The sequence below is a fragment of the Oxyura jamaicensis genome, chromosome 19, assembly GCF_011077185.1.
Source record: "Oxyura jamaicensis isolate SHBP4307 breed ruddy duck chromosome 19, BPBGC_Ojam_1.0, whole genome shotgun sequence".
In the NCBI taxonomy this organism is placed as follows: Eukaryota; Metazoa; Chordata; class Aves; order Anseriformes; family Anatidae; genus Oxyura; species Oxyura jamaicensis.
The window spans coordinates 5,076,324-5,215,614 of NC_048911.1; the positions used below are offsets into that span (position 1 = coordinate 5,076,324).

The following is a 139,291-nucleotide window of genomic DNA, read 5'->3' on the forward strand; positions in this document are numbered from 1 at the left end:
GCTGCTCGCTGGCAGCCACTAGATGATAACAGAGCTGAACCAACTGCTAATGAGTTCTTCACAGAATAACCTGTCAAGCTCCATTTCAGTCAGAAATGCATTTGTAAACGGAGAAGACACGGCGGCAGAGCATCCCGAGGTTTGTAAGCCGTGCACACGTGGCAGAAACACCAAGAAACCCCTCTCACTGCAAGCTCTGTGCTAAATCTGGTGGTGCAGTAGGATACATAAATCCGAACGTATTTGCACTGCTCACTTTTCAAATCAACGTTTTGTTTTTCTACTGCTGAACACAATTGCTAAAAAATCGTATTTTTCCACTGTTTTTTTAGAGTGCATCAAAACATTTCAGGCAGCAGCAAAATTGCTCCAGATGAGCTTAGCCTAAACAAGCTCAGAGAGAAGATTACGTGATCATGCCCTGGTCAGAGCAAAGACGCAAAGTCTTGGCAATACCAGTTCAGAGAACACTTCGCTCATCATTGCTTCGGGCAAATCTATTTCCATCCAGTAAGGAGCTCGCTCTCAGGTCAGGAACTAGAACGGAAAGTTCCAGTTCCAGGTGTGGGGATTTTTTTTTTTCCCTGGAGAGAATAAAGAAACAGCAACACACACATAACTTCTGGATTTATTGTTTTCAGGAACACATGGCTTTCTGCGGGGCAGAGTTTCTGATAAATTACCGACACCCCTGGAAGGTGAGACAGGAGCGGCTGTTACACTGACAAACCCAGCCCCTGCTTGGTACTTCTGCCTTCTATACCCAACTCCACAGGGAGACAGTGCTTAGTGCCACCAGCACGGCTCTACGTTCCTCTCCACACACAGCCTGTGTTCATCTGTGTGTGTGACGAAGCCACGTTAACACCATTTCTCCTTCCCAAAAGGTTCGCTGGCCCAGCAGAAGCCCTCTTTCTCCCCCTGACACACCTGTACATTTATTTGTACCTCCACCCAAGTCAGCAGAGAAGGCATTAACCAAAACTCTGATCTGCCAGCATGCAGATAACAGGCCCTGGTTTGTTTTATACTCCTCCACGGCCACAGAGCATTTTTCTCCTCACCAGCCCCTCCGCTTAGGGATAACACGGGGCTGCAGCACCCTCAGCAGCCAGGGAAGGGAGGAGGGGAGCTGTGTGGAACCGGGCTGGAGCCTGGGCGCACAGGCCAGCAGCTGGGACCCCAGGAGGCCGAGGTCAGCCAGCAGCGGGCAAAACGCGAGGAAAAGCCCCGCGATGCCTCCGGCGCTGCGGCTCCCCGAGCCCCCTCCGACCGGAGCCCCCCCACGCCTCCGGCCTGGGCTCCCCGCTGCCAGCCGGGCGCTGTCCCCTTCCCCTCCGACCTTGTCCCCTGCTTTCACGGCCCCTCCTGGCCTCACCATCGCCTCCAGAGCCCGCACCAGCCCCTCTCCCAGCCCCTCCGCCCGCCGCAGCGACCTGCTCCCCTCACGGCCCCGCTCACCCAGGCACGATCGCGCCCAGGAGGAGCTGCCCGCCTCGTCCCGCCCCCGCGGCGACCAGCAGCCAATAGAAACGCGGGATTCTACCGACGGACGCGAAAGGCCTCCAATAGAAAGTGAGCGGGGGAGCTCCGGGTGCAGGGAGCGTTTCCCGCCTTGAGGGGCCTGAAGTGATGGCGGCGGGACGCCGCCATGGCTGTTATTGGGTCGTGCTGTGAGCCGTTCGCATTCCTGTAATCATTTAGGTTGGAAAAGCTCTTCAAGATTATCTGGTCCAACCATCACCCTACTGCCAATGTCTCCTACTAAACAATGTCCCTAAGCACCACGTCCAACCTTTCCTTAAACACCGCGATGGATGGTGACACCACCACCTCCCTGGGCAACCCATCCCAACGCCTGACTGCTCTTTCTGAGAAGAAATTTCACAAATTTTCCTAATTTCCAACCTCTCCCTCCTGCCTCCTCAGCCACATGGTGATAAAGTCGCTGCCCCTAATCCTTTCCAGCCCTGAAGGCTCTCTTCTAAGGGCTGCAACTTCTCCACCAGAAGGGGAAACAATGGGCTTGGGGATCACTGGGAAACAGAAAGGGGCGAAACAACCACAAATGTACAAGAAATAAAAATATTCCAGCAATTGAACAAAAGGTGATTTGAAAATAATAGTCCTACCATGGTTTACTAGAGGAGTTAAAGCAGTTGCTCGCTTGGTTAAGGCCAGGTGGGTGGATAGCATTTATTGCAAGGCGCTCAGTTGGTCCGGCTGGCAGTCTGTCCGGCAGGCAGTCGGTCCATCCGTCCCTCTGGCGAGCAGCAATTTGCCAGAAATTCCTGCCAAGCAGCCTGCACGTTAGTGTTTCACACAGAGAGGAGGGTTCTGGCCTTGCTCTGGGCTTTTCTGGGCTGGATCAAGAAGAGGATCTGGTCGGAGGGGTAAGTACAGTTCGGTGATGTAGAAAGGAGGCACAAAGAGAAATTCAGAAGTTAAAAATGCATATTTGTTTGTTTATTATTTTTTATTTTTAGCATGCCCACGCATCTGTTGGTTTCACATAGAAAAATAACACCTGCAGGGAAGGTAAGGAAGTCACCAGTAACTGGCAGCAGGCTCCATTAAAAAAATTAACCGGGAAAATGAGTACTTTGCAATGAGTGAACAGAAGCCTGGGGCACCGGAATGCAGCCCGTTCTGCTAGCGGCTGCCTCCCCCTCCTCTGGACATTTCCCCGAGTCTGTGGGGAGGAGGGAAAAACAGAGAAGGGAAAAGAAAAGACAAGTGGCAGAGCAATGAAGGGCAGCTGATATATTGCTCCCAGATTTTCCTTCTCGAAGTGGCCATTTTATGGCTCTCAGAAACTCTTCTGCTGCAGGCAGGCTCCCGTTCCTGAAAGCTAGCAGCAATTTTGGCACAGCGACTTTCATTTTCGTTTCACAGCACGGCAGCGTCAGCTTTTGTGGAACAGAAAGCAGTCACTGTATTTGTTATCATCCCGGATCCAGCGTCTCTTTTACCCTGTGTGGAAGCAAAAGGTAAAAAGGATTTTTAATCTGTAAATGAAGCTGTATGTCTGCACACAGTCAGAATGTTTCTATTTTCCTTTCTGTCCTGGAAGTAAGTTTCTGTACAGCCTTGCACTAACTTGTTCTTTCTTTCACATTACTTCATCTCCTCTCTTCCTGTCTCAAAAAAATCCACAGCTTTGCTGAGCAAATCAGGGCACACACGTCCACTGCTGCATGTGCCTTCTCAGGGCTTTGTAATCAAGGCTATTACCTTCCTTGTTTTCAGTCTTCTCACTATTGCCCCAATCTCAGTGTCTTTGCTGACATTTCAACCCGAGGAGGGAGGTATCACTGAGGGTGCTCCAAAGTGGCCCCATGCCCGGCTCTTTCACAGAGACAAGTTCTGAAAACAAATTAACCTATATCAATTTTCAGCAGAAGCTGAAAATTGTATATGGGCATGATTTCAGTATAAAAAGTATAAAATTATTAGCTTTAATGTACTCTATCAGTACAAAAAGGTAAAATAATTGCATCTCCTACTGCAAATACTGTGACTGTAGAAAAGCAGATCATATTTTCTGCATGAGACTTTCTAGCTTGCTATCCTGCTTCCAGGACTACAGCTATCTGATTTTGCAGCTCTGAGGTTTAATGAAAGGCCAGCCTTTCAGGATGAGCAAACAATGCCATATGTAAATGCTGTAGGTTGGGGGAATTCTTCTATTTTTTTTTTTTTATTATTATTTTTTTCCCTTGCTCTGATACGCTGCGGCCATTGGAAAAGTGGCAGAGGGCGGGAACTAGCACTGGAGGACTTGACTCCCGCCAAAACCCACTTATGAACTTTGTACAGAACTAGAAAGCTCTGGTGAAGTCTGTGGACGCTGTGCGTGCTTGATCACAGGTAACACAAAGGAAAAGAAATCAAAACCAGCAGAGAAGAACTGCGGCCAGCAAAAAAGTAAGTTTAATTTCTCTGAGATTTTAACGGAGTGAGCAGACTGAGAAGGAGAAAAGAGATGAGATATCCTGTATGCTTTGTCCTCTGCTTCTGCCATGCAGAACTTATTTATGGATTTAAAATTGATATTTGAGATTTGTTGATTTAGCCCAGAACTAAGAAAATGAGGTGTGGTGAGTCCTTTTCTCTGTTAAACTGGTGATAGTCTGAGATCCCACCGGTCAGCCAGGTTGTCCTGCTGCAGGAAGCTGGAGGGAAACTTGATGAGTATGAGCAGAACAGTCCCCTCCAAGGCTTCAAGCAGCTGCTCTGCACAGCATCTCTATCGTAGGTGGTTTATTAAATGTGTTCATGGCCGGTGGGAACAGAGGGTCTCCATACAGCTCTCTGGTAGCCCTCCCAGTGTTAGGAGTAGTGTTCATCAGAGTCCTTTGCCTGGGCATTCTGATCCCTCTGAAGATAATGTTTGCAGTTCATTTCAATGCAGAAAAGCTGAAAAGATGGATTAAGCCCCAAGGTAGCTGTGGCACAGGTGAGTCTCACTTTGTAGCCCCCTGACTGGCTACCATAAAGCAAGTTGCTTCCTATTCCCCCGTCAGAAAGCTGGCAGAGGCAGCCTTGCTGTCTCCAGGTTTATCTTACCTGCAACAGCTTTGAGTTTAGGCTTTTCAGTGAAACACAGCTCTGACCCAGCTGTCTGTCCTGGCCTGTGCTCACGGGGTAGCTGAGCAAGAGGTGACAGACGAGAGGGGGAGGAGGAGCTGTGCAGTCCGGGAATATGAAGATAGCGATGAGTCTGGCTGTAGAAAAAATATTTGAGGCTGCTTCTGTGTTCAGAGGGACTGACAGCAGCAAGGTACCTACATTCCCTCATTCTCAGGGACAGAAAAATAAACAAGTGGACACTGGGGCCAAATTTCCACAGAGAGGCTTTTGGATTTTAGGCAAGCGATCTATTTTGGAAGTGGGAGAAACTCCTTTTTGCTGTGCCGTAAACACTGAAGGGAGCACTGGTGTGTGTGAGAGAGACTAACAGCTCTGGGTTACTGAAGAATGCTGCTACTCTGGCTCTGTCAGGAGGTGGGGTGGGGAAAACACAAGGACTCCCCAAAAGCAAAGCTTCAGGTTCATTTGGGACTGAAACAAATTACTACAATTGATTCTTCATCTCTTATCTCTGTGACTCTGTGCATTTACTGTTCAAAGGATAGCCTCTGTTTAGCTAATGCTTTTTTGGAAGTCTTTGGAAGATTGATGTTTCAACATAAATGGCAAGCATTTTTTGTACAATTGTTTCAGGCCCAGAATGGCTCTTGAGGACCATCAACATCTGCAGCAAGTCTGGGTTGATTCAGCAACGAAGTATCCTGAAGTAGTTTTGAATGTAGGAAAAATATGTTTTGGTGAAAAAGCAAGAAAAAAGATGCCAAAAAAATCAAAACAAGATCAAAAATACACCCTTGCCTCTGCAGTGTGTGCCTTGCTAAACTCTGGAGGAGGTGTGGTAAAGGCAGAGATTGAAAATGAAGACTACAGTTTACAGAGAGATGAGATCGGACTAGACTTGGATGAAATTTTTCGATCTCTTCTTTTGTGTGCAGACTTGGCAAAATACCTGGACTTCAAACAGCAAGATAATTACCTTTTGATTTTTGTTAAAACATGGAGCAGGGGAAAAGCATCCCTAAAAAGTAAGCCACGTATCTGTGCCCTGAGCAGTGGGTTGTATGGAAAATGTGGTGCTTCTCTTTCCCACATGACCCTTACTGAAGCTATTACGTTCCTTGAAGAAAAGCAAGATGAAGCCAGGAGAGAGCTTAGCCCAGGAACACCTGCCAAGAAAAGGAAGACAAGGGATGTTGAAGAAGACATGGATATTGTAAATGACTCTGTTGCCGAGTTGTTTAATAGGGACCAACTGCAATACGGAGAGACACTGAATTTCACAGAGTCAGCAAATGTGGAATTTAAGCACTATTCTACTGACAATTTTTTTACTCGTGTTAAAGAAATTTTGCCTCAGTATATTTCTGGATTTGCAAATACACGTGGCGGGTATTTATGGATCGGTGTGGATGATGCCAGGAGAGTACAGGGATTCACATGTGATGATGAGGACCTTGAAAAATTAAGCCACCTAATCAAATCCATTCAGGACATATTAAAGGTCTTCCATTTCTGTAAAAGAGGCTATGAACACAGCATAAGGTACAAACACAAAATCTTCAAAGTATACAATGAGCCTGGAGAGCACTGTGGCTACGTCTGCGCTGTGAAGATCGAGCCGTTTACTTGTGCCGTGTTTACAAAAGATCCAGAGTCGTGGCGAGTGGAAGGTCCCATTATCAGGAGGCTGAGAGCAGATGAATGGGCCGCGTGGATGATCTCTGCTGATCCAGGTCCAAAAGACCCAGGACAATCCCCTTCTGTTCTCCATATTCCCTTTTATTTTCTTAAACTTGAACCTGGTGATCTTTCAAGGTCCCTTCTAACCTGGGCTGTTCAATGATTTTATGATTCTTGTTCCTCGTCTTGTTGTTTTCCTTAGGTAATCCTACTTGCTTTTCAGTGTTCTTTGTGGGCCTGACCAAACTAAAATTTTTGACCGTTCATGGTCAATTTTGACTTCATGTCCTTGGTAAATGCCTGCATTTCTGTTACCTTTGTTAATGCTTGTCTCAGGCTGCAGTGACGAGGTGTGGTGACTAGCAGCTCGCTAATACCAATGTTATTGACTGCCTTTGCAGCAGGAGGTCTCTATGCCTCAAGGTGACAAGGACTGCTTTGGAGGTTAGACCCCAGTACCTGTGTTATTTTACATAACTGACAGAGTTCAGTTTTTGCTTTAGGGCTGAATGTTTACTTTTCCTCCTTTTCTTTACTTTTTGTGACATTCTCCGATGCTGCTGCCTGTCCAGTAGGCAGAGAGCTGTGGCTGGAGAAATTGTTCATTGGCCAGTTCTTGGGCAGTGAAGGGGGTATCACTAAAGGAGTTAGAGGTCACAAGAGCAACTGAGACAAGAAAACCAAGAGCAGCTCCATGATCGATGACCAGGGCCCATTCGGTAGCTAATCAGCTGCTGCCCACATGAGTTCCAAAGTTTCTGTTTGTTCATCACTTTTTTTTTTTTTTTAAAGAAGAGTGAAAGTTTGAAAACCAGCATGAGGACTGCTTGTGCCCCTTGCACTAAGGGGCAGAAAAAACTCACATTATCACATTTTTATTTCTCTTTTCCAGATCTTTCAGAGTTGTCTGAGAACTTCACATTAGCACTCAGTCTGTCAGAGGCGCCACCCCTTGCCAGGCCGGTTTATTCGCACCAGGGCCTTGACAATGTTGATGATCTTTGTAAGCAACTGTTTCCAGGTAGATATACACATTGCTTTCACTGTCTGATAGGTCTATGTGATGAATCTCAAGGCCGTGGTCGAGGTCAAAGCTGAGTTTGAAAACATTCTTTAAACAGGTGAAAAAGCTGGAAATATTTTGCAGATCTGTCAGCAGCGCTGCATTCAAATGTCTGGTGAGCTCTTCCCCCAGTACTGATATTCTGCAGGATGTTGCTGTGTATACGTGACAGAGCTCAGCCCGCTGAACTTCTCTGGGGACTGTACACAGCCACGCCAATGTCTTTTCACAAACCAGTGAAAATGGGAAAGATAGGAGGAGAAGTTTATGTGGAATCAGCCTGAAATAGGAAAGGTGACTGGGGCTGGGAACAGAGTGAAGTGTCTGCTCCCAGTTACAGTCCAGTGTTTCTGTGGCATTGCAAGATCAGCCAGGTGTCCAGTTTTGTTAATCTTCATTTCTCTGTCTGCTAGGCCAATATACAGAGCAAGGTTGGCATAAGCTGGCTGTGTGCTAGTGTTTTTAGCAAAGGGACTGATAACCTGGCTAGGAAAAACGATTGAGATCCCCGAGGATGCAGTCTTTGCAAAAGAAACTAGAAATGCACAGAGTGGGTGAGGAAAATTTTGAAGAAGCAGAAAAGGGCTTTCGAGCAGCGAGGGTCTGAATTTGTAACCTTTCACCACTATTAATTCCCACAGCATCATTTCGGAGGGCTGGATTTGCATATTTTATACTAACACTGACTATTTCTTTTGCTCTGCATTGATAGAAGAATCCCAGGGCATAAAATATACTCCAGAAAAACTCACCGAAGACCTTGTTCAAGAGCATCCAGAGTTGAAGATTTTAATGGAAGAACAATTGAAGCAGGTATCTGAAGGAATTGTGATATCTTCCAGAAGCTGGGCTGTTGATGTTGGCTTGCCAGAAAAACGAGACGTAATTTGTGACGTTCTTGTACTAGCCAAGGATTGGCCACCTATTCTCTACACGGTCTGTAAGCATCATATCTCTAAGGATTTGTTTGAATACTCAAAATGCACAGCCAGGAAGCTGAAGGAGAAATTAGTCAACACTGGGGGCTATATTCACAAACTGTGTATAATACCAAAGCTACTGATTTTGCCTCCTGGATTTAAGCATGGAGAAGAATGGGATCTGAACATTCAAGAAATGTATCCCCAAAACTACAGCCTAATCAACGGAATAAACTTCAAAGACATCTTGTGTTCTCTCACAATAGCCTTGTTGACTTTCAAATCCTTTTTAAGTGATCGTGTTGGTTCTGAGATTTTAAACCTCCTGACCATGAAACAATACCAGCTGTTGTCAGAAAACCTCCACAAATCTAAGAAGTTGTTTGTTTATGGTCTACCAGGAACAGGGAAAACTATCATGGCGCTGAACATCATAGAGAAAATAAGAAATATGTTTCAGTGCAAACAACATGAGGTTCTTTACATATGTGAGAACCAGCCTCTGAGAGATTTTGTGAGGTAAGTCTTTCCTCCAATTATTCATTTCAACATGTTATTATTTGACCCTCATTTTTCAAATAGCTGGGTACTGATGAGCTTATTTGGTACGGTGGGTGTCCACCACCACTGTAGTGTTTGAAGTGGGTATTTAGGATGCATTTTGAGTAAGGCTTCATTTTTTTTTTCTTGACGTCCTGAGCATCTAGTAATAAATCTGATTGAAATATCATTGGCATTCACTTTGTTCTGGTAAAGTAACTACTAGTTTACAACACACAAAGATTGTTTTTAATCTGCTTGTATTTCTTCTGTAGACAGAAAAATATTTGCCAAGCTGTGACAAGAGTAGCCTTTTTGAAAAAAAGCTTTAATTATGTGAAGCACATAATAATTGATGAAGCACAGAATTTCCAAGTTGGGGAAGGTGACTGGTATCAAAAGGCCTTGGACCTGACTTCATCACCACATCTCCCCGAGCCTGGCTTTCTCTGGATTTTCTTGGACTACTTGCAGACAAGTCACTGCTTCTCAACTGGTCTTCCAGAACCAAGATGGCACGATCCTGTTGAGTCACTAAACAAAGTGGTTCGTAATGCTAACAGCATCTTTTGCTATCTAAAAGACATAATGGAAGAGATTGTAAAGTACCCTACTGTAAGCATTCCCCAAGATCATTTACAGAAGTTGTTACAAACAGCCACATGTGCTTCCGCTGTGCCTGGCTTTTTTGAAATAATAAACAGAAGAGACAAAAACGAAATAGCAAAGTATGTGGCAAAGTGTTGCTGCATGTACCTTAAAAGCGGTTACTCTGAGAAAGATATTGCTATTCTGTGCTACAGAGATGATGAAGTAAAAGCATACCAGGAAATACTGACATCAGAAATGAGGAAGTTAAAGATAATACTAGGAAAAATGGGTGGAGGACTAGAGAGGCACATGATTCTTGACAGCTTCCGTCGTTTCTCCGGTTTAGAAAGAACTATTGTGTTTGGTATTCTTCCTAATCCCCTTCCATCTCAGGATGACATTTTTAACAATGTAGTAGTATGCGTAGCATCCAGAGCTAATTTAAATCTACACTTGTTATGTGAATACTAGGAATATGAAAACTAATCACTCCTGTACCTATAGTACTGCTCAGAACAGCACCAAACAGCACAGGCTTCCAGTGTTAGAAGCCATTTTTAAAAAGAGTTTTCATTCAGATAGCCAGAAGAGTGAAACTGAGGCCTTCAGTGAAATTGAGGTCCATGTTTTAACTAGCATACAAATAAATAGCTTTTACGGGAGTAGCTTCCCACTGAACTTCAGCAAGTCAGTATGGGTTAGAACCACCCAGTTATGCCAAAGTAGTAGTTTTAGTGGGCTAAGAAAAGTTTTGCTTAACTGCCTTTATGTACCAATAGCATTTTTGTCTTCGTTTCAGACACACTGGTTATGTAAAACTCTGTACGGAGTTAGATGCAAAGTATTGCAAAAGACAGATCTCAAATTCCGAAAACTGAGCATCTAAAACCAAAGGCTAGTTGAAAGCAACCCATGAACCTTTATATTGTTTTCCACCACAGAATGACCTACGGTTCAGCTGGTTTGGGAAAAGAGTCTGATTAGCCAGCTAGCGTAAAGCACCAACAACTTTATGGGGTGTGTGTGCAATAACAAGACATTGTACACAGCTGGAATCCATCCTTCAAGTAAATTTGCCTCTAAACTGTCAAACCTATTAGCTTAAATATTCTTGCTTCTCTAACTTCTGGAAGGTAGATGCACCTTCCACTTTTTTCTTTAGTCAGCAACTAGGAAAGACTACCTGTGTGTTTTTTTTCATGATCCCCACGCTTCAATCACTTCATCATGCCACGCTTATCAGACAAGGATCACTAACTATTATTATGATCAGAAACAGTTGAATGTACTTCGTTTTTAGATCATGGCTGATTGTAGTTACTGTGTACTCAGATTTCTGTTCCCCCTCTGCTGATTAAAGCAAGGGTCTGTGATCAGCGTGCATAGTATGCATGAAGAATCTGTGCTTGATTGTAAATTTCTATAAAGTAAAAATTTAATGTGATCACCAACTGGTTTGATTTTCTTCTCATTCTTCTTTCCTAAGTGAAATATTTTCAAAATTCCCTGTTGAGCCCACTGTGTGCCCTGGTATGAACACCAGCTTATCCCATTAGTGCTGCCTCTTCATATAGCCTATTTTCACAGTGCCTTCACATGTTCTTTTGAGCAGCATTAGATTATTTTGCAATTGGTGTAAATTCAGCTTGTGCCCACATTACTGGATATGAAGCAAACTTGAGATTGGGAATTGCCATAGATCCTCCATTTGCTTAATTAAAGCAGAACAGTAGAGATTCCACATGGAACAAGGTAATAAATTTATTAAAAGTTCATCCACCAGCCTCAAACTCTGGCACACCACTTAAAGACATTTAAAAATACCATAAATGAACAACAAAAAAAAGCACACAACTAACAGCCAGCTTCTTTTCTGAATGCAGGATGGGATGCAATTAAACCTCCTCCTGGTTCCATCATTGGTAGGAATTACTGAAGTACCAGGAGCTGTGGATGGTTGCAGAACCAATTTCAGTTGAGTTTTCTTCAACAGCCCTGGCACATTTCCCAAATAACCAACCCTTTCCATAGCTAGGCCTTGAAACTTCAAGTATTACCAGCTGAATGGGGGCAAAGAAAGAATTTACACCATCTAGAAACTACTCAGATGGACATTTTCCAAATTTCGGATGCAAATTCCACCCTTTTCCTAATACAGTTACTGATCCTCTAAAACTGTCCCCCAGCTCTATTCCATGCCTTGACAATGGGAATAAATTTTCTTCACGGCTCTGTTCTCCACGTTTCTCAGTAGCTTTTTTTCTCCCCACTCAGCCTTTTTCTGTACTTTTCATTTCCTCATGCTCGAGAGAGAGGTTTGATCAGTCCATAATCCATGCACTTGGTGAGGCAGTCGCGTGCTACATTAAGGATGTGCTGCTTCTTGGGGTCATCTTCTTGCTTGCCGATGAAGGTCAGGATCTCTAGGAGCTCTGTCTCCACCACCTTCTTTGCTAGCTCTTTGTCGGCGCTGATTAAATTGAAAGTGATGACCAGTCCACGGTGCTGCACTTCCATGTTATCATGCAAGCAGAGCCTCTGCAGGATTTCAAGCCACTGGGTGGTCTTCAAGGAAGGGAAATATCGTTAGTATTGGTCTGAAGAATACCTCAACCGAGAACGTAAGTTTGGCAGGGCATGTCCCAGCAGAAGTACAGGGACTCACCTCTTCATAGGTATGTCGGGTATGTTGATTCTGTATCTAAGGAAACCTGACTCCAAAACTGTGAACCCCTCCACATATTGCCCCCCCCCCCCCCACACACACACACTCAGAAGTTTTCATGACCCTAGCACCACATAAAACAGAAGTTTCATATTTACACTGCTGCATAATCTCTGTGCAGAGAATCTTGCTAGAGAAGCAACACAGCTGAGATGACCAGAAGCAGTTCACTCCTCCCAGTAATTTTCCTGAGCCCCTCCTTTGGCTTGATTGATGATTTGTATTCTGACAAACCCCAGTGTCCAACATCAGCATGTGTGCCACTAAAAGAGGGTTCGCTTGTCAACCTCAGCTATTCTGCTATGCAGGGTCTGAGCTCTCAGAACCAGAGATCTCTGTAGGAAGCGGAGATGTTTTGGTATTTGTAAAGATCAATAGATTACTGCTCAAGCTCTTTACATTTCTGAATGAAGCAAGGTTTGGATTTCATGTTACGTATGGAAAGTTCTAAGGATCTATATTGAATACCATTCTGCTTTCCTAACCTTGTTTGACAGTTAGTATGCTGGACTTCACTTGAGGAATAGCTACATAAAATTGTTTCATCTGAGAAGAAGTCTTGGAGGCTGATATAAACAAGACTTTTACTTTGTGCAGGGGTGGACTAGGAGCATGCACACCCAGCTCTCACCTTCACCACTAAGTTCCTCGCTAGCCATCTGGTAGACTACATCTTCCTTACGAGCATTTTCACTGAGCCAGGCCCCTTTCAAGGTTACGTCTACACTGCCAGTGCTTCTACTTACGGACTTACCACTTCAGTCATCTTAGAGCAGAGTTTCTTCTGTGCCGCTGTAAGCATGGCCAGGGCTCCTGCTGCTGCCCTCTGCACCTTCTCATCATCCTCACCACACAGTAACACCACCAACTTCAGCCGGTCATTTCCATCAGCCACAAACCGCTCTTGAACCTAAAAAAACCCCACATGATATCCAGAGACAACACAGCTATGAATGCATCACTGAGGTGGCTCAGGAGCTGGTGCATGCAGTCGAGTCTGAGATGCAGAGTGAGTTACCTCCTTGTTGACCACCAGGTTGCACATGCACTCTGTGGCTGCCTGTCGAAGTTGGTCATGGTTCTCAAACATGTAGTTTTCAATGTCTGGCAATGCCTTCTCCTTGACTATCTTCATCCTGTGTTGGAGTCAAAAAACATCATGGGACATGCAATAGTCACCCTAAAATATTATCTGCAGACAGAGGAGAGGCAGGGAAGGGCTTTAAATAAAATCTGTGCCTACAGCTCATGAAACTCATGAAATGTGCTTCATCCCTTATCTAATGCAGATTGAATTCATGTTGGTTTTCCTTTTTCTAGGGGAAAACATGCCACTCTTCTTACTGGTTATTATATTAATCTTTCTGTTCTAAGACCTTTATATCTCTGCCAAAGGTAGCTCTAGTTAATCAGTCTTTGCAGTCCTATAAGAAAAGCATTGAATTGAAATTCAGCTCCTCCTGATAAGAAATTCACTCCTGATAAAGCACTTGGAAAAGAAAGAAGGTCAAAAAGCAGGTACACTCACCTAAGTTTGTCACTTCTTCCTGAGAAGTTGGTGAGACCTAACAGAGCCTCATAATTCTGGAGGCCATCTCTCTCAGTGTTCAGCAGGCTGACAAGGGGCCTCACCACTTCATACACCTGTGAGAGAGCGTGCCACGTGTCACTGCTTTGCCAGCTCTCAGATCTTGGCAATTTCCATTTGCTAATGGAGTTAAGTTTGTTTGTTTGTTTAAACTTACCCTCTCTCCTGGGAATGCTATATCTGGATTGGAAATGGCAGCAATTTTTGCCAAGGCATGAGAAGCCTTTATCTTGCCAACGTCTGTACCTTCCACAGCCAGTGGTATCAGGGCCTAGTGACACACAGGAAAGCACTGAATGCCCCTGAGAAGATTCACAGGATGGCCTTGATGTATGCTAAGATAAGTTTAAAATATCCTAAAGATTTGTCTGTTGGAGAAATGGGTCCGCATCATGGTGATGCTTTCCATTTGCTCTCATACATGCACCATGCCAGAGCTGGGAGCTGACAGTTATTTCAAGGTTCGTTAGAGGTGCATTGCAAGCTTCATTAGAGGCTTGCAGAGGTAAGACTGCAGTCAGTCTGTGCCCCAGGGGCTACCAGGACAGCTCAGGCTTTTCTGCCACCTTCCCTCACTGTAGGGAAGATTTAAATGCACATCAGGCAGATAAGAGTCATCACCTTTCCACCACCTTGAGCAACGATGGTCCCACGGTCCTTGGGGTCCTCACACAATGCAAGAAACACCCTGCAAAAGCACAGCATCGCTCAGTGAAACAGCCATGCCAGAGGGCAATAACCAGTACGGGTGACCAGAAATTCAAAACACAACCTAGCAAGACAGCCCCATACACCAGCTTCGATGCCAGCACAAGCATTTTTATGAAATAGGTTAAGAAAGGCTTTGTGCTTAAGCCTTTTCTCCACCCCCGTTTCATCTTGCCCCCGTAGGCAGGACGCACCACCCCGCAAACGAGGAGCCAGCCCAGGCACAGCGGCTGGCCAGCACCCCCGGCTCCCAGGACGGAAGGCAGGCACCTGGCTATGAGCTCCTTGCTCTGGTCCGTCAGAATGGCACTGTCTGCCTTCACCATGCAGGCCAAGGCAGAGACGACGCCGGCTTTCAGCAACCGCTTCACTCTCTTCACAACAAAATCTTTCTTGTCCTAGTAGGGGGGGAGGACATTGGAAAGGGGTCAGCCCCTCAGCAGCCTCCAACCTGCTCGACTACAGCCAAGCCTGGCTGGAGAGCAAAGAGACTGCAGCCTCGTAGCCTGGGAGCCAGGAGGCCTGAAGTCTGTGACAATGAATACACCAAAGAAAGTCTTGAGATCTGAGCATCTCCTCCAACCTACCTTTGGATGCTCCTCAGGCACGTGCTGCTTGGAGAATTTTGCCAGTTGCACCAGCTCCGGGACCAGCTCCTTGGTGTCGTAGCTGTTGGTGCAGTTCACCAGCGCAGAAGCCACGGAATACAGGATAGTCTTGTCACTCATCTGCACAGAAACATAGAAGTTCATGTGAGGGTGAAGAGGACACGGCAGAAAAACGTGTCCCCAGACTGCAAGCCACCACGGTGGCAGTCCTAGCTGAAGTTCCCATTGGCTGAAGTTTCCAGGTCAGGGAAAAATGGAAATTTATGGTCAAACAGGATGTGGTCTCATCAGATGCTGTCCGAATCGTGATGCCTTTGGTTTTCATGCAGGAACAGCCACTGACAGTAAAGGTAAGAGCAACCTTCTGCATCCTGGGAGAACACCAGGATGAGAAAAACTTGAGGTGTCTCAGCTGCACAGGCTAAATTGAAGTTTTGCCAAGCTAGATAGAGGGGAGGTTTTGGGGTCACAACTGCTCCTGCTTGGGGAGACAGTGTTACTCTGGAGAGCTTGATGCTATCAGAGGAGTGAGAGAACAAGGTAAGGGGAAAGCACCTTGGCTAATTCAAACATAGCTTGCAGGGCTTGCTCGTCTTCCACAAAGTCATCTTTCACATCTGCATCAAGGGTCAGGTATGCCAGTCCTTCCACAGCCCACTTCCTGGTGCGGGCATCTATGGTGGTGTTGCACAACCACCTGGAAGAGAGAAATCCGAATTATCTCAGGAGCCAGCACTAATTTATTTGAGAGGAAAAACTAAGATGTGCTGAGAACTGCGTCAGGCCGGAACCTGTACTTAGGTCCTGCTGCAACTCCCTTGTGGGTCCCTTGAGACAGGACCTCCTCCCATGGCCCAACGTGAGGGATCTAAAGGCCACAGGGAAGAACAGATGAGGACAGCTACACAGCACTGAGGCAGGAGGAACATCAGCTGCTTGAGGCTTTGAAGAGCTCCAGGTCCCGGAGCAATGGCCCCACCGGCATTATCAGCTGTCAAGCAGCAACAGGAAATGAAGGCCATGCGTGGGCAGGATCTCATGGGGAGGGAGCATGCTGTATTTTGAAAAAAATATAGGATAACAGGAGAAAAGACAAGGTAAAACTCACTTTCGGCACTGCTTGGCTAGCTTCTCTGTGGACCCCTCAGCAAATTGCCGCAGTCCATAATCTGTCCCTCCTGCTGAGCCCAGTTTGCAGAGACCCTGAGGATGAAGAAGAAAATACACCAGGGAGAAAGGTTCGTTAATCCCCTAGCGGTGCTGCCCAGAATCAGCCTAATCCCATATCTGAAATTTGAAGTCAGGTCTAAGAGGAAACATCCCAATACCCAGGAGGTTTTTCAGCTTGTAGCACAGCAGTCCAATTCTGTGCTTTTATGGGATGTCTTTAACCAGTTTTGCCTTCAGTGTTCCCAATAATCCCTGTGCTTTTCTGGTCTGCTCTCTCCCCCTTTCTTGCAGGGGGAGCACCTTAAGCCATCCCCCAGCTGTGGGGGTGACCCAGCACGTTCCCAGGACCTCCCCCTTTCCCAAGTCCAGCGGCAAGGAGGGGAGCAGGGCAGGTGGATAAGAGGCAGGGGGCTAACATCCTTACCACCAGGGCTCGGATTTTAATCTTCTCATTCTTGGTCTTCTTGTAGATCTCCTTCAGGAGCGTCACTCCGTTAGAGATGATAAAAGTGGCCCGGCTCAGCTTGGTGGAGGCGTGGATGAGGGCTTCCACAGCCACCAGCTGGTCAATCTCCCTCTCGGACCCACACAGGGCAACCATCATCTCCATGACTCCCTTCATGCCCAGCAGCTTGTTGCCTAAATCGAAGGGCCCTTGCAGAACCCCAGACACCATCTGGATGGCGTGGAGTGTCTTATCCATGTTCTGGGGGTCGATTTTGCTCCTGCATGGGACAGAGGGAGTTAGCACATGGCTCAGTGGTTGCTTACTGTTCTCATTCCCTTGGATAGCTCCTTGTGGGACAGGGAATGTCCTCCATCAGCTGGGGGCAGTTGGAAGGCTAGATCCAATGCTACTGCACCCCAAGGGAGATCTGGGGCACCAGGAAAGGTGGGGAGGGGTATGGAGAGATGTTCAGGCTGCCTGAGGGATCCCCTCTGCCGCACTCTGGCAGGGGAAGCAGGGACATAGGGAGAAGTTTTGTTTCAAGAGGGTAACAGGTCCCTCATTTCTCTGCTGGATTTCACTCCACTTGTGAAATATATAGGTATTTGGGACACAGCTGCGCCCAAATTCATGCAAAGGTTGTGATCCAGCAGGTAGGAGTACATGAGGATTTGAGGATCCATGCTGAGGAATTGTGCAGGATCTCAAGCAAATCATCTCCCGGGGCCTCAGTTTGGCATCTAACTGCTCTGCAAGGCCCCATCACTTTCTTTAGCCCTCCTGCGCCTCGAGCCCACCCGACTCACTTGATGTACTCCTCGCAGATCACCCGGTAGTTGTCACGCTCCGGGTCGCAGCGCAGGTCGTCGTACAGCTTATTTAGGAGGATGGACGCAGTCAGCTGGGTGTTCTCTGTCAGCGGCAGGCAGTCAGGCATCTCAGGAATCTGGCCCACCACTTTCAGTATCTTTTTTAAGCCTGGAAACAATGAAGTGATAGGGCTGCTACAGCAGAGAGGGCCTGGACAAGATTTGGGATCATTTGCTGGGCAACAAAACAGCCATTTTAATTTTCAGTTGCTTTATAGCCTAATCACATATGCTGTAGACAAAGAAGTTATTGAGATATTTACTGGGACCTTCTGCTGGTGGGTTGCGGGTTTGCAGCATGGAGCATTTATCCAGCTCTCAGGGAAGCAGAACTGTGCAGCTGGGCCCCAGCTGGGTCAGGAGGCATTGAACCCGCTGACCCCCCAGGCTGGAGGCCCTTACTGGGGAGAAGTCATGACCTTCAAGTGATTCTGGATGTCTCAACCCTCCTTTTGCTAGAAGCATTATTAAAGAACTTTCACCAGAATGGTAACACACACACATTGGAACTGATATAAAACAGCCCACACATTAACCCTCCCTCCCTTTAGAAATTAAATTTAAACATCCAGGAAACCCAGCAGTTTTTCATCTCCTCCTGCCTAAGGCACCCAATTTATGCAAGCCAAATTGCCCTAACATTACAAACATCAGCAAATACACTGGAATAAACTAACTGGAGAAGCTTAAACCAATCCTCTGGAAACTGAAGAGATCTTGTTGTCGTACATGCTTTTTTCCCTCTTAACCTTAAAACTGTTTCCTGCTAATAAGCTCTGAATTTGCTCCAGGCTTGCATGCACCAAATAAAAAAAAAAAAAAAAAAAAGCCCGAGTGAATTCATTTTGTAGAGAGGAACAGTTTTACAGCTATTCAGCAATAGGCAGCTCCATGCCTGCCAGGCCAGAGCAGGAACGGAGGGGAAGGACTCACCGTTGTCAATGACAAAGATGGTCCTGCTGTTGTCGTGGTCTTTCAGGTCTTTCCTCGGTATGTTCTTGTTGAGGAGGTTGAGAGCTCGGTCTCGTCCTTGCCCAGACACTTTCTTACTGACCAACATATCCAGCAAACGTGTTGTGATCATCCTCAAGTCTTTTTTAGTATCTACAGAAGCAAGGCAGTAGCAGCCAGTTAGGAGAAGTTTTCTCTGAAAGCTGGTGAATCCAGCGAAAACCACTCAAAGCCACCACATGGCTGGAACGTAGGTGTTCAAGGCAGAGCAGAAAAGCACCTTTTTCTCCAGACAGACCAAGAGACTGCCCGTTACCTAGCACCACAGCCTCCTCCTTCCCGTGCTGCTCCTCTTTGCCCTGGCCCAGCAAGCAGTCAGTGATGGTCTGCAGGAGGTTGCAGACAGCCAGGGAGATCTCCTCATTGTCCACCGACATCCACATACAGATGCTGTCGATGCCCAGGTAGTGCAGGATCGCGGTGGCCTGGCCCCAGAAAGGAGAAAACCAAGCAGCTGTCAGCAAATGCTAAGAGTCTGTCCTTCCTGCATGCTTTACAAAAGTCAGGCTTGGCTCGTAAAAAAAGTATTTTCTTGGGTTAATCCTGAGTCTGCACAGGGCAGTTTTGCTTTTCAGCCTTGTATTCATTTATAAGGCAACTTCTAACAATCCAGAGTTGTCAGAAATGATGGGCTATTTACACCGAGGATGCTGAGATGAGCATAGCTGGGTCTGGTCCCCACACCAGGTGGGTAACAAGGAGCCTGGTTAGTGCAGGAACCTGTCCTGGCTGCCAGCAAACCCTGTGTCATCACACAGTGTCCCCGTGCATGGTGACACCAGCAAGTCAGGGGAGGCGTGTTCAGGACTACTCTGACCTAGTGGGTTTCACAGCACAGCCTTCGAGCAGGGGACAAAAGTTAAGGTTTCAGGAAGAAAATAGGTGTCCACAGCACTGGATTTTTATCCGAGGTGTTATCCATCCTATGTTGTGTTGTAGTTCCCCCACTCTTTCACACCACTGCACGGACATCCATGCTCATGTTGGCTGGAAGCAGGAGGTGGACACACACGTGTAGCAGACAGGACCTTTCATGGGCCATTTTGCATAACAGAAACTTGATTTCGAGCAAGACACTAGCTGGTTCAGCCTGCTGGCACCTCCCTTGGGACCCCTTCCAGGAATCTGAACTGTCCTGCAGATCCTCCCTGCTTTCCTTCCTCTAACAGAAGTCTCGGGCAAAACTTCCCTTCAGAGACCAAGCCATTTGTCGCTTTCCTGAGACCCGTGGCGAAGGACCGGGGCTTGACCCAGCCCTGCCCACCACCACTTGTGGTGATGACATCCTAAATTTTGCTTCACCAGCATGCAGGAAGGCACCACGCGGAGCACAGCTTTGACCCCTGGGGTCAGGAGCACAGTGACAGGATCAGTTTCTTTGGCCTGTGTTAACCCACTTGCTTATTTGTATCATTTTCCCCAGAATTAAAAAATTCATGTGTAGGATTTCATTTCTCCCTACAAGAAGCAGAAGGAAAAGAAATCCCCGCTGCTCACAAACATTGCCAACGATCGATTTTCCACTCCCCAGGTGCAAGGCAAGAGCAGTGAAGGCCCCGAGCACCCCGCTGCTTACCCGAGCCTTATGTCCCGTGCACATGCCCGAAAGCGTCCTCACGGCTGCCAGGATCAGCTCAGCATTTTTGGTTTCTATCAGCTGCAGCAGCAAGCTGACCCCGTTGTTCTGGAAAATCCTCTCGGCGCCCGCTTCCTCTCGCCCCAGGACTATGAGGTTGTTCGCAGCCTGGGGGGGAGACAAGAAGACGCGTTAGCACGACCCCGGCCTCCAAAACTCCTCCACCAAACTCCCAGATCGGCGATGTGCTGGTGGGAGCTGTGGGCACCCAGCTGGCAGGAGAAGTGCACGGCTCTGACCCCACCGAGAGGTTTCTCCAGGCACATCAGGGGATCTGCTTTGCTCCTCCCAAGACGAATGGGTCAGCACCCAGCAGGAGACACTGGGAAGGTGGAGGAGAGGGGCCGGTTTGATCCCTCCTCTGGTATTTGGGGGGCTGGCCCACCCTCAGTGCAGGGGTGATGGCTCCTCAGGGCATTGCCCCTCTCGGCTGCCTCAGAGAGTGGTTCTTCTCCCTGCTCCTGACCTCGTCCTCCATCAGGGGAGGTGGGGAAGGGAAGGACGGCCTTCAGCTCCTCAGCGAGGCCTCTGACATTAAACAACAGCAATTTGGGCAAATCCGGGGCGGTTCTCACCTTCTCTCGCTTCTCCTTCTCGCTGTTCTCATCCAGCAGGATTTCAAACATCTTCTGCACCCTCAGGTCCGTGGAGAACTGAATGCGCAGCTGTGCCAGCAGAGAGCACGGAGCGTCAGAGGCAGAAAATCAAGAGGCAATTTTCCCCTAGCCCTTCAAGACAACCACAAGCCTCCAACTAGCAGGCAGTGAGCTGTGTAACAGAACAAGTGTAACTTCTCAGAAACAGCATCGATTGCCTGCTTCAGACACAGGGGCCCAAACCCTGAGCCATCATCTGAGACCTCGTGGTGCTTTGAGATGCAGGGACCTGACACAGCTCCTCCGTGGAGGGACCAGTCCACGTGTGGACTGCCAGACCCTGTCTGAAGCCAGTCCAGCTCCTCACCAGGACCTTACTGAGATGTTCAGGCCCAGCCCAGCCTCGGGAGCAAGCTGTCATGCTCTTTAATTTACCCATTCAATCTGATCCTCAGATTTCCATGCTTCAGGTAGGAACTTCCAGTTCCAGAGCCTGTTTATCCCCCTACCCTGCTGCAAGTTTTCTGTATGACCAATGATCCAGCAAGACCCAAGAGCAAGGAGTTCCCTCGCACTTCCCACCGCTGGGCTGAGGGCCTGGGACTGCTCCCCCCAAATTTACCTTCTCCTGGATGTCGGCCCCCAGCCTCCTCAGGGTCTCCTGGAAGTTTTTGTTGCGGGGCTCAATGGTAGCACATTTCTGGGCATCTTTGAATGCTTGGTCCAATTTCCCCAATTTTTCCAGAGCTTGGCTGCGCCGGTACAAGGCTTTGATATCCGAAGAATTGATGTCGATGGCTGGGAAAGGGATCCGAAAGACTGGGCATCACTGTTTGCTTCTCAGAACCCCCTCATGTAAACTGTGATCTGCTTCACAGCGATTGCAGCTCCTGGGAGCAGGCTGGAGCAAGTGTAAAAAACAGCTCTCCTTTCTAAAAACTGCCCCCTCCTTACCTCTCGACGCATCCGAGGCTGCCTTGGCATATTCCTCCTGTCAAACCAGAAAGGCAGTGAACTTTGTTAGCAGCGAAACAGCAGGGCACGTCCCCGCTGCTGATGCAACTGTGGCCTCTGCTCCCTCTAACTGGGCACCCCAGTGAAACCAGTAGGAGCCTAGGGAGGGCGGGAGAGAGAGCTCTGGTGGAGGTTTAGGTGATTTCTCATCACTGATGAAGGGACAAGAGGAAAAGGTCTGTGGGATGGGCGAGACAGCATGTGCTGCTGCAGCAACAAATGGCAGGCAGCAGTGGAAGAGGGGAAGCTACACTACGCAACCTGCCGAAACCTTGCAGGAAGCGAGACAGTTTCAGTACAGAGCTAACAACTCGTTTTGATACCGATCCGTGCCTGTTCTGTGCTGGGACAGGCAGCGAGCGATGCCCCTGCACCCCCAGCCAGGGCTTACAGAGCCCCTGTAAGATGGAGCAGGGCGGCTGCCGAAAGCTTGCGCTTCAAAGTGATTAAATGGGACCACCTTTGAGCTGAACCGGTGTGCTCAGCCCTGTCAGGATGGAAAAGGGGGCTCTTCTCACCTTCTTCAGGAAGCACGCCGCCCTGTTGCGGTACAGCACTGCCTGCAGCGCCTTGTCCTTGCTGAGCTTGATGGCCTGCGTGTAGCTCTGAGCGGCTTTCTCGTAGTCGCTGGCCTGGAAGTATTTATTGCCTTCCTCTTTCAGCTGGATGGGATCCTCCATCTAGGGGGCAGAGGGACAATAAATAAATAAATAAATAGCATGTTTTAGGAGTTCTAAGGAAAAACACGGAATTTGTGCCCCTTCTGTTTTCTGCTGCCCGTGCCAGCAGGTTCGCCCACCCACGCCACCAAGCTGAGCTTCACCATGAGCCCAGCGTGTAAATACCCCACGTATGAATAAAAGCAGATTACCAGGCTGAAGTGTTTGGAAAATCAAACTGCTCCTTAAGGCTGTGGCTTCTCAGAAGCTTTTCCCACGGCTGTAGATCCTTAAGGGCCAATTAATGAATAATAATAATAAAAAAATAACAAAAAGCAGCTTGAGAAGTCCGCTGGCACTGTGTAGGGTCCGTACGGCTCAGGAAAGAGCTCGCCTTCCACTCCAAGTTTGGGCAGGACCTGGCAGCTCCTGGTGCGTGTCAGTGTCACCTGTCACCGCAGCCTGTCCCCTTCCCGTGCTATATAGCACCCAGGGAAGGCTGCGAGCCAGGGCGCCAGCAGCCAGCCCAGCTCAGGGGGGGACACACTGTGCACAGGGACACAGCTCCCTGCAACGAGAGGGGATGCTCTCCCACCCACCGGGACGGATCTCAGCTTTCCTTGACCCACAGAGCTGCACGGGGCAGGGGGAGCAGGAATGGGAGGGCTTTGTGCCAAAAAAAGCCCACGGCTGGGACGGCTGACCCCCGTCCCAGCGCTCAGATCCGTCTCCCTTTCTATTTAGGGACGCATGAGACAGCTGCACAGGGACAAGTGGCCCCGTGCCGGCAGCTGCGGCAGTGCCCAGCACCTTCCAGAAGGCCCTCGGGGGGGAAGCATCCAGCACTGCCACCTCCCTGCAGGGCCTCGGGGAGCCTGAACTGCTGGATATACCACCCTGCTGGAAATCCCACCCTTCTGGAAATCCCACCTGATGGAAATCCCACCCATGTCCCACGCTCCCACAGCCCACCAGGCACACTCTAACACAAAGGTCTGTATCGGAGCCCAGCAGCCCACGGCTGTGATGAGAGCCCCAGCTCTCAGGACACCAGAGCTCAGCCTCTCAGCCCCCCACGTTTCACGGGGTCACAGCTTCAGGAATTCTGCTTTGCAGCTTCTCTCCCCCCAGAACGCCCGCTCAGTTGCTCCGATCAGCTCACGCTGTGAGGCTGAGCCGCAGCAGGCAGTGCAACAGGCAGTGCGATCCCCTGCTGAGGCTCTGCCAGGAGGAATCCGTTATCTGCAGCTCTGGTGAGCCTGGGGATCTTACACCCCCACGTCCAAGGCAGAGGCAGCTCTGCAGGGTGTTAAGAGGGTTGCTCTGCCTCAGGCGGACCTGGTGTGGTGGCTTTTCCAGGCTGTGCTTGGGCAAACGGGCCAGAAACCCCTTCCCACATTGCTGTTGGTACAGGAAGGGTCAGCTCAGCCCTGCCAGCTCCCCTCGTGCCAGGCCCAGGCCCCCCACGCCAGCAGTGTCGCTCCCACGAGCAGCAGCAGCGCTGGGGGAGCCCCCCGGAACCCCAGCTCTGCACCAAAAGGGCGGCTGCGGCCTTGCCTCACAGATCTCAGTGGGTGCTGGGGGCCCTCTTGAGGCTCCGGGTGAGGAAGCAGAAAGCAGCTTTTCCTGGGGACATGAAGTCCTAGGGAAAACAGGGAGACAGCCCCCAGGCATCCCCTGCAGCAAAACCCTGTGGGGACAGCAAGGAACCCCCCCGTGCACCTTCATTTTCCACCCTACAAACCTGCCTGAAAGAGCTTCAGAAGTCACAACAGAGTTTTTATTATTATTATTATTATTATTATTTTTCCCCCTGCTTGCATCAGCTGCTTTGCAGGAGCAGGGGGGTGCCCCAGCAGCTCTGCAGACCATGGGCACCCCCTGGCTGCGGGCGCCCCGCTGGCACCGGGAGGTGGCCCTGGACGCAGCACCCTGATAAAAGGGACAAAAACCCTGCTCAGGAGCACGGGGAGCTCTGCAAGGCTTCACTACTCCCCCCCCCATTTCCCGAGCCCTTCGTGTAATTTCTATTTTTCCACTTTTAAACTGCCCCCCCAACCACTAACACAGCCACCACCTCCATCACCATCATCACCATCATCACCATCAGCCCCAGAGCACCTAGGGCCCCAGAGCACCCCTAAGTGCCAGCAGCCGGGTGGGGGGTGTGTGTGGGGGGTGAGGCTCCCATTGCCCAGCAGGCCCCAGGGACCCCCCCACGCGAGACCCCTCGCCCACGGCGGCCGGCGGGGGGCTGCCGCTAGGGGGGGTGCGGAGCCGGGCCGGCCCTTCCGCAGGAAGCAGGAAGGGACCGTGGGGAGCTGGGGGTCCGTGGGGAGCTGGGGGGGCTGCGTGGAGTTGGGGGGGGCTGAGTGGGGCTGGGGCTCAGCCCCTGTGGTCCCTGGGGACCCCCCGGAAAGAGGCAGGAGCAGGGCTCGGCGTGCCCTCAGGGGGCGCAGCCCCGCGTGGGTGAGGCTCCCGGCCTCAGCCTGGCAGGGTTTGGGGGCCGTCTGGTGATAAATTAGGGGATAAATGAAATCCTCCATCGCCCACACCATGGGACGAGGCCTCGGTGGTGTCTCCCCAGCTTGGGCCTCGCCGTGGGGAGGCTGCGGGGTCCCACGGGAGGATGGCGCCCAACCCACGCTCCGTCTCCTCCACAGGGCTCCGCTCCCTGTCGCGGGGGTCCGGGGACATGGTGGTCCTGCGGGCTGGCCTCTGCCCCGGCCTCACGGAAGAGATGATCCAGGTCCTCCGGGCGAACAACGTCAGGACGGGTAAAATGGGGGGGATCGGGGTGGGGAACGTCGGCCCCGGCACCTCCTGGGGGGCTCTGTGCTCTGCCCCCACGCAGGAGCTGCCTGCTGTGGTCGTGGGTTGTCCGGGCTTGGCCTCCAGCTCCTCATCCCTTGTGCTGTTTGCAGTGGTGGACTTTGTGTCGTCAGACCTGGAGGATGTCTCCCAGAAGTGCTCCCTGTCCTACAAGGTAACGGGGTGCCCCCACGTCCCGGCGTTCCAGCTGGGGAGCTCAGAGCTCAGCTCCCTGCTGGGATGGGCCTTTTTGGGGGGGAGCCCATGGCGAGCATCGGTGGCCCCAAACTTCCCCGGTCCCTTTTACAGGTGTCTCTCTGCCCGCCAGGCGCTGGTTGCGGTGAGACGTGTGCTGCTGGCCCAGTTCTCGGCCTTCCCTGCCAACGGGGCAGATCTCTACGAGGAGCTCAAGAGCTCCACGGCCATCCTGCCCACGGGGAGCCCCAGGTGGGGACAGCGCCGGGAGAAGGTCGTGGCTGCCCTGGTTGTGGGGTGGTGGTGCCCTGAGCGGGCTCAGTGGTGTCCAGAACATCCCAAGCAGCTGTCACCGGGGTCTGGCTTTGAGAGGAGAGAGGAGGTTTTTGGTCCTGTGGCTGCAAATCAGCTTGTTTCTGTCCCTGGAGGGAACGATGCTGATGTTGTCCTTGCAAAAGCCCGCATGTGTGTGGGGAGGTGGTTGTGCATCTCATTTCTAGGCTGGGCAACATGCTCTGGAGGGCTCTAGAGAAGAGGGCTGTGGATGTGGGAGGGCTTTGGAGTCGTGAAGTCCAAGATTGGGCATGGGAGTGAGTTTCTGTCTTTTCCCTGCTCTTATTTCTCTCCTTCCTCAGTCTCCTTGCTGGGCTGTAGCAGGGAGGATGCAGAGAAACCCCTGGGTGTTCAAATGTGGCTCCCAGCCCTGCAGCTCCTCTCCAGTCCAGGACGAGCCCTTTGTACCCACCACCCTGCAGATCTGCTGCAGCCCGCGGTGCGGAGAGAGCCGGGGGTGGGAGGGAAGGAGCAGAGCCCGGGGCGTGTGTCCACATTTGGGAAGGGGGCTGTAGGGATGGGTGTCTGGGCTCTGCTGCTTCCCATATCCCAGCCTTTCTGTCTGGGGGCACATTGATGGTCCCACTTTGTGTTGCACCCACAGCCTGGACCAGATGCTGGACTCGGGGCTGTACACGGGGGAAGTGACCGAGCTGATGGGCGCCCCGGGCAGCGGGAAGACACAGGTGAGTGGGACAGAGGAGATGAGAGGGGCATTGGGGAGGACGTGGTGCCTTCAGGCACACGAAGCATCAACTGCCCCAAACTGAGAGCCCTCGGGGAGCGAGGGATTTCTCAAAGGGGGAGAGCTGCTTGCCAGTCCTGTTGGCTCTCAGGCTGAGGCCATCAGAGGGATTTTGTCATTGGCAATAGTTGGCCTTGTCATTTTTCTGTGGGTATGGGCAAAAATAAAGCACTGGGTGAAACAGGCGGCGCTCAGATGCTGCTTGCATCTCCAGTGGTCTCCAGCCTTTCCCAGAGCACAAGGCAGCCCCAGCAGGAGGATGGAACCAAGTTTCTGGCCACCCTGGTGGCTCTGGGGCTGACACCAAGGTTAGGGGACCTTGAGGGCTCCCCTTGTCCTTCGGGAGGTCTGGCTAACGCCACATCCCTGCCTCTCCAGGTGTGCCTCAGCATCGCAGCCAGCGTGTCCCTCGGCCTCAAGCAGCACGTCCTGTTCCTGGACTCCACGGGGGGGTTCACCGCCTCCCGCCTCTACCAGATGCTTCAGGCCCAGGCAGAGGATGAAGAAGAGCAGGCAAGTTTTGGGGAGCCCGTCCCGCTGCTCCTCCACCACTTGTGCTAAAACTGCCTTGGCTCTTGCCTGCCGACAGTCCCAGCGGTGGCTCAGCTGTCGTCTTGTGTCCCCATGGGCTCTTCTGGGTCCAAACTCTTCCTCCTGAGGCCACTTTGGTTTTTCTTGGGGAGGCTGTTGGTGACACTGCTTTGTCACAGCTGGAGGCTCTGCAGCGGATCCAGGTGGCCCGCGTGTTCGACGTCTATGAAATGCTGAGTGCCCTGCAGGAGGTGCGGGACCGCCTCTCCCAGCAGGTAGGAGCCTGGCTCCACGTCCTTCTCCTCGGCAGGCGACACCAGCTCACCCCATCCAGGGGACATCCTCCCTGCAGCTTTGGGGCATTGGAAAATACTGCTCAGCACTGCACGGGGTGCTTTCTTCCTGCAGGCGGTGAGCTGCACGGGACCTCTGAAGACGGTGCTGATCGACTCGGTCTCGGCCGTGATCCACCCGCTGCTGGGCGGCAGGCAGTCAGAGGGTGAGACACGTCGTCGGGGCACAAGGCTGATGGCAAAATGCTGCGGGTGCAAGGCTCTTCTAGAAGAGCATCGTCCTCCTACGCGTGCTGTGCCTGGGGCTGGGGCAGGACTGATGAGAGTGTGGCTGCTCCTGGCTTGTCCTTTGCAACTGGATAAAAGGGGAGGCTGTTCACAGCATTATTTGCAGCATTATTTGCAAAACTTCAAGCTAGCTGTGGCCATGCAGGCTCATGCCAGGGGTCTGAAACCTGGCTGGGGATGCATTGAGCTGTTTGCTTAATGAGCAAAACCTCTGCTTATGGTGTTGTGTTGTGGTAGCTAGCATAGTTTGTAAAGCTCCCTGTAGGCTCTTTTTGCCACATAGGCTCAAAGATCAGGAGCTGAGGGGCTTTCTTCTGGCTGAGATGCTGAGGAGACCCTCAGACACCTTCCAAAACATCTCACACCTCTATAGCAGCCAGTGCTATCACAGGAGTTCCCCTCGTGGCCATGGAAAATGAAGCTGTGAACTTCAAAGAGGGGTCCTGTGCCTGCTAAATCAGCCTGGCCAAGTTGGTCTGGAGCTCCTGGTGCTTTTGTAGGTTTTTTTTTGGCCTCAGGGCTTCCAAGGTGGAAGACAAAGGAGTGGGATGGCTCAGGGTTTGGTCTGTCCATGTCAAATCCATTTGCCTGGGCTCCCAGTAGAGGTCCCTGTGTGGTGCTGGTGTACAGCAGGGATCTGTGGGTGCAAACGGTACAGCAGGGTGCTGGAAATGGGGTGAAGGTGCCCGTCAGCACTGTACCCAGGGCTCCCACAGATGTAGGTGTCACCTGCCTTCAGGGTGCACCTTGGGGACTGTTCCCTGTTTCAGTTGGAACCCCCAACAGCCCCGTGCCTTGTCCTCCTCCAGGCTTGGCCATCATGATGCAGCTGGCCAGGGAGCTGAAGATGCTGGCCAAGGAGTTCAGCCTTGCGGTGGTGGTGAGTGTTGCTGTGCCTCGTCCTTCATGTGCCACAGCAAGGAGCCCAGGAGAGATTTTGGAGCACTTGTGAGGGGGGACCCCATTCCCAGCTGAGCAGGAGGCTGTCACTCAGTGCTCTGCTCCCCATGTAGCTCTGCCTCTGCAGCCTGCGGATGTCTTGTTCCAGCAAGTGTGGAGCAAGGACAGGGCTGGTTTGCTGCCTGCTTTTGTTGCTGCCCTCAGCCAACAAGCCATTCACTTGATTGAGCAAGGCAGTGTTAAGTACAGACAGACCAAAAGGCTCTCTATTTATTTTTGATTACGCACCATTTATTTAAGAGGCTGGCTAGCTTCTGAAGTAACCTCGTGCTTAGTTACCATGGAGGAATTGCAGGGCACTGCATTGCACAGAGCTGGGGACTGGGAAGGGCCTTGCTGTTCTTCCCCCAGCTCTTGGCCAAGCAATTGACTTTGCTTTGATGCTCCCAGGCAGGTTGCAGTGACCACAAATAATGGGTTTGAATTGGAAAAGCCACAACAGAAAGTGGTGGCATGCTGAACCTGGCATGGGAAGGCATTGAGACAGTCCTGCCCTTTGCTCTGATAAGCAGCGAAGGAGGACAAAATGTCTTTAGGGACACTTGGAAATTCCAAATTAAACTTCTGGGTGGCTTCAGCACCAGGAGCTGCTGCAGCTTGCAGATAGGAGTGAGCTCACGTCCGAGTACGTATCTGGTGCAGTTGCATGGGCTGTGTTTCAAGGGGATGGCACAGTTATGCTAAGGAGGAGAGCGCAGGAAGGAGAAGAAAGAAACTTCCCAGAAGTAGCAGCTTGGCCATCATCTCCTGGCAATCTCTGGTGTTCCACTGAGTGGCACCGCTTTTCCCTGGGCGTGATGAGTGTGTCTGTGTGGCAGGTGACTAACCAGGTGACCAGAGACAGCAGCACCGGCCTGCTGAAGCCAGCCCTTGGCCGCTCCTGGAGTTTTGTGCCCAGCACCCGGGTGTTGCTGGAGAGCAAAGGAGCCCCCTGGGAGGAGGTCACCACGCGGCGCAGCGCTTCCTTGGCAAAGTCACCGCGGCAGGTGAGGCTCCCACTGGCCAGCAGCCCTGCGATGGAGAAGTGACTCAGACCTGGGCTCAGAGCAGAGGGAGGTTCGTTATGGGGTAGGGCAGGATCAAGCCCCCTGGGGGGACCCAGTGCAATGGCAGAGGAGCAGATGCAGCCTGGCTGCATGCTATGGAAGAAAAGAGCACCTGTTCCCCACAGTCTGAGCTTGTATTTATAGGCACGTTAAATGAGAGGCACTGCTTGCAGTCTAGGTCACCTTGTTCCTCGTGCTCATCTCGCTCTCGGGATGCTGCGGAACCAGCTCAGACACCTGCAGAGGTGACCCTGGCCTGATCCTGCCTACGCGCGGGACAGCGCTGCCTCAGCCCCCTGGCTCTGAGCCCTCTCTGCCTCCTGATCCAAACGGCTTTGGATGCGGCGGTGTGCTGGGCAGCGACATGCATCCGGGATGTGCTAAACGAGAGTAATAATAGTGCATCTGGGGACATCTTTCTTTACTAAATTGCATCCTCTATTTGTCTCTGTGTTCAGCAGACCTAGTTAAAATGAGGGCAGAAAAGTCCTCAAGGGGATGGATCTGGGGATTTTGGCCCTGGGGCAGGTGATGGAGTGATGTGCAGGCTTGCCCTTTGTCCCAGCACAGTGAAGTTAAGTTCCTCTCTGTTTCTCCTTGCAGCCGACAGGGATGCAGGTGGAGCTGGATATTGGAAACAGTGACGTGCAGGAGCCGAGCCCAGCGACACCCACAGAGGGGCTCTGATGTGGATGGAAAAGCAAATGTCAAGGTCCAGGAGAGCCGAAAAAAAAAAACAAACAACATACAAATGTTGAATGTTTTACATTCAGCCCATCTGAGTCCTGCAGCCCCAGGGAGGACCAACACCAAGCAGCTCCTGTTCTTCCACACCTGGGAGAAAATGTACGTGGGGTTCTCTGGAGACCTTACTCAGCACATACAGGCTGCGGTGGCTGGGCCCTGTGGGCAGCACAGCAAACGGGTCACCTCCTCTGCAGGTTTTGTCTGCAGCCAGCAGAGCTGCCCTGTCTTCAGCTGCTGGCTTGGGACCAGCTGGCATGTCCCTGTGCAGACCTGCAGCTTGTCACAGTGGCTTCATTGCCCCCATCACTTGCTGTCCTCTGGTCGTGGAGCTCTCTTCTTCCTCAGGCAGCCCACAGTGGTCTTGGTTGAGAAATTAAAAAGGTGTTGCACACTGCTGTGCTATTCAAGAGCTGGAAATCATTTGATGGTAAATTCTGTTAAATTTCAAATTTCTGATTGCTCCCTAGCAGAAGTGGGGTGGGAATGGCGGTTGATGAACAGGGATGCGATCGGGTGCTTGATCTGACCCCATAACAACAGTGGGGCCCTGAAGGGAGCCGCCAGTATTTCTGGGGCACCGTTGTGCTGCTCAGTTCCTGTTGTGGGCAACCTCCTGGGGCGTGTGCAGAGCTGGGGAGGAGATGAGAGGCTGGGATGGAGTGTGGCCTCTCTTGACTCCAAATTTCTAGATCCCCATCCTCCTTATGCTCAAGAGGGGTGCAGGAAACCTTCAGTAAGTGAGCTGAGTTACAGCTTTGAGGCTGCTGATGCAGGTTGTGGTGGCTGGGACTTGGCAGGGCATTCTTATTAAACTAATGGCAGTGAAAATAGATGTATTTTGAAGCCATTTATTTGCATTCCTGGGATTTCCAGGCTTGGAAGATGAGTGGGGCTGGTTATGCCCAGGGAGCTGCAGCCGGGCTGGCCGGGGTGAGGAGCAGTGTGTTTTTACTGTCTGCGGGAGGCAAGTGCTGGTCCTTACCAGCAGAAAACCTGGCCCGTTACATCCCTTGAAGCCACGAACAAAGAGCTGGTAACGCAAACATTTCAGCTATAACCTCTATGCTACAATTTTCTCTCTCTGCCTGAGGTTCCTCTTCTGCAGGGAAAGCAAACCGCTCGCGGGGGAGCGCGGGGCAGGGGAAAAGCCAAACAAACATCTTTGGTTACACGTAAACCAGAGGGGTTTTCCCTCTGCCTCCTTCCCCGAACTCGCAGGAGGTGGTGGAGGCGAACGGCTCGCCTCGGGCCCTGCGTCAGCCTCGGCCTGGAGCCAGCCGCGCGCCCGGCCCGCGTCTTCAGGGGCCACGCTCCGGTCCCCGGGAAGTGACAGCAGAAACTCGGTCACTGTCATGGGACGGTGATTCAAAGGGGATGGTGATCCGGAGGGGACGGGGGAAGGTAGTGAAGCGTGTGGGCTGCGCTCCTCTGAAGATTTTGGGCACGGCTGTGACCCCGGGAGGATTTTCTCTCCTTGGCAGTCGGCTGGAGGCAGCTGCTGGAGCTTCGTGCCCTCCTGGGGAAGGACGGGGTAGGTCGGGGGGGCGGCGGGGAGCGGGCTGTGTGTGTGATGTGACGGTGAGGCCCTGAATTTCTGGCTGTGAGTGCCGGTTATCACCCGGCTGGGGGACCCTGTAGTGGGCGGGTGGAGGTTACGGCGATCAGGTGCCAGCCCTGGAAAACCTCAGCTCTCTCCTCGCACTGATTTGCCTTAAATTTACCCAGTAAAGTTGAAAAGGATTTCCTCTCTAAGGAGTTTCTGACCGCTCGGGCGGCGGGGTTCAAAGCAAGCCACGACCTATCCACACGCCCCCCTGAATAAACCCCCAACCCCAGCTGCCGGGCTGGGGTCTCGAACCCGGATCCTTGAGGCAGCGCTGCCCCCCCTCAGCCTCCTGAGGGCGCCAGCGGAGCCTCGGCGCCTCCCGGGGGCGGGCCGGGCCGGCCTCGCCATGGCGGCCGCGGCGGGGGGCAGTTGCCATAGCGCCGCCGCCGCCGCCTCACGGAGCGCAGGGCCCGGGGCGGAGCCGAGGCCTGGCCCGGCCCAGTGCCCGCGGCGGGACGGGGCAGGTGAGGAGGCGGCGAGGGCCGGAGGGAACCCGGGGGGTGCTGCCCCGCCGGGTGAGGGGGGATTAGGGGGAAGCCGGGGAGCCGCTGAGGGTCGGGGGAAGAGGGGAGGCTGCGGGGGGGCGGCTGCAGCCTCTGCTGCTCGGGAGAGAGGCGTTGGGCAGTGCTGTACTCCCGTGTCCCCTCCTCAGAGGGGCTGTGAGGGTTTCAGATGGAAGCCGAGCAGCTGGGGATGAGCGCTGAGCTGTCCTAGGGCTCTTTGTTGAGGCTGTGGTCCCCCTGCGTGTGGTGGCGGTTGGAGGGGAGCTGGCTCGGTACGGGGGAAGCACACCTGAGGGGATGCCTCCTTGGTGGGAACAAGTTATGCTCTGAGGAGGGGCTCTGCCTCGCTTCTGTGGCAAAAGCGAGGGCGTGCGGCGGGGCGAGAGCTGTGCGAAGCGCCGCAGAAGGCAAAAGGAGCTCAGAAAATAAAAGTAGCCAGCTGCCGTTACCGGCCTGTTCCCGTAAGCCGGCCAAGGTGCTTCCTGCCGAGAGCATTGACGTATCGCCCCATCGGTTCCTTACCAGCAGCTTGCATTTGATTGCAGGTTAATAAACACAAGTCCTCGGCAGTCTGAGCCTTTACGGATCAGGGGCTTGGCCAAGCAGCTGAGGATGAATGCGCTCGATGGTACAGCGGGGTGATAAACGAGCTGCTGCGCTGGAGTTTCGTGTTTTCAAACGCAGCGAGGGCAGCCAGGCTCGCCTGCGTGCTGCGGAGATAAGTGTAATATTAACGTGGCGATAGGGATGTTCTGGCTCTATGGTTCTTTGATTAAGATACGTTCGAGGTAATGTTTAACTTCCTGAGGCATAAAACTGTTGTGTTTGGGTGTTTTGTTTGAGCTCTTTATGTCGCCTTCTCCTCGCTGACACAGAACGCGTCTTCCGTGGGTAGCGTGGGAGGCCTCGGACCACGGTTTGGGAGAGCTCTCTGAGAGCAGAGGAGGAACTGACAGCAGGCTTCTCTGCCTTCTGACCCGATTATGGTACCGGTGGAGAACTTACTGGATTTGCAAAATGCTTTTTTAGTTCTCTTTTTCAATCGGATGGCAAATGACAGGTGCAGTACAAGTTGGCATTCTTAGTAACGTAGCAGGTGGTATTTTTTTTTTTTAAATTGAATGTTATATTTCAAGATAAGTAATGATTAAGGCATATACATGATGGCACGGAACGAAAACAAATTAGTATTTACACCTTGTCATCATTTCCACTGCTACCTTGTTTATCCAGAGCTGAGAGGTAGAATGCCAAGCTATTAGCTTAAAATGTTTTGTTTTGTTTTTGTTTTTATGTGATTTCTAGATCCTCGTGTTTATCTACCCCTGCTCCATCAAATACTGTTGTCTCTTTAACATTTTTTGTGTTTGCAGTGGTGGGGAGGAATATCTTGTATCATTCTTAGGAACCTTTGCTTCTGTAAACATAATTACTTTCAGAAGAACAATTGGGTCTAATGAAACAAAACGATTGACTTGGGCTATTGTTGTGTTTTCTATTATGGGTAATTCTCTTTGCTTGTGTGAATCCTGTTGCAGAGAGTTACCCAGCTGTAGTGCTCTGTGGTTTCCTTGTCCCCTCAGCTGGTAGCAATTGGACTTTAATTAAAAGCTGATTGCCATGACATTGGTGTTCATGGATAACTGCTTAATGGCTCAAGTTTTTTGTTGAATTGGAATAGCTTTAAAGTCGTAATTTAAATATTGTGTTTAAGTGCAGGGTAGTAAAAATAGGCTGTGAGGTTTAGGCTTTCTCGTTGGGAGGCACACTTAACTGGGCTTTTAGGATTTAAAATCAGAGCAGAATGCGATATTCCACAGTAAGCATACAAAGCAATGAAATATATAAACTGGATTTTGAGGTTGGTGGTCACTAGCTGAATTTGAATTTATAACCAGAATCTATCTTCATTTCTCCAGGCCTTCATTTTTTGATTTATCGTGGTTGATTTCAGTATGTGTTTTTTTTTTAATGGTATTTAAGTGTGTAGTTTTCACTTGGGCATGTTCGTGCCATGGTTTGTTTATAAGAAATTACAGAGACTGTAAATGCTTCAGTCAGGCTAGAGTGTGATTCGGGTTGAATCTACAGTGCTATATATAGAAGGGTTATTAAAACTTGTGCCTTAGACTTTGAACCAGCTTTTGTGTGGTGGAAGGGCATAAGCAGATTTTCACACAGTTGTCTGCTGCGTGTCCTTGTGCCTGCTTGCCTCCCTCTGGCTCACCTGGAGCCGTGCTGCAGGCAGGCTGTCCGTCTGATCCAGCACCCAGCTTCGTGGCCTCGCCTCTAGCCGGGTAAAATGCTGTCCTCGTCCAGCATGTGTTGGCTTCCCTGTAACATGTGCGGGAAGAAATGTGTTCAGTTTAGGTTAGCTTTCCATCTCTTAGAGCTCATTTTCATGTGCATATAGAGAATTTCAGCGTCTTTTCTCCGAAGCCTTTGACCAGTCCTGAGGAATACAGAGCGTGATCCAAAGATGAGAAGTTAGGAAGACCTGGGCCTTGGAACCAGCTGCTTAGTGCTTAGGAGTGAAAGGGCAGGTAGGGATTAATAAAATACTTTGCTGGAAGAAGGCTTGTGAGATGCAAATAGCTGTGTGTGTGCGCCTCCCTTATTTGGGTGCAGCTCACATGAACTGCTCATGACCTGGGGCAGAGGACCTGCTGGTGGGTGGTAGTGAAGATGAGGGAACTTGGCACTTCTCTGGGGTCAGAGCTCTGTCTACAAGCACAGCATGACTTTAAATTACTGAGTATTGCTAGCAGTCTGGTGGGGGCTGCATACTTGACCTAATGTCACAGGGAAGCGTTAATGACTGATGCTGCGGAAAGGTCTGTGTTGTGGGATGACTTCGCTGCTTGCCTGCCTGCATACTGTGCTCTCCGATTCGCCGTGTTCGTCTGGTGCAAATGTTTATCCAGCAAATGTTTTATTCCTCCCCTGATCGCCTGTTTCCATTGCGAAACCCCAGCCCATCCCCTGCTCCCCAAATTCCAGTCATTAGTCTTGATAGCACCTATCAGTACCTCCCGTATCGTGCTTGTTTTCCTTCGCTTCCTGGGGATGGTCATTGCGAGAAGCCAGAAATTAGTACTTTGAACTTGCACCAGCTGGCATTCAGGGAGCACAGAACACTGCAGGATGAATACATGAAGTCTCCGTTTCACAGGTGGGGAGAGCCAGAGTGGGAGAATCGCAGCACCGCCGAGTCGATGTCAGAAGCAGAACTTGTCTGCACGCCAGGTTTTCTAACCATATGGTACATGCCTCTGAAGTTGGTTATTCAGTCTTCAGAGAACATTACAAGGTTGAAAAATTACAGTTTTCTTTAAGAAATGGAGTATGACTCTCAGATCAGTAATTCATATTTTTTATTAGCTTTTCCCCTCTTTCTCAGCCAGTTCCCTCAGAGCTGGGAGCTTATTCTCACTTCTGAAAACCCTTCTTGGCTTTTTTAATTTATGTTCCCGCGAGGTACTTTCTTTAAAAAGAATTGTTCCTTTCAGAGACGCTGTTTATTCTTCTCAGGCTCTGTAAAATCTATGGATTTTTCACATTAATTGCCCTGGAGGTTTTCACTTCTGTCTAAAATATTAGTTAGGCTTCTTTCTCTAACAAATCCGCCCTCTGGCCGCTCTGCCGAATAATCCCAGAATAGGAAATCTCACGTTGTATTTCCATGTAGACTAAAATATTAATATTGGCATTTTTTTCCTTGACACCTTTTATATTCAGAGGGTTGTGGGATATGCATAAAAGAACGTTTGTAAGCACTGCGTATTTTGAATCCTTAGCCTCTAGACTGATGTTAAGTGAGATTCTTAAACAGGCGAATTTAAAATACTCTCCTTGGGGAGTAGCTTGTTGTGCAGTAACCTCTGCAAGGAGGACAGCTTCCTTGGGCGTTATATAATCTATAGATACCCCTGGATAATTTGAGATTGCAGTGTCACAAAGGTCGTCGCTGAATCAATGCCACTTACTATGTCCGTGAGTTTATATTGGTTTGGCTTGGTCCCCAGATGACTCACAAACCATAATTTGCATCCTGGGGAAGTCCGGACTAAAACTGGTGTGTCACCACTGCTCGGTGATGTCAGAGCACCCCGCTCAGGAGGCAGTCACCAGTCGGTGACTTGCACATTTTGCTCACCCTGCCGCTCTGGGGAGCTGGCAGCATCCCTCAGATGAGCAATTTCTGGAATGTTGTGCTTGAGGATGTGTGGGGTTGCAGAAGGCATCGATGGTTTTGTTCCAGGACTGTGCTGAGGCTGCTTGGGACTGCCGCGGTGACACGGACATGTGCTGAGCAGCAGTGCTCTTAGGATGGGAGGGCTGGTGCTCGATGTGATAAACCATGGTGGGGATGGAGCCACGATGGGCAGTGCTGCTGTGTTGTGGTGATGAATCCCTTCTCTATAGGATTGTCTTACAGTTTGTGCTATACTTCTCTTAAAATGGGGCTTTTATCCATCTGATGGAGTAGTGTTCTTCACGGATCCTTGCGTATGATCACTCAGAGGACGTGCAGGCCCTTGGTATCCAGAACAGGTTTTTAAGATGGCAAACTAACCCTTAAAAGAACAGAAATGGTTCCTCTGTTTAGAAAAAATAATTTTTCCTTTAGAATCCTTGAACCTTTTTCTACATATGCCTAGTGCTCTGAGCTAACAGCAGAGACGGATGAAATGTCAAGCTTGATAGATTGGTGGAGCTGGTTTTTGGTGGTTAAACAATAATGAAACTGTTATATGGTTGCAGGGAAACACTGCTCTCTGTGTGCGGACTTCGTCCCGGAGAAAGTTTCAATTGTTCCCAGGAAGGGCTGTTTCTAAAATGCAGCTTCTGTGGCTGGTCACACAGCTGTCTAAATTACTGGCTGTCTTGAGGCCATTACACAAGCATTACAAAATAGTTTGGAAACAGTTTATTTTTCAGATTCCGAATCAAGTGTAGATCTCAAAGTCCCTTTTGAGCGTATAATCAAAAAAAGTCGAAATCGAAGCCGGTGTTTACAGAGGCTGATTTATGCTCTGGGAGCTCCAAGCGCAGGTTTCTTCCCGTCAGAGGCTGATACTTGTGTAATTCGTGCCTTCTGTCTCTCAGACCGAAAATCTTATCGGTGGTCGCATGTGATCGTGCCTTTCCACGTGGGGTTAGTCAAATCTAGCCGCTCGTCGGGTGTCTGCCTGTGCGCAGGGCTCCCAGGTAAGATGAGTAAGATCCTCTCTTCTTCAGAAGAGAAGTGAGGAGGAGTTGATGCAGGCATCTGATGAAAATAAACTCAAAAACCTCGGCCTTCTTGTTCGTTCTTTTCCTGTCGTCGTTTCTTCTGCTTGCTTCTCTGAGTCAAGGGGAGATCGCAGGCTGATTTCTGCAATGCAAAGAGCTGAATCAAGAATGTCGTTCTGAGGGAAGTAAGAAATTCCTGAAAAGAATTAAAATGTTGTTTAGCTTGCTGCTGGAATCTCAGAAGTGAATTGCAATGCCTACGAAATGTGCGTGGAGAATGCAGTTGGAATTCAAAGTGCCAGTAAATGACTACTTGTGCAGAGCAAAGCAAGGCATTTAAAAACAAAGTGCTCGCAGCTTCTTTTATCTGCCGGCGTCTGCCTTGAGAGACATCTTAAATCTGCACATGAGTTTATCTGATAGTCCTGAGCGGTGCTGATACCATCTCTGAACCCTTTCATCGGTGAAAACCTATTTAAGGATTTTCAGACTGTGTATATTTTTACAGATACTAAATTATATTTAATATATTATTTAATTAAATGTGATTAAGTAACCATGCTGTGATCGTACTTAAAACGAGTCCTGCCTCCTCAACAGTGTTTTCCAAGCGGTGATGTGGTGAAAACCTAAGTAACTTGGTAAGGGACTGTTATGAAAGACTAAACTTATTTTTTACTTCTGGATATGACTCATAATAATGCAAGCTAAGGCTTTTATTGCTCTGCCTGGAATAAGAGATGTAAGCCTGAAATTAAATCTGGAGTGCATGGTAGTAGTTCCTAAAAATTCTCCTGGTAAAAGCAAAGGTGAAGGAAAGGATATAAACTCTTCCTGTCTACTGCATACTTTGACTGATCAGCTTTAATCCCTAGATATGAAGGAAATAGCCTACAAGTATTTAGCAAGCCTTATGAACTCATAAATAAAATGGGGTTTTTACAACATCCACAAAATATTTGAAGTTTAAAATCAGAGATGTTTTTCTAAATGGCAATTTAATAGCAGATTGCCTCCTTCTGACATTTTTCTTTGTCAAGTACCTATAATGTCTTTTTTTGCCGTAGCCAAATATGCTAGTGAAGCTCTTTTTAAAGTAAAAGTGCTCCACTAAGTAAAAACAAACTTTTTGAACAGGATTTTGTTCTGCATGTTACCGTAATTTTGGCTGTGAATGGATAGGGAGTTAAAACAAACAAACCTCAACAAAAAAAGACCAGAAAACTAAATGGACTTGCATTGTTGTTGGCACTTGTCTGAAACAAAGTCAGCCTCAAAATAACCTCCTGTTGTCTGCTTTTTCCTCTGCTGTGTTTTGGTATGACGTTACATCGTTAGGATGCTCTGTAAAAGCGCGAGGCAGTCGTAAGTACATTTTCGCTCTGAGCACTTCTTCCCAGAAGCGCCTTGCTGAGCTGTGACAGCTCGCTGATATTTACTTCCATTATGAATATAGCACTGCCTTGGAGAAATAAGATATTAACTTGGTTCTGTTCCCTGGGGGAGTATCATTTGTGTATTATGTAGGGGAAACTGAGGCACAGAGAACTGACCTGATCAGATGCGCAAGTTGTCCAGGACAGAGCAAGAAACTGAAACCAAAAATCCTCACCCACATTTGTCCCTTATTTTTTTTATTCCATTACTAATCTGAAAGTGATTTCCCAATGGCATTTGTTGAACTTTAGGTCTCTTTTAAAAATAGGAATAAGTGGTGTATGATTTTGTGTGTGTAATCCAAAATGGGGCAATCTCTGCTGGACTGCTGAAGTGAGAAAAGAGGAACTCAAAATGGAAGGAAGCTCACCGTGATGTGACAAGGCTGGGTCGTGGGGAGCTTCCTCGCAGCAGGAGGCCTGCTTGAGCTGGAACGTTGGGTAAGTTGTTTGGGATCTGAGAACAAAGGGGAGATGTTTGGAGGCTTTATTTTTTAAAAAAATAAGTGTTCCTTGTTGCTAAAAAGCTGTGTGAAAGTACAAGACAGCATAGTATCTGTTCCCAGCCTCCATGATAGTCGGTATGTTTTTTCTTAATGCCCCAACATCAGTATTTAGTCTATTACAAAAGTCTTGTCTGTCGCTTTACAAAGCAAACAAACCCAGGATGGAAAAAGGCACTCCTCCCAGTAACTGAGAAGCAAAATGAAAATGGGACCATGCCTGCGTACTGCAGAGGTTGGAGGAAAAAAAAAGGCGGCAAATTAAACAAACAAACAAAAATCAGATTTATTGGTTTATAATGCCCAACGGTTTCTGGAGCACTGACTCATGGTGTCTGAATGCTTGGGCTTGCCAAAAGCCGTGCACTGAAATGTGAACCCAGGCTGCTTGGGCCATATATGGGAAATTTCCTCTTTGTGACGAAGGTGCGGAGTCCAGAAGATGCAGGTCCTTAAAGGCTGCTTGGAGCTTTCCTTACCTAGTATCTGCTAAGTCTTTTGAAAGTCTTCCTACAGGTAGGATCCAACATGGGTTTCATGTTCAGCAGTCCTGACTTTCTGCTTGGATAAACATAAACTCCAGCACGTTTAGGTGAGCTGTGCCTCAGGATGGTGCGCTCTCCTGCTTCTGTTGGCAGTTTGTGTGGGTGCTTACGGTGCTTGGCACACAGTTGTAATGTTCTGCTGGAATCTGTGTGTGGAGACGGGACAGTGAAGGAAGGTGGGTGGCTTTCTGTTTTGTCATGGCTTTAGTTGCAAGAGAGGAGTGTTTACTTGTATGAAGGTAATCTGCACTGATAGTGTAGGCAAGCTCCTCTGAGAGCTCTTGCAGCATCTCCTTGGGATGTTAGCCTTCAGCTCGCTAGCCAAAAATCCTGGACAATATGGTTGCTGTTTATTTAATGTTTCAGTCTGAGTAAAGCACAGATCTCAGTCTGTAATGTTACTAATCCTTAGTGTTCTGCAGAAACTGAGGCTGAAGGAAGGCAGCATGAAGACAGGCATGGCAGTCAAACAAGAGCAGTGGTAAAGTAACTGACTTGAATCTTTCAGCACTAGATACCGTAGGCGGTTGGAAATGGCCTTTTTTTTTACGACATCTGTCCCATGGATGTTGCAAGTAGTTCCTGTTGCTCTACTGACAGACACTGGATGGTAAGGCTTGCGCTTTCCTTGTTTTTAAGCTCTTACACAGGCCTGCACGTAAGCAAGTTTGAATTTCAAATGCTTCAGTGCTAATTGGAGACTTTTTTGGCACAAAAAGGATCGTTAGTATTTATGAAAATACTTTAGGAGTGCAGCTTCAAAGCCTCTCTCAAACTTTCACCTGTACTAACTTACCACAAGTGAGGGTGGGTATTTTCTGTTGCCTACAGATGTGGTGACTAAGTTGTAAATGAACTGACTTCTGGGTTCCAATCTCCTTTGTTGTCTGAATAACAATACTAGCAGTCAGGTTTGCTGCGTTCAGTATCCTGGACCTGCCTTTCTTTAACCGCTGACAAACCCAAAAGTACTCTGGCGCTCGAGGAGAACTGAGCTTTCACGCTATGTCAGCTGTGACGTGCCTGCTGGTCTTTGTCCCCATCTGTTGCAGGACATAATTTGCAGTTGCATTTTTTTTCTATTTCAGCACTCAGCCTGGATTTGAATTCAGGTTAATTTGGAATAAGCATAGCTAAGAAATGAGTTTGTGCTGTTGGTACTTGTTATGATGTGCCTAAATTACATGCGTTCAGATCTTTTTCAGCCTAGCCAAGTAAGTGGTCTTTTTTTCTGGCTAGAGTTAAACGGGTCAGAGGTTGCCTACCAGTCTGCACAGATCTTTGTTGCAAGCTGTTTTACAGCAGAATCATCCATCTGAATGTGTTTTCCCCCGCATGTATGAATTCCTTGGGTTTTCGTTCATTTTCTACTACCAGTTTGTGAAAAAGAGGCAATGGGAGAGTAGGCTTTGTGCACGAGGAGTTTTGAGGCTATCTTCTGATTCTAAGAAAAGACTTAGAAGTGTACTATTCAAATAATAAATCCCAAGCTTGCCATGAAAAGTAATTTAGGGGCTTTCCAACTGGCACTGTAGCTCATCATTAAACGCTCTTGACTCTTGGTGTCTGAGACAGTGACAGCTCAGAGCCTACAGAGCATTAGTGCCAATTGCAGTCCCAATTTCAGACACATTTGATGCAATTCTGAGTGCTGAGACGGCATCACCTCCAACACAAGCTCAGCTGTTGCACGAATAACACTGCAAGGCTTGAGATTGCACTTGTAGCGATCTCTGTTTTGGGAACAGCCGCTCTAGAGTACTCCATCTCTCCAAATCCTTACGCTTGTTACACCAGGTGGGACGGGGATTTTGTGTACACATCACTGCAATTTGTGGTGAGATGCATGTTATGTACTGTGCTCTTACCCTGCTTCTAGGAGCTGGAGGAGCAGTGGCTGGATAATGCCTCCTTCTCTGCTCAACTGCCCCGTACAGTTGTGCTTCGTTCCAGCGATTAGCTGTTGATGAACACGTAATTTATTGAGCTGGAGAGAGAGCTCAGTCAAAATGAAACGAGACGTGCAGCAGTCCTGGGCCAAGGATTTCAACAGAAACAGCTTGATGTCTTTTTATTTGAAATGGGGACTGCAGTGAGAGGATGAAGACACGACCAGACATCCCATCCGCTCCTCCCATTTCTCCTCCTGCTCGCTGTGATCCCCCTGCTCAGAAGAGCATCGTTAAAGCCCTGCAGTGGTGATTAGCTTTTTCCTTCTTGAAAGCTGAGGTGACTTGAAACTGTTCCTCTGCACTACTGGCTTAAATTGGGGAGCTGCCGTTGCCGGTTTGTAATGTCTGAGTGCTGGAGTCACTCCGCTCATAGCAGCGTTCTGCAGCAGAAACGGAGTGATTTTTATTATGGGGACTGCAGAATTTTCAAAGGGGTGAGGGGTTTGTGGTGTTAGCAGCAGGAGGATTCCCTGAATTGATTACGTTGTGCCTCTGGAGACCATTTCTGGCTTTCGGGTGAGCACACATCCAGCCAGCTTGCCCCAGCTATTGCCATGTGACTGTCACAGCGGTAGTCCAGGTGGGTTTTGGGATGGAACAACTTCCTTGAACAGAGCTGGTTAGGGAAGCCGTGCAGTTATTTAAGTTTCCAGATTTTCATATAGCAATTCACTGCTATATATTGCAGTTATTTTAGCAGCTACTCAACTGCTTGAAAAAAATGATATCTGGCTGAAACTAAATCCAGGAAAGACTTGTGATGTGAATGAAAAGAGAAAAAACTTTAGAACACGAGCCAGGTTCCGTCTTTTTCCCATAATGAAAAGTATCTTTGTAAAGGTACCTGTGTAAAATGGTACACGGCAATCTCAGATTTCTGGGCTGTTCTGATTGCAGAATTTTGGACAGAGAGCTTCTGTTTTTGCAGTCACTTCTGTGTGCGGGATGGAGACAGAGGTCCACACATGCAGGATGCTAGGCAGGTATGGTAACAAAACGCAGTGCTTTGGAATCAAACTTCTCCAGAGTTTTCTTCTCTTCCTGACTTTATTTATTACAGCTGACTTAATTCTGGTTTGGTGATAAGTGTTCTGCTTGGTGGAAGTATGCACCATATTTTTTGCTGCTATTGTTCAGGATAGCAAGATAGTGGAAAGGAGATAGTCCATACCTCTTCCCAAATAATTTTTCATAACCCCAGATAAACTAAGGAATTAAGCTAAACCAGGTAAGAAAAATACTTGTCCAAAACTAGCCAGTCATATGATTTCATTAATCACTAGGGGGTTTTGTTGTTTTGTTTGTTAGCTTGCTGAAAGAACGTCAGCGACTTTTTGCAAGGGAAAAAGCAGGCTGTTGTTGAATTTCCATTTTGGCAGATGTCTCAACCTAATTATGTGTAATAGCAAGAAGAACTTTTAATCTAAATATTTTTTTTCAATATATACAGTGCAATTTTAGGACAAAATAAACAGTTTACATTGTAATAATACACCCCCCAGGTACCCAGTTCCTTTTAAAACAAAACAGGACTTCCAAGGTTCTCTTCTTGGGAAAAACCATTTGACACAAGTTGTGCTTCTGAGAAGGAAGAAAACGGGTGAGTGCTGTGTGCAATTCAGGTGCAGAGCCTGGGAGTCGAGTGAGACGGCTTCTTTTTTGTGACTTTGGTATTGGCTTACTCTGCAATGCTGTATAAATAGCACAGCTTTCTAAAAGCATTTTCTCAGTTTCCAAATGAAAATGTCGGGTCTCTGGCTTCAAAGAGGTGCTTGAAGCGCAGATCCTGTGCACTCATAACAGCAAAGGGGGATTTGCTGATGGCCAAAGGTGCTTGCACTACACACAGAGCATCGGCAAGCCTGGCACATGGTATGCTTGCAAAGTAACATTGAATGCTGATAAGCACTGGGAGAGCTGTAAAATGTTCTTGGATTACCCGGCGTGTTTTTTGATGTATTTGAGGTCTCTAATTCTTAATCTTCTTCTCTTTAAACACGTTTTCTAAAGGCTTACGTCACAGAGGACTTGCTCCACTGTAAACCAGGTCATAGCAGCATAAAGGGGTCTTTGTGTGATGGTTTCCTTTGTACGATATAACTTGGAAATTACTTTGGTATTTTCACTTCTCGTGGAATGGGCAATAATTTAAGGCAATAGCGTTTCAGCGGAGCTGTGTGGGGTTGTGTCTGTGCAGCTCCAGCTTTTTCCTGCGCTGCTTTGCGCCCTGCCCCAACGGGCTGCGCTGTTTACTTTCTGCTCTGTGGTAAACGGATGTCACTTCCTTGATTAAAATGCTGGTGTGCGGCCAAATTCCCGTCCTTTGGGCTCGGGGAAGCAGCGCACCTCGCAAATGCGCTGTTGGACGCGGCCGTACACCGCTCTCCATCACCTGGCTGGGCGCGTTGGGATGCTCTTCGCCTCTGCTGCTCGCCTGGAGGCTTTGGAAGGCATCGTGGCTGCGTTAAAGAGGGCCTGAAGATGGATTGCTGGAGTGTACAAGCCAAGCTTCCAGCCCCGTGGTAATGCATCTGACGGGGAAGGTGTAGGCAACTCCATCCACCGGCGGTGGCTGGGGGATGTGAGTGTGCCAGGGCTGCTCAGGGGTAGCTGCTGGCCCTGACAGCAGGCGTGCTGTGCTCCCTGGTGCTCCAACGCCTCACCAAGACACCACAGAAAATAACTGGGATGCTTGGTTCTGACGAAGTTTGGCATGGATTGAGCTGAATGCCTCATCCTCTGTGTAGCTGGATGGTTTCTGAGACTGGCATCGAAGTTGCTGCTCGGACTGGTGAGCTGTCGTGTATTTGTCTTCATAAAGATTGTCGGTGTTGCATGCTTAGGTGCCTGGAGATGAGACACAGCTAGTCCCTCCAGAACAACACTTCAGTTTCTCTTCCCTCAGACCCTCCTGTTTGTAGCTGTGGTACAGCTCTGATGTGTGCTTGTGTATTTTTGCAATGTGCGTGTTGTCAGGGCACGATGTGGACTTGTACCTTTGCTCATAAGTGCATTTTTCCTTTCCCTAGGTAAAAATCTAAGGTGCTTAATCCAGTTGTTATATACAATGAACTGGGTTTCCTTGCTTCCTGTTAGCTGGTGCCCACTCTTCAATTTCTTCTTCGTGCTAGTTAAGACGCCAGCTCTGCAAATGTGCTCAGACTGACAGCCTGCCTCCTCGTGCCTCTTGCAGACACCTTGTTTGCTGAGTTTTCCACCAGCCCCAACACGTGGCTTCTTCCATTTACCATAATTCAGGTCTCTGTGCCTGTGACACAGACTAATTAAAATGAAGCTTAATGAATAAATGTCATTTGAGCAGATTATAGCCTTGTTATCAAGTAAATACTAATTTGTGATGGGGGAAGCAGTGATTTCAGCTTTTAAATGGCAGGTTATTAGTGGAACTAATTTTAGCAAGGCATTCCTTATCAGTGCAGGTTTACTTTTAATAAAAAATGAAGAATTAGAGCAATGAACAACCATACAGTGCTATTAACGGGGCAAAAAAATGGTTAAGTAAGTCATTGCAAAACAGCGTTCATGAAGGTGGCATGTGCTGAATTTTGCAGGGGATACTGCATGGAATAGTAACATAATTCTAAAAGTGCTGAGGCAGGACATGGGTATTTTGAAGTCACACTGCCCTGTTCTGGCTTCCTGAGCAGGCTTCAGTAATCTTTAAGGCCCTGGAAATAGTGGAAAATAGTGTTTTTTTTCTTTTTTTTTTTGAATAAATTTAATCCTGGTCACCTGATGTTCTGTTGGAAGCGGTGCCTTACCAGTGAACGTGGCGTTGTGGATGCTGCACGGTGGATGGCAGGTCAGACGTGTGTTTTTGGATGGTGCCTGTACTTGGAGCACAGACCTCGGATTCTGTGGCTTGGCAGTTGGCTGGCAGACGGCAAAGAGTGAGGGGAAGGGGGGAGAAAGGAGGCTGAGACCCTGTGGTGATCTCACAGAAATCTCTGAGAAGCGGGAGGAAGCAGTTCAGGAGCATGGGGCGCTGCTGGCAGGGAGTGAGAAAGTCGGGGAGGGTGGCCCCTGAGCGATGCGTGAGTTGGACAGGGGAGCTCTGTGCTTCAGGGAGCTGATGGAAGAGCAGCTTGGTGCGGCAAGCAGAGCCACTAAAGCAGGAGGTGTGAGGGCAGCTGATGGAACTAATGAGCAAGCGTGATTGTTGGAAAGCATGACCTGGCAAGGCTGCTGATTTATCATGCATCTCCCTCCCTTTTTGGCACCCTTCTGAATCTGCAGTAGCCTCAGGGGTCGTCGGCCTTGGTGTTCCAGTGGCTGAAGGACTCTGGGGAGGAAGAGGAGGACTTGGTGCTGCGGCCTCTGCTCATGTGGGAGCAAAATCAGCTGCTCGTGGGAGCACAGTTCCTTTTGATCTCTTAACTCAAGTGTCTTGTTTGTGCTATTGTATTCCAGCTCCTAAATTCCTGAGCAGCCAAGCACACTCATGGACAACTTTATTCTGTTGAGTCAAAAGCTCAAAGATTCTGAGAAATGTTGGTTTTGCTTGCTCTGGTCTCTTACTGTTTGCACTCTTATAAAAATTCCCTTTATTTTCCTGTTCAAACATCAACCGAAGTTCTCCTATACAGACAAAGCCTGCCCTTTGATAGAAATCCACAAAGCATGTGTAATAAATCCTGTGTGTAGCCAGTGGTCGCTGATATTCCAGCCAGAAGGGTTATGGCATTAATATTGCCTCTGCAGTAAGAGGTATTGTGAGATTCTGAGTTCAAATGCTTGCCTTTTTTTTTTTTTTTTTTTTTTTAAAATATTATGGGAAGCACAAAATCCCAGGAATGCAATATGAATACTATCTCCAACAGGGTATGGGAGGAAAGCTTCTGACATCAGTGATGCTTCCTCTGGAATGGCATAACGCTCGTAACGTTACACAAAACTCGTGGAGATGCACAGAAGATGTTAATGAACAGCTGGTGACATGAATTTGAGCCTGCTGTTTAAAATCAGTGAAAAGAGTCGCAGCATTCACAGCTTCATATCTGAGGGGAAAAATAAAAAGCAATCCAGCAGAGCGTGGTAGCGTGGTAGCACTGTCGTGCCTACAGACCCAAGCAACTCCCTGCCTCATCCGCGATTTATTGGATGCCTTCTGGCTTTTCATTAAAGGAACTCAAGAAAGAAAGTAGAAGAGCACCCCCACCCTGCCAGGAACACGCCCAGAGTGATAATTGCAGGTGGGTGGATGTGTTTGCATGGCCAGGTTAGGCTGTCTTTGATCTTGCACCTCCAGCCCCTGCTATTGCAGGCACCCTGAGCGCAACACGCGCTTGGGGTGCAGGGCAGGTCTGCGTGGCCACCAGGAGTTCTCTGGTGATTGCCTGCAACACAGCTTCAGGTCCCCCAAAGCGTGATCTGTTCTCATCCTGCAGCTGCGTAGCTAAAACATTTACTTTCTCCTGTTGGCCAACATGAGCAGCTTGTCCAAGAATAACGATGCCTGCTGCTGTCAGTAATGCCTCACGCCAGCAAGTCGACCTCCTCTATTCAAGAAGTTGCTTGAGAACTCCAGAAGACGGTGGTGTCGTAGGCATTGCCACATGGATGTGCTAATGTTGGTCAGGTAACTGTAGGGATGTATCAAGCACCATAAAGCAGCAGCATTTTTTGCTGGGAAATGTGGCAGGGCAGTTGTTTGTTGCAACTGGGGTGCTCCCTGCGTGGAAAACTGTCGCTCGTCTGCAGAGGTTTGACGGGCCTTACGTAGGGCAGTGCTTGCTAGGTACAGGACTCGAACTGCCACGTCTGCACCAACAACCTGTCCTTCCAAAGTGCTGCTTACAGAAATCATCAGCTTCTGGGTGGTGCCCATGTGCCTCTGAATGGGTAATGAGATAAATAAGGGAGTAATTAGGCTACAGAAGACATTGTAGAGCAATCTAAGAAATTGCTAACTTGAAATCTCACCCTGAAGTACAGCTCCTGCTTCCAGTCCTCCTCCTCAGGTCTGCAAGTGGTGCTGTGCAGAGCAAAGGAAAACCCCTTTTGGAGCAGGTGCTGAATCTTACCTCTGCTTCCTGTCATCTCCCTTCAGAGAAATTGTGTTGCACCTTAAATCTCAGTCCAGCCTGCTCGGTAGTGCAGCCACCAGTTAGCAAAGCTTCACCCAGCTGGTGGTAGCATGTGAAATTCATGCTGCTGCGTTGCCTTTCCAGCCATTAACAGCTTAATTATTGCTTTTCAGCCACTGTGGCCCCGTGGGAATTTGGAACTAGTAGCGAGTATCTAGGAAAGGAGGTGGGCTCATGTGGCCTCCTGAGGTGCAGAGCATGATGGCTGCTGCACGGGCGGAGGTTTGTGAGCTCCTTCTCTTGCCCATGGAGAGGTTGGGCAGGGCTGGGGCAGGAGGGCAGGCTGCTGTACAGCACCGTGTGCCTGCAGGGACATCCTGCCTTGTCCCAAGGGCTGGTGGCAGCACAGGGGTGCAGGGTGCGCCTGCTCAGGGCAAGTATGTGTTCAAGAGGAGCTCTCCAGCCTCCTGGAAAGTCAGAGCTGTTCGTTTCTGTACACCTAGCAGACGGCAGCACAAAGCAGTTTCAGCGAGGCGCCTTTGTCAGTGTAAATCCTGCTTGCAGACAAGCTTAAACTTACACACCAAGGTTCTTAAATAATTAAAACCTGACATACGCTATTACAGGCTGCGGAAACGTGCCTGGCGTACCTCCGTGTGCTCCTCTTAAAGACAGAAGGTGCATTTGGGAAAAGCTGTGCAGACTGGAGGGCAGGCCTGGTTGTAGCTGTCTGCTTGTGGATGTTTCCCTTCCATGCTCTCACAGACGAGCAGAATTAAGGTTCTTCTGAACGAACATCTGAGCCTTTTGCGCTTTTCATTTCCTAGCAATAGCACAACGCTACAATTTCAGCTGAATGCGGAGTTCTCTTATTTTATCCTTGTTTGTGCACTCCCTTGTGTTTTTCTTCCCGAAGTCTGACGTGTTGCAACATTCCGGAGTGAATTACTGGGCTGTCTTCTTAGGAGAACAAAGTTTTGGGGGCAGGCAGTAGCATTTGTATATTCCGCTGTCGTGGGTGGCCTTTGGTTTGCAGGGGTCTTTGGAGCAGGAAGAGAAGAGACGATGGACGCAGCTTTCCCCTGCTGCAGAGCCTGTGAATACAAGTTTCACTGTGCAGAAGTCTCTCGTGTTGTTTAGATTTGCAGTTCCTAGGAAGAAACCTCCAAACAGCATAGTTTAAAATACAAACTCAGTGTTTCCTAAATACATAGGATCTGTTAATGTGTGAGGAGGACCGATTGCTTGAAAATGAGTCTGCAGAAAGAAAGAGTAACTGTTTCTTCCTGTACGATATGTGAAGTATGTGTTTTGATTGCAGTGCAGCGCTAGCACAAGTGGATGATGTGTTATTTCTGTTCGTGGAACATCTCTCCATGTATTTATCAAGTGATAATTACCTTTGCTTACACAGGATGACAACCCTGGCATGTGAAACTAAATGTTAGGCTGGGACACTGGAGCTGTACTGCTGCCAGTCGCAGACCTCAGCTCCCTGTGTCGGTGAGAACTCGCTCTGCTTTTCCCTCGATTCTTGTTTATGGTTATAAATACCAACTGCATTGAAGCTTGTCTTCTGACACCGAGTTTTGTACACGAACCCAAGTAGCTGGGGGCCTGAAGGCCCTCGCTGGTTTTCTGTGACTGTCCCGTGTGCTTTCTGTGCAGGACGTGCGTGCTCCTGCCGAGGTGGTCGGCTCTCTGGAGACGCTGGGCAAGCACAGTAGCCTGCTTGTTGTGTCTGAGGGTGGCTCCAAGTGATGGGGGGGGAGGATGGTCCAGGCACCTACAACATTTTCTGTCAACACTCACCAATGTGATTTTTAGGGCTTAGTAGAATCAGCTTTTGATGGCTTTAACATCACAAATATCTGTAGTCCTGTGCCCTGTGACTGTGCCATGCTTTTGGTCACCCCGTCCTTCCATCAGCCGCCTGGTGCTCCTTTTTCTGTTACTATCCTGCTATTAGAGATCTCAGCACTGTGAACATCAGTTACACCACAAATTGTTTATCAGTCACGAATCTGCAGATCTTCACACAAACACTGAAATCTGCTGAGCTGCCAGGGTGAACTCGTCGGTAAGCTCACCATTGTGAATCCTGAAAGGCGCGCGGCCGCTGCAGCCACAGCAGCCACTTTGACAAGCCACGTTCAGGCTTCAAAAGAAATAAAGATACCACTAACACTACAGATACTGGAGCTGCACCAAACTGCAGAAGCTCTCCAGTTCAAGTATTTCAGCCCCAAAGACGTGACACAGCTTCAAAACAAAACCAAACCCCGGTTTGTTAGCGTGTTGTACCAAATAACCCTTAGGGCTCGTACCAGCCCCCTTCCCGTGGGAATCTGGGTTTTTGCAGTGGCAAAAAATGACTGTGGTGAGGTAAATGAATTGGCTGCATAGCTGGGAGATGTTTTATTTCCAGATTATAAAACTGAGCAGCTGCCGAACGCTGCCAGTGATGGACTTGATTGTGAAGACATAAGAAACACAGTCCAGGAGCTACAGCGTGAATGCAGAAATGCAGAGGAGGCAATCTGTATTCTGTTTACCATTAGGTGATGACACGTGGTGTGTGCTCTAGAAACTGAATGCCCAGATGAATTCAGATTTCTTTGTAAACTCCCCAGAGCCAGTTTATAGCAGCGTGTTTCTGGAATACTTCTGCATGGGTGGTCTTAGAATACAAGGCCGTGCATTTTGCGCTTGGCTGCTGGGATTTTAGGTTACGTGTGCATACGTCACTGTTTGGCTCGCAAGAAAATAAACAAGCGATTACGTGTCTCATATGCAATTGTTTTCCCAGGTTAGTTAGTGGAAGCTAGTACCTGAATTTTCTTGAATGACTAACATTACTGCACGATGATTTAGTGTTTAAATGCTGCAGATTTGACTGAGAACTGGCATGTGTGAGATCAGTGGCTCCACTCCCTTGTCCTCTTAGGTTTGTACTTGTAAATTTGTGAGGGATTTAGAATGCAGTTGAAGAATACTCATCTGTGATCTAGCTGTTAATTATGTCTCATATGTATCACTTAAATAAAATGGGAGCTTGTTATCTTTTCCTGATACACGAAAAAAAGTGTGTTATGCTTACAGCAAACTAATCGTAGAGCTTCGGCCAACTGGAACATAAAATTTATCTTATCGCTGGCATCTCTTGACACTTGAGAAATTCTACTAACAGCAGTCCCGAACTTTGTCCTTTCTCACCAAATGCAACGACTGGTTGCGTGGTTTTTGTGTGTGCGCATTGAAGTTAGAGGAAAGCTCAGGCCTTACAAACGCTTTCAGAATGTGAATCGATGGTGGGAAACTTAAATATCAGATTTATTAAATATCAGATCTCCCTGATTTGTCCTTGCTTTAGCTGTCAGGTTGCTCCTTGTGCCATGTTTAATATATATATATTTTTCCCCTTCCAGGTACTATGTGGGCAAGCTGTTGTAACTGGTTTTGCCTGGATGGCTCACCTGAAGAGATGCAGCCGCAGCCAGAGCAGGGAACTGGAGCCCAGGCCTACTCCAACCCTGGGTACAGCTCCTACCCCTCTCCCACTGCTTCTGAGGAGAGCTGTAAAGCATGCGGGGCGCACTTCGACAATTCCTCCAGAAAGGTGAGTTGTGAACGTCTGCCCTGGTGCCACTGACTGTTCAGTTTGCGGTGTGCTGTCTGACGTCTGCTTAATTACCAAGAGCTGATTTGAAGAGAAATGGGCGCACGTTAGAGGCATCTGATTTGAGGATACCATATGGAGTAAGACAGCTTGCCTTTGCTTCTGTATCCCTTAGTCATTCTTTCGCAATTAGCAGGCACAGTTAAAGATGATTAGAGATGTGGTAGTTAACCTGAGACTTGGCTCTCCTGGATTGTAAAAGAAGGTGGCCAAACTGCTTGTAATCATTTAAAGGAGCTTTAACTTGAACGTTAGTTTTTCATTTGTTATTTTAAAATGTCTAATGCTCTCTAACAAAAAGTCGTGGTAAGAAGTTCAGTGTTCTATCTGTGCTCTCAGGAAAGGAAGATCTACGTATCTCTTGCAAACTAAAAAGCCATATACGTTAATTGAGGGCGTGTTGAATTGCTGAAGCTTGGTGCCAAAACAAATGACAAGCCAACCGGAAAACAAATCCATTTTATCTTGTCTATAGACTTCACTTGCAAGCATAGAGATGCCAAAATATTTGTTGCCATGTGATGTTCAATTAGACAGTAAACCCTGTCTGGGACATTATTTGGGCATGGTGATTCCTATAACGCTGCTTTTAAAATCTTCTTGTGAGGAAAGCTGTTCAGAGTCCAAACTCCTTGGCTTAAGAAGCGTCTGATACATTCATCCACGTTGGCAAATATCTTTGAGATATTTTTTGAGATATTTTTGCTGAGAAAGGGGAAGTCTTGGTAGAGCTGTTGCTTTCTACTCATGGAACAACAGGGATGTTTATTTTTGCACTGAGAAGTGTTACTGCTCCAGATATCCTTACAAGTTGGAATTTTGGTAATATATTTTGAGGTGTTACTCCCCGTAGTGGTTTGGGTACGTAAATGTGCTTAGACGTTTTTTGACAGCAGGCAGATTCTGGGTCAGCTGGGAATAAAAGGTACAATCACTGCACGTGAGCGTGCACGGTATTGTCCTTGCAAATACTTGCAAAAAGAATTATTCTGAATCCAATGTTAACTCTTGTGCATACAAGCAAGTAGTGGACATAGATGATTCTGCTTTGAAATGTAACTACATCATGAAGGTATGTGTGACCTATACTATACCCAGTGCTAGGCCTATTTTCTCCTGTTATCTTCTGAAATGTACGTTCCAGTATAAGCTGTTTTCAAAGCAGTGTCTTGTGTATGAGTTATTGATGCCGCTCCAGGTATGTGAGAACACGGACTGATAGGGGCTAGGTACAGCTCCGGTGTGTAAGCTGTAGAGGATCTGCTGAAGCAGTGTAAGATGTTTCTGCCCCCAGCAGATCTCCCTGTTTTCCTGCTGGAGTTGGCTGGCTGCGTTAACTGGGACAGCAGAGTACAACGCATGCTTCTGTCTCAGCTGCTCCCATTCAGTGCAGGCTATCAATGAAGATGAGTTTGAGGCTTATGTTCTGTATTGTGGAGGGGGGTTCCGAACTCACAGGCCACCTCTCTTCTGCCACCACAACTACTGCAATCCCTGGGACTGACGGGAGCTGGGTGGCTACAGGTGGTAAAGCTTAAACAGCTGCAGGAAGGTCTGCTAGAGCTCAGCCATCAGCCCTTGGCCTCCAGAGGAGGATTTGACATAAAGAACTGCATACATAACTTATAGAAAAACTGACATGTTTGTAAGCCATGTTAATTCTTTAATTCTGTTGATGTGGATGGAGAAAGGCAGGAAATCTTACTGAGATGCAACAAGACCACAGAAAGCTGTGCTTTGTCCCAGGAGAGAGTACCTTTGAACTCTAAAGTCCAGCTGATGTTTATACTGAAATACAGTGGATTAAAACAAATTCTTTCCACGTTGCAGACCATATGGATAACTTAATTTGTCTTTAAAAAAAAAAAAAAAGAAAAAGCAGATTGTATTTTAAATTCTTAAATTTTAATCATAATCGTATTTTTAATTTTCTTATAACATGGCACCAACTAAAAGGACTAGGGTAGGGAACATACGAATGAGCATAGACTTGTAAAATGCTTTTAAGTAACTGTTGGAGCATCTTTAAAAGATGTAAAGCTTAATTTTGGAAACAATCTTTTTTTTTTTTTTTCTTCCTTAGCTGACTTTTTTGATCTTGGTGTTCTGCAGCAAAATCCCCACAATCTTTTAAATTTGAAACGAGCATTCTTCATTTCCCTCTCTGCCAATGGAAAGCTATGGCAGGCGTTTCTGGGGGATATGTCAGATTGTTGTTCCTTCCCCGTTTTCTGATTTCAGTGGCTTAAATTGGCTGACATTTCAGGAAGATGCTTTTCTTTGCATACTTCCAGAAAAAGCTCCTGGCAAGCTGGAGTGTCAGATTTGGAAAAAAAAACAAACAACACTAGCTGTGCTGAAAGCTTGAATATTGGCATTTCTTCCTTTTATCCTGCATACGGAGAAGAGCCAAGAGCATCAAAGCCCCGTCCTGGTATCTCTGGGAGCCTAGCTGTCGGAGCACCCCATCAGCAGCAGCTTATATTTGGGACAGGCTTCTGATTTCAAGTATTTTGCTTCTACTTGACTACCCTGTGATTGTGCTACCAGTTAGAAATAGTAAGCATCGTTCAGAAGTGGTCTGACCTTTTAGTAACAGCCTTTAATTTACAGCCACATCTGAAATGCATTGTTCTGAAGAGAACGTGGTCTTCAGGCACTGCCTTTTCAGAGCTCAACAAATGTATCAAAAGCTGTAAAAGCTGCTTAATGCTCAGGTGCAGCAAGCAGCTTCTGTGCGTGTTCAAATACCTGACGCTTTGATACAGGCTGGGAATGAAGACGAATCCCAGTGGCGAGCTGATAAGTCAGAGGCTTATCAGCCTGCTTTTATTTTGACTTCTCAAGTGTATCATTTGATAACTAAGGCAAACTTGTGTTATTGCTGTTAATGGCTTGCAAGAAGTATGTTGGATAATGCAGCCCTTGTGCTGTGCTCGCTCACGTGGTACCTAAACACAGAAGCACTCAAGTAGGCGTTTTCTGGGTTAGAAGGTCCTTGGCCATACAGCTCCCTTGGGAGCCGAAGTGGCAGTCTGCAGAGCACGGGGAAGGCTTCCCTCCAGCCAGAGTAAAGCAGAACATATATATACATACGTTTTTTCCTCAGTTTTTCTGGTTGCTCTGCTGTCAGGATGGGCAATTGACAGAAGGAAAGCGCTGTTAATGTGGTTATTTTCCATTAATCTGCCTTTGTGGAGTGTTTGTGTCCCCACTCCAGGCATGTGCCAGCCAGAAGTGCCTGCCCCCAAACTTTTCAAATTAATGAATTGTTCCTACAGTCTTGGGTTTAAAAAAGCCACTAATGCTTCTTTTAATAATGGCCAAGTTATGGAAAACTTTTCAGAAATTGATGGTATATGGAGATTGACTTCCATCAGCAACGGAGCAAGACAGGAAAGGCACTTCTACGTGGCGTGCCCCCAAATAAACAGCTATTTTGAGACGAGGTTTCAAGTCCGCATGAGGTTCTCTCTGTGGTAAAAATGTTCATGTCTTAATGTGCTTAGGCAGGAAGCTGGGACCTTTCCCACTAACTGTCATTTTAAGTCTATTACAGGGGCTAAATGAGAGGTCTGGTGGTTGTAATTGCATGGGTGGTGTGGGGCAGGGGGGCTGCCAGGCTCTAAAGGGGTCAGAAGGAGCTTGTGTAAGCAGTGTATTACTCCTTTAAAACACGAGAAACACCTACTTTCTTTGAACTGTGAAATTAGAAATGTTCTTTAATCACTAGGAGCAATCCATGAAGCTTTTATTTTGTCTATGACTTTGTATTTGTTGATTCTCCAAGTCTTCACGGGTATTTTCCCTTGTACAGCTCTGAAGGATTAGGATGTTAGAATAAATAGGCAAATTTATGGTGACTCATAAATAGAACAGGGAAAACTATTTATCTCCCAAGCAGATGTAGAAGTAAAGGATATAAATCATAAATATCTAAGCACAGCCTACAACTCCAGTGATTCAAGGTGACTGTTGCTGACTGGTCTTTCTGAAGCCTTCTTGATTTTGCTCCAGCAAACATGCACAAACCCTTTCAGAACGAGGAATCTCAAAAGAAAGGAAATGCGAGCCTACTTGGCTCATTCCAGAGGTGACCGTTTCAGGGTAGAAATGATGTGCTCTGTCAGGACAGGAAAGGAAATGCCATCTGTAGGTGCTGCCTGTTGAGCTCCATTTCGTAGGGCTGCTGGTCTTCTCTGAGACTGTGAGTTAGCATTCCTTAACCAGCACTGAAATAATCCAGTTCTTTTTCCCCCCCTCAGGACTTTTTTAAGGGTGCATAATGTGGCTGTTCTGCTGCTATTCCTACTCAGAAATGCAGGATTTGACTTCCCCAAGTGTTGAACGCTTTCTGCAGAAGTCAACATGGACCATGAGTGCTTGGAACTTCTGAAAATCAAGCCCTGAGTGATATCAGAAGAGAATAAAATATAAACATTAAACAACGGAACTTGATCTGAAAAGTTTTAAAACATCTGGGGCCTAATATTTCCAAAACTTCCAACACTTTCTGTCTAGTACCTCAGTGTTAATATTATTTTTAAAATTAAGTAGCTGGTTTTGATGAATAAGTGTTAAATTCTTTTCTGTTTGTCAGACAGTTGCTCTTATGGTGAAAAGAAGATTCATTTAGTGACTGCGGCAATTTGGAGAGGAAAAAAGTGTGGGGGTCGCTTGTAGCATGTACAAAGCAAAAAAAGAAATGTTTGTAAGTAGTTCCCTTCGATGCTGGAGCTTTCTTACTGCACAGAGCAGTGCTTTGTTGCTTTATGAAGCAATGCACAGCTAGCTGTGATGCACTCTGCAGTCTGCTGCCTCCTAAATATCTCTTGATTTCATCTGTGGCTTAAACTGGAGGAACAGGTCCAGACTGTGGGCAGAAATCTCCTGTCATTTGAGGGAATTGTTTCAGGATATATTTAATTCTGGGTAGGTCTCTGGTGTACGCAGTGCTTCTCTAATATCTGAGGAATATAGTGGCCTGCTCATAGGGTCAGTCCTTTACCTCGCCTAGGAGCGTGCACGCATACTTGGCACTTTGTTGTAAATTAGAAGGTTTTCATTATGCCCTCGTAGGGGTCACGGCTTTTACCTTGGCTTCCAGGTGCCAGGGGAACGCTGCCTGTGGCTGTTGTGCCCTGCTGTCTCAGGGCATGGCAGATCCCTTTGATTCTGTTCCCTTCTCTTCCCCAGCATATCTGCTTGGACTGTAAGAAGAATTTTTGTACGTCCTGCTCAAACCAGCCTGAAGGTGGTCCCCTCCTCTGCCACCTCTGTCAGCGTTTCCGAGCCACAGCTTTTCAGCGGGAAGAGCTGATAAAGATGAAGGTGAAGGATCTGCGAGACTATTTGGCGCTCCATGAGATTTCCACAGAGCTGTGTCGTGAAAAGGAGGACCTGGTATTTCTGATTCTTGGCCAGCAGCCAGTAATTAACCAGGAAGATCAGATAAGAACAAACCCATTTAATACTAGTGCCTCTGGACAGCAAGACTTTGTGATTCTCCCGCCAACCAGCACAGCATCTTCTACCTCACGTGATGCGTCTCCAGCGTCTGCAGATTCCATCTCAAATTCACGAGCTCAGGAACATCAACAGGTACAGTCTCTAACCAAAAGCATCTTTCACATACTTGTCCATCTCTGTTTTTGGATTAACTACTAAGATGCTGCATGAGGTTTCCAAGTAGGTAATGTGCCATAAGAGTCTAACACTATCCATGCCTGCTTAAAAAGCAAGAGGGCTTCTGTTTAGAGCAGCTGACAAAATGCTTCAGTTGCATTTTACACATGCTTTTCTCAGTTGTGGTGTTTTTTAATATTAATCAATTTGGAGTGAGGACTTCACATTTTCTTACAGAATAACTAGGGGAGTTGTTTTACACTGCTGTGCTGCTGCACCAAAGTGGAATGTGCCACTTCTGTGGAATTTCTGCACTAGTGGCATTTAATTTGGTGGGCAGGGCTGAGCATAGTGAGCACTCACTCTGAGAACATCAATATTTTGAGGTCCTTTGAGACATTTTTTTTTTGCCACTAGCTACTTCCTGTGACTAATGGTTCCTTTGGTATGCGATGTCTGTGTTGGTGCACAGATCTTTCTTGTGCGTTGATGTTGACACCTTTTGACAACCGTATGTAGGTATTAGTTGTTGTTACTCTTGAATTCATGTGTGAGACAGCAAGCACTGTTTAAAGCAATCCTGCAATTGAAACTGCTGGGAAAGCCTACTGTGAGACAGGCAAAGTTCTTGGTATCTCCTGCACCCAGATCAATAGAAGACAAAACCCCAAGTCTGTTGTTAGCCTTCAGTTGACGATGAATGCTGTTCTGAGGAACCTTGTAAAGGGCATTTGAATTTAATTGTTTTTATTGATTTTGCTTTGTTTGTCTTTCTGCTATCTCGTATGGGAAGTTTACTCAGTGTCTGACATCTGCTCCCAGTCCTATTCCATAAGCTAATAGGTATGTTTAGTTCCTTGTGGACTGAGCTGTGGAAGTGTCTGTACCTTCTGCTTCCTCAGCAGATATATCTAGTACAAAATAAAGAGGTTCATTATTTTTTTTTTATTTTTTTTTTCTACATTAGTATTTACCTTTGTTTTTTATTTACATTATCATTAAAGGGCCTTTTTGTTTTATGGATATTGTCATCCCATTTTTTTTACCTGCACATTCAGCTCTGTAGTCTTCCCTTACTGTCCTGTAATACATTACAGGTTCTTTTCTCGACTCATAGGGCACCCTACTTCTTTCATTGTTATTCCTTGATCTTATAAATATCAACCAGTTATCACCTCGCTAGGATGGTTGCAGTCTCCTTCCTCAGTAGGGAAACCAGAGGGGAAAGATAGCTGCTGAGGGAAGTCAGCTGGGATTACACTGCAGTTCCTTTCACTTTGAGTGCTCTGAGCAACAGCCCCTTCTCCAGCTTTGGTTCTGCTGGTCCTTCATGTAGTGTCTCCTGTTTGTCCAATCCAGAACCCAGCCGAGGAGGTACTTCTGTGTGGTTACTCTGAAGGTGACTTTTGATGTCTCTGAGTATTTTTGTGGAGGGGTCTTATAAGGAGTCTTGCACTGATATGTGGTGTGCAGTCAGGCTGTGATATCACGCTGGGTCACATGCTGCAGCCACTTCACAGTGAAGGATTGCCTAGCAGTGCCAGGACTTGCACCGTGACCTTGTCGGGGGCCCTGCTACTGTCCTACGTCCACATAAATTTTGTTCTCTTCCTGACCCAGCCTCACGAGAACATCATGTGGGAGCTTATTGTAAAAGTACTCTACCAGGGTGTAAATTAAGTGGGACTCTGGAGGGTCAGATGCTGCACTTCCATCGTTTTACACATCTTAAAATTATTTGTTTCTAAGTGCTGCACAGGAAATATCTTCTGCCAGTGTGCCTAGCTTTTACCTCGTGCTATGGTTTGCCATACCAGTGGGTGGGGTTTGCAGTTGTACTGAACTATCAAGCTTATTTCCCCCCTGGTAGAGATATGCTGTTGGTAAAAGCTTTATTTCCTCTTTTAGGCAATTGGGTATGTGTCTCCAAGCCAAGTCGATATGACAGGAGTTGAGAATGCACCAGAAGCACCAACAGAGGAGGAGACGCAGGTTTGTGACCTGGAATTAGACAGATAGCAAGGAACACCAAGTTTCCTGTGCTGTATTTGCCACCACAGAATCGTTACTACAGAGATGGGTGACTAAACAGTAATTCAGCCTGACCACCTGCAGATGCAACCAACCCCTTCTATAGCATCATCCTGTCCTCCACATACAGAAAGAACTGGTGTCACTTGAACACTATAATTATAGGAATGATTTATTTCCATCTTAGGATTTGTATTTCTGATTATTCTGTGAATCCCTCCATTTATCAGTTATATGTACGTCCAAACATTAATTCCTGCTAGTGCGCATGTTGAAAGCTTATTTAAATGATAGTGCTGGTTGCTGAGAGCAAGAATTGTTCCATCTTTGTTCCCTTCCAGTCTACTCACTCGGGAGATAACCTGGTGCTGGGGAGGAAGGCTTCTCTTTCTGATCTAACAAGCATTGGAGACATCAATGCACTGTCTGTGCGGCAGCTGAAGGAAATTCTTGCTCGCAACTTTGTCAACTACAAAGGCTGCTGTGAAAAGTGGGAGCTGTTAGAGAGGGTGACTCGTCTTTACAAAGAGAAAGACCTTCAGCACCTAGGTAAGAAATCTAGCAAGCATGTACCTGATTTCCCTTTCTGCAAACAGTTGTGGGAGTAAAACTTACCTTGTTTCTTTCTCTTGTGAGTGAGAGTAGAGGTACTGTATCAAGCTCAAATTAGAGTGAAAGCAGCACTGTTTGTATGTCTGAGAGGAGAGCATGATGCAAGCTGTGGAGAGTGACTTCCCCATAGTAGGAATAAAGGAGAACCACGTGGCATCCATCTCAGGGCTTCGTATAGCTGTGGCAGATCGTGCTGGTTGCTGCAGCACCCACAGAACAGCTGATGTATGGCTACAGACAGGACTGCAAGAGCTAGAGTGAGCTTTCATCACTCGACTTGTAGTAACTGGCAAAGAGGCAGAAAATGCCTTAGCTTAAACCAGTGAAAAGTAGCTGGTCTGTAGAGCAGGTGTGTAGTCAGTGACTGTGGCTCCTGCTTCTGAACAGCTGTGGTTATCTGTCCTTTGGTTCTGTCCTTTTAATCACAAGGGGAACCTTCCTGTGTGTGACCTGCACCTGCTGCGCCTGCACGGTTGACTGATGAAGAGATAGTGGTGTGCTAGAAGTGTGTAGAGAATCTATCTCGCTTGACTTTCAGGACCCAGTGTCTAATTCTTGGTGATGAGTTTTGAAAACACCCCTCCCTCCCCCCTGACTTGCAAGTTGTTTATAGAACTATATATAGAAGTATATTTTAATGCTTTGACTTTACAGATAGGTTTGTTTCTTGCTGTTTTCCAAAGCAGTGCTGTTTTTTAAACATCTCTCCAAGTTTTGTCCTACACCTATGATGAAAGATTTAAGACAACCACCTCATTTTTGTATTCTTCTTTCAGTGCATTTTGTACTTTTGACAGAATTTATCATTTTTTCTTGATTAGTTACCCAGTGTGTGCATATGTCTCAGCTGTGTTCAACAATATTGGCGAGCTTGTGTAACATCAAAGAAACTGGCAGAAGGGGCTACTGAAAGAGTAGTTCTAGGAAGCTACATTGCATAAATTCCGACTGTCTTAAAAATTGAGATATCATTCTAGATAGTCGCTTATCTCTGTGAAGCAGTAGCTGTTGCGTAAGCTCAGTAGAAGAGAAAGTTTCTTGCTTGTTGAACAACCTGTCCTCATCGGAGAACGTGTGAACCTCTGCATGGGGATCAGGAAAAAGGAGTCTTGTTTGTTTTGGTTTAGTAATCTCCCTTCAAGGCTTTCACCTCCTGCTTAATAGTACTGCTTGAGTAATTTTTTTCCCAGCTTCTCTTATTGCCACCAAATATTTTTTTCTTTTTATGTTGCAGTTTCTGACACTGACGATCAAACCGGTAAGTGATATTCTTAACGTTGCTTCATTTGTGTCATTGCTAAGAATCTCAGTGGTACTCTTCATCATACAGGAAGTACTGTGTAAAGGCTAAAGCCTTCTACTCCTTGCCATTTGACGGAGCAGCTACATTAGTGTATATGCAAAGCGTTTTTATCCCAAATCTTCAGTGTGCAAAGCACATTAGAAGCCCTTTGATAAAGACAACTCACAGATTGCACAATGACATACCTTTCCTTGTCTCATGCAGACTGTGGTCTCTTGTTTACTTAGGTGGTGCTGGGCTCCCTGGCATGGAGGACAACCTCTGCAAAATCTGCATGGACTTACCCATTGACTGTGTCCTGCTAGAATGCGGCCACATGGTCACCTGCACCAAGTGTGGGAAGCGAATGAGCGAATGTCCCATATGCAGGCAGTACGTTGTAAGGGCTGTTCATGTCTTTAAGTCCTAAGCGGAAGACTGGTGATGCCTTAAAGCCTCATCTGCTGTTAGGGAAATGGTCAAAATTACTGCAAATAGTTAGGTCAGAGATTAGGACGTGGCAGTATTGGAAGCTGGACGTGAGGGAAGAATGAAGCTTGGGGAAAATTGCTCTTACTCAAGCTATGTTTGGCTGTGCCCTTTCCACTGTACCGTTTTACACCACAGTGCCTGGACTCCCTGGAGGTTATTGCCAGCAGCAGACAAAATAATTAAAAACCAACATTCTAGAGTAACTTGATCCACTGGTGGAAGATAAACAGATGCCTGTCTTTCCACCACAAATACTAGATACTGAAGCTTCTGATTTTTCCCCTGAATAATAAACGAAATAGACTGGGGTCTCAAAAAGCAATGTGTTTTGCTGCTATTGAATTCTGATTCTACTTCCCCCATGTTGTGTTTATGCAACATACTACTCACTGTCAATTTAATTTTTAATGAATACATTTTTTTTTTTCAATTTAACTTCTTACCAGGCAGCCTGCCTCCAATTTCCATATTCAGAATGAATTTAATTCCAGCCTGGTGGGATTGTGGAAAAACGTACCATTTTATTTGAAGGTGGGCTGTGTATAACTGAAAAATGTAAGGGGACTGAGAGACTGTGAAACATACAGCCTTATCTTGCCTGGTGTTTTTTTTGTTTGTGCCACTAGGAGGGGAATATCTTGTTTGCCTGCTGTTAATTTGTTTGAATTCCTAGGCTCCCTTACCATATATGCTAGTAGTTGCTTTAAAATTGAACTGACCTCATGTGATTAAGGAGGTAAGAAGCTAAGGCTTGAGTCTTTTTTCTGGTTTTATGAGGAAAGCATACAGCTGAAGTGTAAGAATTCTATTGCTACACAATCATATTTAAGTACAGGTGACTTTCTTTTTAGAAGACACATGAAAGAAAGCAGAGGCAAACTTTATTTCCCCTGAATCAATAAAATGAGCAGAAGTGAAGTGCAGAGGCTTCTGTGTATTAATCAGCTTCCCTTTTTTCAGTTTTAGTCCTCTTTCGTTAAGCCTGCTTAGCAAGAACAATTTATTTTGTGATCTTTGTGAGGGTGGCTAAGAGATGCTATGGCCTGACAGATGACAATCACAAGATCTTAGAGCTATCCTCATGAAGAGCATGTTCCTTTGGAAGCCTTACTACAGAAAGCTGTAACTAGCCTCTTTTTCTCTCAGTGGCCTGCAAGTAGCCTGTCCATTTGGCTGGTAACGTGTAAGTTTCAGAATCTTGATGCCTTAATTTTTCAGCCACTGTGGCACTGCATACTCAGTTCAAGCAGTGTGTGAAGTTGAGTACCTTCTGCTGCAGGTTTTCCTATCCAACTTTCCCCTTTAAGCTCTGATCATTGAGTGTTCAAACACACTCTGCATGGCTGTCAGAGGAACAGCATAAAAACAAGTGTTGACTTAAAGCCTCTGGACTACTGGAAAGTGCAGTTACAGAAACGATCACCAAAGCCCTCTACTTTTGCAGTAGTTGGTAATGAGTTAACAGTAAATTAAACTTCTGTAATATTTAACATGGAATATCACGTGAGTAGCAACTCACTTCTCAACTGGCACAGAGGGTCTCTACTTTGCAAGTAGGAGTTAAGCACTTAAGACAAAGAACTCTGTCACTCCGTAGTTAACAGAACCTCTGCACTATTGAGGTGGCCTCTGAACTCCATACAAATAAGAGCTGCTGAGGTTTATTTAAATGGAAATGCTGAGTTTTACCTCTTCCCCTGTTCAGGTTGTTCTTTAATCTTTGGCTTAAGGTTTAACAGCTTCCAGCATGAGAAGAGAACTGATACAATTTAATGCATCATATTAAAAAAAATGCAGGTAAGCATTAACTGTATTTACTCTTCAAGAGGTACAGGAATATACATACAAAGCTTTGAACAGCCTCATTAGTAAATTCACTGTGAAAATTCATGTCCTTTTTCAATAAACTCAGGACTTAGGGGTATTCAACAGGAGGAAGACTGTTCTCCTGGGGGCAGATCTACTTTTATTGTAGAGAGTAGGCTTATTTTCTACAGCAGATAAATTGAGTTGCACAGCAGTGGTTGAAATCTTAGCAATGAGAAGATATACCCACCATGAGTCTGAAGTGTGCTTTCTGAAGGGAAAAGCACTTTTTTTGACTACACTCTTTCCCTTGCAAAAATGCTTTCTCTCATGGATATGGGAGACTTGTTTTTAAAGGGAAATCAAAATCTGGAAGAAACTGATTAATAATCCAAAGGAATATAATGATCTAAACTAATAAAGTAAATGGAAATATTTATGTGCTTTATGTACACTGTACATGGTTTAAATATTTTAAAGTTAATATTCTACTTGAAATGGCATGTTTTTCTCTATTAAAAAATCCTCTTGGTACTACAATGGTTAAACCTACTAGTTTTGGTACAGAAGTTTGGTTTATAATTTTATAATAAACTTGAAATGTGATTTAGTTAACTTTGTTTTCTGCCTCTGTTGCCAACAAGCTAGGACAAAGCAGAGCTACTTCTGATTTTTAACCAGAAAAAAGTTTGGGATACCCTGTGATTAAGTATCATAGAGCGGGATACAAACAAGTACGTAGATACTGAAGGGGAGAAAAATAACCGAGAACCCTAACTTCATCCTAACTTTATGAATATTACAAAGGAGAAAGTCTGTGAACCCTCAGAACTAAGGCAACTGAGAAGAAATAAACTCGTCAACTTGCATCTACTCTACATACACGTGTGGTCTGAGCCTGCACCTTCAGAGCTCATGCATATTATCCAGCAAGTGCACATCATATGCAAAACAGGTTTTAAAAATGGATTTTAATTTATTGTTAATTAATATTCAAGTACTTAAGAGTAGTTCTAAACAGCTTCAGTTAAGGAGGTCTCAACTATTCTATGGGATCCAGATGGTAGAATTCCTGTCTCAGCTTTTACTAATTGAAACATGAAGAGCAAAACCCAAGTAACTTGTTCTAGAAAACAAACACTCCAAGAGGATGATCAGGTAACGTTGCACCAAGCGTTGTAAGGGAAGCTTATTTGGTACCTCATTTTTTAATGGGAAACCTATGCAGAAGTGTAAACTGCTACTTTATTATAGATCTGTGCTGAATGTTACAAGATAGGGGAAAAAACAAGTCAGACCAGCTGAAGGACATGTCTTTTGTTTAAGCTGTAGCCATGCAGCACAATTACCCTGGCACTACAACCTGTAGTTTCAGATATCTGTCCTGATATAGAATAACCTTTAGAAAAGATGTCCTGACAGCAAAGGAAAAGATGTTTCAGTTTTATTGCTTTATTTATAAAAATACCCAAACTTTAAAAACCCAAGGACATGAAACCAGCACCTAGATATTAAGTGCATTGGTCTACGTTATGGGCAGAAAAATGGATTCAGCAGTAGTGTCCCTCAGAGTTGTTTTAATTAATTCCATATAGCTGCTATGGATCTTGATAATTACCTCTGATGGACTTGAGCATTTCATTTCCATTCACATCCCCACAGAGGAATCTCACCCTTTCTTCCACCTACCTAGTTCTCAGCTGTTCCCTTCAGGGAGTTCCTGAAGTATAGCAGTGTTAAGACCAGTCAGCTGCCCCAGAGTGCTAGCATGGGGCTACCAGTCTCCGTTTGCGGATGCATTCCCAGATCCATTTGGGAGATACACGCTTAGCACCAGGATTCTCATCAATGTCCCCTATAACATGCGTTGCTGAGGCTGTGTCAAACTCTGGCACAAGATCACCATCGTATGCTATGAAGTAGCGACGGATTTTGTTGAAATCCTTCACAGAGGGCGATAGGTACAGCTTCACACCAGTGAATATGTCCAGCAGTGTCTGTGTATTGGGGAAGAGGATGGGGAAGAGGAAGCAAAGGTTGATAAGACACTAGATTGGTCTGGAAATTACACTGAATTCTCTGAGGCATGAACAAGTCCACTTGCAGTCCCCAAGGACAGGCATGGGATTAGAATGATAGTGTCTATAAATTAGACTTTGGCCTGCTGTTGAATCACACAGAAGAGTAACACCCATACAGCTCCTCTGAAAGCCAGATGCTGCAACTGAGTAGTGCTTCCCTTGCTAAGGGGAATTATTGCCCCATTAGCAGCCCTTGCAAATGCTGCCTTTAGTGATGATGTTGATGTAGTCCAGTAAACATGATCTTAATACCTTTGCCCTTACAAGCTGATGCTTCTTAGTTAAAGTAGGAGAACATAACAATCCTGGGAGGGGACTTGCTGTTTACATCAAGTAGCAAATAGCTACTCCAAGCTTATCAGATAATTACAGCTCTTGTGATTCTTAATCCACTCCCACCATTTGCTGCACAATGAGCTAGAAAGGACAGTTCCCTCCCTTTACAGCTCCCCTCTCTTCTATACAGTACTCAAGAGCAGCCACTCAGCAATCACAGCACGTTGCCTTTGTAGAGCAGGACAGTGTTGGGTGATGAACAGAGCTTTAGCATAACAAACCCAATTGTGTGAACTTTGCAGGTAGGGAAGAACAGCTGCAGAAATCTCTTTACAAGAGGGCTCATTGTTGCTATTTCTGCCTTTACATTTCCTTTTAATTTAGGGTGCTGCTATGGAAAGATTTCAAAGACTTGCCAGATGGAAGGCAAAAGTGAACAGACAATTGGAATAGCCTCAGCTTCTTCCCACCCCAAAGTGTTTGCTTCCTAGCTGCCCATACCTTCTTTCCATTGTCATCCATCTCAGATGCTTTTCGCACCTTCTTTCCATTGTCATCCATCTCAGATGCTTTTCGCTTCTCTCCTCGTTTCTCCTCTGGCTTTTGAGGGGATTCAGTGATTGCTTTAGTGCCTACAAACAAAAATTGTCTTGTGATCTTGTCTAGATATTGACTGTATATAGAAAGTAGTAGACAGAAAAGAATGAGAATAGGAAAATGTAAAAGGCAGATTTTCCCCCCTTTCTGGAAAATCTGTGAATTAAAACATAGCTAGTAAGACACGTTTATCTGCTGCAAATTGCCTGGGGCACTTTCCTGCCCTCAGCTCCAGAAGACTACACTGTTGTTCAGCTTTCTGTCTTGCTGTCACCACACTGCCTTTCCGAGACTGCTCAGAAATTTGATACAAGTTATTCCCCAGTGAGCACACTGGTGAAGCAAACTCGTTTCTTATCTTTGCAGTCTAATACCTGGAAATCCCCTCCAGGTGTCCTGTTATATATGAACTTCAAATAAAATTAAATACTGTTTCTTGGCCAAAATTGTCTAACCAAAAGGCACGTGATCTGCAAGAACAGGAGCAGCAGGTTTGCTGTTCAGATGTCTTATTCTGTTAAGGACCTTGATCTAAAGATTAAAAGGGACTGCAGTCCTAGAGAAATTACACCAAAGTAATTCTGATACTAACTATAACTGAGACTCTACAAAGTTCAAGATATCTTTTCTTGACAGCATTATTTCAGAGACCTTTCATTGTCTGAATGGGTTGCCTGAGCACCAACCTTTTAAGCAGCATCATCAGTCCTATCAGTCCTGTTGCACCTTTTCCCAATCTCAGCACACCTCAAAGCTGTGGCTATTCAGCCCATGCTATGAATAACACTGACCAAACCAAGGGTCGAATCAGCTTTGCTTATTAACCCTGACATGCATGTAAAAGCTGCCATGGGATCTTCAAGCATCTCACAGAAGGCACAGAATATATCCTGAAGCTCCTCTCCCTGGGAAGTACTGTCTTACCTTCTGGCTTCTTGGCTTTTGCAGGTGACTTGCTAGGGGGAGTTTTAGTAGTCTTGTGTGGCGTGGAAGACCTGGAATTTCCCTCATTCTCTCCACTGCTGCCAGCCGTGGATTCTTCTTCCTCCCCAGCAACAACACTGAAGTCAGCCTTTTCCTTGGAGAGTTGGTACAGCTCCTGTCCCACCAGAAACAAAGCGTTACCTTTAAGCCATAGTGAAATCTCAGATACTGGTCATGAGCAGTAATGCATCTGCTCCTCTTGCTTTCCTTTTTTTACCCCCCTGAAGTGTTTGTGCTTATGTTTTTTTTTCCTTCTGGCACCTCTGTAGCCATTTTTCTGTCAACTATGTTCAAACTCTCTGCTCTCCACCCAGCTACTTGACATTAAGGGAAGCCATACATATTTGCACCACCTGCTACAGAGCGAGTCAGACTAACTCTTCAGAGCCCGGCTCCCTGTACTGAAAAACAGACAACACCCATTGTCCAACACTCAAGCAACAGTCTGTCTGAGGGTATTTTACCTTTCTCTCCCCTACCTGCACAGGGAGCCAAAAAGATTGCTGGACAGCAGATGGGCTGAATCACTCCTTCCTTCAGTGGCGTAACAAGCACTTGCATCTGCTGTCAGTATCCCTGTAGGCAGTGTGAAGACAGCCCAAGTGACAATAACTAGACTGAGAACAGAGCTCATCAACAGCTGACTTCCTGCTGGGGATGGCAACAAGCCAACCGGTTTCTATCACTTAAGGAGGCATAGGAGCTGTGTGGGGTGGGTGCCGCACCGGGGATCCAGGCAGACTGCCATTTGGCCCCTCTGCCATGGAACTGGGCCAGGCTACCCTTAGTCACTTCCCAGATGCCTCCCCCAGTCTTGGCAATTAATAGGAAACTGAATGACCATAACCACTTAAGAGAATAAGGTCACCTCTTTCAGGAAGGAAATTCCTCACCATGAAGGCTGTTACAAGAGCTGATACAACTATCTGCCAGCACAACTTTCCTGAAAGTGCACAACACAACCCAACAGCTCAAGAGACTCAAGATGCCCCATGAAAATACACAATTCACATCAAAATAGTCAAGGAACCAGGCTGAGCCTAGAATAAATAAGAAAATGTAACATGCCTTTGTAGACTCTAGTTAACAGGTATCTTCATTACACGTCCTATCAGAATTTGTCTTTTAAAATACAGACTGCTGCCAGAACTTATTTGCAGACATGCTGCAGACAAGCATAACACATTAACTCACCTTAAGCTGCGGGAGGTTGGTGGCTGTCTTCCAGTCCTTGTCATCTCGAATGCGGGTGCAGCGAGGGAAGCGAATGGAGATCCCATCTGCAGTGTGGGCTTCTGCTTTAGAGAATTCAGCTCCTGTGATCTCCCATACTGGGGCTTTCTAAACACAGTATCAAGGAAGAAAGTCATGTCACATTGTTGTGCTCCCTCGTGAACTAACCTCGTTAACATTAACCTCGTTAATGCATTTGTGTTCCTCTACTTCTAAAACAAAACAAAAGACACACACACACACACACACACACACACACACACACACACACCAAAAAACATTTTGCTCCCTTCCCAGAACAACGGAGTTCTACAAGCACCCTCTGGGCACCTTGTTTAGAAAAGCTTCAATTTTCTTTCTTCCAATGAATCCTCAGCCAATACATAATGCCAATTTATAAAGAGCACTTTTTCTGTCAGACGTACACGGCCCAAAGCATACTGGTAAGTCCAGTAAAACAACAATAGCAACTTCTGGTTCACAATTGTGCTTCATCTGTTTTAAGTTTAACTGTGCTTTAATTGCTTATTTAAGTTAGTTCACTTCTGGGAAGGATTTGATGCACAGGAGTGTTTCCCAGAGGTACTGCTGGTACGATTTCCTCGTGAAGCTCTTAGCCTCAAATGCACATGCAAGATTCAGATAAGAAGTTGTGCTTAATTTCCTGTTCCAAGCTTGAAGACTAATTTTTATAACGGTAACAATCTGTACCATTACAAAAAGTATGTTGATATATCAGGGCTGGGAAACAGTCATTTAATGTCAGCACTTACCTTTGGATCTGGGACAATGAAGTCTGGGTAGTAGATTTTGTTAATTTTTAGCCAGCTTGGAATTTTACTGGGATCCTATTAAGAACACAAAAACAAAATGATAGTGTTTATTATCATGTACAAACCTAGTCCTACAGAGGAGGTTCCTGAGAAAATGTGGTAGCAAAGTGGCAAATATGTATTTCATTGCCTTTGTATGGATAACACTTGCTGTAGCGTACAGTGCAAGGTGCACGGACCTGCAGTAGTTCCTTTCATCTAGAGAATCACAAAAATTTCTTGCAACACATCTGTCAACTACTGTCATCCCAAACATAAAACCACTACCATGTTACTCTCCAATCGTAATTCATATAAAACCAGACATTTTCAAGATTCTATAACCTTGATGCAAATGGCCTTCAAGATGTCAAATACTAAAATTCCGCTGTTTATATGTCAGGTCTTGAGAAATAAGATTTGTCGCCGTTATCAATCACTCACAAAAGAAGTCTAACTCCAACATTTCAGGTTATCTAGCTGCAAGGTGACAGCCTGACGACCATTTCTCACTTGCAGCCCCATCTAGTGACTGTCTCCACTGATTGCAATATGCCAAAATAATGGTACTTGTGCTGCTCTTCCCAATAAAACTTTGATCAGGAACCAGATGGTGCCTGGCTTCCCACTCAGTGTCTGAGTACAAATCTCAGGCCGTGCATCATCTTCAGGAGATGGCTGCACCTACGTCTCAGTTCTCATGTAGGTTTTTAGAGCAATTTACCCAATTTAGCTGTAATTGAGACACCATTCAGTCCTGGCAGAGCACTTCAGTTCTGCATTTAATCAGCACCTCAATTGCAGCTCAGCAGGAGGAAGCTTTTTACTAAGTCCTTTGCTGAGCACTGCTTTGACCACCTCCATGCCAGAGGCCACCTCACCTTGCTGATCTTTACCATATCCAGCTCTGTTTGCAGACGGGCCAAGGTGGCATCGTCATGGCCACCGGCACACTTGGTCACAGTACACCACTTCTCACTCTTGGGATCATAGCAGCCCATGAGGAAAATGGACATCATCCCACCTGTAGGAGGGGAGAGCACAGTGAATCACATCTACAGGATAAGCCACAGCTTTTTAAAAAGAAAAGGAACCAAAACTCTTTTTCATCTCTGGGAGCTGGAGGACCTTGGGTTTGTGATGGCTTCACAGCATCAGCACATACACAAAGCTGAACAGAGAGTCTTTACACTGCATAAATGACCAACCCAAGACCTAATGCTTTTCTGTGCCAACTAAGCCACAGTGAAGTCAGACAGCTTGCAATAGCCTGGGACACGATGGGCTGTGGCAGACAGTCACTGTAAGAGCCAGTCTTACGGTAGGAGTCTATATGCTCCAGAAAGCCTGGAGTAGGAAAAAGCTTGAGATTTTTCTGAACTGACATACCCTGACTTTAACTAACTCCAGAGACTTACCTTTACTGCCTTGCCCATAGAAAGCTCCCAGCACCACCAAGTCTGCTGTGTCAGCCATTGCACCCTCATTTAAGTAGTCCTTTTTCACTTTCAGCCAGTGTCGTTTTCCTGGTTCATAATTACCCTGTGCAAAACAAGGCAAGAACCCCTCACTCAGAAAGCTACCCATCAAACAAATGATGCCCTGTCTCCTCAGATGGCCCCTGCTTTTATGCAGCTTAGCAGTGCCACTGAAGTGCTCAGATACATCAGGAGCAACTTGGACTGGATGTCAGCACATACAAGTATCCAGAAATGTTTCAAGGATGTTTCAAGCCTTGCATGATTCATCCACAGACCTCCAAGCACTTCACCTAAGTGCTGATTGCACTGAACAAAGCAGAGGATCACAAGAGACTAGAACCAGAGCTGTCATTAAAATGCAGTTCTGGTTACCAGCTCAGTGATCTGCCTGCTGGACCATATCACTACAGGTGCATACAAACAGACTTGATGGTTCAAAAAGTTTCAGGGACATCAGGATATTCAGAGAAGTGGAGTTCTGTCTAATGACAGAAGACAGGCAAGAGAAGAACAAATGAAAAGCAATACCAAAATTCAGGAAATAAATGACAGTAACTGAGATTCAGGTAACGCTACTGCATGTCCCCCTTCAAGCAATGTAAAAAACCTCTTAAAAGCAGAAAAGTGCTCAGCTGAAACCTCGATTAAGTACAGAGCACTCTGCTTTTACTCGTCGATTCCCAGCATAAACCATTAAAGAATAAATATGCACTCGCCTTGATATCTTTCAACACCAGTCCTTCCAGTCCTTCACGGATGACTCGGGTGATCATATCTGCCAGATCCGAAGCTTTCTATAAAGGAAAGGAATTGTGGAAAGACCAAGACTGTCAAACGGCTGCAGTCACCAGGCTTTCTACTTGGAGTGGTGGTGCGCTAAAACTAAAGCAACTACAGAGAGATGAGCAGGTAATTTCATAAAGTAGTTTTCCAAGGAGAGGCCCATACCTGTTCTCTTTGCTGCACATCCAGGAACTAAGCTGGACTAAGCTGGGAATATGTCCCAAGAAAAAAAAAAAAAAAGGCTAGCTTAAAAAAATATAAAAAGTACTCCTCAGAGATGAGGTAGCCACACTGACTTTGTGTCCTAAGCATGTCCCATATACTCAAGACCAGATCTGAGACAGCAGGGCCTGTTTACTTCTCTGTCCAACTGCTTTGGGACACAGTCTTTTCTTCTTCCCAGAATGCTTCCCCTGCCCCAAACGTCCAAGCATTTTTCCAGTAAAAGCAAGGTGCTCCAGAAATCAGCAGTAGCAGGGAAAAATGATGGGACATAACGGTTCTGCATAACAATCAAAGGAAAAAAAATGAGCATGTTGATGTCTAAATGCAGTTAAGCACTCGGGATTTATCTGTGCTACAAAAGTAAGAGCTGTGTGGCACTTGAACTTGTCAGTTTGTGTACTGGAAGCAGTCTAGTTCCCTTCAATCTTACTTCTGTCTTCTCTATGTAGCACAGCATTTCAAATTACAGACTGAATTACAACAGGCTTTAGCTGCTCCTAACAATATCACAGTTGCAATGTTTAAAAAATTATTAAGATGACAGAAGAAAAGATGTACAAGTTAAAACTGTACTAAATTTGGTTATAGCTGAGACAAGATCCTAGCCAAAACATTCTTGTACGCAGACCAGATGCAGAACCCCTTTTGATAGGCATGGAATTGCCGGATTTGCAGCTTTAATTATACACAAGCCCATGTGGTAGAGGAGCAGTGAAGTACTAACAGCCTATGAGATCACCATGAATGCTGCCTTATTTAAGATCAGACTCACCGTGACATACTTCATCTCTGAGAAGAGGATCCGGTTGGGGATTTCAACCATGTTATCATGTAGAAACTTGCGACGCTCGCGCAGAGGCCTAGAACACAGAGACAGATAATTAAGGATATGTAATGAATTTCAACATGAAGTACCAGTCACATGAACAGTGAGAAAAATTATTTAAATAACTAAATGATTTATCCTGCAGAGTTCTAGAACAGACAATTCTTTTAACATTCCTCCAGGAAAAAGATATAAAAATAGAAATCTATAAGAAGAGTGTATTTGGTTTCAGAGGACGTGAGATGAGCTGAGTACTGAACCCCACTGAGCTCAGCTGAAATACAGTTACTATAGCGATGCTCCTTAGCACAGCAAGGATTACCCCATGCTGTCTTGAATTTACAGGGGTAAATGGGCAGCCTTAACAGCTGAAGTGAACTGCTGCTTCTGCATGGTAGCGTATTCCAGCAAGTTCATGCTGGGAAACCTGTCAGGCTACTTACTCTCACACTGTGCCAGACACATACCTGTCCATCAGGCTGATGTCATTGAAATAGATGCAGTCAAACACAAACAAGCAAACATTGGCGTCTTGGAAAGCAGCTTTCTGCAAGACAATTAAGATCAATTAAAAGGAATCTGCACTAGTAGCAGCATGGAGCTTTAGAAAAAAAAAAAAATCACAGAAACAGATGTATTTTTATCCCCATAATCTTACAATCTTTTAGTTATAATAAGCATAGACTTCAGATTTAGACCAAATGCATCAGAGCACAAAGAAAATAAAACATGTTAATCTCCTATTGACAGAGAAATAACAAATACTAATGACTTCGGGCAAGCTAACATCCGTCACTACTGCTGCAACAACACAACAACAAAAAAGCATTCCAGAGACTTCAGATTAATGTCTCCTTTAACTTGAAATACTTACAGTTTAATTGTCACTTTACTGTCCTCATCCTAAACGCTATCTCGACATTCTTTTATGGACAACATATATATCTGCATCGTTCTGTCTTCTGATCTGCTATATATTGCTATGGGCAACTATAAGCAACAACAGAATTGAAAGATCTTCCACGTTTTTTTTTTTCTTTAATCTTGAGCTGAAGTTTCTTGCTATCTTGCTTGTGATTAAGTTAATATCAAATCTATCGTATCATAACAGTACCTTTTCTTTAATATCAGGCTTCTCACGGATCTTATTTTTTTCCAAATTCTCTAGTAAGCACCAGATCTCTTAAATTAGCCTGTGATAACAGAACACATGCTAGTGTGTTTAAGTCAGCAGAGTAACAGCCTTACAGCCTCCAACTATAAAAAAGGATTTATTATTTATTTTTTTTTACCTTATGCACACCAAGAGTCCCAAAAGGAAGTGGCTTGCCAGTTTTGTTATCGATTAGAAGAACTTCTGAATCCAGGATCATACTGTGCCCGCCAGGGAAAGCCTGGGGGATGAAGTCTTTAAAATGTGCTACCTTGAGGAAAAAAAAAAAAAAAAAAAAAAGTAAAAAGAAAAAAGAAGGAAAATAGATGTCTACTGACTGAAGAGATGGACTCACTCCAATTCAGATGTGCTCTCCAGAAGTGTCTGGGGCATGTGTATGCATATCTGCACTAACTTTACTTTCTACTACAGCACGAACTACTAGCACAGTCCATAAAAAGAAAAAGGAGACTTGAACAAATATTACAAAGTCACTCAGCTGGCATCAAGCCAACCCAAATGCACTGTATAAGAGGGCTTGAAAGCAGGTAAGTTAACTGTAGTTTCAAGGCTTAACAGACACCAAAACAAATTGGTTACAGTTCTATTAAATGTTGCTTTTCCAGATCCAAGTATCTGCAGAAATTAAACAAGAAATCCTACAACAAAAGATATCTTCCTTGCCTATAGGAACTTGTGAAATTCAGTCATGTTTATGGAGAAGTGTAAAATGTGGCACAAAAGATGGGGCAGCTTATAGGTGCTTACTTTGTGAGGAAGGACAGGTTTGAGGCTCCGGCTGAAGTAGCTGAAGTGATCTCCATTTTTATGGACCTGCACTCGCTCACCATCATATTTGATCTCTGCATACATGCCATTTGGGCACTTCTTCATGGCATACTCAATTGACTTGCAGGCTTCAGCCTTAGAAATACAGAGAGAGAAGTTCCAAATAAATTTGGCTGACATGTTTAAAAACGAAGCTACTCTTACCTAATTTCATGAATGAACTATCACGTCCTTTTTACATCTTTCTGTCCAGGGTTTCTGATATCCAGTCAAGATTTTCCTTTTCTTAATTAGTCATTTACTTTAAATTGCCTGAATACGCTCAGTAATTATAGCTTTTCAGTGTTTATCTCTTCCAGATATCTAAAGCTGCAAGTACTGTGCCTTTTGTAGGACTGTGCTTAGCTCGAAAGTAGAATATTTAACTCCTATTTGTTCAAACAAAAAGTAAACGAATCTCCAATCCAACAGCATTTCCAAATAAAGGATCAACTTCCGGAATGATAGCAAAGAAACCAACAAAGAAAAGTCACTTCTGGACTGAAATCAAGTCAAAATTTAGCTTCTGCAGCATCACTGAAGCTGCACTAAATACTGGCCCTGTGGCAGAAAAAACTTTAAAAAATGGCATTATCCCTAAAAATGAGCATTACACTATTAGCTCACACTACACTTAATCACTTGTCTACTGATTCCCGAAGGTGACAGTCTCTGACAGTGTATATGAGAACTCCGTCTCTTCCTCTGCTGTAGGTCACCATTGCAGGACCAACATTACCAGCATGGGCTGCACTGGGGTCATCAGGGAGGCCTGCACGCTGAGGGTTCGCTTCAGCCCTGGCATCTTCTCGGCCTCCTGCTGGTTCTTCAGGACTCGCTCTACCACATCCTGGAGGTTGCGTGATGCTTTGAACGCCTCGTAAGCATTTGGATCCAAAGCATCCAACCTTTAACAAATCGAGGACAGGAGCAAACATATCAGTCTCAGGTCTGCTGCTCACGGCTTATGAGGCTAATGCCCACTTCTGCTTTTATCTCACAACAAAAGGTGGGACTTACACATGCTTTGCACCAGCGTTCATTTTCAGGTCATGCTTAATTAGCCTGATGATGCATTTCAGGTCGTTGCCAGTACATCTGAAATGAGAGAGAAGATTCAGAGATAGTAGACACTTATCTGCACTGCTTTCCAGCTGAGAATAGGAAACTGGGCAAGGCCTCCATAAGAAGAGGTCCTTCCCTTCTGTAGGGTTTAAGCTCAAGTGAGTACATGTTTTATTAGTGACATAGTAGAGGCACAAGAAAGTAACACAAACGTCCTTTTTAGCATCTTTACATTTGAAAGCCAATATTAATTCTGCCTCTGTGTTGAAATGCCTTCCACAATTCAGTTAGTTAATGCATCAAGAGTAACTTTTAGTAATATCCTCAGCTTCAAATCAACACAAACTATGCCAGACCAAGAATCTTCAACATGTCCAAATGGCTTGAACACTTTCCCAACTTACTTCGGAACAGCAACTTAATTTACAGTTAAGTACCACTAAGGCAGTTTTGCACACCATTTGTCTAGTACTGATACAGTGTCTTGACAGACAAGGATGAAATTCTCTGTGATGAACAGGAACTGTACATGTTTCTCCAAGCTGTTCAGAGGTCAAGGAGTCAATCAAACCACTGATAGTGGCTTGCAGATGTAAAGTTCAGTTTCTGTGGGTTATGATTACTTTTTCATCTGTTCTAGTCTGTAATATATTATTGATAATCACCACTAGTTTTAGTCTAGACCTTCAGAGGCTGTTTAACTTCCTCACCTGCGAGTGATATCGTGCAGCACACTTTGCTGGTCATCTTCCTTAGTAAGCTTTGATAGCTGGATTAGGAACTCATCTACCTCTTGGATGGTCAGGAGACTTTTGGCTGCTGGAGGACAAGACTTGCTCTGTTCAAAGAAGAGGCGTATGGTCTCGGAGACATCTCCCTGTCTCCAAAAAGAAAACGAGGGTCAGAACTACACATAGAGAACGGGTAAGACACCACCAGTAAGTAGAAGAGGGCACATGAATGATGCTCCAATTGCATGAAGGAATTGTAACCAAACATTGGAATGACGTTGCCACAACACAGGGTACATCTTTTCAGCTATTTCACTTGCAAAAAAAGATAAGAACACCAGTGTCACCTCAGTGCTGCATTTTTTAAATTACACTGTTGCAGTACCACAGACCCTGTATTTCCGCAGGATAAATCCTCTTGTAAAGCAAAGAATCTCAATCATTCTAGTGAAGTCTCTAGAAGGCAGTGTATACCAAGGCAATAAAGATAAGAGAAAAATTATATTCATTAGCTAATTAACCAACTTTTTCATCTTGCAATGGAATCAGAAGCGTGTATAATCAATTACCAATTCCTATACACAGGAATTAAATGCACACATCCAAGCACTGGCAATAGTACAAACCTTGCCTAATCCCATAAGCCAACTTGAGCTCATAGGAACAGGTCTGTTAATTGAGTCAGTTTTTGATATATGTGATATTAACAAAAGCAATATAAAATATTTAAAGAGAGAAATATACTAGACAAAGCAGCTTAGAAAAAGCAGGTGCAGCCTAATTTGCCTAGATATTTTAGTCTTGCTTTTTAAAGCTTTGCAGGTGAGTTCAAGTCTTGCTTTCTGTTCAAATACTATTTTCTCAAGTTTCAATGTGCTCTATGAAAACTGATAAAGAAAAGATTCGCTGTATCCTACTCTAATATTTGAGCTAACAATCTTTCATGTGTGTGTGTGGGGAAGAATACAATTTCCAAACCAAGGGACTGAACAGCAGAAATGAAGAGAACTGCTCTCTGTACTCACCTGTTCCAGGTCCCGGATCATTTCCTCTTGGCTGCAGTTAAAAATCCTACTAAACAGCTTTACAATCTGCTTATCGTTCAAGTTGTAAACAATTTTAATGACGCCTGGTAACAGCAGCTTAATGGTCAGGTATATGTCACCATGAAAACCATCTGGAAAAAAGCACACGCCATTAGAAACTGTCACAATTTATTTTCATCTACAGTTGTTTCTGCTCATTAGCATGACTGGGGAAAAAACAATACAGCTGGGGTTTACCTGTTCCACCACGTTGTTCTGCTTTACACGAAAGGACATTTCTCAGGAGAAACACCCACAGTTTCCCTCCAAATCTGATTTCAGCACTAAATTTGATGGCACTTACAAACATTTGCCACCGTCCTGGCCTGAGTCATTCTTATCTAATCTGAATTTGTTTTTCAACAGTTCCCATTGCAAACTTTATCTGCATCAGTTCAGAAATCATCACAGCTAACAGCTTGGACTACGGAGCAAGCAGATTTCAATTCACCCTTGCTTTTGCAATAAGACTTGGAAGTTTAATTTTGAGAGGGCTTTCAGATGCAGAAAATGCCACGTGAGAATCATACCTCCTCCAGTTCCCTTCTGCAGGAAGTCCTGGATGATCTGCGTTTTCACATTATAACTAGGTTTGTCAGCGACCATGGCGCAGAGCTTCCTGAACTCTCGCAGCAAGCAGTCTTTGTGCTTCGGATCACTTTTTTTTGCAGACAGGCTAGACTTGTGGGAAGAGTTTGCGGGGACATCTTCTGAATTCTTTGGCTTGGCTGGATGAAAGACAAAATTTTATTTTTATTTTTAAATGTACATGGGGCAGACTTTGAAGATGAGGGCACCTGTGCCGGGCAATCTGAAAAGAACAATCCCAATATGGTGACAAAGCTTCGGAACTGAATAATGATGAATAATGAGGTGCTGCACCAAAATTTGTGACCTTAAGTTTTATTTATGTTAAAAAAAAAAAAAAATCTACATTTTTTCCCCCGCTATTCTTACTCTTCACAGAACACCGGACTTTTCTGGACCTTAATTCTACCAAACATGGTTAGGCCTTGGTGAAAAGGAATTCCTGCTGGCAGATGCTACTATTTGATTTCTATTTTATAGGTCTTCCCCCTTCACAGAAGCATGTTTGCCTAACATCACTGCTAAAATGCAGGAAAAAATTTCAAGAACTCTTTTGTTGACATCTGTCAAGCATTTATTAAAAATAACCTGGTGACCTAAATAAACAATCATAAATCAAAGTAGTCCACTAGCAATAGAGCTGAGCCTGGTTTCCCACAGGCTCATATTCCCTGTACCTCCAACTCTTCTACCTGGGCTATCTTTAGTCTGTACCCTCACAATTCGACTGAAATTAGCCAGTGGACAAATAGTGGAGTCAGTCTGACGACGTGGATTACTGCATAAACCGTTTCCTTTGGAACATCAGAAGTGCAAGCATCAGTTCTTTCAAAACCGACAGCCTACAAAGGCAGTCAAAATTTTTGGCAAACCTGATAAAAAACATTTAAAACTAAACCACCTTATACAGAGCAAAAAATGACTGAACTAAGTCAAGTTAAAAAACTGACGCTGATATTGGAAGAAAAAATAAACATTCTGGGAAATACTTAAGTCCTACCTGTGAAGCCAGAGAACTTCTTGGGATTGACAGCAGCTAAGGGATCCTTTGAGGGACTGGTTATCTGTCCTGTGGGAGTGAGCTTAGCTTGGACTGTTGCTTTTTTCTTCGGCGTACTTGCAGCCTTGGAAGTAGCTTCTGTAAAACAGCAAGGTAAGGGTTTGAGCCAGCAGTCAGAAACAATCTCCGACATCCCTCAACGTATACAAGCTATACTTGCATAACAAGTATAAACATGTCCTAAACCAACTGGGGATAGAGGGGCATTTCTCAGACAGCATAAGTTAAAAAACTACGTAACTTACTGAAGAGCATGAAAAAAGATAAAACCAGGACGTAACTGATGCTATCTTATGATATTTATCTGAAACTTTAAGCGTCTACATGTGGATTAAATCACTTAGACCTGCATAGTCAGCTGTGACAAAAGAAATTATGAAGTGCGATTCTCGAAGTGCCTACTTCTTCCCTTTGCTTTTGGGCTGAGGCACAGATCAGCCCACAGAGCACTACTCACCTTTTCATGAGATCATACCAGCAAATCAGCAATGATCACACAGTAAGTGCATGGCTGTGTGGCAGTCGGTGGTATGTTTTAAAAACGAGTAGGGCTCAAAGCGGCCCAGGCCCTGCCTCGTGCCTCACCTGCGATGTGCTTGTGGATTAGCTCCTTCTCCTCGTCTTGCAGCTCCTCCCAGCCCTCCAAGTCCGTGATGTCCTCGATCTTCTTGGTGGTGGCGCGGGCCTTCTCCAGCTTCTCAAACATGCACCTGACGTGGTACCACTCCTTCATCTCCCCGCCGGACTCGGTGAAGGGGTTGGGCACGATCTTCCCGATGCGCACCGTGCCCTTCACCAGCTTCTCCTTGCACTTCTTGCAGCCGGCCGTGCCGCGCTTGGCGTAGTCCACGCAGTACCGCTGCTCCGCCATCGCCCCCCCCGGGGCCGGGCTGCCCCCCGGCGGCCCCGCGATCACCGCCGGCACCCCCCCTCCGACCCCGCCGCCCCTCTCCGCCCCCGGGAGGCCTCCGGAGGCTCCGCTCGCCGCTAACCGGCCGCGGGGGCTGCCCGCGAGAGGACAGCGGCGGGGCCCCGCTGAGGAGAGCGGCGGCCGGCGGAGGCCGAGGGCCGCGCCGAGACCGAGCGCCCGGGCAGCCTGGGCCAGAGCCCTGCCGCCAACGGGCATCCGGCCCCCGCCGGCGGCGCTGCGAGAGGCGGGAGGCGCCCGGTGCCGAGCTCCGCGCCCGCCGCCCCCCGGCGCTCCCCTCACGGGCCCCGCGGCGTCGCGTTGGGCCCCGGCCGCGCCGCCGCCGGGCTTCCGTAGGGCGCAGCGCGCATGCGCCCCGCCGCTACCGCCGGCCCCTGAGAGGATCCCGGGGCTTGGCCACGCCCCCGCGGCGGGCCCCGCCCCTCAGGGCAGCGCTGGCCCCGCCTCGCGCCCTTCCCGCCTCCGGCCCCGCCTCGCGCCGCCTCACGTTTCCCGCCTCTGCTGCCTCTGAGGCGACGCCGCCATGGGGGCGGCTGGAGGGGAGCGCGGCGCCATCTTGGTGCGGGCCTGAGGCGATGCCCCCCGGCCCGCTGAGCCTGCTGAGAGCGCCGCACCGCCTTGGTTCTGGTCTGAGGTGCTGCCAGGTCGCCGGGGCTCCTAAACGGGTCCCCTGGGAGGGTTTTGGTGTTTTGGATACACGGGTCTGAAGTGCTGCTGAGTCGCCCCGCGTTCAGAAGTGCCCCTGTGAGCGCGCTGTGCTGTTTCTGCGTGGGTCTGAGGCACTGCCCTGTCCTGGGCCTCACAGTATTCGTCCCCCCATAGCATTACACGGTGTTTGTGCAGGTCTGAGGCGCTGCCGTGTCACCTGGCCTTCTGAAGGGGACCCCTGGCGTGCTGTGCCGAGTCTGCACCAGCCTGAGGCGCTGCTCAGTCACCCGGCCTCGTGCAACCGGCCATCCAGGAGCATTGCGCTGTGACTGTGTGCGGCTGGGGCGCTGCCCCCTGCCTGCCTTCCCCACACAGGGGCTCCAGGAACACTCTCCTACGTTTGCCCAGGCCCTGAGGTGCTGCACTGTCCCCTCAGCTCCCCCAAAGTGGCCATTAGCGCAGAGGGGCGTGTGCCCGTGGTCTGGCTGCTGGCTCTCTGGAGGTGACAGCCGTCCCCGTTTCTGTGGTGAAAGTGCTGCTGGGCAGTGCCAGGAGGCTGCTGAGGAAGCTGCTGTGGATACCAAGCCCACCACCAACAGGATTTCTGCCTTCATCCAGGAAAAGGACACTGATTTGCCTGTCATGGCTGAGCCAACCTCTATCTGTTCTACTGTTCCTCATGGCTGAGGCAGAGCATGGGGTATAGGGCACAGAACTGACTTCAGGCTCATGCCAGTCTTTTTGCCAGCCTCTAGCTAGTCACAAGATGAGCTACAGGCAGTCTTCCTCGTTTTCTTAACATGCCAACCTCCAGCTATACCAACCATGCTAATTGGAGCTGTGGATGAGGACAAAAACTGCTCACAGAACTGTGACTGACTTTACGTGGACGACCTCCATACAGCGCTATGCTTCGGTTTTAAAGCACTGAACAAAAGGCTGAAAATGTTCGACTTCAGGACCGTGCATTTGACAGCCTGGGATTAAAGGTATTTGTGGAAGTTTAACATGGTTATTTTTTTAATTGTTCAAATCGTTTTGTGAAAAGATGTGCCATTGAGAAATGATTTACAGAATTAACAGTGTTTGGTGTAACAGTTTGCATAACAGTGATCTTTTATCAGTGAAGAAACCCATCAAACCCTGGAAGACACGTGGGTACGCTGTTCTGCGAGAGCTTGCAGGGAGCCCTGAGCACGATGCAGCATTCATGGCATCGTTCCCTTTGGTGTTCTCTCTCATTCATTGTGGTTTTGAGCCTGGTAAAAGAGATGGAAACGAAAGATGAATTTGGGCCCCCAGTAATTGCAGTGTGTCGTTATCTGGTTTAAACAAGGCTGCTGAGCAACCTCTCAGCAGTAGGATTTGCTTCCCTAACTTTTACTGTTTAAAAGTCAGCAACCTGATCTAAAATAAGCTGTGCCTATGATCAGTAAAGGAACCTGCAGAGGGCATTTCAGAAGCACGCGTTAGGGTGAGATGAATTGCCTTCTGGCTCTCCTCAGTCTGCGGGGGTTCAGGTGGCGTTGCGGACAGGTAAGTGAAGGAGGAGGGCTCCCCTCCGGGGCGCCATGCTGAGACAGAAGATGGATGCCCCGACGCATGATGAAAAGCAGTAAGCACAGGTAGGTGGCAGAATGCTGCAGGGACTAAGTGTGAGCTTCATATTAATTTCTTCAGTGGGAAGCAAGCACAACTGATGTTTGGTTGCTTTTGAAAGGCCTGGGAATAACAGTAGCAAAGCTCGGATACTCTTATTTCCAGCTCTCTTTCTCTGGAACAGTGTAGCTGAAGGGTCTTCAGCCTGCAAAGTTTTGGTGTTCATCTGCAGTGTCACCAAAGGAAACCCTGGAAAGTTGAAACCGTGTGTCTTCTGGGCTGCCTGTGACTGGCAGGCGTGAGATGACATTAGGAGGTGGAAGGAAAGTTTAAACTGGCATGGTACTGAAGGCGTCTCATTTTGGTCACTGCTCTTAAGTTTTGCACATAGAAACTTTATTTCCCTGAAGTTGCAGTGTGCATCTGCTGTTCTTCTGGGCGGGAAAATACTTTTGCAAGGGGAAGACTTAAACTTACTTTGGGTTTTACAGTTTATTTGAATAAACTCCTCCAGCTCCCAGTTTGGCCAAGATGCACTTTTAAATGGCTGTGAATGGAGCAATATATCTGGTGAGCGTCTTTCCACAAAACTACACAACACTGATTTCACAGGAAGCCCAGAGAAAACCAGGAGACAAATGAGTGCTGTTTCTCAATGGACCAGTGAGGAATCACTGCCTGTCTCTCTTGGTAGCTAATACTGAAATTGCTCAGATGAGCCTCTTTGTGTGTCAGTCATCAACAACAGACTGGTAGAGACCCTAGGAAAGTAGAACTCTGTTATTAGTAGTTTATTCCATTCATACAGGGAAGATAATGCCAAAAAAGTAGGATTTAAAGGTTGAAGTCTGTCCTTGCTTAAGCAAAGTGGCCATCGGGAGTCTTGTCAGGAGTCGAAATTCTATGTGAAAGTGAATTAATGGTCTCAAGGTTTATTTATTTATTTCCCAGTGTTAAGAAGAAAAAATAACTTTAGTTGTTTCATCTTAAACCAGTGTTGAAAATAGTTCATGAAAAAAAAGGCTCACCTTGTCCGGATTTTGTGGGGATACCTTAAATTGATGTGGTTTTGAACTGAAACAAAAGTCTGGATGCAAGACTTCTTTCAGAGTTACATTCCAATGAATCTAATCTTCTTGGTATTGAGAAAATATCCAAAATCTCACTAAAATCAAATAAAGAGAGGAAGATGTTTAGAATTTTAATAATGGCAATGAACAAATATATCTTCCCATATGGCTGCTAAAGAAGATACGGAATCTGGACATGTGGTTTATTAAAATATAAGAGATAAGAGAAATGGAGATTATAGAAAACAGGCGTATACATGAAACGTATTTGAAAAAAAGGGAAGTGATGTCAGTTAAATAACAGATCAAGAAGCCGTGTAAGGAAGTTACAGATTTCAATATTACTCATTTGCATGTGTATTTGTTGGTGAGACTGACTTTGTTAGGGCTTCAAAAGGAAAAGCTGCTGCAGGCTTAATGATGAAGTTGGCCAGCGTGGTAGATGGCAGGTCAGTCTGCAAGGATTCACAATGCCTTTGGTTTGAGAATTGGCTTACAACGCTTTCTGCCTTGTTAAGGTTTGAAAAGTTTCTACTTGAATGACTTCTGTTTGTGGTCAGATTCACACGGATGCAATTTTCCGTGTACCAGTCAAGTGCCCCAGTGGTTGCACACCACTTATGTTTCACTTGATGCTGGATGGAACAGGAATGAAATCTCTAGAAGCCTCTTTCTGGCCCTCAGTTTGGGGGGGGAGAGGGGAGAATATAATCCATTGTCAGTTTGCAAAGGTATGCTCGTCTTCAATTCATGTTTTCTTCTTATGGACTGGAAGTGTATTTTCTGGAAACATAAGTGGACTAAGCATGATCCAAGATATAACACTGAAAATTTGGGTCTCAAAAGAGTAGCCGTTCCCTTTTGTAGGGCATGTTATCAAGTGTATGGACAGAAGTTCACCTTTCCCTCCATGTTAGCACTCTCCAGGACAATGCAAGTGATTCAGTGCATATGACACACAGAGCCACGTAACTCCTCTGCATCCCTGTTCCCATCGCACTGACATGCCTGCCTAGAGCTGTGACAAAAAGATGACAACAAATGTGGTGCAATCCTGAAATCCGTACATACAGCCCTTTGCTGAGGAGACAGTTTTGGAATGTGAACTTTGTCCTTTAATCCAAACATAGCCAAAGTCTGTCTCTCCTTACCACATCTCAGCTGTCTTTTTGAGGGGAAATCATGATGTTTGTTACTTGGGCATTATGAATATCTGAGTACAGGGAAAAAAATATGAAATTTGTCATTTCTAGTGTGGGTTGCCCAAAGAGTCATTTAACAGCCATGAAGAATGTGTCAGATATTTCCAAAGGCATTTAGGAGATGCTGATGCCCATGTGCTGTTAATGCTAATGAGAAGTGAGTGTCCAAATCACTTGGACGGGTTTGGGAAAGTCTCAGCTAGATTCATTTCTTCCTGGAGAAAATTACATCTGACAGGAGGCTTCTGATGCAGCGGGAGGAAGGGCATTGGAGGCCGCTATTTGGATTCGTTGTATTTCGGTTCAGAAGTCTGCCAAATGTGCGATAGATACAGATGCTGATATCCACACCTCTATTCTGCTGTCAGCTAATATAATATCCTTTATTTTTCTGCTTACTGCATATGCTGTTAAATTAGGTAGACGTATTTGCAAGGTGAATGACAAGTGTAATTGGCTATAAATGCTCCGTTTAGAGAGATTGCAAACTATGTTTAAGTTACACCCAAATGCACCTGTACTTGAGATGCAAAGTCATTCAGCTCCCACAGCACCTTGGTTATAACCATACTTCATCCTCCTACACAAATAGATTCTGAAGAAAATAATTTCTCCCCAAATGTACATCTGCTGCAAATTATACCAGCATCATTACACATGCGAGTATAGTGAACACAAATCTCTTGTACTGTATGTTGGAGCTGGTTGAAAGATGACACCTACCTTTGGAAAACAAAGGAAAGCTAGAATTAAAGCTTGGCAATTTTTTTGATTTGTTTCAAAGCATTTACCAAATTCATTTGTCATGTGCATTTCTGCATGCTTGGAAAAGATTCTTTTTCAAAATTTTTATTGTAAATTAAATTTTTAAAATCCTTGAGAGGGAGATGGAAAGCATGGCTGAAGTAGTCATTAATTGATCTTGTTAGGGAATAACTGTTGGTAAAACCTAGAGATCATTTTGATACCATTGTTTGAGACATCTAAAATTAATTTCAGAAGAACATGAACATTTTCAAGAATGGCTATAAAAATGCAAACTTTTTTTTGTCTTTTGAAAAAGTCTTAAAAAAATCTGATAAAAAGGTTATTTTTGAATGCAAACAGCTTTTTGTTGAAACACTTTGGCCAGCTCTCCTGCAAAGTACCACTTGTGACCAGAAAGAAAATGGTGCAATTTAATCGGTGCCTACCTTTCATTGTCCCTGTCAGATCTGCGGTTGGTTGTGTTAAAAGCACATGCGTGCAAAGCATTGCTCATTATCTCAACAGCCAGGAATCTTGCAGGTTTCAAATTCCCAATTTCTCTTCTGTGTTTCTTCATTACACTAAGTGGGAGTTGTGCACCAATACAGAGCAGACAGGGCCAAGGCAGTTTTAACTTCTCTTTGTGTTTCAGGTAGTCTGTGTTCTCTGCTTTAATACAAAGTAGTCCTGAGGCTGCTGCACACTTTCCCGTGTTCTTTCAAGCTGCATCTGTCAAATCTGTACTCAGCAGCTGGTCTGCATGGGTGTTGTACATTCAAAGAACAGAGAGTTAAATAAAAGAATCTCCTAAATAAATTAAGTATAGATCGTGGGCTGAGGTACGTCTGATCTGGAGATCTATCTCTTTTAATCTCACTGTGATGCCTGAGCAGTAATAATGACAGTTGCTCCATTTTGTCCTGCCCAAGTAGGCTGTGAGGTGCCTTTAGCTGCACAAAGCATTAACACTCCTTAGGCTTTCCACAGCCAAGACTGTCTTTGAGAAGGCGGATGGAAGTTGAGGTTCAAGGTGTCTTCTGGAGACCCCAACTCTTGTCCTGTCACGTTCAGCACGCGTGTGAGTTGGGCTTTAACAGAGCCTCGGGGTGCCACCTGCTAAGGAGGCATAGACAAACCTCTGTTTGGAGGCAAGTTCTGCTGTTTAATGTTACAGGGAACTTCTTTACGTTAGTGCCAAACCGAGTTATTTCTCTCTGCGTCTTCCCTGAAGTAGTACGAAGTGTTACACGTTGCTGTGCTAAGGGCTGTATGTGTAATTAGTGACTTGTATGGCTCCCAAAAGCTGCAGTCTAAACCTTTGTGTTGATCACCATGCCACATTCCTTGAAAGCATTTATGACCTGAAGACTGCAATTCTTAGAGCTGGTTCCACACTGAAACTGACTTCTATTAGGGAGACAGGATGTTAAAAAAATAATTTAAACTGATCCTCACTAGAATCTCGAGACATAAAAGTCTCTTGAGCCAGATTGTGCCTTTCACTGCAGAGCTGTTTATGCAGCTGTTTATGCAGAGAATAGCTCACCGGGGATGGGTATTTGCTGCTGCTTTTGCTCCAAAGACCCCACACCTAGATTCCAGCCCTGGAACCAGGCGTTGGGGTCCCTGTCTGAACAGCGAGCTCTGCTGAGGGTTGCGAAGTGCCTCATTCTGCTCTTTGGAGAGCGGGTGGGTTGTCACAATTCCTCTATCTCACTTGCAGCACCCTGGGGCATAAGAACAGCGTAAAAACAAAGCCAAAGCAAATGTGAAATATCTGACCTATCTGCAAATGTTGCGTTTGGGGCTATTTTTTTTCTGTGTATCTTCAGAGCACGTGGTGGGGTGCTGGTTTATTCCTTCCTGGGCCATCTAACTTCTTTGCTTTTAATAAAATACAATTGCTTTTTCTATCTTATGGGCTCTGCAGGTGACTGAAGATGAACTGAGGAGCTGCCATTTTCCTTCTGCGTATCTGCAGCCAGTAACTACACGTTGCCTTTGTTGCTACCAGCTCCTTCCCTGCCAGGCTGCTGCCCAGGGAGCTGGGCCCCAACCTGCACCGATGCACGGGGGCTAGGCTGTCCCAGGCAGCGGAGCTTTGCATCTCTGTACTGAATTCATGAGGATCTTGCTGGCCCCTTTCTGCAGCCAGTTGTAGGCCCTCAATAAATTCAGGTTGTCCTGTCCATCTGGCTTCTCCGCTCATTCCTTCCTGATTCCCGATTTTTGCCATTCATCATCCCAGACCTGGGATCTCATTGAAATAAACATACAAGAGTGAAAACACCTGTGCATTGAAGCAAGTACATTTCGAACACCATTAAAAAAAGCTTTTCCATCTTGCTTATCATCTGTTGTTGGTATTTTGGAGAAAGCTATCCTGCTCGCAGTTACATCATTACCTTTACATGCAAGGTCATGTTAACTGTTTGAGCAGATGCTGACAGTGTTAGAAACACCCACCTGCTGCAGATGAAACCCAATTAACTGGCCTCATGCTGTTATAAAAACCCCAAGCAGCAGCTCTTCTGGTTCTTTGCCTGGGGAGAGATGTGTGGGCTGTGTTCAGGCTCAGAGCTAGGAGTTTTATTCTCATATGTCTTTCTGAAGACTCCTTCCCCTTGTGATAGGAGATGTAGTGCTGAATAGCAGTGTTAGAGAATGTTGCCTGTCTGATAAGAGAATTTTCTTTAAACCAGGTCTAATTGCCTTATCTAGATGTGTGTCTTTTCCTCCTTAATTTCAGGGATATTTTTAGACTAGTCAGTAAGTCTGTGATATGACAGGACCCCTTAAAGCTCTGGAAGCTCAGCTTGTAGAGTCTAAAAGGGAAGGGGATTTGCCTTGGAAGGAGGCTGGCAGCTATTCCTAAGGTTTAGAGGTGTTTAGATCTAATCCATACTAATGAGATAGCTTCTTATCTAACTGAACTGCAACGTTTCCTAACTGCTTTCTGCCTTCTTTTGAAAACCTATGTATTAAATTACTATGAGACAATAGTTTCTAAAAGGCATTCTCCTAACCTTAGTTTCTTTACTAAATTGAATGAATCTACTGAAGTGTCTCTTAGAAACAAATCTTTTTTAAACCTGCACTCTATTCTTCTTAACCTCTTTGCCCTAAACAATTTCTGAGACAAGATGAATACCAGCCTGTGAAGATCATAGCTACATATATTCTACTTAAGCATTCACTTGGCTGATAGCCTGGAATAAGTCACTTTTGAGGGTTAAACAACTTCTGGGGCTATAGATGAGACTTCATTATGCAATGTGTGTGTAGAGTTATTACTGTAAGCCAGTCGCTGAGGTATGGTTGCTGTGTTCACTACATAAAAAGCCCAGGCACTGAAACCTGCTACCTGAAATGTGAAACAAGTGGGTTAACCTCTCTCTCATGGGAACCTTCCACAACTTGTCCTATTTTTCTCATTTAGGGTTCTACCTTCTTGCTGCTAGAAAATAGAGGAAAAGCAGGTTTCCATTCCTGGTAAGGATTATGTTCTTGCTTTGAGATGCTTTGAATTGCTAATTCTAGCTTAAATATGACGTCGGCTAATATCACCGCTGAGAATCAGACTAGGACTGACAAAACTTTGAAATCAGAGGCTTCCAGTGTGAACCTCAGATGTCCCCAAGGCACTCGAGCACTGAAAGTTGTTATGCCTAAACAAATAGGGCAAATGATCCTGCCTCTGGATTTCAGTGAGATAACCAGGATGGCTGTTTTGCAAGAAGTGTGTTGCTCAGAATGAAGCGTTGCTTTGATTCTTCTAAACAGCTAAAGCCTGTAAGGGTCTGTCAGCAAAGGCTTGTTTGGCAAGGGCTGGGAAATAATAGGACCACGAAAATGAAACAAAATCAGAATTAAATGATCTTACTAGTTTCTTTGCTGATAGAAAGTTACCTACAAAAGCAGGTAAGAGGGAGTTTCTAGCTAGATTTATCCTGAAATGGGACTAGAAGAGAAACTGGAAATGGTTTGGACCTGCATAGCAGGGGGAAATTTTGTCATGTTCAAAGAAGCGCCAAAATATTAAAGGTTCCAAATTTTCATGCTGCAACTTTTAACATCAGTGTCCTAGAAAAATCACTAAACCAAGTAGCTGCTTTTTGGGCCTGCCTGAAATGCTTAGGTCTACAGGCTGAATTTTGAAATCCCAGTGAAATGCATAAAGTCATCTCAGATTAAGAGTTCAGCTCACCTCTACTGCATGCTTAGTGTCACATGGGATGAATAGTGACATGCTTTGGATCACTTTTCCCACACAACAAGTAGCACATATATCTGCTTGAAATTCAGAGTGGAATAGGATACTCAGCTTCATCCTCAGCTTTTTTAGCTGAGCCTTGCTCTGACTTGCTGTATTTTCATTCTGAGTGGATATTCAAATGGGCGGGATTGCTGCGTCCTGGGCTTGCTGTCAAATACCCACACCCTTATGGGGAACCCATGTTGTAGCTAATGTGATGGGACAGTCCTTCATCCTCTGCATGCAGAATGAGCACCTAAAAGTCACCAACCCAGTGCTTCCAAGCGATGCTGGATTCTCTTAGGATTGATGCCATGAAGCAGTATATTACTACTCTCCTCTCAGGGCTTCACTCATAAACATGTTTAACCTTCTGTGTAATGGAAATGGATGCTTAATTCAGTGAATGGTTGCTCCCTTTCTGCATGTAAATAGTGAGCCAGAGGGTGCTGACAGGACCCTCTAAAGGGATTGTGTAATGTAGAGCGATCTGTTCAATACAAATGTTCCCCCAGCCACTTCCTACAGATTACGTGGCTGCCAGTGCTGTGCTGTGCACGGGAATTATCAAGGCTTTCTGTTTCCCAGCCTTTAGAATGGGATCGTGCTGCAAGTCCTGCTTACCCTGCACTTGCTTCAGAATGAAAACCTTGCTGACAAACATGTCCTTAACTCTTTCAGGACACCAGTACGGAGGTTGCTAGTTACTTTCTAACCTGCCCCTGGAGATGCTGCATAACTTAAATCACCAAGTTATTCTTGCAAACAGTTCTTCCATTTCATTTTAATACTTCAAAGAGTTACTGGACCTCATAATATTGATCTATTCACTTCCTAGCCTTTTATAGCTGCCTGTATAATTTCTGATCTTTAAAACTGACAACTATGTCCCCAAGATGACTGCTCTTAATGTTTAAATGATTGCTACCTTCCATCAAAAGATCTAGCATTAAAACAGGAAATACAGTGCAAAAGCAATAAAACAGTATGTCTATGGATTAATTTCAGTCTACCCCTTAAGTATAAAAACCAGTGTGGGGAATATAGCTTGATTTTTAGGTAAAACTGGATCAAAGTTCTCTAAGCACTAACAAGAAATCACCTGAAATAGTGCCTACTGCAAGTAAAAGTGTCCAAATTTCATGCATTTCATGTATATGAAACTGCATAGAAAAGGTTGTATCAGGCAAATATATGTAGATACCACAAACACAGGATTATGAGACTGCTAGAAACAGCAATTAATGTACTAGGGCTTTCAGTAATGCCATTTCCTCTCTGTTGAGCTACATAGTTCTTAAACTTTCTTTTTTCTTTTTAGTAGATCCGTGTTTTCATGCTAAAGCCCTGTGTATAATTTTGGGGCATAACTTCTTATGAATGCCACAAAAATTCCCCGCTGCTCCCCTTCCTGTTCTTTAGGCCACTGAAGAAACTACTAATGCAATTTTAATTTATAGCTCTACCTTTTCCTCAAGCTCAGGGACAAAGATTCCCTAAAGTGCTTTAGAACAGAGGTCAGACTGCATTTTGGAAAACAGCTGTGAGAAGTCTCTGATCTCTAATATAAACCCTGTGTTATCCAGCTCTGCAGTCTAATCAAGCTTGGAAGCTGCTGATTTGTAAGAGGGTAACTGCACATGCAGTGGCCCTATAGATCATGTCACATCTTCGTGAGGCAGTTAGATGCTATGGCAGGCCAAGTTTCCAGTTTTCCCTCTATTCCTCTTCCTTCCTTTACCTCTGGGGCTGTCCCTCTGGCGATAGGAGGCTTCTTAAACAACCGATGCCAACTGCACCCATGTAGGATGATAATTAGCTTCACTGCCAGTGCTGCAGTCCACACTGGAGCACTTAAGCCTCTCTCTGGATCTATTAAGGACCTATTAAGAGCTGCAGCCTTCCTGAACATGCTTCCCAGAGCCTCTGGCTTTTGGCCTGACATGTTTGCCCATTTTTTGTTAGCACACAGAGCAAGGAAGCTGTTATTCAGCTTGGTCTGTTTGCTCTGGCTTCCTAGAGCAATTGTCAAGTGACTGAGCCATCTATCTTCTGAGGGGAAGGCAAGCACAGAAGTCAAATCTAGCAGTTTTTGAATCTGGGCAACCTGAAGAGTATGGAGCTTCTAGATTTCTGGGCTGTGAGGCAGATACTGTTTAACAGCTTCCTCACTTATCTGACAGTCAAATCTCTAGATAAGTGGTTAATATCTGCCAGTCTTACTTCTGTCATTCCAAATATGCTTGGGTTGTTTACTGCTTGTGCAGGCGGTGTGGTTGGGGCTTGCGTTTGGTTGGGACCATGTAACATATGTCTGATGCTTATACTCTATGCACAGGAATGAGATAGGAGCAATTGGTCTTCCCATGGTACTTTTTTTTTTTTTCCTTTCTTTTTTTTTTTCCTCTGCTTTCTAAGATAGGGGCCCTGTATACTCCCCTTTTCCTTCTGTTTCTACCCCAAGCTGCCTAAGGTTACACCACCTATGCAAAGAAATGCTTCTTTGAGGACAGAAAGATGAATTACTGTAATTCCAAGTTTTAAACGTGTTTCAGTTCAATGTCTGTTGAATTACCTCATGAGTCATCTTTCTCCAGAGAAAGATGAGCCTATTTTTTAGCAAAGAGTGGCATACATCTGCCCTCCCCTAGTGAGGCCAGGTGTTAAAGTAGAATAAATATTTTTGAGCTTGAAGGTACGAGTAGTGGGTCGATATGAGGAATTTTTGAACTGGCAGTCACGAAAAGTGTAACTTTGCTACTGGACCTCTTTTTATTTATTTATTTATTTATTTATTTATTTATTTATTTATTTATTTAAACTACTAGAAAGCTCTCTGAAGTGCTTCATAATTTTGGTATCTCACACCTCTCCCCCCACAACACCCTGAATTAACACACAATCTTGTGATTAACCAGCCTCTTTCAGGCAAAACACTTGTGATAAGTAAAGCTGAGAAAGCTGTAACAGAGTATCTGATTTTTAGGACTACCACTCTAAAATATGTTGGGGCAGGAAGTTCTGTTGCAGCATAATCAGACAAGCTTTTCAGGAGGAAGACAAGCTGGGAATTCCTGTAATACAAAAAGGAAGGGATTTTAGAGGCACTCCCTTGCAAAGAAAGGGAGTTAACTGAGATTTATCAGATGTAAGGCAAGTAATTCAACTTGGAAAAGCTGGTTCAGAAGCTGCAGCTTTGAAGACTGAGTCAGTCTGCAAAGTACAACTCTGCGGAGATTTCAGTGGCCCTACCTGAAGCTTGAGGTAATGATGGCCACTGAAGTTCTGTAAGGAAGCAAACCCTGCCTGCATAACTGCTCTGCAGTATGGCAGGGAAGGCTGACTTCACGAAAGCTGCATCTCAGGCTCCTGATTTCATTTTCCACTGATATAACAGCCCTGGAAGGATTTTCACTAAAGCAGGGTAATGGGATTTTGTGCACAGCATCATGTAACAATTGCCTTTTCCCAGCTGCAGGCCTCAGTTTTGCACCCCCTTGTGGCATCGAGATCCACTCTGCGAGGGCAGACACTAAGCCTCAGTCATGTACCTGTCTGAGCTACTGAAAGCTCCTCAGAAGCAGCTCTCATTAGGGCAGACCACAAAATCAAGTCCTCTTTAATCTGTCAGCTGGCATATTAAATACAAGGTGTTGTTGGGGCTGCTCTGGTGTTGTCAGTTTAGTTTGATGCAAAGCATGAAAAATGTGCTTTGCCTTGCTGCTGACGGGGGTGCTGGATCAAGACTGGTGATTTAGCGGCTCAGCTCCCTACCTTCCGTGGTAATCTGCCACTTGAAAAGCTGCTGGTAGCACCAGGGTGGTGCTAAACCGTAGTAGGTAATTTTTCTTCCTTGTTCTGTTGGCAGGAGAAGCTTTTGTACGGAAAGTGCCACTCTGACCTTCAATTTGTAAGAACTGAAATAGTAGCCTTTACACAGGGAGGGAAGGGAACCTGCTCTTATCTTTTGAGGGCAGAGATCTGCACCTCCAGAAAGCTTGTCTGGACTCATGTAAGTGGAAAATTATGTAAATGCTGTGCCATGGTTGTGGCCACTTGCTGTCTCACCAGCTTGTCGTCTTATCTCTCTCCTTTTTATTTTTCCTGTCACTCCTTAACATGCTAGAAAACATTCTTATTTCTTTCGGAGTATGAGAAGGGGGGCAGGCAAGTAGGTTAGTAGTAGAGAGGAAAACATGGCTGTGGTCGCGTCTTCCGTCACATCAGTTTCAGGTGCCAAGCAATAACGTGGTGTCAAAATACCAAGCAATGAAGCATTGGGGTGATACATCTCAATTTGTTTCAGTCCTCTAGAACCCAGAAGGAAATCTACTACTTCACATCCTATCACGAAATAATGGCATCATGCCCTCCTTCCTCCTCTTCTGCTTCCCTGCCCGTTCCCCTGGGGAGACATCAGGCAGCTTTGGATAACCAAATTCCTTCATAGCCTTCATTCATGTGGCATAATGACATTACAAGAGAGAAGATATTTAAAAACAAGCCCCAAAGAGGCCTGGAGTCAGCCTCAGCCCACCCTCCTTGTGGTTGGTGGGAGGGGGAATATGGTTGCCTTTTTGGGGAGGTGTAGCCCTCGACATTTTGCTGCCTTCCCTACTAACTTTGGTCCCTTCATGGGCCACGAAGGACAGTTTGTCATAACCCCTTGGTTCCTGGCAGCAAATGCCAGTTCTGTAAGCAATGACTTTTGAATGACTGAAGTGGGGAAAGAGGAGGCAGCCTGACCAGGTGACCTTACAGGCTTCCTGCTGGTGCAGCTGTCTGGGAGCCTGCAGCCCTCTTCCTCACTGTGCCCACTTCTTTCTAGGCTCTTCCGCACAATGAGATGCCCATCTTTTGCAGGCAGTAGGTCAGCTTCTTCTCCATCCAGCTTCCAGTGAAGGGCCCTGCCATCCTGTAATGTGGCCAGGCGGGGAGAAATGGGCTCTCCTGCATTTTTCAGGATGGCCCGTGAGGAGTCTGTAGCCTCTAGGGCTGTAGGCAAGAAAAGTTATTTTTGATTAAAACTGCGGTGTGTTGGTAAACCAAGAGTGTGTGAGGGACAGCTTGAAACATTCAGATCCTCCAGGACTAGATAAGCATAATTGCATATTTGGAATTAGCAAAACTGCAAGGATCAAAGCAATCTCCTGGAAGGAGGACTAGATCAAAGGAGAGACTTTAAAAGGAGAAAACATGGATGTTAAGTTCTCCATCTACACTCTATAAATACAAGATGCCAGCGGTAAAGAGGATATAGGAATAAAGAGAGCTTTTACACATTTCTCAGCAGGAAATAATTTGGTGTCTGACTAGTTAGATTTTAAATTATGATAAAATAACAGGCACAAAATTCCAGCATGGGGAAGGCTTTCCTTTTAAAAGCTGAGTTTGAGTCTGTATTAGGATATAGGATAAAATCGTAACTTCTTCCATAAATTTACATAAAAGAGCATTATCGTGTTGCTCTGCTTAAAGAACAGATGCTACCTGACTAAACAGCAAACTGCAGCGTATCCAAAAATCTATCAAGAAAAGACTGTTCCTTGGTCTCACTTTAAATCCCTCTCTGCCATTTCGATTCCGATAGAATCAGAGGATAGAGATCTCTGTGCGAGCACAAGAGGCCCAGCAAAGTGCATGGCAGATTGGAAACGTGACTGCTGCTTGTTATGCATGCAACTATTAAAAGCATGTGGTATTCTGGATGACAAACATTAATCTGCTCCAGCTTGCCGTATCTTCAGAAGGGCGAGATGCTGCCTTTTAAAATTGATCCTGAACAGCCTGCAGATGTGGTCGTCCTCCTTGCAAATTGACCGTGATACTTTGGCCTGGGTGGAGATGGCTGCCAGTGGGGCGGGAGTGAGAGCTGAGCTGCAAACTCCGAGCAGAAACATCTCCAGAGTCTGTGTGTTGTGGTATGAATTGTCTTGTCATTTCCTCGGGGACTGAACTCCCACACTGACATGTGCATCCTGCTGCAAGTAACGCTAATGAGCAAATACTCCTTCGGTTAAATGAGATGTTTCGGAGGGTTATAAAAGCAGCTTTCTGGGAGCCAGAAAATAAGCTGAGCAGCAGCTTATGCAAGAAGAAAGCGCAAATTGTAAATGTCTGTACATTCCGCCTGTACATTCGCCCTTCCCTCACTAGGTGCTCTGTGGTTGCGGATCTGGAGGTATTTAAAGGATTAGGCAGGCAGCTCAGAGGATCTCAGTGGTAGACTGGATTGGAGTTTGTTCACTGAGATCGTTTTGTGAATATGACTCCTCGGGCTTATCCCATAGCTTGGCAATGAAAATATGGAAGCCTGGAGAATACGTCCAGGTTTTAGGAGTAGGATTGGCTTAACTGTTTTGAAAGGGCATTTGGAACATGGCAGTGTTAATGTTACTTCATGCTACAACTGTGTGTTCTGCCCGAGGCTTTCCTTAATTACACTTTGGATGGGAGACAGGAAAGAAGCATCCAAAAGAACAGCGCTACCATTCCTGGCTCCTCTTCTTTTCTGAGCAGATAAAGCTGAGAGGAAGGAAAACATTTCTCATTGTATACTGCTGTTTTTCCAAATTCTGAAATCAGTTAACTGCCAAGCGCTTTCTAATCCAACCAAATCAATTTGCAAACTTTCATTAATACTATCAGGTAATCTGCAAGCTGTTTACCCCCTGCCTTATTGGAAGGGCCATTAATACACTGGATAATGGATACCTCGGGGAAGACAGACATTAAGTTAATAATTAATGATTACAGAGGCCTTGAGGCAACCGAGCACATTTACCTCTGTGAGGATATTGAAATTGCATTCCTCTCATTTCAGCTGTCTCCCTGCAGTTTGTACTCACAGCCGGATTGGAGCCTGACTCCAGACTAGTTTTCACCCTGAATTGCAAAGTATATAACATTCTTGAGAAGTGCCAGGCTTATCCATGCTATTTTGTTAGCTTGTGCTAGCCTCACGGGGAGAGGGACAGGGTTAATTCCTCTCGACAAGCCACTGTGGTGCTCTGCTGATGCTTGCACCTTTGGAGCCTGCTGCGCCTGATTGTGGGTGCTGAGTGCAGGGTGGGTGGAACTGCTGTGAAGTGTTGATGCCTTCACTGTCTTTAGAGGTCACTGCAGAACAGTTTTACAACCTCAGAATAGGTTTGGAGAGTGGGAGGCATGGTGTGGGGTGGATCCTATGAGTAACGTGCAACCTGAACACCACCAGCCTTGGTCTTTAGCTAGCCAGGGAGGGTCATAATCACTGAAGGGGCCTCTCACAGACTCGGTAAGAGAGATCATGCATAACCTTAATCCAAAGGAGGAATCTCATGATGTATGCTCCATCCATAAGCCTCAGAAAGTGGGGTGCTTGCTGGGTGTCAGCTCTCTGTGCTGTGCTGTGCATGCTTTATGTTTGCAGTTCACTATTGGTACAGTCTGCGTAAAGTAGTGGTGCGTGTTCATCTCAAATTCTCAGCTTTTCTTAGGTACCCACTTGTAGCATTTCTTCCCCTCTTCCTGCACCACCCTCAGTTTCAAATGTTACCTCTTCCAGTCCTGGCTCCATTCCACCCGTACCCAGTGTATGTTCCCCATTCTCTCAGCTCACATCTGCCGCCTCTGAAGTTTCCTCTGTGTAGGCTACATTGTGCTGTTCTTATCCAGTTCCCTTCTCGTGCTTGCTCCAGGGCCAAACTAAGTCTGTCTGGGGTCAGTGTGCAGGGCTGTGGCTGGCACTGCTACTGCCTTCAGGACGACATGGAGCACATGGCTGTGACGTGGGACGTTTGGGCAGTGAGACTTCAGCTCGGGTATCTACAGATGTGAAAAACTGAATTGTGTGTTAGCTGAATTTGTGGCCCTTGGGGTGACGTTCAAACTGTAAGCGTAGCACCAACACCCCCACCCCCATGCTTGAATGAATTTTTGCCAAGTGCTAGGATGTCTAAAACAGCATTAGAGAACCCCTCGCGGGGCAGAGGTCAGCCCTGATTTATGACTCTTTGGTTCTGAAGAATCTGCTTGGAGAGTGTGTTTAATTCTTACACCTGCTGTTTTCCACTCAGAGCCTCTTCACCGTGGATGTGAGGAAAGCTACTCGGAGCTCCTTGTCTTTCCTCCAGCCCCCTGGAGATAGGTCTTATCTGACTTGGAGGTGTAATTTGTTTGAGGCTGTCCTTCCTTACTCATCAATTTCAATGATGTTAACGTGGTGCTTAAGCTAGTTCTTTTATTAAGTTTCAGGGGTTTTGTATTCCACAATCCAATTTTGCATTATTGATAAAGTCTTGAGCAGGGGATTACTTGAGACATGAGCTTTCTGCTGTGCATTAGTCATACCTGAGTTGTGTTTTCCAGAGGAAGCTGTCTCTTAGGCCGGTTACTTGCCTGTCTGGCTGCTTCTCTTCCTCTGTAGCAGCAGGGTTGCTAACTCCAGGCATAATTGTAGGCTGATGTTGTCAGCCCGCAGCGAGGGTGACGGGGCTGACAGCAGGGCGAGCAGAGGCCGTGGCCTTGCTGACATGAGCTGCAGTCCCACGGGACCCTCGCAAGAGGAGCAGGGCAGGTCCATGAACAGAAACCAGGGTGAGCCACAACCCAGCAATCGCTCGGCAAGTTTGGACCAGGCCAAGCTGGGAAGTTACATCTGCAGGTCAGGGTCTGGCCCAGGACGGTTCATGGCTGGGCAGAGGCAGGTGCTGAGGTGTGAGTGCCGGGCTGTCCCCAGGGCCGTGCCTTTTGGGGAATCCTGGGCTGTGTCTCCCAGCAGCCTGCTGGAGGTGCAGCACGGTGCTGTGGGAGGACAGTGCTCCCAGCGGGTCCCCGGGTGTAGAGCTGCTTGTCCTAAATTACGCGGCTTTTCCTTGGTGTGGGTGTGCTTTGTAGCCTTGGAACTACAATGACTTTCAGGTGACACTTATTTATAAGTCTAAGAAAATGTTAAGATTTTTTTTTTTAACCCAGACTTCAGTAAGATGATCATAAAGATGTTGAAACCAGTAACAGTCTTACTTAATATGTCACCTCATTGATAGATATGCACGTGGTGGTTAGAAAAAAAGGGACTGTGCAGCCTTCACTGCATAGCAAGGCAGGGTACGTCCTTCTGGAGTCCTCCCATGAAATACAGATCTGCCATCGTGGACTTGCTCACAAAATAGTGCAAACCAGGAAATATTAACCTTATTGTAGCACTTGCTCTCTTTGTTGGAAAAGGAAGAAGTTTCTTTCTCCAGCACATTTATATTTGGAGTTTTCCATGGTTAATTTCTGTCTTTTTAAAACTACTGTAGAACTGCCAGAATGAAGGTATTGAAAAGTTCAGTGTTGCTCAAAATAGGTTTGAAACTAGTTGTAGCAACGGTTCTTTCCTCTGAGGGTTTTTCAGTGCAATTTGCAGAGCTGTGCAGTGAAGTGTGGCTTGTATGTAGCCTGGTTTTGCTTTCCTTGACTTGTGTATTATCACTTGGTTAGGCAGTGATGCTGGAGTGACAGCACCCGAAGGACAGACTCCTGCAGGTGATGTTACGTGCACGTTTCAGAACCAGTGCTCTCCACCCTGTTCAGGCCTTTTATCTCACGCTCATTGCTGTGGTGTCTCAGGGCCTTCCAGATGCACCGTAAAGGCTAGAATCAGAATGCCCTTCTATTTTTCCTTCAATCTTTCCTCTTATCTGCTTGGAGGAGGAAAAAAGAAATCAAAAAGCCTTAGCACTGTATTCTGCTGTGTTATGTCTTGGCTAGGATGGAGGCACACAGCTTTCTTCTCGAAACCGCGTGGAAGTCTGGTGTTGGTGAGACAGGAAAGCTGGGCTCAACATTTGTGGACGTGCATGGTCACCTGAGCAGATGCACCAAAGCTGTGTCCCCTGGGCAGAGTGACAAGTCACAGAACAGGGGTGCTGCCTGCTTCCACACCAGGTCTGCCCTGCCTGCCTGGTCTGTGTGGCTGGATGCCAGCTGTGCTCCTGCAGATCCCCTCTGAGCTTCCTCTATTACCTGAAGATGGACAGGCTTCCATTTCTTTTACAATTCACATGTTTAAAGGCCTTTTACTTCCTCCCCGCTTCCCTAGCCTCTCTTGTAGAGGGCTAGTTTTATAAGCCTTATTAGAGTTTCATGTGGAAGGCTCCTGGGTGCTATTTGGCTTGATAAAACACCATATAAATTGGAGTGGCTGTTGGTTTTGGTGCCTTTCTTATGAGACAATTGTGTTTCCAATTAGGGATTTCCTTCTCTTACATGCAGAACATGCTTTTTCTTTGCTAGATGGCTTAACATGCCTGCCACGTGCTGATAAGCTCTGTGCTAGTCCTTTTGTCTTCTTCTGGTGCATGTGTACAGGACAAAGTGCACAATGGAGTAGTGGATACAACTCCCCAGATCCATTGCCAGCCATATAACCGCTGATACCAGGCAGCGCTCGTTCTCCCCAGCAGCTGTGGGGATGTACAGAAATTCAGTAGTGAAGATGGTGCTTGGACACTGCCCTGCGTGGAATGACGTGGTGCCTCAGGCAACCTCGTCGGGGTGAGAGGCAGATTAGCAGGGCAGGAGAGCTGCCAAGCACCAACCCCAGCTGGCTGAGAGCACAGTGTTGCCTCAGTAAGCACAGTGCTTCCAGGCTCCTGGAAAGCTGCACTGGCTGGGAGGGATGCTCACGGGGGTCCCACAGTCAGGTGGTTTGAGGAGCAAGAGGCAGGGCAAGCAGGGGCCGTTTGCATGTTCACAGGCAAGTGGTCAGAAATAAGTGGAAGCTTGCAATGGTATTTGATAATTTTTCTTTTTAGTTCTGTTTACCTATTCAAAATGATTTCCATCAGAAATTGGACTTGATCATAATAGCGTTGCAGGGTTCCCCCCATCCCTTCACCCCAAAAAGGATATAAGAGAAACATGAAATCCAAGCTTATTAGAGGGAAGAAAATGTGACCTATTGAATAACATAGGTTCTGATTTGGGGGCTGAAAGTGATCTTTCATGTTTTAAAAGACGGCTAGCTAAAATTGCCTGTGAAACAGGCCTTGCTGATGCATGCAGATATTTAAGGGTGGAGAGAGGTGATAATTCTCTCACACTTTTCACAAAACAAAGTGAGAGATAAAATTTACTCTGGAGTCCGTAGCATGCTCCAGCACACTTGTCCTCTAGTAGTGGCCTGTGCTAAAAGCACATCAATAAAATTGCTGATGCTGCTGTTAAGTAACAAGGTAATTACATAGCATGAGGAGGGGGACATAACTAAAATTCTGAAATAGTAGTTAATGCTGTTCCCGTTAAGTTACCAGGCTTAAATACATGGCTTACTGCCTCTCTAACTTTTAGTGCCATAAAATAGCACAGATTGCAGACTTAAGAGATCGTTAGAATAATACACAATGGATTTATCTTCATGAATAAAAATGATGCGACGCAGAGCTCTTTCTTTTGTGGATAAGCAGATATAAGTCAAGACAAGAAAGACTGTGTTCCCAAATAGTGTTTCTTAAGAACGGCAAATCTGATTGTGCTCCAAAGGTTATGCTATATGTGTGGTTAAGGCTGTGTCTTAACCTCCTTGATGTAAATAGTTCTTAAGATAAAAGATGAAGCTCTTCCGAGAATATTTTGCTGTTCCCTGGTGACAAATCAAGAAAATGTTTTGTGCTGATTAAGTCACTGTCAGAAGGTCAGCTGTCTCGGTGAACTGATTTAGAAGCCTCTTAAATAAATCACCTCTTTCTGTCCCCCTGTCCATTACTCATTCAGCTCGGTACCTGCCCTGGAGCTGGGGATGGGGCGTTGTGCGCCACCTGATCTCTGTAGAAGCCTCTGTAGAAGCTTGAACAGCAACAACTTTATGTGCTGGTGTGTATTGGCGCCATTGCAGATCAGCTCCTGTTGTGCCATCTCTCACCACAGAATGAAAAGGGAAGACAATGTGTTCCCATTGTGAAGGTTGGCTTTTGTCTGCCCTTGAGCTGGTTATGTTAATCGTGGCTATTCAGGCTTTCAGATTGCCTCCAGCTTTAAGATACAGTGAAACTGTGCAGGTTCTCATTCCAGCGTGGTTGGAAAAGTGCCCTAATTACCCCAGAGTGTCTTGTTATTCCAAGCAAGTCTAGAAACAATGTGCCTCCTGTCTCTGCTTCATTTCAGACCGGGTAATGAGAGAACGAGCATGTCCCCCACATTTATTTAGCTGAGTTGTCTATGGGACAGGTCTTTCAGTTTGTAATTTCACAGAGTTGCTCTGGGTCTGGATGCAAACAAAGCAATTGCACGGGCAGGTCACCGAGGTGGTACAGTAGTGACGCTGTGCTGCCATGTGCATCTCACTTTTTCTTGTATTTTACTGGATAGTGTCGCCTAGTGGGACTTCTGGAGACAGATATCTGCTGGCCCTGCCTTCTACTTTCACACTCGGTCGTGACTCCCTGCAGCTGCCTGTTTGGAGGTGGAGTGCCTGGCCCGGGCGTTGCTGAGTGCCTGCTGGCAGTCCCTGGCCCTCTGGTGAGCCCGTTTCAGAGCTTCACCACAGCACTGCTCTGCATACAGTCCCAGACCGTGGGACGGTCAGTGCTGCAGTGACATGGTGCACCACCCCCTTGTATTCCCATGCAGGGCTGCTGCACTCTCTGGTCTTTTTTTCTGTGGAGACCCAGCGACAGGACCTGAGGGAACGGCATGAGGCTGTGTCAAGGGAGGTTCAGGCTGGCTGTTAGGAAAATGCTCTTCACCAAGAGAGTTGTCAGGCACTGGAACAGCCTCCCCAGGGCAGTGGTCATGGCACCGAGCCTGCTGGAATTCAAGAAGTGTTTGGACAATGCTATCAGACACGGTCTGATTTATGGGTGGTCCTGTGCAGAGCCAGGAGTTGGACTAGATGATCTTTGTGGGTCTCTTCCAGCTCAGGGTATTTTGTGATTCTATGACTCTAAGTGAAGCATTTGTACCCAAGTCTGCTTGGTTGTGCTATAAACAGCTCTCGGCCTTGCCTTTCTGCCATCTCATGTCAGGTAAAACAAGCATTTTTTTCAGGAATCCTAGCAATGAAAGGCCACCGGTTCATGCCAAAGGAGACTCAGTGCTTCACTCTTAAGGCTAAGGGGGCTATGTAGTCACGCACGATGACCTTGAACAGCATTAGCGGGTGGGAGAGTGCAAAAAAATGATTGTTGCAAAGGCCTGTGGGATTTCAGTACAATGAGACATTAGCCAAGCATATATTCTGCTACTATCATTAACATTTTCAGTACAAAGCTGAACAGATCCAGGAGCTTTAGACCAGATCAGGGCTCTGTATCATCTGGCCATTACAGCTTTTGATACAGAGCCAGCTTCAGCCTCTCACGAATCACAGCTCTGGCTAGTGGGAATCTGAGAAGCATTTGTTCGGTTTTCTAAGTGGAAGAGATGTATCACCAGTGCTGCCATTTCCCTTTTCTCACATTTCCTAAAACAATAAATATTTCTCATAGATATACCTAATGGTTTAAGCACAACCTGGCAGTTCATGAAATATTTCCTTCCTTTAATCAGAATCCTGAAGCAAACACGAACGGAAATAAAAAGCCAATAATATGCTTGGTTGTGTGCACAAAAGTAGAATGAAATATATGAAGCTGGTAATGGCTCTGCTGTCACATCTTAAAAACATTTGCTTTGACTTGCATGAGTGTCAATTCAGCTTGCACTTGATACATTACTCCATGGATAAAGCTGCTGGCTTTTAAAATCAGGTCTCTTACTCAAGGAATGTAGAGATACTCAAAGTAGGTACTCTGTATTGTTGGGTAATGATGTCTATAGCAGAGAAAGCTTTTTTCCTTTAAAAGCTCAACTTTTGGGCTGCAATTTTTTCTGCTGTGTCTCTGCATCAGGGAGGGAGCCCAGAAGCTGAGCTGCAAAGCATGATTAAAGGCAGAGCTCTCTTGCCAAGGTTACAGCAAGTTCAGCCTCTTGGCTGTTTGCTGGGGAGATGTGTTAAGCCAGGCCTCGTGCTGTGCCAGGGCAGCTTGCCAGCCTCTGGGCAGCCTGGCTGGGAAGAGAGGGAAGAAGCTGGGGGCTCTGCACGCATCTACGCGGGTGTGTCGCAAATTGCACCCTCCAGTAATTACACCTTCTGCTGAACGTCCTCGTGGTGGTCCTCTGTGCCTGTGTGGTGTGCCTTTGAACTGGGCTGTAGGAGATTGGATTCTCTGTTGGGAATGTCTCACTTCCATCCTCTGGAGGACATGCTGCTGTCACTGTTAGGTCATTTAGCTGGTTTTTGAAGGACTGAGGCACCAAACTCGTCTAGATCCTGCGTTATTTGCAGGGAGTGAATACATAACAAAAACTCTTCTGTTCTAGGGCATTCCGTCTTACTTCTGTGTCTCTGGTGTTCAAGGTCGCTCAGTTACTTCAGCCCTTTCTGCATTGTTGTGAGAACTGCGTGCAACCCCTGGGCACCACAGAACAACCTTGATATTTTTTGGCCATCCTCTGAGCCACCTCTGCTCTCCTCTTAGGGTAGCGAAATGCCCCTGATGGACACCCAAGCTCTCTGTCCTTTGACTGCCCACCCACCAGGGTAGCGCTGCCCACTTGGATTTGCTCAGCTGGAGAGCAGTGAGCTGTTTGGCTTACTGGAGAGTAGTGAGCTGTTCTGAGAGAAAGCTCGAGGCAGGGAGAAATGACTTACATGGGGCTGTAAGTTACTGCACCTTGCACTGGGCAAGACAGTTTACCTTACAACTGCTTCTCAAGACCTTGCAGCCTCTAATTTTCTTGTCACACTGCCTTGAACTTTATTTACTCTGGGGAAAATTGAGGAGGTGGCTTTGAATGTTTCTCTAAACATTGAACAGCAAGGGCTGGATTGGCATGTGTGAATTGCTGAGGGCCTTACTTGACAGCTGCTGCACTTGTGACTCTTGGGTGAGGAAATTAGCGAGTGTGAAGCCTCTAGAAAGGCTTTCCACTACTTTATTTACTTTGCCCAATGTCCCTAAAGCTTGCTCAGAAATGTGCTTCTGAGGACTCTTTAGTGCTTGCATGTTTGCAGTGCAATGGAGTTAAAAGCACTTGGGATTTGCCTTGCTGCTGGGAAAGCTGGGTGGGAAACCAGGCTGCCCTGAAGGGCTTTTCAGTGTGATTAAAGCTTTCCTGACTGTGAGGATAGGAATGGGGAAGGCTTTTGCCTCAGTGTAGTTTGATCAGTGGACGGGTGGACTTCATTACCTAGGATAAGCTGTTGTCTCACTTCTGGGGCAGCCGTGTGACACAGGGGAGGGTAAGCATACCTGCACTTCCCAACCCCATTTTTCTTTGCAGGCAGTTTTCAGGTTTCCAGACTGAGCCCTCTCAATCGTTTTTTTCCCTGTTGGAGAGGGCCATAAGGGGGGCCCTAGTTCAGAGAGGCAGTCAGGATGTCAGATGGTTGCTTTAAACAGAGACTTTGTATTGCTAACACCCATCTTCCTCCCTCTCCAGACTGCTCCTGCATCTTGGAGGAGGGCTGCAGCCGCCGCAGTCACCTTCCTCACTGCCTGCATAGATGGATGGGAAGCAGGAGCTTTGCAGAAGGCCTCCACCACGTCCTCTGCAGAGCAGGGAGCTCCTTCTGCCATTTCTGCTGAGATATTTAGGATCTAGCTAGCCAGATCTTTACCTTGAGCTTGTTTGAGAGGGGCTTCATGCTCTCCTGCCCTCAGCCTGAGTATCTTGACCTCTGGCAGCACCAAGCAGTGTTAATGTGGAACCTTACAGCCACGTTCGCTGCACCGACTGATGCAGTTCTCATTAGAAATGTAGCCAAAGCCCTCCAGATTCCAGGAAGCGGTCAGTGGAGTGCTACATGCAAGCAACTGAGCTGTCTGTGAAGTGCTGCTGGAGCCCATGGTGTTTTAAGGAGTCAAGGCCATGAAGAGTGATTGCAAAGGATGTGCCATGTTTCTGAATGTGCACGTCATCCCTCCCCTAGGTACTGATCATGTGTGTTCAAAAACTTAGTTTAAAGGTAGCTTTTTCCAACTGCTGTCTCTGGCATAGAAGGAGGGAAATACCTCCTCCACCACAAGATGAGCCTGGAGGTGACAGTCCTTGTGGTCCTGGAAAATAGGCCCCTTCCCTATCAGCATCAACGGGGAGGTTCTTCGTTTCCTCAATGAGGAGAAACGTCTTCGCAACACTCAGCACTGGAGCTGCTGCTGGCAGGGAACCGCTGCCTTCCAGTGCTTGTGCCAGCCCCCTCAGTGAGGCGGCCTTCCACGGGGAAAATTCTTGCAACAAAATTCAGGGCTCAAAACTCCTGAACATCCATCACAGTGGTATTTCAGACTCTTTCCAAATCATTTCTCAGGTAGTGAGTTGAGGGGTAGGGTTATTATTGCTGACAGAAAGAATCTGGCAGCTGCCAGATTTGCAAGGGTAGAATCTGGGAGGTGGAGTCTGGTTCCCTGCTCTGCCAGTGACTGACCTTGGGTAAGAGCTGCTTGTGGTGGGGGTGGCTGAGATGAGAGCTCGAGACATTTCCATCAACAAAAGTGCTTATGTAGGCATAGGAAAAATAAATAAATAACCTGGAAGTTTTGTATTTTTTTTTTATCTACCAGTACCTGAAAAAAAAGAATACCAAGAAAACTTGGCTGGAGTCCCTATTCACTTAATCCTTTTCTCCTTGACAAATGCTATGAATTCTCTCTGCTGGAGCTTATTCTTCAAGAGAAGTCTGGCTGTTAGTACATTAAGAGGCAATTTAATACTGAATGCACACTGAAGAAGCATAGAGTTCTTGACTGGAAAGCAAACAGGACCAGAAAGGGGATTCAAATAAATAAAGCAAGCACCAACCTTTTCCTGAGCCTCACCTCAAATTCCCTTTTAAGAAAAGGTGAATCTGATGCTGCCATTTCCTGCTTGAGGAACTCCTGCTACTTTATCACGGTATAAATGCAAAACAGGCTGAGCACTAAACAGTCCTCTGGTGACCTGTTGTGTTGTTGGCAGCCCTGTGGCTGCGGGTCCTTCTCTTCCGAATGCATGCATGTTTCCTTTTTTGCTGTCCTGCAAAGCCAAATGCCTCAGGAAGGTGTTAGCCACAATTTCCTGCTGCCTGTTTCATACAAATGGTATGTTGATAGCTGGCTTTTGTTATTTTACGTCAGAGCACCTGTTGTCTATGAGCTGCTTTTCAAACGTCAGGTATGTGGGGGGGGGGGAGTGCCTTTGCAGCAGTCTGGAAGACAAATGTAAAAGCTTCATTTGCACCATGTTGGCTTTGAAGATAATAAAACATCTTCTCATGCTGACATCCCTGAGCTCTGCCTGTTCCACCCTGCTCCCTTTAGTTACTTGTCATTTCTGCAGGTAACAGCTTGGTAAATAAAGCTCATATGCTAATGGTAGGATTACCATCTTATTATGCTCGGCTCTCAGCAACGAGAGTTGAAATTATAGCCGTTCCCTTTTCAAGGCTGAAGATGCACTCAGTTCAACAAGTAACGGAAAGCTGCGAACTTGTGGCATAGAAACCTTCAAGTTGTCTGGGAGAAATTCGACGTTGTTGAGCTCGTTACGGTTCCTGCCTTGGTCCTGGCAGTTGTGCTAAATCTGCACACAGAATTCTTCTGATCTGTGCAGCAGACAAACGCAGTACTGTGGTGCCCGGCACTGAGGTAGATGCTGCTGATTTTAGCAGAGACTGGTTTGTACGGTGGCCTTTGGCTGAGTTACCTGGTTTACCCAAAGATGCACCAATTCAGTGCTGAAATACATGCCACTCTCCAAGCCCATAGCCCACCACAAGACTTAACCTTTTCATCCTTTTGCAGTCTTTCTTTAGCAAAGCTTCTCTGTATTCAGAGATGCTCAGTGCTGTTCTGCCATCTTTTCTCCCTGTCTAAAGCAGTGACCCTAAGCAGCTCCTTCTCAGAGCAGTTGGTCCACTGCAAGTGGCTGGAGTCATGGCTTTGCAAGAGCAGCAGCTGGGCTTCCTAGGGACCTGGAGACAGGTTCACTTTGGCCTGTGTTTGGCATTTCTGGATTTCTCTGAAGTGGAAGTGTTGTTCCCTGAGGATGTTTCACCACTGTGGAGTTCGAGGGAATGGAGTTTGAGGTAACACAGCAGTTAACATCACGGTGGTAGAGCTCTGTACAGGTTTTGGCACCTCAGCCTGAGAAACAGTGTGACTCAGTGTCGTGCTGTCTGCAGTTGCAGCTGTCTCAAGGTTCTCCATCTGTTCTCTGTCCCCCTTTATTGTTGCCCTTGTAACAGAGAAAGAATTGACAGGCTGGTGGAGTCTGAATCGGCCTTTGCTTGTGGTGAGGACAGGTAGAGAAATGGGGCTCTCAGCCCCCTCCCCTGGGCCAAGCCGGGCCAGAATCCCTTTAGTGCCAGAAAACTCCTGTGATGACAAAGCTTTTCCCTCCCTCCTCATGTGTGTGAGCAGATACAAATTGTCCCACCATGCTCTGTGGGTTTAACTTCATTACAAAAAGTGTCCCTGCTGAAAGCCAATGCCCTTCACAGGTGCTAAGGGAGAAAAATGTGTCTGAAATAGCCCATCTGGTACGTGCGTTTTGATTACTTCCCCCCTTCCATCTCACTGCCCTCATTACTAAGAAATGCCCAAGTGCTGTTAACAGTCCATTCCCCTCATAATGGTGCTGCTTCCTCAAGTGCAGCCTCCATTAGAGGAGAAAGCAGAGCAGCCTTTTTCTTCTTTTGATGGGGAAGGGGGAAATCATGTTGGGAAATAGCGTTTGAACCCTGAGCAGGGTGGGGAAGGGAAGAACAGTCCTAGGGCAATAGATAGTGGAGTCGCTGCTCTGCCAGCGTGATGGACCAGTGGGTTTAGAGCAGGCAGTGCAAAAAAGCTGAGATACGCAACTGAGCGGGGACATCCACACTCAACACGCATGTTGCGCTAGGCAGGGGCAAGGCAGATCAGCCCTCAACTTCCTCTGCCCTTCTACTGTACAAGTACCCTGTTGCTTTGGGTACATGAGCTCTCCCCTGGAAACAAAGTGCTGAATTTAAAAAGACTTAGGCTTGTATTTGGAACAGTAGATTAACAGATGTTTGAAATCCATTTAGATGGGACAGTAATCTTAAAACTAGCAGGTGAGAAGGTACACCTAAGAATTAGTTCTGGTTTAAATGAAGAAATTAGTTGCTTCTGTAGTCCAAAGCCCTGCAAAGCACTTGTGCTACCAAAACAGATGTCAGTTAAGTTGCTGCTTTCTCCTGTTATGTTCCAAAATTTCTGTCTTTTCCTGCTCATTCCTCATGCTCCCAACATGACTATAGTGTAACCCTTTGACTTGGCACTTAACAAAATCTAGGTGTAGTGACCTATCATCTTTGGCCTGTCTTGAAAAAATGAATTGCACTGTCTGGACATCTGTGCTGAGCAATAAATTTGTCTCGTGGGTTAAGTAGAACCACAGCGTGGAGGAAGGAAACAGTGAGCTTGTGAATTCTTGGGAGATATTGCTGTTTGCCTTCTCCTCATTTGCTCTTCCCTACAGCTCCCTGCCTGGCTTTTGGGTAGTCACTGGGATTTTAACCTCTTCTTCCCAGTGTGAATTACCAATAAAACAGAAGTGACTTTTTCCCGTGTCTCAACTGTTTGGAGGAGGCTGCAGCTGGCACCTGATGCTTGGAGAGGAGAGAGAATGTGATGGCATTTCAGTCTCTGTTCATACTACATTTCCATGTGCCATCTTCCACATCTCGTGTGTTCTTTCCTGACACAGAGCAACAGCCTGCTTGCTAATCATGGGTTTCTCACATGAAGTTTGGCCCTGCAGTCAGATTTTGTTAATGTTCCACAACCCGCTCTGGGACTGCATCACACTTAACTTCAGCACAGACTTTTTTGTTTCAGCTCTAGCTGCCAGATGCACCACCCAAGGCCAGACTGTAGGTGCTGTGCTGCCTTGGAAATAGTCAGTCTGAGGTAACAGCTGCCTCTGACAGCTCTCTTGTTCTTTGTTCCCTTACAGCAGAGGGATTCTCAGTTCAGCCCGGACACCCCAAGTGTGGGTAGCCACTTCCCCACCTCAGCCGTCCCACTCAATTGCAATGCAGTGAGCCCAAGGTGTATGGTCATTTCACTCCCCCGCAGGAGCTGTCCTCAAAGTCCGGACACTCCTTTGGATGCCCAGATCTGTTTGCAAGCAGCAGCCACTATGCACTATCTCCACTGCTGTAGCTGCTTTTTCTTTCACTGGGCCTAATGATTCTTCATGCAGAAAGACGTTAGGAGCCAGCAGTTACCCCATGCGTTACGAGGCCCGGTAGGCAGCACAGGCACTTTGTACATGCAGGGTTAGTGCCTATTGAACACTGCTGGAAGAAGCTCAGCTAGCCATCTCAGAAAATGTCCAGCTGAGGACACAGAGCCCAACCTGGCACAGGCAATGCCGTTCTGCAGGAGACAGCTTGGTTACTGCTGCCTGAGGGCAGTTTGCCTCTACCTGCAGCCCGTGCTGTAGATTGCATGCTCTCAGGATTCCCCCAGAATGGCAAGTCCAAGGAGAGGTGCTGAGGAGTAGGGAGGAGGAGTTTGGAGGGAAAGACACTGTGATGATAGACTTGATACACACCCTGACGTGTTTGTTCAGTTCTTTATCCTTCACAGAACAGGCAGGGTGAAGGCACAGGGCCAGGAACACCGCTGGCTGTTCTCTTGATGCATTCAAGGTACTGTCAAGGGGATTTTCCTGCATTTCTTGCAGATGGGAAGCATTTCTGGCATTCCTTTCACAGGCATTTCTGGTCTGAGCCAGATGCACAGATAGCAAGGGGAGATCTGGTATTTGTAAGTGGTGTGGTATCATACACAGTGGGCAGGTCAGCAGGAGAATGATGTCTAGGGACATGCTGGAAAGAAGAACAGAGCAAACATTTGAGAGATTTGTGCCCTGACACAGCTTCTCCGGGCCAGGGCTGGCGCTTACTTTGAGTATAGCGGGGTTCATTCCCAAAGAGCTTTATAAAGCTCACTGAAAGCTTTGTCGTTTTGTCTTAATATTGATGTGTGGTATTGGCATGATGGAATGGAGATTAGTGTATAAGACAAGAATAGCGGAGTTTATTCATTATCGAGATAATACGAGCAGCTAAAAGCCAGCAGAGCTATCACTTCTCAGGATAGAAAACTGATTCCCGCTCTGCTTCCCACAACTCCTGCTGTCCTGGAGCCAACTACTGACGGAAGCCAGGTCCTAGAGTGCTTGTCGGGCTGATGTGCCCAGCACCAAGGCAGCTCTCACAGTGAGCACCTGAATACATAGAAGTTGTCTTGATGCCTTGGTCACCCCGGAGCAGTGCTTCCAGCTACTTTGTGGGATGTCAGTGGGGGCAAGGGGAAGGAGGAGTGAGAGGAATGGGGCCAAAGGAACCCCTCTGTTGCTCTGTGCTGTAGAACTGACAGGACCCACCAGAAGTCCCATTCCTCTGAGTTAGTTCCTGAGCTTGGAGCTCTGCTCACCACCCCTAAGGCTTCCCTGTTCCCTCCGGCCCTCCCCAAGCACAGCTTGGGCTTCCCACAAGGGTGCTGCTCCTGGAGCTTGGGGCACAACCTCCCTGTTCAGCCTGCTGTCATTTTGCAACTGCAGTGAAACCAATATCCTTGTTTCAGTTCCCTGACCTTCGCTAGCCAAATAATTTACTGTCATTTCCCACTCTCCCCTCTTCCCTACCCTGGCAATAACTGCGTGTGCACATAAAAGCTTAGTGAATGCTAATCAGGACAAATGTAACGGCATTTCTAGCCCTGTGAACACATGCTTTACGATTCTTGTGCGTTTTGTTTTTTTGGCGGTTTTTTGTTTTGTTAAAAAAAAAAAGTCCCACAGGGTTTTTGTTAACATAATTGTGTTGAGCAAATTTGAAATATTTGAAAGCTTTTAAGTGCCTGTTATATATACATCCAAGGTTTGTCTTGGAACATGCTAGGTTGCAATAGACATTTTCCAATTAAGTGAAACAGCAGTGAGGATAATGGGTTTATGGAAATGGAAGAGCCATGCTGGAGGGAGATGGTAAGCCAAAAAGCATTAATCTTAATAGGATCCTTTTTCATTTTTTGTGCTTTGCTTTTCCTTTAAACTTCTTTTAAATTTCCCTAGGCATGTCACTGGTTCTGTAGTGGCATGTTTCGTATCTGGAGAATCTCTCCCTCTTTCTTTTCTCATTTACTTCAAATTTCTCCCCTCTTCAGTTTTTTTTGTCCCCCTTTACTTCTTTGTCTCCAAGACATCATCTATACCATCCTTTCAGCAGTGATGGAGGCTCGTGCGCACATACAGTCATCTGTCGGTTTAACTGGGTGTACAGAGCAGGAAATGGGGAATTCGCAGCCTTCTGCTCTCCAAAGAGCCAAAGCCTCCCTCCCTCCCTCCCACTGCCTGTGGTAGAGGAAAACCTCTGGGAGAGGTCTGGGCTCTGGTCCAGTCCTGCAGCCCAGTCACCTTGGGCCAGGCTCCACCCTTCTGCACGGTGAACAAATATTTTTTCCAGGAGGCTTCCCAGTGAAATAAGCAGGATCTGGGTTGGAATCAGGGCCTAGGACTGGCATCTTTTTATCTTATTGTGATTTTCATGTTGTGCCTTGCTGGGTCAGTGCTTGCCTGGGAAATCCGCAGCCAGATGGGGAGTGAGCCAGGAAGGTCGCAGTGAGCTCTGCTGCGGTTAACATCCCCTTTTGGGAAGGATGTTTGCACTGGAGGTGGGATCAAAGGGGAGTTCAATGCTTATAAGCAGGAACCATGACTCTGAGCCCCTAAGCAAATTTCTGAGGAGTAACTGGCACTTTTTGAAAGTAGGGAATTTGTGGGTTGCACCTGATAGTTATTCAGACGAAGCACTATGCCATCTCTCACAAAAGATGCTGGGCTTACCCCACTATTTTCCTCTGCCTGTCACCTCTCCTGCCTTTTCTGAATTGATCTGCAAAGCATTCCTACCCTCACTGCTGCTTCACCTTGATTGCGTGACTACCAGCATGGATTTCTCTGAGATGCTTCACTGGGCTATAGGAAAGATCACCTTGAATCTGGCATGGATTTTTTTAGTCAAATCCCCAGATGCAAAAGTCGACTATGTTTCTTTAAATCCTCTCCCTGCTTTGCTGTTTTTCAGGAAACAGTGCTTAGATCTTTAATCTGAAAACAAAAGAGCTCAGACTCCCTAACTGTATTTATCTTTGCCCAAATCAGAAGGGTTGGAGGCTTAGACACCACAGACATCTCCCTAGAGGTTGGTGCATTTCAGTAGTGGATGAAGGGATCTATATATAACATTCAGGTTAGATAGGCTTTTGCATGGAAGGGTCCCGAAGGTACTACATAATTCCACTCTATTGAGGTTCTAATACTGCACCTGTCACTGCAGTGTCAGTGTGATATTGGAGCGGGTCACTGGGGAGAGCGTATTGATCCCATCTGTATACAGTTTACAGCATCCTCAGCATCCTTTATGTCCAGCGCATCAGTTCTTGCCCAGTTTTCCCCCCTCCCCTAACAGCAAAATCTTTAATCCGTGAGCCAAAGCAAAACGGTTTCACCAGCTCTGATGTCCTCAGGAAATGTGTTGGGCTTCTGCCACGAGTACAGAGACTCCTTCCACACCCAGAAGCTTTCAAGCAGTAAGCAGGATTAAGACACACAGCCGTAGGCTTTTCTGTGACCTTTGGGTATTTAAACAGTCTTGGCCTGGCTTCATGAACACGAGCAGAGCTCTATTTGGTTTCCAATCCAGCACTCTCTCTGCACAGAAATACCTGAAACAGTGGATTTGACTATGTTTTTAGATGGATTTCTTGGAAAAGTAAAAAATAACAGTGTAAGTGATGATCAGACTTTATTCTTCTACTTCCTCACGATATGATGGCTCTCTCTGTTTTCAAGAACATTCCATAGCATTTTCAAGCTCACCCTCAGTGCATTTTCTGGGAGATGTAAAATCCTGTGTTTGTGTGTGTATGTTGCCGTTTTAAAGGCATTCTCCAAGCCATTTTCCCACTAGGGGGTACTCCTGCTACATCAGAAATAGGCGTTCAGGCCTGCACTCGGTTCGCAGTGCTCCCCTCTTCTTTGGAGCAGGCTGCTCATTGGCAGCACAACCTGGATGTGTTCAGTCGTGCTGCCACTCTGCTTCAGCAGCTGTGGAGCTGCCTTGTTAGTTGTGCAGGGGCCTGGAGATGCTGCACTGCCTAGTTTGGCCTCTCGTGTTTCCACCTGTTGGCTATCCAACCCTCTGTTCCTCTGGGAGCTGAGATAGTTTGCTTTAAGTTAGGGCAAGGTTAGCGTATGCCATGCTACCAGATTTTGATTTGAAAACGCCCTTAATGGCATGTGGTTCTGTGGAAACAGGACAGCTGCTGAGCTGAGGGGTAGGGTATGGGTGCTGCTGTGTTTGGGGCATGTTACTGGGGTCAAGAAATGGGGGAATTTTACTGGCCACTACTTTAAGGCAGGAGATCAGACCATGCCGACTATTCTGGTCTTAAACTCTGTGCCAGTGTTGGCTGTTGTTGCACAGGAGGCTCCCTTAAGAGCAGATTTGTTTGGCTTTCATGTTGCGAGGCTGTCAAAGTAGCTTTGGGTATGGCGGGACCCCCTCCTTCCTCCTCCATGCCTGAATGCCCGTATGTGTTTATGGCTGGCAGGCAGGCTGCCGGTGAGCAGGCAAGCAGGATGCGGCACATGCTGTGGTTTATGCTACTCTAGGGGCTGTTTTTTCATGCAGCATGTTTTCAGCCTCTGAAATGGCACAGCTAGCAGAGGTAATTTTAGTTTTTCAGCTCTCATCCAAGGATGCGCCCCAGGTTCCTCCCCATGGTCCCTCATATCAGAGCTATACCCTCAGCATCTCCCCTTCACACCTCCCTGCTCTGTAGTGCCTCTGGGATTTCCACCACTGCCTGCTGCTTTCTCTTTCGAGCATGCTCATGCTTCTGTCTGTTCACGCTGATTAAATGAGTAGGCAGGAATTACAGTCAGCCATCCATCACCGGAGTCAGTGTTCCCTTGACCCAGTCAAGATGAAAGAGGTCAAAATCTTTCTTTCCCAGGCTGTTCCTAGCAGTGAGATAGCTAGCTGCTGTTTTCTGGCAGTGCAAATCCAGAACTGCTCTGGGGATAGTTCTCCTTCCTAACAGAAGCTTAAGTGGGCTCTGCCACCAGCTACACAGGTTGTTCCCTTTGAACGATGACAGTCGGAACTCAGTTCTGGTAGCTGGTTGGAGTCTTCTACCCTCAGGAGAACCGTACGTCATTTTTGCAGAAAGGGAGAGCCTGTAGCCTGTGTTGGTATTTGGAGCAATAAATCCCGAATGTCAATCACAAGGGGGGATCCCAGTATCCCATCAAGTCTGTCTTGGGCTTCTCCAGAGCAGCTCTTATTTATTTGCTGCCTATAGGTGGGTCTCCTAAGCGTGCACTGCCAAACAGACGTGAGGCAATGATCCAAGACACGAAACGCTCTGCTAGAGCACTCAGTCCTCCTCGACTGAACCTGCAGGGATCTTGCAAGAAGACTAGTGGTGGTTGTGATGTAGTTGTTCCTGGAAGCATCAGTAGAGCTGGCTCCTTTTCAGATATCTGTGTCGCTCCTGGAGAGGTCAGGAATGACATCCTTCAAACTGGCAAAGCCTTCTCTTCTCCCCTAGAAAGACAGCTCAGGCCATAATGTGAGGCTGGAACCTCTTTGCTCCCCAGTACTTGAAAGGAAATTGGGGTGACAATTGGGAAGGGGGGAAATGGAAAGTGGTGCCTACAAAGGGGGGAGTAACTTGCCACTGTGACTAACTGTTCCTCTTGGAAAACCTGAATCTAGCAGCTCAGAATTACAGTAAATTACAGACCTGGCTTAGTCTGTCTGCTGAGTGCACTCAGCCTCTATTGATTTCAGAACCAGGCTATGAATTGCTGCCAGGCAATGAGCTGGCTGGTCCCTGAACCCTTACATACTCCCCTGGACCCAATTCCTCTCCTTGTCCCAGTTGCCATCAATGTGCATAGGTGCTATCAGTCAGTCCGGCTGAGTGGTGAATCTACACCATTTTACCCCAGGGCAAATCCAGAGGAGTTTCACAGATGCTCTAACAGCCCTTTCAGGCTTTCATCAGTGTAATGGAGCCCCCTTTTCTGTTGAGTACATCCCATTCCTGGTCATTATCAGTGTGCTCCTTAAGGCAGCAGGACATCTTGAAGCTCTGTTGGAAGGCTGAGTCTCCGTTGCCTTCTGCCACCCCCAGACACGCGCAGTGAGGGCAGCCTGCTGAGCTCTCTGTGCCATGCGCCTCTGCTTCCTTCCTGGCTGAGAGCGGCTCAGTCTGGGAGGTGGAGAAGCATTTCTCACCCCACCTTGTGCACGCAGAGCTGCCGAGGCTGCTCTGGAGAGCTGTTGTGCAAACAAACCTCTATTTGTTTGTGCAGCCGTTGCAGATGCGACATGCTGAACTCTGTATTTTTCGAAGCAGGGGTGTGCTGCTCCGGAAGACGGAGGGCTGTTTGAAACATCCCCGGCTGGGGGACGTGAGTCAGCTCGTCCGGCAGGCCTTTTCTGTTGGTGCTGACAGGTCTCTGACAAGCCACCGCTCCTCGGGCTGAGGGGGAGTCTGTTGAGCCAGAGCTCCCGAAAGGAGTGCTTGGGAGAGGGAGCATTAGACTTGCTAATCAGGAGGTGTCTGGTGCCCTGTGTTGGGACAGCTTTATCTGTAATGATGAGTCATATGCATTCAGGTTAGCAGCCTCAGGGGCAGGCAGAGTGTAAATAGAGAGAAGACTTTCCCTTAATAAAGAGGTGCAGCCCTATAATCGAGGCAGCTCCACTCCAGGAGATGTTCCCAGCCTCCAGCTGCACTTTGTTCAGCTAAAAATCTGCTGGATTTGCTTTGTTCTCTGCCTTTCCTTCTCTGATCCTCCCTTGATATTTCCACATCATGCTGTGACATGTAGCCCTTTCTCTCCCCTGTTTTATCTGCCTACACTTAATCTGCCGTGGCTTTTGGCGTGATGACCTCTGAGCTGGGAGGCTTGTTGCTTTGTGTATTCAACTTAATGGTAAAATACACAGCGTGGTACAGAGCAAAACTGTCAGGGAATCTTTGTGAAAGAGCTGCTCTCTTAGGAGATCAGATGGTGATGGCTTTGGGGTGTGTTCCCAGGGCTCCCACAAGCTTGGACTCCAACAGCGGGTGGCTGGGCTTTGCTGGGGGTCTGGGAGCTGGCCCAGAGCAGGCCCAGGGCTGCTGTCACAGCTGGGAGAAGGGCTGGGAAGGGAGGTGGGAGGAGGGAGAGAGGCAGAATGAAGCCAAGCTGCTGCTTGATTGAAATCAGCCAGTGGGCTTCCGAGACAGACAGCAAAGAATGAGGCTAGGGGAGGAGCATGCAGGAGCAGAGTTTTGGGGTCTAAATCTAGATCCTAGGGAACGGACCAGCATATGAACACATCACACGGAGAAGTCTTGTTGCTTCAGCCTAGTGTGTATGGGAGAAGAGGAGATGAAACTAATGAAGATAGATGTTGTACCTGGAGGGATGTTTGCTCTTGTTTCCATTAGGTACTCAGACATATGAGAAGAGTGGATAGCCTCAAAGACCCAGAATAACCTTGAGAGCTTTATCAGGACCTGTGACTGTGGTTCACTCCTTAAGGGCTGACAGAAATGAAGTGACTAGTGTTGGTTACTCCCAGTTACCACAAAACAGCTTAAAAATTGAGCATCTTTTAAAAAAATAGAGCTTTGTCAGTTTGTTACTACAGTGTCACTGTCTCAAATCAGTGCTGCTGTGTCTGCTGAGCTGTTTGTTTGTCTAATGAAGGGGGAAAAATAAGCCAATGTGAAGCTGGAGATGAAAGTAGGCTGAGAACAGGTTTTTTTTCCTTCTCAGTCTCAGCCTTTCCAGGCAGGTTCCAGCAGGTGCCAGTCTCACCTTGTGGAGCAGGGGAGAATGGAAACTGCTAGTAATTCTTCACAGAAGTAAGAAAAATACAGCAAAAGAGGGGGTGAGGGAAAAAAGCAAAGCCTATAGGAAATACCTCTGTTCTCTGGGATGCTCACTTCATTTCTTTCTCCCTCCTCAGCAAAGTTTATCTTGGGCTCTGCAGCACAGACCCGTTCCCCCCGCCCCCCGACTCCCTTTAATTAGTGTGTTGTAAAGGAAGAAGGTGTTGGGGGAAGAAAAGGGAAAGGGGATATTCTGTTCTGATGCCCCAAAAAGTAGAAAAACGCGTGGTTTCCAAATATGATTGTTAATGCTTAATCTGACATAGTCTCTCTTATCAACGGGCTGTATGTGACACCCCATTACTTGGTAATGGAATCCAATATAGAGACCGCAGGAGACCCAGTTCCATTCAATTAACATACAAAATGGCAAGCCTCTGAAAGCATCTTTGTCTTTTCTTTTCCCCACATCTTTCCTTTTTTCTTTTACCCTGAGAAAATGACAGAGTGAATATTTCTATTTTGTTTTGCAGAGGATTAGCACCAACTAATAGGATTAATATCCTGAGTTGTGTGGCAAATGGAACATTGTTAATAGGGTGATTATTAGAGAATTATATGGAGGGGGAAAAATATGAAAGCAGTTGAAAGAAAAGCATCCCTGTGCTGGAGACACGGCCATATCCGTGCAATATCCCAGCTGCTGGCCTGGCCATGCTGGCTCATGCTTCTTTATTTCTCACATTTGCTCTGCCTCTGGGATTGGCTTCATCAGCACAGGGCAGGAAGTGATTTCAGAGCCTGGAATTGCTGGATGCAAAGAGATGGTGTCTCCTCCAGGGTTAGCTATCAGGACCCTAAAAACGAAAGGAAGTCAAAGGATTTACAAATACCAGGTAGTCAACATTTCACCTGCCATCCCAGGGATGCTTCTAGCTGTCAGTGGATGTCAGCCCATGATCACTAACTCCATCTCTCCCTTGTCTCCTTCCTCTCTGGTCAGTTTGGCTTTGCCCGTGGGCTGACAGCAGGCAGGCAGCAGCAAGGATCACCGTGTGTGCGATGTCCACCTCCTTTCTCTGGGAATGCTGAGCACTGAACACCGGGGGCTGCGTGACGTGTGCTGGAGAACTTCAGTCTCCACCAGTTTACAGGGCCAAATACAGCTGGCAAAAGTCTTGTGGTTGTGCACAACTGTGCTAACAGCTGTAAGACGGGCAGATTAAAGGAAACTTACCTGTTTCCCAAACCCTGCACCCATCTGTGGTCATAATTCACCTAAAAGAATGTGTGTGTGTGTGTGAGGCCCTCAAGGAGGGACTCTTGGGAGAGAACACAGCCGAGCACGGTTGATGCATAGAGATTTTTTCTGACATCTGTCTGAGAAAGTATCCTTATGCTCTGCGTAAATCCTTCTGTCCAGGGCCACAAACCAAAGTCATCCACAGCAGTGGTATTATCCCAACTTTGGGATTTCCAGATCCCTAGGGGTATTTAGACCTGTGCTGCTCAGAGGCATTTGCTGTAGGACGCTTTTTCTGAGCAACTGACAGAAATTTGTTCCCCAGCTGAATCCCCGTTGCACCATAAGTCACTCCTATTTATATCAGCTGCTGATCTCTCCCAGTGGGCAGCTATTTCTGGCTACCTGTCTTGTATTCAGTGGAGATTTAGCCCCCTTTTTTTTTTTTTTTTTTTTTTTTTTTTTTTTAATTGAACCTCCTTTTACATTTTTTCAATTATTTTTGCCTTAGTTTGTTTTTCAGCAGCTGATGAGCTGTCCAGGTGTAGGCTGCCCCCACTGAATACTTGTTCTGCTGGACATGAGGTATCCAGTGCTACCTTTCAGCAGATTCAGCTTTCTCTAAAGGAGCACTTTGCCACAGAGTAAGAGTGTCTTGGCATCTGGAAATGAAAGGCTGCAATGAGAAACAAAGCACTTTGTATCACACAGGCATTTTAAACATGTTGAACTGCAATGCAAAGTAGTAGGTTTGCTTTGTCTATGCCCCTTTTTAGCCTAGGAGCTTTGCAAGCACACAGCAAATAATCCATTCTTGTAAGCAGAGAGAAAAAGGCCGGCACCTTTTATTGAAAGAGAAAGGAAATGGGCCATGTTGAGGGCTGTGCCTCAGCTGTGCTGAGGAAAGCTGTTAGCAGAGCTGAGAGTTGGGCCAAAGTCTCCTGGGGTCTGGCTGGGTACTCTAGCCACAAGGCTGTGCTTTCTGCTTTGATCTGTTTTCCCTCCCTGAACTTCCTGTGCACACTCAGAATTTCCCATCTATCATAGTCAGTTAAATAAAACAGTCTTTCTCCTGTCTCTTATCAGGACCAGGACTTCCCTTTCCCCCCCCACAGCTCAGTCAACCAAGGGGTCCCCTGCCTGCCTTGGGCTCTCCCTGTAGCAGAACAAGTTGAATTGGAGTTGTGCGCACTTCCAAGTAGGAGGAAGTCCTCAGGGGCCTGCTGGGAGACCTCCATAGCACGGCCGATATTGTGTGGCTGGTGGTGCATGACGCAGGGCACAGCTGCTGGGGCACCTGCCCGCACCTGCAGACTCAGAGTGAATGGCATTTACCCATTTTCCAGCTAGGTAGGTTGAGAGCAGGCACTGATAAGACAAGGATCTCCTGAAGGGCTTGGACTGTTGGATCGTGCACCCCAACCATCTTGCAGAGAAGTTGGAGGAGCCGCCTGTACTTGTGAGTGAAGCCAGCTGCTATGAAGCAAGACATGTAGGAACAGCAGGGTGGTGTTTTACCTTCACCTCTCCATGGAAGGTAAAAGTCTACGTAATTTAAAGATGAGTTCCCTTATGCCAGGCTATGAAAAGAGTCTTCAGAACACCCCCAAGGTTTCCATTTAATTACCAATTGCAACTGATTTCACAGAGCAATTTCTAAGCCTCCAGCAAGGCCTTGTGGCAGTTCTTTCATCTCTCAGGCTTATTCGGAAAAGCTGTATTAAACGTCTTTTAATCCTGCCTTGGATGCACTACCTTTGATCACCTACAATTTTATACATCTGTGCTCAGGCTCACGTTCCTACGTACGTGCTTCCTCATCCAAAATACTTTAAACTGTGTTCGTTGATTAGAAAGTCTCTCCTGATGGATATAAAGCATGCTGCAAACTTGACTGAAATACCCTGATACCTAATGATGATCCAGAGGATCTGGGTGATGCAACTGTAAGTTCTTCTATTGCTAGGTAAGCTAGTGAATGTCAATTCCTCATCTGTGTTTTACTCCATTTTTTCTTCATAAGGAACAAGTTTCTGTAGGGAGAAAGAGAGAAGTAAATGACACTGCATGGAAAAGGGAGGTTTAGTCATTCTGAGATGACACACGTGTTAATAAAGCTTCATTCTCAGCCCAGTCTGGGACACAAGAAGGCTGGATGTTCCCCGAGAGGACGCAGAAGTCCACATGCTGAAAAGCCGAAGTTTCTGTAGTTCATTGAGGGAAAGGTCAACGTGAGGAGCTGGAACTCTGAGCTCTTCGTCTAATTTCTGAGGTATAGAACGCTGTGATCCTTGTGATGCTTCCTGCCTGAGGAGAATGTGACCTCTTTTTTCTGGGGGGGGGGGGGGGAGGGGGGCAATCATAGTGGTAATAATAAGAGATTGCATTTTCAATCCTGATGGACTCCCAGAGCTCCTGAACTCTGCCATATGGCATGGAAGCTGTGCCATTCCAGCGTTGTAAGGCTCTCACTTTTGGACATCACTGGGAGCTCTGTGAGAGCACTGTCATCTGAAAGGGTCCCAAAACCCACCAGGGAAGGAAAGGCCAGAAAAAGGCACATGTTGTTCTGGGGTGGATAGAAGCAAATTTTCCACAGCATACAGCAAAGCTCCATACTGTGGCCATGAGAGCAGCAAGAAATGCACACAAAGCGCTGATGGGATTATCTGTCTGGAAAAGGCAAGCGGGCCAGGCCCTAAAACTGCCTGTGTATAAACGGGGACATCTGCCTACACCAACAGCTCTATATGACCACCTGGACTTAGCCTTGCCTCAGTGCTGTTTGATTATTTCAGTTACAACAAGAAAACTCAGTGCAGGGTCATGTTGTTAAGGCCTTGCGTTTGCTTACTGGAGCAGGAACAATCTTTTTCCCAGAAAGTCATTGTCTTGGTACTGAGAGAGCACAGCCAGAGAGGTTTGTGATCTAAGTAGTCAACGTGAAAGTAACTCGGCTCCGTAGGAATCCTAAGGTCAACTTCCAGATGGGTCAGCTCCCTTTGCTCTGCCAAGGCCAGTATGTTTTGCACTCTGTGGCTTTTCCATGGGATCGTTGGGATATGACATTATCAGGTAGATGCCCCTTTGGTGCAGTGTGCCCTCTAGATTCCCAAGAGCCTGTCTCTTTAGAAGTATCATGCTTATCAAGGTAACAATCTGCTTTCTTTCTCTTTTTTTTTTTTTTTGATGTTTTGTGTACTGCTGCTCTCCCTCACCTTGAAGACTTGAATATCTGGGCCCAGCTGCGCTTTTTGTGCAATGGGAATGCCTTGGGATTGTCCATAAAGTTCTCCTCTTGCAGAGCAGAGGAGCCTATGTTTTTGGCTGGGTAGCATGAACTAGACTAATTTCCTTCCTCTTTCTCCGTCAGGAAAGAGTGAATCTTAAAAGACTCTGATCCAAGAGTTAGACACGACAATCCAGCACTGGCACGCTTGCCAGGGCTGATAGAACTGTGATCTGATGTGTCAAATGCATTTTAGGGTCTCAGCTATGTGACAGCTTGCTAATGACTCTGAGCTTCGGAAGCTTTGACTGATCCCTCTGGGAGCTGGTGGAAAATATGTAGGAAAACCTTTTTTTTTTTTTTTAAAAAAATCAATTTTATCAAAATCAAAACATTGAATGGAAACATGTCTCTTCCAGCATCATTTAAAACTGGAATGTGTCAAAACAAATGCTTTTATTTTGATTTAAGTGAGATGCTTATAATTTTTACTTTATATTGCAGTAAGGAAAAAACACATTTACTGTATTTTTATTTATGTCTCTGCTTTTTGGATAATTATCAGAAACCAGAAACCACAGGCTTCCAAAGTGAATTCTTGGCATTTCTATTCAGAGATTTTCAATTTCTTGTTCACGGGGAAAGCAGATGTGGATGTACAGCCAGAACTACCCACAGGTGGGAACTCCAGTGTTTCAGATTCGTGCCTCTGGCCGTTAGCTGTTTTTTTCAGCTGCAGCCTCATAGTGCGGAACCTATGGAGGGGTCATGTTAGTCTGCTTTAGGCTGCTCAGGGTCTTTAATGGTGGTGCAATTGAAAACCGAAAGCCAAAATTCATTTTATTATAAGTGGAGAGTATTTTGCAGTATTTAAGTGTATTCTAAACAACGAAATATTTAGCCAAAGGTTTAAGTAATGGTCCAAAGTGAAGGCACGGGGGTGCAAAGAAGAGTCAAGTAACAACTCTGGCATATTGGTGTGGCAGATCCACCTTGAGCTTGTGTCTTTCCTTGAGACAGGAGGAACACTTTGTCCTTCTCTTCTGCCTGGCAGCTCTGCCATGGCTGGGTTGAGTTGTCACAGCCAAGCATGGCACGTTTTACTCCTCAGAATGTGATGATAACCTTAACCACCACTGTTCTTAGTTCTTTCCAGCCAAGCAGAGAGGCTGAAAATATTGCTGAAACGAACATAGGATGTTGGACTTTGCAGTTCCTTTTGCCACTGGTTTGCTAAGTGAGTCTGATCTGATTGTGCCCATGGTTCTGCCTCAGTTTCCCTTTACGTCCAGTGATTTGAGATTTCATGCTATACTCTTGTCTCTGTCCAAAAGAGGTTGCTGTCTGTACAGTCTGGGAGGACAGCTCCAGCAATGGTAGTAGTTTTGGTGCAAAAGCCTGCAGTGGGATAGACTCTACCAGCTGAAGGATCTTCTCTTCCTTTTTTTTTGTGGGCAGACGTGTGCTTACTCTGGGGCCAGAACTGGAACAGCCTCATGACCTCTAGTTTGAAGTGAACACCCGGACTGTGAACTGGTGCCCAGGGTTGCTCAGGGGGGTGGGTGGTGGGGAAGTGGGGCGACCCTCTTGGGAAACCTCTATTTCCAGATTGGTCTGATGATTTTGCTGCCTAATTTGAAGTTCCCACCTGAACGGAAAAGAAAATCAAAGGTGAAATTGTGTGAGGGGAAAGCAGAAAAGGAATGAAACGAACGGAAGCTATCTTCCCTCTACCTGTTAAACAGTTTTTGGGCAAAGGGGGCAATCAGCGCAGTGTACCTTGTGTCCCTGCTGACTGAAGCAGAATTGGCTGGGAAGTCAGATTCCTGTTTCTGGTCAGGAGCCACACAGAAATCCTCTTTGGTGCCTCTGAGAGGGCTGGCACGTCCATCTTCATGCACATCCCTTCCTGGTAAATGGATCGGTGAGTTGGAGACATCTGATGAGCCTGGCAGAGGAAGGAGGCCCTGCTGCTTGCTGGCTTTTTTCAAGCAACCTGTTCTCTGCATTCATTCACTTCAGGCCCCAGAATTTCAAGGCTGTGTAAATAAATCACATTCCCAGCACACAATGGACTGAGCTATCCATGGAGAGCAGAGCATGACTGAGCTTGATCCTAAAAAGCCAGTCCCTGTGCATGTTCCTGTGCATTAAGCAGCTCTGCCTTGGAGGACGCAGGCTTAGCCTGAGCTTCAAAGAGGAGGATGCTCCAGCAGCTTCGCTGACTGCTGGGTGGAAGGGTGGCATTTCTCTCCTGTTTTTCTTGCCTGCAGGCTGAAAATGTCTTGAGTTGTTTTTTTTTTTTTCTTTTTCTTTTTTTTTTTTTTTCTTCCCACGTGTTGGCCTCTGGGCTGATGGTGATTTTTGTCTTGTCTTAATTGCTTTTTAAAGCTTGCAAAGCTCCATGTCTACCACAGGTAGTACTGAGCTCCATGATGCACTTATCATTTTCCCAAACACCTTTTTAATTAAAATTGTAGCAGAGCACTCTATTTTTTAGGGCTGTCTGTCTGAGCAAGTACCTTGTTTCTGCTGGGAAGGTGTTATGCTGTTTCGCACTGGCAGAATTGGGTGTTTTCTGCACAGGCTTTGGGATTTGCAAGGATGCTCTCTTCTGATGGGAAGATGGCTGCTCACAGAAAGGCTGCTCAGGCTGGCTGCTGTGCGTTAAGGACCTGCTGCATCGGTCTGGGGAAGGATTGTCGCAGGGCTTAGCAAGAGACGAAGGAATGAAGTTTGATACTACATCAGGCCCCGCTTTGCCCCTGAACTCTGCACGTGTGGGACAAAAAAAGACTTTTTTTTTTTCTTGGCAGAGCTCAGTGCTTTGAATTTGGTTAAAAGGGTTAAATCAACGTGTGAATTCAGGAAAGAAGCAGATGTTTCACTTGATCACAGGTACCTGTGATACTGGTGACCTCTCCTGCTCAGCATGGAAAATATGCTCTCTGCAGCACCTTTTGCCTTGACAGGCCTTTTGCAGTGAAGTGCCAGTTATTTCTGAGCTCCCTCACTGCGCTGAGATTTGGTGGTTGAGCATCTGTCCTGCACCAGCACGCACAGCATCGCTTTTAAAACCCAAGCCCAGGTCATACCATTGGAGAGATGAAGGTCAGTGGAGTGACTGCATAGAAATGACACTTCCCTCCTCTGAAAACAGACAGTGAGCATCTGAGTCATATCTGCTTTGCTGGAGGAAAAAAATAAGAGGTGGTTTCCACTATTTTTACCACTCTTACCCTGCGCAATCAACTTTGCTCTGGGAGAGCACAACAGTCTTTGCCTTGTGAACCCGAAGAACTACGAACTTTCCTCCAACTGAGGGCTCTCTCCATATCATGAGTAACTTTGCCTATGCCCTGAGCTAGAGCCGTGCAATCCTTTTACAGAGGAGGGGTTGTGGGTGTGTCCAACGCAAGCAGCATTTTGCCCCAGGGCATATTTTACGGCTGCCGATGATGATTGAGCCAGAGAATATGACTTGATCTCACCAGGTGAGTTCATGGGCGTTTTCACAGGCAGAGTTGCATGAGGAGTCCTTTTTAACATAGGATTTGAGATTTGTTGCTGATATTGACAAAATGGTGGCGGCGCCCCACAATGAAACTTTGGAAATGCAGCTTTAAAAGACTCCAGCAATGTGTGACAGGCTAAACTTTCTTCTGATGAATTGGCTTTATTTGCAAGAGACAATGCAGCTGTTTTCATGGCTGGGCACATCTCCTCACTCCTAATTGAAGTGATCTGGTGGGAACTGAGAGTTCGTACCTGGTGAGGTATAAAACTGCTGTCATGAGAGCACCCCGAGAGGACCCCGAGATTTAAACGCAAATTACACAAACACCCACAGAAGGAGCTGCAACACCAAATCCTGCATCAGTGCAGGTCATTGCACAGCACCAGAGAGGGACACTGACAAGGTATCAGTATTATTATTGTCCATGGACAATTTAAACCTGGAACCTGGAATTTCCTAAGTTAAAAGCCGTAAGAGCTGTGGTCGAGGAAAGCCCCTGCTTGGCTCTGAATGTCTTTGAAAGTATCTTTGGACTCTGAGCTTCAGGCTGTTTTCATTTCCCTTTTGATATTGCCTAAGAGGAGCTTACATGCTCAACCTGGATGTGTCATGCCAACGTTCTGGGACTCCCCCAAACAAAGGTTTTGCATCTTTAAGGCATCTCCTTTTGTCAGAGACAATTGGATCAGGGTTGTTCGGTTTTGTTGGGTTTGGGGTTTGATTTTTCTTTGTGTCACAACAGTTTTCTCTTGAAAAATGTCATTTTGATGAAACAGAAATTGCTCAGGAAATCTTACTGACTTTGACAATCCTGCTTGGAAGGGAGCTGGGGAGGAATATCTTGAAGGCGCTGGAGCTCCCAGTTATGACATTTCCTGAATGGAAAGGAGTTTTGATTTATTTCTTTTTCTCTTTTCAGAATGATGTTTCAGAATGTACTGTTTCATGGGGGGAAAAAGTCTGAGTCTGGATAAGTCTGAATGAAGTGCCTGAAAAAAAGAAATCGTGTTTTGACTGATTCAAGGCAGTTGTTCAGCACTGAATTTTGCAACTTCTCTGGCTTCATATAGGGTGATTTAAAAATTGTTGGTTGTTAGGTTCTGCTATCTGTACACTCAGATGAGTTTCTAGGTTGAGCCAGCGATGTATGAACTATGCTTCTTTCTGTAGTGATAAATTACCTGGTTTCATAGCTGAAGAAAACTGTTTTAATCCATTAACTATAGAGAACAAAATACCCCAAGTCTCTTGATTCACGGAACCATGCAAGGATCTTCCACTGTATGAATTATTCAGGAGAAGTGGTGGAAATGAAGTACCCATTACATTTACAAATATTCCACAAAGAGTTCAAGGCTGAGCAGGAACAGATCAGACGGCATTTATTGTAAAGCCTTGCTGAGTATTACTGTAGATGTAATTTTCTGTAGTAATTAATGCAGGATCTGCAATCCAGCTTTGAAAAGGCAACTGAACCTTTCCCTGTGAATTTAGGAATCATCTGCATTATTACATGGTATAGGTGACTTGGAGCATCAAGCCTTTGTCTAAAATTAGTCCTTAGTGTGGTGGATGATTAAAGAGGGATTGTTCCTTCAGGCTACTTGGGATTGATGTTTTCTATTAAAAAATGCATTGCTAAGGATTTGTGAAATATAGAGAGCTTCTCTGGTTGCATTTAACTTATTATGCAGATATGCTTAAGCTATCAGATAAATGATAAATGATTTCTATAAGTTGGATGGGTAGCATGACCCAAGGGTAGTTTTTTTATTATTTTTCTTACCCTCTAAGAATCGGAGAGAGTCATTTGTCAAGTCAACCAAGTGAGGTGCCCAGAGATCGTATGTCAAAGGCTGTTCTGTCTGGAGTGTGCACAACAGGAGTTGATAATGGCACCTCATCAGAGGTTCTGGGTCTGGCTGGGATGTTAACTTTCCCTGCAGCAGCCCATCCAGTGCTGTGCTCTGCACTTGTAGCTAGGACCGCAGTGGTACAACACCGGTGTTGTGTCTGCTGCTGAGCAGTGCTGGCACACCATCAGGGCTCTCTCTGACCCTCCTAGGGGGTGGGCAAAAAAGTGAGAAAGAAACATCCCCAGGGCAGCTGACCTAAACCAACCAAAGGGATATTCCATGCCGTACGATGTCACAGTCAGCAAGTCAGGTTCATAGGATTCCATAATACACCAGGAAATGGAGAGTTTTGTTTCTTATGTTTATTGCAAGTTACTACAAATTACCACTAGTAAAGCAAATAGAGACTTAAATAATGACTCAGATGTGCACCTATGTATATTGCTTGAACCGCTGCTGGTGCAGCAGTCACCAAACTACTCCCAGGAGTGGGACCAGTCGATATGGGACCAGTCGATATGGACTAAGTCTCACTTTGAGACTAATTTGTGTCCCAGAGTCTGGAGTTGGCCAGGCATTCTCACTGAGGGTCCCGTCTGTTGAGATCTGGCAGAGAGAAGCCCTACCTAGCACAGGGGCTCTTGGAGACAATCTCCATTTTGTAGAGAAAGGGAGTTATTTCTTACCTTTAGAGCTATTGGGGCTGTAGTACAGCACCACCTGGAGCAGCCAATAGCTGTTGCTGATTGCTACCCTCCCAGAGTCCTTTCCCCTTTGCAGGCCCTTTCTACCTTTCCAGGATGCTAAGTTTGTTGTCACAGTTTCTTGTTTTGTGCTTCTTGAGCCTGCCTCTGACCTGTACATGTAGAGACGGGAGCTCCTTAAGGACATTTCTCTTAGGGAGCAAGAGCTCTCAGTACCCATGTGTGAGCAATCAGGCAGGGAATGCAGGAGAAAAAGCATGGCTGAGTAAGGACCTTCTGGTCAAACTGAAGTGTGAGTAGAAAACCCATAGTGCAAGATGTCCCAGCCCATTGCAGGGGCTTTGGAACTAGATGATCTTGAAAGGTCCCTTCCAGGCAAACCATTCTGTGACTGCCAGCAAGCCCCTTGTTGCTGGTTAGTATGAGATCCAGCCCAACACCTCTCCTTGTGGGCTCTTCTTAACCCTTGGGTGAGGAAGCTGTGATCACTGCACCCCAGGACCCTGCTGGACTGCTGATGTCTGGCGGCGTTATCCCTCCAGCAGACAGATGGTGGTTGAAGTCCCTGTGAGGACCGGGCCCTGCAAACGTGAAGTTTCTCCTGCCTATCTGTAGAGGGACTCATCTCCTTGTTTTTTCTGGTCAATTCCTTTTCTTGCGCAGGCACAGGAGAACTGGGTAGAGGAGCTTTGGTTTTATTTGGAGGAGATGTCAGTAGGGCAGCACGCCCTCACTGACCAGAGGCAGGGGGTCTCCGAGGAAGTATGCCAGGTCACTGTAGGTATCTTCTGGCAGCACACGGAGCAGCAGGTTGAAGAAGACCTCCTGGTCGTAATAGGAGGCATAGAGCACCGCAATACCCAGCATGACAGCGACAGCCAGCTCCAAGCACACAAAGATGAGGCAGAATGTCCTGTGGGGCAGCAAAAGAGCTGAAGAAAGGGCAGGCTGGACACATCCCGCACCCATGCCAGAGGGGGCTGTTCTGGGAGCCCCTCAGGCTGCCCCTGCAGGCGTTTCTCATTGCTCACTGGGACAGGCTTGGGCGTGAGCCTCCACAAGCCCAGGAAGACACCTTGGCATTGGGCAAACACACCGCAGCAGGTGGTGTGGCCATCCCAGTCACTGCAGGGGAACCCTGGTGGGCACAGGGCACCTGAGGGGACACTCACCACAGCCAGGAGAGGGCACCGCTTCTTGCCAGCTCCTCCCTCTTCTGTAGGTCAAAAAATGGTAGGGACACTTGTCAGGCCCCGCCGCACAGTCTGGGCTGATGCCCAAGAGCAGGAGTTACCTGCAGGAGCACAGCCCGGGCCTGGACCAGGCGCTCCATGTCGCTCCTGTCCCTAGGGAGCCCCATGCTGGTGGGGGCAGGGGTTGACATGGGCTCTCCCCCTTACCCATTGTGCTTCCAGCATCTCCTGCAGCACACACCCCGGTGTCGTTTCCCCCACTTCCATTTGCTGCTGCTGCCTGCAGGTAACAGGGTTTGGGGTTGGGTGAGTGCAGAACACCATCACCATGGGGGCTCCCCAGCAGAACGTGCACCCCCCCGGACTGGGATTGGGCTCCTCTGGCACGCCAGGTGCTGATCAGAACTTGCTCCCACACTCTGTCCCTGGTTGCCTGGCTCCAGCCCTGGCGGTCCCATTGCTCCGCTGGGTGCTGCGGACAACCCCCTGGGTACATGTGTGGGGCAAGGGAGGGGAGGGGGGCAGTCCCCACTCACCAGGCATTTTCTATTTCTTTCTCCTCTATGTCCTCTTGTATTAGTTGTAATTCCTGACACAGCACCTGTGAGACAGAATTGTTGACTCCCTGTGCCCGCTCCAGCCCTCCTCCACCTCACCCACCCTGTGCCAGCGGGCACCCCCACGGTTCCCCTTTGCCCCTGTGCGCTACCTCTGTCTGCTCCTCCTCCTCCTGCAGCTCCTCTTCCAGTTTGGCAACGTGCTGCAAACCAACAGACACGGCGTTCTGGACAGCTGTGCTGGGACCCAGGGACCCTCACTGCTCTCCAGCTCTGGGGCCATGCCGTCTAGCTCCCCCACTACCCCAAGGCACAGGGAGACCTGGCGACTCACAGGGACAGGCACAGGGAAGTGATGCCGCCCCCCTCCACCATCTCCCCCCTCTCCCGCCTCCACCTCATTCTGGCACAAATGTCTGGCCTGGCTACACCGCCGCCTGAGGCCGCTGGGCTGCACAGAAGCAGCACTGGCACCCCCCTCTCTGACCCTCTAAGGATGGGCCAACTTCTGCCCTCTGCCTTGCACCACACCTTCTGTCCGACGGACGTGTCTTCATTTAGTTTCAGCTCAAGCTCCTGTGGGAGAGGAAGGGAAGAGGAGCAGCCATCAGGGCACTGGGGCACTGCCGTGAGCTCTCCACCTGGCAGGATATCCTTGCCATTCCCCTTGAATTTGTCATTGGTAAGATCATCGCCAGCAGACATCTCTTCCTACCTCAAGCCTTCTGTGATTCTGTCAGTCTGTGGGTCTGTGAACTCACCTTCAGAGGGGCCACCAACTCCTGAAGTTGGACAATGCTACGTTGCTGCAAAGAGGAGCGGGAGAGAGGCACTTAGCCCCTGGCACTGCCCAAGCTGTCAGAGCTGAGGGACACGGACAGAGGATGGGACACCAACCTCTCTGGTGAGCTCCATCAGGTGCTCCTGGAGCTCACAGGGCCTATTGAGAATTTCTTGGCTCCCGAGAGAGCCACACGAATCTCTGCCGCCTGCAGGAATGAGGGTCCATCAGATTCCCCGTGCACAGCCAGACACCCGCCTCCCACGCGACACCATGGCCCTCTCCGGCCTCCCTCTGCCACTGCCCGACGGCATCGGGATGGCACCGGCTGGCCAGCTCCTCTGCCAGCCGGGCGCTCTCAGCCTGCAGCGCCAGCAGCTCCCTATCCTCTGAGTCCTGCATCTCCGTCAGCGCCTCTTTGTGGGCCTGCATGTGCTCCAGGACCCCTTCGTGATCCCCCTGGTCCTCCCACAGTGTGCACAGGGCTGCTCGACCCGTGGGCCTCTGTGAGGCCACCTCCAATGTCAGCATCGTGCCCTGTGATGTTACCAGTGCCCACAGCCCCTGGGGCCCCTTTCCTTTGCCCCCCCTGCCAGCCTCAGCAGCACACGTGGCTGCCCCACATGGCCCTCCCTCGCGGCCCCAAGACAAGTAGAGGCCAGGCACTGCGCCAGGCAGCTGGGGGGCTCCTGCCTGCCCCTCACCGCTTGCGGCCTCACACAGAGCCCTGTTCACCCCCTCGCCCGCCTGCGGGCTGTGCGGTCTCCGGGGAGGTTACTGTGCCCCCACCCTCTTCTCCCAGTTTGGCAGGCTCCTCCTGCGCAGCAGGCATGGTATGGATCATCAGCACTCCCCAAAACCAGACTTTGCAGGACCACAGCTCTCCTGCAGACAGCCTCCCCCCCCCAGGAACAGCCCTTTTTATAGCCTTTGAGGCAGCCGCATCACAGTGACATCACGGTGACATGGCCACTGCTGCCCGCTGGGACATGGCTGTCACTGCTCTGCGGCTGGTGCTAGAAGCAGGCACAGGATCCAACCATGGACAGCTGGGAAACAGCACAAGGACAGGGAGCTGCCCTCGTTTGGACCCATGCTGCTCTTCTGCATGTCCTTCTCGTGGTGGGGAGCCCCGGGCTGCACACAGTACTTGTAATATACAAGCGATGTTTGTTCATTGTCTGTTGTATTATAAGAGCAAGGAGTTTGTTTGAAGAGTGGGGGTAGGGAAGGTTTCTCGCTGGGATAAGAAGCTGTGAAGCGCCTGGCGGGACACGATGCCCCTGCCCCCCTTCTTTCCTATAAATTGTTAAATTGGTTTGGCAACATGCTGGGCCGATGTGACCAAAGAAGGAAAAAGGAGCTGAGTCACGGTGCAGAGGAAGACTACGGCCTTCATCTCCACGACCACCAGAGAGACTGACACGGCCCCCTAGCAACAGTGTGCGCAGTTGCAGAACATACCTGGATATGCCATGTGTTCACCAGACTATAAAAGGGGACTCTGGAGGGGGGTGGGTGCGCGCCGTTGGCAGAGCAGAGACTCCCCGCCTGCCCAGCGCTGTTTTGCTTGCTGGCTGCTTACTCAACAAACTTATTTGTATGACTGAAGCAATGCTCTCTGAAATTAACTGAGAGGTAACTTATAACAGTACTCAAGGTGAGGCCGCCCCAGTGCTGAGTGCATTGGGACTGTCACTTCTTTTGACCGGTTAGCTCTGCTGTGCTGAATGCACTCCAGGGACGGCTGGCCATGGGGTGGTGGCATGGAGGGACGCTTTTCTCCTCCCCTGCCCATGACACTTGGGCAGCCCTGGGGCAAAGCTGGCCCCCAACCACCCTGTTCTCCTTCCCCAGGAGACCGTGCAGACCAATCTGTTAAAGACCAAGGAGCAATGGTGATGAGAATACTTAGGTGCTAAAGCATGGGGGACCTGAGAGTGACACAAACGTTATGGAATAAGGGGTGGAGGTTGTGCTGGGTCTGGCTGGGATGTTAACTTTCCCTGCAGCAGCCCATCCAGTGCTGTGCTCTGCACTTGTAGCTAGGACCACAGTGGTATCACAGCAGTGCTGTGCCTGCTGCTGAGCAGTGCTGGCACAGCATCAGGGCTCTCTCTGACCCTCCTAGGGGGTGGGCAAAAAAGTGAGAAAGAAACATCCCCAGGGCAGCTGACCTAAACCAACCCAAGGGATATTCCATACCATATGGTGTCACACTCAGCAATAAAAGGTGGAAAAAGGAAGAAGAGGGGAGGGGTGGGCTCTTGTTGCGAAAACATCTGTCCTCCTCCCGAACACTGGCTATGTGCGTTGAGGCCCTGCTTCAAGGACGTGGTCAAGCATCGCTCATTGGTGGGAAGTAGAGAGCAATTTCTTTCCTCTGTACTTCCACATAGCCTTTACTTGTTTGGTTTTGTTTTTTTCCTTTCCCCCTCCTTTTTCCCCTTTCCCTTTTCCCCTTTAGTTAAATTGTTTAATTCATAATAATCTTTCCTTAATAATTTTTTCCCTTTAATTAAATCATCCTTATCTCAACCCGTGAGTTGTTCTTTCCTTTACTTCTTCCCCTCCTCATCTAAGGAGGGGGAGTGAGAGAGCAGGTGTGGTGTTCAGCTGCCTAGCACGGTAAAACCACCACCTCAGACCTCTTCACTTCTACGAGATCTCCCTGCCGTTTTCCTTGGTTTCAAACTACACTGTGTTCTGGCTTGTGATGGTGTGACTGCTCCTGAGTGCTGCACTCTGGGAAACCTACCAGCACCGCTGGAGCTGAGCAAAACACCACCTAATGGGATTGGAACAGCCCTCTCTTAACCCCCAGACCAAAGCTGATCTGACAACATCTGGGAACATGGAGACGAACTAATCCCTTCAGCTCCCGTTTCCTTCGCAGTGCTCTGTGTATATTGCTCAGTTATCCGTTTTGCTCGTGTACCTTAGCTTCCTCTGCCACCTGAGGAATTACTGGGGCCTGGTGAAATGGCAGCCTCCTGAAGCCTGGCTGTTGTTCCGCCCTGGGCGCAGGGCCGCCGTGTTCACCCGGAGCAGAGGTTGGGTTTCAAGTGATGCAAGACCCTCTCTGAGAGGGGACGGTGTGGGCTGGGCACAGCATGGAAAGAACAGTGTCCCACGGGGGCCTTGTGCTTGTGTCCCAGATAAGCGTGCAGCAGATGTTTGTGATCTGCATTCCAGTTCTCTCCACAGCTACAGAAAGCAAGGGACTGCCATCACCCTGGGCAGCGATCAGGCTGTTTGGCTTGGGCTGGGTTGGGTTAGCTGGCTGCTGGGCTGTCTGTACTGTAGGTAGCCTTGTGTAATGAGTCACTGACCTCGGGCTGGACAAAAGTTTTGCTGTTGGGCTTTTTTTTTGAGGAATAAGATGCAGTTTGTTCTTGATCGTGTTGAACTTCTCTAGCACCATTCAATCTAAGCATTTTTTAAACAAGACTTTTTGTAATTACTTCTGGAAAATTAATTTGCTGTTGGAAATCGGGATTCTGTTTAGCTAAAGTCTGTACAAAGACCACAGAAGGCACTGCCTTGAAGAATTATCTATGTAACAAAATAGAGTAGGGGAAAGGTTATTAGAACTGTTCCCAGCTTTGAAACATGTAGTATCTTTTTAAATCAAAATGTTGGTGGAAGAAATGATAATTCTTTTGGAAACACAATTCTTACATTTCAGTTAGCTCTGACTGTTACCGGTGAAGCACTGATGACAGGAGATTGGGACTTCTCAAGGAATATTGACTCTCAGAATGGTCAGAATACAGCCTTTCCTTCTTTCGTAGAATTAGAAACATGCTTGCATGTTTTTTCATCCATAATCTACTTTCTAAGGAGAGAAATGACAGCTCTGAAAAAACTACATTTTTCTTTAGGAATCTGTTTGACTGGATAAGTTTTGCTGGACTTTTTCTGGTTGGTAAAATTGTATCACTTCCCAGCAGTTTTATTCTCTGAACGTTATTTTTCTTTTGTAAACTAGAAATATCCTAAACCAGTTCAACCAAACAATTTAAAAGTATTTCCTCAGTAATGACTGATTATGGGTGGTATCTGGGCCATTCTTTTGCCCTTACTGGCCAGACCCCTCTGCAGGACTTTAAATCCTAGGGCTTCCAGTCAAGCTGCATTGTGTCTCCTCAAAGGGAGGATTAAAAGATCTAGGAGATGTCTGTGCCGTTGAGACAGGGGATGTCTTACTCCACATTTGTTTAGCATCTAACACAACAGGGCTGTGATCAAGGCCAGCATACACCGATGCTGGTATAAAACCCCTGATTTTGTTTTTAACGTGGTCTTGTAATTATACTAGAGTTTGGATTTTTTTTTTTTCCAGGACAATTTTTGTTTTCCTAGATATAATGTAAATAGCCCAGGATATGCTAAGAAGAGAAGGTCTGGGGATTTGAACAAATTGTGCTGGATTTGAGTAGTAGGAGATAATCCCTAGCCTGCACAAAGCACCTTTTATATTGTTGTGTTAGTTTTGTAGACAGCAATCGCTTCGCTCTAGACTGAATTGTATGTGACAGCATCTCCGTGCCTTGCTACCTGGTCCAGCAAAGAGTGCGGCAGACTTTTTAATTACTGTAATCCGCTGCGCGTGGTACCGGTGTGTTACAGTGATGACTGCATCCAAAGGATAAAGCACCTCGGGAGAGGAGGGAGCAACAGGCACAGATAAGCTCTGCAGGAGTTCAGACACTGCCCACCCTGAAAAACTGGTGTCTTCAGGAGCAGTTCTGCCCTCCTACCACACCTCCTTAGGGGGCTTCTTTGCTTTGTGTTTTCCAGGGCCATCAGCTGCTTCTCGGCCATCAGCTGCTTCAGAGCTTTGCTTGCTAATACGGAAGGACAAGGGAGACTCTGCTGCCAGAGTTGATATAAATATGAAATAATTTGTTTTTAATCAGTATTAACAGTGCTGAGATTAGAAAGTCAGATCCACTCATATCACAGTATTGCGGTAACAAGAAATGACCAGTAGTGTGTTGCTTGAGATCTTTCCAGGAAAGCATATAGATAGCTTGAATATAAATCATAAGTGCAGAATCAAAGACAGCATGCGCAGCTTTGGGAAACTCCCCTTCCAACACCTTTGTCAACAGTGCGAGCCTCACTGTACACACAAGTGTCTGGAAACTCAGAGAGCCCAGGGTTTTGTTTGTTTGCATAGGAAACTTTGGGCTTGTGTGTGTTGAAAATTTGCTTTCATTAAAAGGAAATAAAAATAACTAATGAAAAGAAACAATATATTGCTTTCTGAACTCTGGCGGGTACCTATCTGAGGAGCACAGGTAGACTAAGTATTGCTGGTTGGCCCTTAATGACTTTGACTGATTTCCAAGTCTAACCAGGATGGACAGGAATGCACAAAGATGCTTTTTGCATTTGTGCTTCCTTCCCTGCTGCAAGCTCAGCAGCAAGGCACGGACACTGTGCTGCTGTCAGGTTTTTTTTTTTTTATTGGGAAAATATTCCTCATCTTCAGAAGTAATCAAACAGGACTTTTTAACGAGCTGAGCCCACGCTGTCTCCCAAGAGCTGTGACACCACAGTGCTGTGGGAAGGGTTGGCTCCAGCAGTGTGGAGCTGCTGCTTCCTTTGGACTGTGCGTGGTCCCAGCTCTCTATCTCCTGTTCCAGGTCACCAAACCGGGCTCTCCGTAGCCACGCTTGGGCCAAGCAGCTCTGCTCTCTTTACTTAATACATAGCCAGATCTCTTAGCAAGGGATTGAAATCTGTGCTGAATGCTCAGACTTCAAATCCCTGCCAATAATGCAGAGTTGAAGAAGCGGATTATAATGGTGCATAACAAATAACAAGGGTTTAAATTGTCTTAAGAACACTGTACTCAGAAAAGGGGGGATTGTTTGGATGGTGAGTCCCATGGGTATGGAGAGAGGCTTTTCCTTCACGTATCTGTGTACCTGTACTAATAAACTCTACTGCTGCTTGTGATGTGGGTTGTTATAATGGACTTACCCTGGACTTGCATGTTCTTGCTGTAATGTATGCGGGTTGTGATGATTGCTTCCTTCATAGCCATTCAGTCTCATTCAGGGACAAAAATAAGAAGGATGAGCAGAAATCTCCTTTTTCTTACCACCTTCTCATCCCTTTCTCCTTGGTTTATCCCCAGAGGTAGGGGGACCCCAGCAAAGCTCACGTCTCCTGGTGTGCATCTCCCTCAAGGCACATGGGGATGCTTTCCATCGAGCCCATCCTGTCTCGATCAAGGTGGTAGATCTCAGATGAGCTCTTTGTGGTGAGGTGCCTCTGCACAGGACCTCAGGGTCCTTTGGAAAGCCTGGGAGCCATGCACGTCAGTGTCTCTTCATGTGGGGAATGGCCTAAGTGGTTTAAATCTCAGTGTAAAGCAAGACAGTCATATGGGAGACAGAAGCGAGGGTGTCAGAACATGTTAGTGCTGCTCTGAGCACCTGCCTACCCCGTACATCCCTGCTTCCCTCTGAAATCCCTCACAGACTTCAGTTTGCACAAGGGGAACTGGGGGAACTGGCAACAGCAAATGCTTGTTTATGTTGTTTTAAACATAGCTGTTTTTTTTTTTTTGTTTCTTGTTTTTGAGTGTTTTTTGAGTGATGTTTTTGAGTGGTTGCCACATGTGGCAAGAGAAGATAGGGAGAAGGAACCTTGCTTTTGAAATAAGTAAAGCTTCTTGAAAACGAGTAGATCTGAGGCATCTAAGAGAAGTGTTTATTTAAGCCAGTTCATGGTTTGTTTGTGCGTTCCCTTTTTACAATGATGAAACATCTGGATTTGTCTCATTTGCCAAGTTTGAATGACAGGTACCAGGAGCAGACGTGAAGGTGATTATATACAGCTTTAAAAAAACAAGCAAATCAGACTGGTTGCTATTTAGGTGCCACTAGCAAGCCTAAGGTAGCCATGCTGTAAACAGCCACTACTGTGGCCTGAACTCTGTTCCTGGCTGTATCTTCTTCTGGTGTAAAGCTAGCCTTGCTCTCCTGCAGTTTCTGTGCATCTTTTTTGGCAGAGTCTGACTTTTCCTTGCTGGCTTCAGAAAAGAAGTGATGATTTTTGCCGCTCTTAGTACTAAATTCAACTCCTACAGGTTGCTCTCTTCTTATTTGTAGTTATACTTACACTGAGGCCTAGGTCATTAGCGTTTTGGTTGTCATGTACACTCACATTAATCACTGCTAAACCTGGCCCAGAAACTCAGCCCCAAATACTGGAAAACAAATGATTCATTATTCCTCCATAGCTGAAGGAAAGGAAGGAGGCTCGGAATGGCTCATTTATGCCTTGTGAGCTCAAGCTCTCAGCCTAAGGCATTTCCAGTTCTCCATATCGCGTGCCCACTTGACCCCAGGGGTAGAGATACGGGATGAACGGAACTATAACCAGTAAAGGGCACGTTGAGTTTCCTCCTTTACTTCTGGTTTTTCACTGTGTATAGTGTTGACGGGCTTCTTAGTGGCTTCCAAGGATTACGATGCCAACTAATCTTTCCCAGACAAGCTGCTACAGTGGTCATTTTTGCCTTGCTCTTTAGTGGTATGCGTTGGTCTACAAGGCTGGATAGGGAAGGGGAGAAAAGACTCCCTCAGCTATTTTTTTTATCTTCTTTACTCACAGCCTTCCTTTCTGCTTAGGTTTCACTTTTTTTTTTTTTTTTTTTTTTTTTTCCCTAAAGCTGTCCTTTTTCTTACAGAAAAGCCGTTCAGCTGGCAGGAAAACTCTTCAGGCATTTTGAGGATTGTCATCACTCAGAGTTCCACCCAGGGAGTTTTTGCCCATTGTTAGCTGGATTCATAGTTCAGCTCATTTTCATCTCCATCCAAACAGGGAGCTAAATACAGAAGAGTAGTTCCTCTATTAATACCCTCTACGTTATGGTAGGACCAAGCTGCCAGGCACTGTGCTGTGTGAATAGTGAGGGAGACTATTGTTCCACTGCACTTCAAGCAAAAGCATAGAGAGAAGCCAGATTACTCGTGAGAGCTGAAAAATAAGCTTTGGTTTCCTAAGCCCCAACGCAATCTTTGATCCACCAAGCTATGCTCTTTTTTGGTTTGAAATTGCTCACTTCCATGAGGGCCAAATCTGCCCCCCTACAATTAAATGTAAAGCTCTTGATGTCTTACTCCAAACTTTGATTGCCTCAGGCCTCTCCTGAGGCTACTTTCTGTTCTAGCATCCTAAAACCACTATATTTATTTTTTTTTGTACACATTTTATACAAGGCAGAATCTACTTTCTGCTGCCAGATTCATACTGCAAGGGTAAATACCCTAATTACCGCCAGGGAGTAGAGC

General features: G+C 46.8%; 5 protein-coding genes and 1 non-coding gene across 22 annotated transcripts; 3 read left to right on the forward strand and 3 right to left on the reverse strand.

Annotated features, from left to right (window-relative positions):
• Positions 1-390: 390 nt before the first annotated feature.
• LOC118176479 lies at positions 391-488 on the reverse strand. The gene has a single exon (XR_004755428.1). It is a non-coding gene; the product is annotated as a Z30 small nucleolar RNA (small nucleolar RNA).
• A 2,011-nt stretch (positions 489-2,499) lies between these two features.
• On the forward strand, positions 2,500-10,838 carry LOC118176090 (schlafen family member 13-like). Of its 2 annotated transcripts, none has more exons than XM_035342815.1 (5): positions 2,500-2,990; positions 5,227-6,326; positions 7,166-7,294; positions 8,049-8,775; positions 9,072-10,838. In XM_035342815.1, the coding sequence occupies exons 1-5, from the start codon at positions 2,803-2,805 to the stop codon at positions 9,856-9,858; spliced, it is 2,931 nt and encodes a 976-aa protein (XP_035198706.1). In that variant the 5' UTR covers positions 2,500-2,802; the 3' UTR covers positions 9,859-10,838. The 2 variants fall into 2 exon arrangements, with proteins under 2 accessions (XP_035198706.1, XP_035198707.1); XM_035342816.1 differs by lacking the exon at positions 2,500-2,990 and adding an exon at positions 3,876-3,927.
• Positions 10,839-11,123: 285 nt separating this feature from the next.
• Positions 11,124-22,996, reverse strand: UNC45B (unc-45 myosin chaperone B). Of its 2 annotated transcripts, none has more exons than XM_035342821.1 (20): positions 22,632-22,980; positions 22,279-22,440; positions 21,701-21,737; positions 21,369-21,544; positions 20,726-20,815; positions 20,091-20,258; positions 18,771-18,939; positions 18,437-18,607; positions 17,441-17,612; positions 16,611-16,911; positions 16,125-16,219; positions 15,572-15,713; positions 14,996-15,136; positions 14,679-14,806; positions 14,322-14,388; positions 13,858-13,971; positions 13,641-13,756; positions 13,131-13,248; positions 12,867-13,022; positions 11,124-11,952 (listed from the first exon to the last, which is right to left on the reverse strand). In XM_035342821.1, exons 2-20 carry the CDS (start codon positions 22,438-22,440, stop codon positions 11,686-11,688), a joined length of 2,790 nt encoding a protein of 929 aa, XP_035198712.1. In that variant the 5' UTR covers positions 22,632-22,980; the 3' UTR covers positions 11,124-11,685. The 2 variants fall into 2 exon arrangements, with proteins under 2 accessions (XP_035198712.1, XP_035198713.1); XM_035342822.1 differs by lacking the exon at positions 11,124-11,952 and adding an exon at positions 11,964-12,176 and having other exon boundaries at positions 22,632-22,996.
• Positions 22,997-24,689: 1,693 nt separating this feature from the next.
• On the forward strand, positions 24,690-31,200 carry RAD51D (RAD51 paralog D). 4 transcript variants are annotated; one of them, XM_035343037.1, is made up of 11 exons: positions 24,690-24,746; positions 25,082-25,196; positions 25,344-25,405; positions 25,559-25,677; positions 26,363-26,444; positions 26,882-27,016; positions 27,214-27,309; positions 27,443-27,533; positions 28,425-28,495; positions 29,394-29,561; positions 30,225-31,200. In XM_035343037.1, exons 2-11 carry the CDS (start codon positions 25,115-25,117, stop codon positions 30,306-30,308), a joined length of 990 nt encoding a protein of 329 aa, XP_035198928.1. In that variant the 5' UTR covers positions 24,690-24,746; positions 25,082-25,114; the 3' UTR covers positions 30,309-31,200. The 4 variants fall into 4 exon arrangements, 3 of the variants coding, with proteins under 3 accessions (XP_035198928.1, XP_035198929.1, XP_035198925.1); XM_035343038.1 differs by lacking the exon at positions 24,690-24,746 and adding an exon at positions 24,827-24,911 and having other exon boundaries at positions 25,083-25,196; XR_004755297.1 differs by lacking the exon at positions 24,690-24,746 and having other exon boundaries at positions 24,922-25,196; positions 30,225-30,467; positions 30,563-31,200.
• Positions 31,201-31,642: 442 nt separating this feature from the next.
• Positions 31,643-64,328, forward strand: RFFL (ring finger and FYVE like domain containing E3 ubiquitin protein ligase). 11 transcript variants are annotated; one of them, XM_035343033.1, is made up of 8 exons: positions 44,161-44,939; positions 51,624-51,814; positions 56,140-56,255; positions 57,071-57,475; positions 59,408-59,491; positions 59,872-60,079; positions 61,377-61,400; positions 61,673-64,328. In XM_035343033.1, the coding sequence occupies exons 3-8, from the start codon at positions 56,160-56,162 to the stop codon at positions 61,852-61,854; spliced, it is 999 nt and encodes a 332-aa protein (XP_035198924.1). In that variant the 5' UTR covers positions 44,161-44,939; positions 51,624-51,814; positions 56,140-56,159; the 3' UTR covers positions 61,855-64,328. The 11 variants fall into 11 exon arrangements, with proteins under 11 accessions (XP_035198914.1, XP_035198913.1, XP_035198915.1 ...); XM_035343023.1 differs by lacking the exons at positions 44,161-44,939; positions 56,140-56,255 and adding an exon at positions 31,643-31,899; XM_035343022.1 differs by lacking the exons at positions 44,161-44,939; positions 56,140-56,255 and adding an exon at positions 32,306-32,489.
• A 350-nt stretch (positions 64,329-64,678) lies between these two features.
• On the reverse strand, positions 64,679-80,808 carry LIG3 (DNA ligase 3). Of its 2 annotated transcripts, none has more exons than XM_035343020.1 (19): positions 80,116-80,808; positions 79,471-79,608; positions 78,413-78,610; positions 77,823-77,974; positions 76,777-76,943; positions 76,022-76,099; positions 75,741-75,909; positions 74,942-75,097; positions 74,313-74,444; positions 73,488-73,567; positions 72,967-73,054; positions 71,903-71,980; positions 71,124-71,247; positions 70,587-70,729; positions 69,667-69,741; positions 68,855-69,001; positions 67,601-67,775; positions 66,581-66,711; positions 64,679-65,719 (listed from the first exon to the last, which is right to left on the reverse strand). In XM_035343020.1, the coding sequence occupies exons 1-19, from the start codon at positions 80,654-80,656 to the stop codon at positions 65,486-65,488; spliced, it is 3,006 nt and encodes a 1,001-aa protein (XP_035198911.1). In that variant the 5' UTR covers positions 80,657-80,808; the 3' UTR covers positions 64,679-65,485. The 2 variants fall into 2 exon arrangements, with proteins under 2 accessions (XP_035198911.1, XP_035198912.1); XM_035343021.1 differs by having other exon boundaries at positions 66,620-66,711; positions 80,116-80,806.
• Positions 80,809-139,291: the final 58,483 nt, after the last annotated feature.

Excerpts from the sequence above, each read along its gene's own strand:
- RAD51D (XM_035343034.1), top strand. The coding sequence starts at position 25,049 with ATGGCGCCCAACCCACGCTCCGTCTCCTCCACAGGGCTCCGCTCCCTG. Across the intron at positions 28,496-29,393 it reads AGTTCAGCCTTGCGGTGGTG|GTGACTAACCAGGTGACCAG; the intron begins GTGAGTGTTGCT and ends TCTGTGTGGCAG. Across the intron at positions 29,562-30,224 it reads TGGCAAAGTCACCGCGGCAG|CCGACAGGGATGCAGGTGGA; the intron begins GTGAGGCTCCCA and ends TTCTCCTTGCAG.
- LIG3 (XM_035343020.1), bottom strand. The coding sequence starts at position 80,656 with ATGCCCGTTGGCGGCAGGGCTCTGGCCCAGGCTGCCCGGGCGCTCGGT. Across the intron at positions 71,981-72,966 it reads CAGAGATGAAGTATGTCACG|AAAGCTTCGGATCTGGCAGA; the intron begins GTGAGTCTGATC and ends TTTCCTTTATAG. Across the intron at positions 69,742-70,586 it reads ATATGGTAAAGATCAGCAAG|GATCCCAGTAAAATTCCAAG; the intron begins GTGAGGTGGCCT and ends TGTTCTTAATAG.
- LOC118176090 (XM_035342815.1), top strand. The coding sequence starts at position 2,803 with ATGGCTCTCAGAAACTCTTCTGCTGCAGGCAGGCTCCCGTTCCTGAAA. Across the intron at positions 2,991-5,226 it reads ACCCTGTGTGGAAGCAAAAG|GCCCAGAATGGCTCTTGAGG; the intron begins GTAAAAAGGATT and ends CAATTGTTTCAG. Across the intron at positions 6,327-7,165 it reads GATGATCTCTGCTGATCCAG|ATCTTTCAGAGTTGTCTGAG; the intron begins GTCCAAAAGACC and ends TCTCTTTTCCAG.
- UNC45B (XM_035342821.1), bottom strand. The coding sequence starts at position 22,440 with ATGGAGGATCCCATCCAGCTGAAAGAGGAAGGCAATAAATACTTCCAG. Across the intron at positions 18,940-20,090 it reads GCACGGGACATAAGGCTCGG|GCCACCGCGATCCTGCACTA; the intron begins GTAAGCAGCGGG and ends TTCTGGGGCCAG. Across the intron at positions 13,972-14,321 it reads TTGCTCAAGGTGGTGGAAAG|GCCCTGATACCACTGGCTGT; the intron begins GTGATGACTCTT and ends GTGTGTCACTAG.
- RFFL (XM_035343022.1), top strand. The coding sequence starts at position 32,321 with ATGGCGGCCGCGGCGGGGGGCAGTTGCCATAGCGCCGCCGCCGCCGCC. Across the intron at positions 32,490-51,623 it reads GGGGGGTGCTGCCCCGCCGG|GTACTATGTGGGCAAGCTGT; the intron begins GTGAGGGGGGAT and ends TTCCCCTTCCAG. Across the intron at positions 51,815-57,070 it reads TCGACAATTCCTCCAGAAAG|CATATCTGCTTGGACTGTAA; the intron begins GTGAGTTGTGAA and ends TCTCTTCCCCAG.